This window comes from Mastacembelus armatus, chromosome 8 (assembly GCF_900324485.2).
Source record: "Mastacembelus armatus chromosome 8, fMasArm1.2, whole genome shotgun sequence".
Classification (NCBI taxonomy): Eukaryota; Metazoa; Chordata; class Actinopteri; order Synbranchiformes; family Mastacembelidae; genus Mastacembelus; species Mastacembelus armatus.
Window position 1 is genome coordinate 8,061,827 of NC_046640.1, and position 144,179 is coordinate 8,206,005.

Consider the following 144,179-nt stretch of genomic DNA (forward strand, 5'->3'; position numbering starts at 1 on the left):
TGTGTTTCAGAAAGTAGTCAGAGCCCTTTGTACTTCGGCACACTTAATCCTGGATGTATTGGGTGTGAAGCTGAAAACACTGCTGCTGAGTTCCGTTACTCTGCAGACTTGTTGCTGTGCTCATGCTTTGGCACATCAGCTCACAGCTGTGTTAACTGCTTCTTCAACTAGCGCCTGTATCAGCTGAAGTGAGGAAACGCCTTCGACACAGCAGCTTTATTTAGCTCTTCTGACACAAAGAAGGAATGTGGGAACTCTGCAGGGTGCAAACTTGGTAATTGTTTCACTGTCGCTGGGTATCTGTTTGTACAGAAAAAAACACAAGTGCTGAGAGATGCTCTAACCAGCAGAGCTTTTGCATGCCTCTACTGCCTGTCTATGAACAGAGAATGAGTGCAGTCTCAAAGCAGCTGGCTAATTGCCGGGGAAAGAAGAAGACACAGCAAATTTGTGTCACTTTTAATTCCATCACCACTTCGTCTTTTCATAAACAGGGAAAGGTCCTGCAGTGCTGTGTGCTCAGGAGGCAAGGAGCCTCTTGTTTATGTGATTCGTTTGCCGTTGGTCACATTCTGTCTCCAAAATGTCTGAGATGGATCACTGTTGAGCTCCTTGACATTGGAAACTACATTTACTGTGTTTTACTTGTTTTTTTTTTTAGGAGTGATAATGCTCCTCTCTTTTAAATAACGTTTGAAATTGAGAAAGACAATCTGACAAGATCCGCATTCCCCTTTCAACTGTGTCATGTGATCTTCCTCAGCAGAGTTGATCCACATATCCAGACTGAAAAGTGATTCACAAAACACCGTGATATGAATTGATGATGAAAACAAATGCTGGCACTCAATTGGTAGAATATTTTTGCTGTGGTTTTATGTGCTTTCCTTTCTGAATAACAGGATTCAGCCATCTTGTGTTAATCTATTGCTTTTCTGACAGCTTAAACTTTACTGCCCCTTTGTGGAGAAAAGTGGAACTATTAGCTCTGACTTATTCAGTATCAAGTTCCCACTATAAATATCAAAACAAAAGATACAGATACAGAAAAGGGCTTTAAATTAATTTATTAAAAAAAGCATTTCTCCACTGAAGCAGAACAAACATCTTTTTTTTTTTTTTACTACTGTTTGGAACGTGTACAATCAGAAAACGGACTCGCCAGGTCGCAAATCAAGCAAGGGGAGAGGGGTCTGCCAACACCACAATGTCAACACAGCCGGGACAAGGAGCAGGAGTGTGGGAGGAAAACAAAACAAAAACGAACAGAGAAAAAAAAAAAAAAAAAAGAAAAAAAAAAAAAAAAGGAGGGTAATGAAAACACAAACATTTAATCAAGTGCAGGTCATGTTTGGACAAAGCAGGTCTTTTTTTTTTTTTTCTTCTGTTCAATTTACAGTTCACAACTCCTGTTGTCAGATACATGCAAGGTCAACATCTGGAACTACACATGGAGATTTTATATGCTTATATCGGTTATCTGTGCAAGTATTAAAATATGTAGGTATAACGAAGCGGTTTCATATGGATATGTCAGAACAAGGGGAAAAGAAACAAATATTACAAAAACTATTACACTGCTTCACCGAACAGAAAAGCTCCACATGAAAAAAAAAAAAACAAAACAAAACAAAAAAAAGGTGATATTTCTAACTTAAGTTATCGAAATGTCACTGACCTCGACATTTTGTACGTTTCCTTTAATTAAATTATTATTCTTCTAGATAAGTGAAAATACATAAAAAAATCCTATGCTCCACATTTTGAAAAACAAAATACTGCATATCTACGTACAGCTGCGATAAAGGAAGGTCAGTATTGTAAGAGGCTAGCTGCCAGAGTTTCAGGAAAATTGGCTCCAAGTTGATCCCTTTCTGCATGTGTTGACCGTTACTTTTGTTTTCAACCATTAAATGCTCAATATGCTCTGCGCTCGGTTGGTCACTTCTCCAGAGCTGTCTCCACAGGACTGGGGAATGTGTCTGCCGGAGTCTCCTATCTGCTCTGAGGTAGATGTGACAGAAAGGTGGCGTCCAGCCCGAGCTGAGTCAGGGCCTCTCCCCGCTGGACCGTGTGAGGTCAAAGGTCAGCTCTTAAGGGTTAATTGTTGTTAAGGCTTCCTGTGGTCTTGGTTTAGTCACTCTCCTGTTTCAGTGGCTCACAGGGGACACCTTTGAGTTCATCTTTGTCCCATTTATTTATTTTGTTCTCAACCCACCGTTCCTGTCTTTAAAGGGGTGGACTATTTTTTTCTTTTTTCTTGATGCTCTAGAACAGATAACCCAAACTAAAAATGGAAAGAATCTTCTCTGTTTGGCACCTCGGGAGTCAGTGGTAGGAGGAGGAGAAACAAAACAATGATGGGGATGAGAGACAGAGAGAGAAACCGTGGGGGGGAGGAGAAGGTGGTGGTGGTGGTGAGGGGGAGGGGGGGTTGTGTGGTGTGTGGTTGTACAGACTAGTTGGCGTGGCTGCCCTGGTCGTTAGCTGCCGAGGAGTCTGAGTCGCCCGCAGCGGCTGGGCTCGAGGAGGCCGGGGCCGCTTCGTCCTCTGCTTTGATGCGCTTGGCGTCCGGCTGTTCACTGGCCAGCTGGTCCCCATTCTGCCGTTTGGTGGGGAGGGAGGCAGAGACTGAGGCGTGGGCCGCCAGCAGGTGGAGAGGGCTCGCCACAGCTGGACGTGAGCAGGAGGAAAGAGAAAGAAAAAGGAAGTAATTTAACCGTCAGAGCTGCTCAAACTGCGGTTAACCAACATGTGTAAGCAGCTTTGGGATGTGTGGTTTGGCTCAGACTTCTTTTCAGATCCCAGGGAGGAAATGTGTTGTTGAACATAGACTGTCAGATCACTTGAAGTAGTGCAGTTAGTTAGGATCCATAATCATATGATTTATTAGCGACCATTTGGAATTACAATTAGTTGATTAGCAGAATCATTATTAGTTATTTGACTAAAATTATTATTTCATAGTATAAAATTCCTCAACAAAAATGCAAAAACGGTTGTCTGTAAAGATTTGCTGCCTTTCTTCATTGTCAGCTGAATCTGCATTACAGATTGCTGGTCAAGAAAATAATGAGATACATCCATAACAATAACTTCCAAGCTTAAAGCCTTAATGATTTTATTCACCTCTGTGGAATCGCACAGTGGCTCAAAGTTGTTAAAATAGAGATGTATTTATTTGCAAACATGAGAAGTGTTCCTCATGAAATACATAAAATGTTGATGACTGTGGCACTGTTGCTGGTTCACTGTGATTTTGATCCAATTAATGTACAATGGCAGATCTTCACTGTAGGGAGGCTGGAGGCTCCGGAGAGCAGATCACACCCAGACTAAGCTTTGATTGCTTCCTCTGACAGTATTACTGACATCCAAAGTGTTGTGAGGAACAAACTTAATATGGTTTCTCTACTAACTTCTCTATGAAGCCAATCAGGGTTAATTTAGTAAATATTGTCCTAAATCGTTTTAGAGACATAAAGAAATGTTATAAGTCACAGCATTACAATAAATCACAAGAGCTTCTTGTCAAAAGAAATAGTCCCTGTTTCTCTTAGGGGGCATTTTCATAAAGCATCCCACAACTTCTCCTGTGTGTCTCACCTGAGCTGGCAGGTCCCTGGATGGCAGTGGTGATGCTGTGGGTGCCGTTCTGTGTGATGGCCTTAATGGGCAGCTGGTGCTGACCCACGGGGGCCTGCTGCACTATGGTAACAGTCTGCAGAGGGCTGGCTGACTGGGAGCTCTGGATGATGCGACCTGAGCCGCCTATAGAGGTGATGGTGGGAACTGTCTCCACTTTCACTGATGGAAGAAAAATATTTCAGCAACTCAGTGACTGTCATGGATTAGACTTAACGCACATTTACAATTAACTCTGGCACAATTGGAGAAATACTGCCTGTTTAAAAGATAGAAATGATCACACAGAAAAAGGTCAATATTATATTTTGTAACTGCAGTTGTCTACATTTTTGAAAGGCCGACATATGTTCTGCGTGCTAAAAATTAAAGCTTTCCAAAAAATGACTAGTATTTCTCAAATTGCGTCAGAGGTATGTAAATTTCTGATCACAACTGTACATCATATTTTTCAACTTTGTCACAGGAAGGGCTGTGATTCCCATCTGATACAAGAACCATTTACAAATGAACTTTTGCTATCGGCTGCATCATTAAGCATTCTTTTTTGATAAACATAATATTTATATATATCCGTAGCTAATCTCAGTTCATTAGCTGTCTTTACTAACCTGTCAACTCAGAAAGAAGCTTAGACATACATCATATCAGCACCATGACTTCCTACTATTAAGCGCATACAGGTTTCCCACCTTTGACCTCTGTGTGCTCTCCATTCTCCTGCGGCTCACTCTTGATGATGGTAGCAGGCTGGGCGATGACGGTGCTGAGGGACCCTGCCGGGATTGGCTGCAGAACGTGGACAGTCTGAACGGCAGGCTGGGAGGTGCTGGTGCTCACTGGGGAGGCCATGGTGTAGGTCACTGGCTTAATGGTTTGAGGTAAAGGACGCTGGACTGCTATGAGTACCGGCTGGTTGTTAACAGGCGAGCCTGAAACAAGGCACAAGATATTTACACAATGACAGAGGATACTTTTCAACACAGTTTTGAAAAGATGATGGCAAAAAATAAAAGCAGAAAAAACAGATCAGAAAGGTTTCCATATTTAGATTCATGCGAGGTATTGCCAAGTGGTTGTTTGAAGTCGATATTCTTTAGCTGTTAAATAAACTGGCCCTGTGCAATACTGCTTGTAACTACGGCCAAAACCAGACAGATTTTCTACCACCTGCAATTGTTTTATCAAGAGACAATAAAACAGGAATGCTAGCGTAATAAAATGTAACATTTTTCCAGTTTTAAGTTAGTTCTCTCTTTTTTTTTTTCCTCTCATGGATATTCTGTTTGTGCAGAACAGACGACTGTTTATACAGTGTAAAGTCAGTTTTTGGAAGAAACTTTGCCTACCAAAATAAAATGTATACCCTCAGGGATGACAATGCGAGTAATTATGCACCCTTTATGAAACTAACCTTAAGCCCGACTTGGCTCGACTTGATAAGAAAACAAATGAAGAATACAGTGGGGCAGAGACATGGGACCCCGGCCAGAATCAACATTCACAGAAACTAAAGCAAAACTTTAAATTGTTGAGGTGAAAGCAGAATGTCAAGATCTTGTACCTGGTGTGTTTTGTGCAAAGCGTGCTTCCTGGATGACTGCCAGTTTGGGCTGGATCGCCGGGGTGGATGCTGGGTTGCTGGCTGAAGCAGATTCCAACTCCAGTGGAACTGGGGAACCCTCTCGTGATAGGCTGTCAGGGGTCTGAACGCCACTGGAGTGAGCAGAGAGCACCCCTGAGTGATTAGGAGACGCAGGGGCACTCCTGAGGGTAAGGAAAACAAGTGAGGGTGAGAAAAATGAAAAGAATTGAAATTAAAAATGCAAATCCTCGTTAAATATATACATATATATATTTTTTTTTTTTTTTAAATAGTCTGTGGACAACAAAGTTCTGTGGAATGGAGGTGTGAACTAATTGCTGATGACCTAAAGTCTAAAAGTTCTATCAAAAATGGGATGTTGTGCTCAAGCATCTGCTTCATTCTGCATTGAAGCTTAGGAACCTACACCAAAAATATCTGTGGCTGCACTTTTCCCACATGGATCCTCTGCTGTACCACAAAAATGCCAGCAGCACAGTAAACAACAAATCCTGATGGTCTGCTTTCATAACATTTACTACAAAAACTGCATTGCAGTAAAATGAGGCAAAGTTTGTGAAAGTGGGATGAAGTCAGACCTGGAGGACAGTGGTCCGTGAGGGGTCCTGAAACAGGGAACACCCCGGGGCCTTCGTTTTCTGAAAGCCTGCTCAATGAGCTTTGCCTCTGAGGACGGGTCTATCCTCCAGAATGAACCCTTCCCGGGCTCCTCCTGCGATCGCGCCACTTTGATGAAGTAACGGTTCAATGACAAGTTGTGACGTATCGAGTTCTGCGATAGAAGAGAGGCAAGGATGGTTAGCTTTTTTTATTTATTTATTTTTATTGATGTTTTAAGGTTACGCCTGTGGTTGTTTCTAAGGAGCTCTTCACTAAGGTTTTTGTGCACAGGTTCTTCAGGAGATTTGTTACTTATTCCATCACCAGTCAGGGTGGAGCTCTGACAGACAAGAGGCCAAATTTACCTGCCAGCCCTTGTCTGCAGTCCTGTAGTAAGGGTAGTTCTTTGTGATGTGATTGTAGATTCCATTTAGTGTGAGCTGCTTGTCCGGAGCCAGTGTTATAGCCTGGACTATCAGCTGTGCATAGGAGTACGGAGGTTTGGAGTCATCCTGTGGTGCAGAGAGAATGGTGCATTTGTGAATACTTTCACTATACATAAAACAACTTGTTTTTAAAATAAACAGCCTGAGCAAAGATATTTATGGACAAATTTGACCTAAATCACTAAACTGTGGCTGCAACAGAGACTAGCACTTCCTCCTGATCAATCGTTCTTCGATATCCTTTTAATATGATACATCACAGAGAGGCTGTAGATAGCTTTTTATCCCACACGGAGTGCTTTAAGTAGGACAGCAACCAATTATTCATTCATTATCATCATCAATTATTTGTTTAGTATATGAAAGAGCAAGATATTGAAAAACTGTCCATTACAATTTCCAACAGTTCAAAGTGACTCCTTAAAATTTTGTTTAAGGTGACATTCAATTTCCAATAATACAAAGCAAAGAACAAAAAAAAAAAACCGACGTTGGAGAAGCTGGAAGCAAAATGGGTTTGATGAATTTGCTAAATAAATGATTTCAATTATGTTTCTGTCATCAATTGGACAAAAAGAAAATACACCATATGTTGAGTTTCCATTAGAAAACATTCAGGCATTTTAAGGTATTTACAGAATAAATGAAAATAATCACAAAAAAGAGGAAATTAAGCCAAGATGTGTTGATCACAAATTCCTATTACACAGTGAGGGGACTTTGCAGTCCTTCGCACCTTGGGACTGTCCCCCCCAGAGGCCTCTTTGTCGTTCTCAGGTTGGGAGTTGTCATTCATAAGCTGCAGGTCCGCAGAGCGTACCCCCAGCCTGTAGCCTGAGGAACCTGCACCCCGTGGACTGGAGGGGCACGAGTTAGCAGCACTATGGGGAAACAACAACAAAACTGTCAATTGCCATAAAGACACTGCATAAAGTAATTAGTAAAAAAAACAAAAAAAAACCAATATATATTATTAAGTATTTAAACTATAGTAAACCTGGAAGGGGCAGTTACATTCCCTGGCTTGGATCATCTGCAGTCTGTGCTGCAGTGGTACACTTCTGGCCCACATCTATACTAACTATAACTAATACTGTGTAACTATTTAGTAATTATAACTTAACAACCAAGGCTAAAGTGACAATGTAAAGCATGATTTCTGTATTTAACTCTCAGGGGACTCTCATTATATTGGCTATATGGAACAGCTCAGGTTTCCCCACATTAGCAGCACCTGCTGCTTCTTTCATTACTCTGACTGTATATCTGTCAGTAGTAAACAATTCATCACTTCAGTATCAAGTGACACTTATAAAAATAAGAAAACCCTGGTTGGTTTGTAGCCATCTGGCTGAGATCAGAGTTTTGAGAGGATCTAAAAGTCTGAGATAGAACTGCCTCCCTCTCTGAGCCAAGTCTAAGCGGATCACCATACGGTGGCCATGTGAAGGTCACCTCACACCTCAAGGTCACTGGAGGGCAGTGCAGGAGTTTCTTTTCTTGTTGCTATGCACTAGAATGTGGAAAACTGAAGGTGCATAGCAACATTAGAAAAAAGAGTGCTCAACTGAAATGTTTGAGCTTTTTATATTTATTTTGCCTGTGAAGGGTAAACTAATATTGCCCTGACTCTGGCATTTGGTTTGGTTCATTAACATATCAGCTTCTATCCTGGACTTACATTATAGTTTTCAAGCAGCATTTAACTGTTTACTGACAACTTTTCTGGGACTGACACAGCTTCACCATACTCCTTTGTTGTGTGAAATGATCAAAATGGCAGTTGAATTTTGCAACAAAAGGCACTTCCTGCTTCCTGCAGGTAGGTGAACGCATCATTTCTGATACTGAGTACCTAATGGTGCCAGTAGGCGATGGCAGAGGGCTCATTAGGTGAGCAATGTTGTCTGGAATGTTGATGGTCAGGGGGGAGATCTGGGGCTGTACTGGTTTCACTGGGGACTCTGGAGCTTCACGCTTCACTTTCTTCCCACTGGACAGGGCTGTAAATGTGATCTTGATGTTTGTGCTGGGGAACCTGAAAGTGCACCTGCGAAAGAAAACACAGAGGATTTTAAAGCTGAGCTGTAGCTCAAAGAGGTGCCCGTGAATGTAAACAAATCAATTCGTGAGTATCTGACAACGTGACGTGAAGTTCTACTGTGGTACAAGTATATGCTGATTCTCTGCCTGTTTTTAATTAGCTGAGTACGACAAAATGTAAGTTAATTCAACTGGAGTATCGAAGCAGCAGCTTGATGAGCCACAGCATCCTGAAATCTCAGCAAGCAACAAAACACAAATGCAGTCCTCTGCATTACAATACTGCAGAGGACTGAGGCAGACTGGAATTTAGCTGTCCTCGTTTTCAGAGGGAGCCATGGCCTTTAGTGGAGGACAGGCCTAAATTAGTTTGAATGGAGATGCTTAACACATTCTAACATCGGCACCATGCTAATAATTAGAAAACATGCCTGAGAGGGAGGTATGTGTTTTATTTATATCTGGTTATTGGTGGTTCATCTGTTCATAAATAGACAGAAAATGAACTCAAATATAGGGAATTATATGTTCTATAAAGAATATATTGAATATAGTGAATATTCGCTACTCATAGCTTTTCAAATCTGAATATTTGTTGTGTTTTAAGTTATTTTTATATTATTAAAATTCTTTTACTGGGATTCATGCTGATAAGGAAATCAAAAGCTCAAGGAAACAGTAACTACATTTTTTTGGGGTACCTAGACGTTTTGTGAAATAAATGACACATCACAGTTAACGACAAAAAGGACCTTTCTTACATTTTCCACAGTGACTTTCAACAACCTCCTGCACTGACTGCCATTGGTTCCTTGATGCTTTCCTCAAGAGAACCTAGTGTCGTACGCTCTACCCTGCTCTGCTGCCTACAGGAAACAAAGTTACTGTGGTTCTCTTGATACAGAAATGAGAAAACAACCACTCTGCACCAAGCAAACAAATATGCAGCATCACCACAACACCAAATCTGAAGCCTCTCAACTTGTTGCTCAGCGGCAGCATCTCCAATTAATACACTGCTCCACTGGTTCAATACAATACTTTCAGTTCACTTGTCAGGTGCTATATTCATTTTATCAACCCAAACAATTCAAGACTTACTTTTTACCCCCCCAACAAAAGTTAGACCAAGCAAATGGATAATGGAGAAGTGTCTTCATGCGAAGTCTCCATCACAAAGTGTAGCTCCTGATAAAACAGTTTCCTCTGGTCTCATTTGGGTTTGTCTGTTTCGGAAGTTAAATTCACCAGACATCCATCTAAAATCTTCCTCTGTATCCACTGTATTTTAGTCTAAATGAGAGTGAATCCAGCTTTTCCCATCACTCCCTGCTCTGCAGAGCCGCAGGGCCATGGACACAGTGTGTGTGAACAAATAAACAGCCTTTTCCACTAACTTAACTATAGCTGATAGCAACACATGTAACCATAGTAATTGTACACAACAAAGGTCAACAGCTGTACCCCCCCAAAAAAAATGCAGACGATAAAACAAATGACTAAACCATACACATTAATATCTGAGTGATGAAACAAAACGGTCAAATGAAATCTTCAACACTCACATACCAGAGAACAGAAGAAGAAACTTCTAAATCACTGTTAGGATCAGGCTGATTAACACCCCAAAGACAGTGGAGGCACACATTGGGTTTTTTTTTTAGTTAAAGAGTGCCAGGAACAGCATTTTTTTTTTTTTTGTTTTTGCCAGGCCCTTACAGAGCTGGCATCTGCTGAGAGAACTGTATCCCCAACACCTACATCTCAAATTAGCTTTGCTGCTCACAGGAGGAGACACAGAAATGTGTCCTGGAGCCAGACTGGTGACAGTAGACACTGTCATTATGCATGCGCCCTCCAAACACCCTTTTAGGAAGCACTGAGACTTCTCTGCAGCACTGATAAATAAATAACATTGGAGAGTTTTGCAATATCTAGCAGCTGGGTGTAACTAAGTGAGGACAATGAACTCTAAATATAATCAATAAATAACAAAAAATATCAAAAACAGTCCTGGTCCTTTACGTTTTGTCCTGTATTCCACTGGGTTGTCAGTGAGCACTGCTACATCTGCTAATATAAACACTGGCCCCACCACTAACAGCCTGTTACAAGGAAATTCTGATGTAGGAATATTAATCTTTGATATTTGTAGATTTTTGCTTAAAGGGCTCTGGAGGAATGATAAACCCTCAAATTTTAACCAAAAATGATTACAAACTCCTCCCCCTGGGTGTTTTTTCTCCTTGGCCTTTAACTGAAGTTGAAATATCTTCCATTTACTTGATTTTATGTCTTTGATATATTGTGTGTTTGATTTTTTTTTTAATGCTGAACAGCATTTTGGTCAACTTTAGATACTATTAATAATTAAACTCTGACATATTATACAAAGTAAATATTAATATATCAACACTGAATTATTTTGACAGCTATCATGCACGTCACGTTTTTAGCTGTGCAAATAACCATGAGCCTAAAGCACCACGAGCAGACACTCCGAGTGCAGTGAATTTAAACACGTTGCCTTGTTGACATTACAACATGACATTAATACTATTGTTACACTGCCGTAACTTAGGTAACTTATCTCAGCCTACAAGTCTCATATCTCATCAAAATAAGTAATGAGGCAATCGAGCCTGAATCTGACCATTAAATGCAAACTCATGCTACACAACTTTATAAAAACTTTTCTCTCAGTATTCAGAAAACAACTTATTTGTCAACACACATCTCTGCTTTGGGCTCTGTGCTTAAACCCTGGTTTTTATTCATAACTGGAAGACTGTCATTGTCTGAGTGAGGGTCTTTTCATAGAATGCTGTGTTTGTGTTTTTCAACACTGCCCTCCAATGCATATAGACACAGAAGCCTCTTTATCAACCGTATCTTTCTCCTCTATGAACAATGAGGCCTAAAGTCCAAAAACACAAACACACAGTTGCTACGCTGCTAAGCTTAGAGGATGGCAAACAAAGCTTGTTCAACTGAAAACTTTCACTTGGTTTTCTCCCCCACCAACACTGCAAAAAAGAATGTAAACACAAGAAGACAGCAAGAGAGGAAGAGCACCAACTTGGAGAGAATTTGTGGGTGTGGGAGAAGACAGGGAAGGGAGGGAGGAAGGGGAAGGAAGGCTGTTCTTTTCTGCTCAGCCTGTTTACATCACCAAAGAGGAATCCCTGGAATACAACTGACCTGTCCCCTGGGCCACAGCTCTGCAAGCTCTCTCATGTTGTCAATCTGCTTCTTCAGCTGCACCCATCTTAACATGGACAGTGAGGGTCATTTAAGAGTCTCCTCTAGCTTGAGGATTACAGTAAAGCATGTGAGCCTTTGCTAGGAAGTGTCTTACTCCTGGAAGTACATGCAGTAAAGACCACTGCTAATTAAAAGCTCTTTACTGGCAGTCAGCCTGATCAACCCCAGAATATGAACCACTACTGCTGCTGCTTCCTTCTTGTTCCACACAGTCTCCACATGAAATGAAATGAACTGGTGTATTACAGTATGGCTAAAGACCAGTGAGGAAATTTATTTTACTATTATCCTAAGTGACAGAAACCCGTGGAGCTGTAGAAAATACCTGTGTGCAAAAAACAAGTTAGAAATTGCTTCAAGTCAAAACAAGCTTTTTGTGCAGCACAGAAAACTGGTTTCACATTCAAGGGTTGCACAATAGTCGAGAGCAGGGTGGGAAGCCTGGCCAACGATTGGTTTGTCTACATTACAGGTCACTTTTAGTGAATACACTGAACCCCTTTGTTTTCTGCCAAACATCTCAAATACATCTGTCTGGTAAAAACTGCAAACAAGCTGGTTTGTTTGTTTTTTTTTTTGTTTGTCCAGATGATCTTCCAGTTCTATACACAGACAACATGTGGTATTTTCTCTGAAACACATGAAATTACACGTCAAATTATATTTAATTATTTTAGTAATGTAATCTTTAGCTTTATATGTGACACTACAAACTGCAGGATTTTAATTAATGAAGCACACAAAACAGGACTTAAATCACAGAACTAGAAAATGGAAACAACAAATCTTAACAATGGACTGAAATATAAAAAAAAAAACTCCAGAAAACTAGCAATTCTTTACTGTATTTTTTGTCAACAAACTGAACTGATTCAGTGAAGTTACATTCAGGTAGCGGACCGAACCCCAAAGAAAACATTTACTTTTTTGTTTAATAAATTACTTCAGCTATGAAATGATTAGCAAAACTGTTATAGATCAACTTTATATTAATCAAATAAGTGATTCAAAGAATAGCTGTTCCTGCTCCACTTACAGCCAATGTTTTTTTGTCAGACCAACAGACCAAAACCCAGTGATAACTGGGTTAACGATACAATATTTAAAAAGCTGAGAACAGAGAATGTTTGGCATTTTTGTATGACAATTGCTTAATCATTTAAACTCTTATCAAAATTGTTAACTATCTTCAGGGTAGTTAAACTATGACAACATACCTGGTAGAAGACAGCTTTGTATTACTTTATTGCTATCTGTAATTTTATCTGTATCGACTACTCAGTCATGGCCTGCATCCAAACCAAACTGCACATATTTACTGGAAAACAAAAGTTTTACAGCCCATTAGTAAAACCAAGTGCAGACGAAGGCTGTAGAGTGTTTGGTGTGACAAATGTTTGTTTAGACAGCAACACATTTCACAACAGCACATCATCAACAAGCCCTAAGAGTGCAACAATGGCACACTGCAGGCTCCAACCTGCACAACCAGGCTCAGAAACTTCCTTTTCAAGAGTAAACAAAACTCTTCGACAAATGAAGTAGCACACTGCCCTATCCAGCAGCCTAAATTCTTGTTTAATGGTCGATTGTATAAAATTTCTGGGGAAAAACAGTGAGTAGTATAACTTCAGCTGGTTGAATGGAGGCCAAAGGTCCCACAGGCTCAGTGAGCCTGCAGGGCGGGGACGGGCTGGTTTGTTTACGTTTAGGGGTCGAGAGGAGCTTCATTCAAACTGCAGCTAACATGTTTGTCTGATCACACGGGGGTTTGTTTACAGTATCACGAGCTATGCGTTTCTGACTTTAGTGCCCACGTGACTAAGAAAATAAAATAATTAAAAAAAAACAGAAGTCAATATCAACAATAGCGTCCGCATAGCTACGAGCTAACGGGGGTAGTTAGGCTAATTAGCTCCAACAGAGACACGGGGAATGTGACTAAGGCCGAGGTGACCAAAGGAGGAGACGAGGACTGACGGCAAGCGACTAATTAACGCTGCTGCTACCAGGAATGTCAACAAAGAAAATGGCTTTGGGAACAGGATGCGGACTTCTTGCTAACATGCTAAAACACGTGGTCCTCTCGAGCCTGCTAGCCGAGATTTACCCCCAGTGTTGTTGCTGTTAACTTTAGCTGCTAGCGCTGCTGTCCACATGTTCACCAGGGAGGGAAAGTTAACTTACATCCGTGGTAGCTGCAGAGGAGGGGCGCCCCGTCTGAGGAACACTCCGTCTACAAACACCCCGTTTTTACCGAGACACCTCAGGTAGAAGTCTCCGCTGCCCGTGCCGTCGTCGCTGGCGGTGAATATTTCCAGATGCCTCCTCGAGATGAAGCTGGAGTGACCCATGCTCACATCCACGGAGCCCTGAGACGAGTTCCGGCCGATGGTCACCGAGCGCTTCTTCATCATGTATTCGAATTCACGGCCCTCAAGCCGGGCAACCGGCCCAGACGATGCGCTCACCACAGCCATGTTCGGGTTAGTCTTTAAACGCCAAATGCTGGGACAAACAAAACCTTGTGTACGCTTAGACCCGACCGTGGCCCTTCAGAGGCGTGTAAATAGAGAAAATCTACAAGAGGGGCATCAATTTCCTAACAGGAATTTAGAGGGGAGCATGCGAGGCCAGGGACAGCGGCTCCGACCCACCGCCGAGAGAAAGGGTCGCTGAGAGATCCAACCAAACAGAGCAGAAGGCGGATATGGCTTGACTGACAGCGCGTTCCGCCAATGAGATTCGAGGACGACGATGCAGCGTTGTGACTGCGACCAATCACACCTGAACGTTAATCCGAGGACACATTCAAGGTCGGTTGGCATGTAGCAATACGTGCATATGCTACTTGGTGAGAGAGAAGAACCGGCCCGAGCGCTTTTTGAGCTCGCATGAAAGGAATGGATCAAGCAGTTTACACGTGCAACCAGTCACGTTAATGATTACATCGAAAGATTGTCGATAATCTCTGATCGTGCGTCGATGCCACCGACGAATCGTGTATTCAAACTAAGAATCAACCACGCGTGTTGTAGCAGCTTGCACTATTCAGCTCTCATCAATATCCACGTCGCAGCAGCGTAAACCCCACAGTGCAATAGGGTCTTCCTCCTCCACTACATAATCCATGCCGGGCTTTGCACGGTTCCCCCTTTGCAGCATCTTGTTAGTGTGTAATGGTGAGGTTAGCTGTCTTGTAGATGACCTTCTTTTGCAGTTTGTAATCAGTACAAACCAGTTTTGTTGTCTTGACAGATAGACCTGCTTTATATTAGGCTGATGGGGCTGCAGGTTTGTAGTGCTGTGCCGTTTGCAGCCCCTGTTATCATCAGGGTGAGTGACCGTGCCATCTGTAGGCCACTTGTTTGTAAACACTGAGGGACTTTTCTTTGGGGAAGTGGTGTGAGCGCGCGTGCACGTGGGTGCACACAACAAAGCAGGTCCCTATTGATAACACTTCAGTAAAGGTGTTAAGTATTAATCAGGCTTTGACAATCTGTTCCCACTGAGCCCACCACAGTTTGCAGAAGAATAATGGTCTTATATATGTTTGAGAACACACTGGAATATAAAGTATTAATGGCAGTAATGTCAAGGAAGTCACATTATTTGTTGACTTTTGTTGAATGTTGATATTGAATTTTCTGCATATTTGTTGGATCCAAATGTCTTTTAATGACATATCCCAATTAAAGATTCATATTCTGTTTTGGCACAGTGGCACAGTGTTGTTCAACATTTTTATAACTGTTCTTGCAATTTAGACATGCAGGAAACAACAGTTTTACTGGGTGTGTCTATTACTGATCCTCAATAAAGATCTTGTTTGTTTAGATAACAGTACCATTGTAAAGGTTCACCAGTGTTAGTAAAACGTAAATACTATATCAAATACTATATATATTTATAATGTATAATATATATTAATAATGACTAAATAATTTCTAAATTTAATGATTTCCTCTCAATAGTCAACAATAAAGAGCTTACAATGTGCAGGCACATGAAGTGAATATATTTAACAAAATTATATTGTAATGTAGTCCAAACTCTGTAATGTTTCATGAATAATATATTTCTTTTTGTTATAGAAGGTAAGAGGTAAAGTGCCTGTATGAACCACCTATTAGCCTCTAACAGCAGCTGGACCAACCACTGGAGGGAGACATACACCTTCACAAGCCTCCAAGGATGACATCATGAACTCACCAGCCATTTTAAGCTTTTAGGCTGATGTAGTGCTCACAAACAGAGAACAGTAATGCCACTTCATCACCTGCCAAACAGCAGATTTATCTGCTGTGAGCCAACGCAGGCCAGTATTCATCTGCGTATTAATAACAACAAGTGTAGAGTGCAGATTATAACAATATCAGATGCTCAGTGAATAGATTGCCAGATGAACGGTTTAAACTGTAAAGAATTTAATAACACTTATGATACTACAGTCCCAGGTGATAGTACATGAGATGATAATTCAACAGTGGTGTTTAGGAACCAATAACTAAACCATTAAAACATATACAGGGAAGACAATATCACCATGCTGTCTTATTTGAGGTACAGTCAACCAATAATTGTGCTCTCATTGCTCTCAAAGTAAAACCTTTCATAATTTGCATCTCTCACAGGAGATGCCATTTATACACTGATGAAAGCAGTTGTGATTAAGATTGCAAAGATGTCAAACAATCATACTGTCAACCATCAAGGCAACTCACTAGAACAGAGCAGGCGGTCTCCCATGGGGGAGACGGGGCAGAGCAGCAGGGTTTCCACCTCTCTGCAACGAGAGACAGCGAGTGAGCCCCATTATGCCTCTCCTCCATTTCCTCTCTCGGGCTGGAACCAAAATGGACACATTAATAACACTCTCCTTGTCTAGGGGAGCTAATGGTGCCTTGAGTGCTGATTAAGGCTGGGAAGAATTGGAGAAGGAGTATTATTTTCATTGTCCTCACTGACTGTGCTTTAGTTTGTGGTGAACAAACTGAACCGCAGATGCAGCGTTTGGAGTAAAAACTGCTAATTGGCAAAATCTTTCGGCACATGTAATTAGATTTTGGAGCGTCACTGCTTTTGTGAAGGAACACATCTTCTTCCTCTCAGTAGTTTGTTTGACAGAGATGTAATTGCACTGGGTGGATCTTTCTAAAATATCCCCAAGCAAAAACCCACGCTGCCCGTTTGGCTAGTTATACTGGGCTTCAGCCTGACAAAAACACAACAGCCATTTTAAAGCATGTTAGTTACTAATTTCAAAAGCTCTTCTGTCCGACAGCTCACACTACACATATACAATAATAATAACATGGTGCAGTTTTTAAAAGCTTCTCTCCCCCCCAGTGAAAGTGCTGAGAAATACATTTTTCACTCCAACCAAATCCATGAATCACTGTTGTTCATACGCAGCATGACAAGTTGTTTTTACCCTGAAGTCAAAGGGTGGAATAGTGTTTTTATCTCCGGCGAGTGAGATATGTTGCAGGTTGCGTCTGAAGTTGGATTTATCTCCTGTCCCTTTAGTGAGGCAAAAATCTCAAGTGTCTCAAAGAGTCATGACTGCGGGTGAAGCTTCTGCTTCATGCCAGTTCCCTCCTCTTCATCATGTGGCTGGTTTGAAGGAGTCCAGCGCCTTGCCCAGCTTTGACTCAGTCCTGCTTCCTTCATATGGTGCTCATAGTGTGTCTTGTTTCAGCAGGTTGAGCTCCTCATCAGACACAGTGATGCTCCCCATGTACCAGAATATCCAGAAGACTAGGCTTAAAAAGATCAGCAAAGGTCCGGAGAACACGAAAAAGTCCCAGAATCTCAAAGGAGCGAAGATCCCCAGGAAGAAGAGACTGAGGCCGGCGATGTCAAAAATAATAGCTAGCATGAGGAAAGTGATGCTGTACTTCCTGTGGTCTGCCATGGTCGTGCCAGGTGAGACGAACAGGTGAATGTAGTCTGAAGGTCTGAGAGGAATGAGAGCAAGTCCTGTCTACAAAAGACTTTCCTTCTCTTGGAACATTCATTTTACTCAAGCACACCTTACATTTTTTTCATAGCACAAGACTTAGTCGTGCGACAGGTATTCAACCACAATGGGATGTGCTGCTCATTAACAGCTGAGAAACCCCACAGTCCATCTACATTCCTTTACTGGGCTGACTTGTTTTGAATCTTGTGACATTTACTCACTGTCTGTGACCTGTGGGACAGATTTATGCGCATATATTTTGCAATCAGCATGTGTTTACACAGTGATATGCCTGCTATAATTAATTGAGACCCCCCCCCGAGCTAATGAAACCAAAGTCATTCACAGCATTGGTGTGCTGCATCTTTTATCAGATTATTCAAAGCCTTCACTTGACTTCACTCCCACTGAGTTCAGAGATTTATTCCAGGAACTATATTTACCCTTTTTATGTAGTTTGAGTTTTGCTCTGCAGGGTGTAAACTTCATTCAAGTGTTCCCTAAATATTTAATAATCCACAGTTCCTGCATCTCTATAATAAATGCCAGCTAATATGAAGTGACTGTCACAAAGAGGAAATGCACGTAATGGAAACCTTTCAGTGAGCACCTTGTTTGACCAGTCAAGCTGCCACTGTTTGTCTCTCCTGTGTGGCTTTGACATATAATGTCAACAGGTGTAGACGGCAAAGATGAATTAGCTTTCATTTACTGTAACGCTGTCATCAGTTTGATTAAAGTGACTTATGCTGTCAGTCATGCTAATTCTAACTCTGTGCATGAGAATTGGTTTCGTATTATAAATGAAACCCTGACAGAGCTGACATTTGCATAGGCTGTATTTGTAACTCAAATCTACTAGACTACAATTCCCAAAATGTGATTAGTATAGACAGAGTATATATTCTAGAAAGAGATACAGTGAGTCATACAGTACTGCAGGTCACATACGGTCCTTTGTTGAGGATTTTAGCTTGTTTAACCAACACCACGCCACTGTGAAAAACCTGTCTGACCGGTGTTAATGTTGCTTTGTCAGGAAATAAGTCAGCAAACTGTACTCTTTCAGTAGTAGCTTCAAAGTATATTGAATATAATAACTATATCTGGAAGATAAGGAAAAGACATTGAAAAAATGATAACTTTAGGGCCTTTCCTGGCAGTGTAGAGAAAGCATTGAAATAGTATTTAAACCTTCATGATGGAAAATAAAATCAATAGTAACATCAAACAATAAGATTAACAGATAAGCATTTGCTATTTTCCCATGATTTCTAAATAAGATCTTAATACATCTCCTATGTCATTTAGTAGCAATCAAATTGGGAAATGGGAGCTTTCATTGTATTTAAAATAAAGGAAGTATTAATTCATTATTCTTCTGTTTATGGAAACTGAAAACTTCATAATGTATATCATAAATTGCACTCTTCCCTATAGACTAGTTTCACATTTTTGCACGTCTAGCTGGACTATTGTGTACTTGAATTGTAACTGATTCACCACTATCCTCCATGTAACAAAATTTTTTAACAGGAAATGTCAAGGCAATTAAATGATGGACTCCTAACACAAAGTGTTATTGAAAATAAATTAGTTCCGGAAATCGTGGACCCATTAAACAAACTGTTAAAATAACATAGTTCAGGAAATCATGGACCCATTAAACAAACTGTTAAAATAACATAGTTTAGGGAATCATGGACCAGTAAAACAAAGTGTTACTGAACAATGAAAACAAAAACTTAACAGACCATCCTTTCAGAATAAAGTCCATATTTTCTGAAGGGGATGAGGGTGCAGTACTCAGTATTTTGAAGTGGCTTCCCTTCTCCCAGGACTATATAGAGAAAAAGAAACTGTTCAGTCAAAGTGCACGTTTTGGCTGCAAACACTCACTGTAGCCAACAGCGCATTTTGTTGTTTATCAAAGCAGATGTAGACCCATTTCACACATTAGGTGAATAGGGTTTTATATTCATGTCACGATGATCTCTTGGGCTTGGGCATCCTGTTCTTTCTCCACGTCCTTGTCCACGGTAGAGGAATCCAGGGAGTCATCATACCCTTCATTGTGGTAGGCTGTGGACTTGCCCCATGTCACCCTGCTGGCTTTGTGTGGAGGTGACCCCACCTGACTGCGCTCCTCATCCTCAGCGCATTTCACGCTCTCTCCCCCCTTCAGCTTCTGGCTCAGCCTCTCGGTTAATTTCCTCGCCAGTCGCACGACGATGCTGTTCCTCTTCTTCAAGCCGTCGTCATCGGATATCTGGATGTTGCCCACGTACCACATCAGCCATAAGGCCAGGCTGAAGAAAATGATCAGAGAGCCGGTGTAGATGAAGAAGTCGCCATAAAACTGACCATTGATACGCAGGTTGGCGAATATCCCGACGAAAATCAGAATCAGGCCGAAGACGTCAAAGACAATAGCGCTTAAAAACAGGGGCACGCAGCCCCCTATGCACTTTTCGAGGCCCATGGCTGAAAGATTAGAGCTGTTTGAAGCTTGTATAACGGGAGGATGATTCAGCCTTTGCACCTGAGCAGAGGCAGCGCACCTGTAGATAAACGCCCCACCTTAAAGAGACGAGTCAACAGGCTCGCTCAGCGCACACGCCACTTAAACACACAGCTCCCGTTTGTGTTGTCACTCGTCAAAATCTAACTTCAGGCTGAAGTCCACAATGATGCAAATGATGGAGGACTTTTTTTATTTGGTAGTCAAACTGATATCCACGGACACAGAGTCATGCATCACTCAGCCTTCCTCCTGTTGCGTTGTCTTTGTTTACAGACCTGCTGTAGGCTACTAAATGTCCACAGACACTACAGTGTAAAACATAAACATGATTTGAACAAGATATTGGCGCTTAACCCTTTTACTCTCCTCTCATGTAGAAATGAGGGTGTTAAACAATTCATGTCTACTATAATAAACATTTAGAATAGCAACATGTCAAATGTTCTAATATGTAATGGATTATTGGTTCATTAGCTTTTAATCATGTCTATGTTAAGTAATGTATTATTTGTATTATTATATGAGTTATGTTGAAGTAACATTAAGGAGAAATCCAAGTGGTGTCTCTATGGTGTGATTTGTTTTCTAGCTGTTATTACAATGATTTCATTTGCTGATTATCTTCTTTTTCAATCACTAAATTGTTTCTTTGAATGAAAATCCACTAATGGTTTATCCATTCTCAGTTTGATGTCTTCCTCTTATGTGCACGCATTCAGCAAACACACACAGTGCAGATCATGCTCATGTCAGATGAATGAAGAAAAATGGAAAAGTTTTGTCTGCCAGTCTGACCCTATATAAACTCTTAGGCTTAGAGGTTTAAACCTGCACTGGGAAAGGCAAAGCAAGCTGTAAGTTATTAAGCCTATAGCACACAGAGAGGAGCATTGACATTCAGCTCCACCTTCTTCCCCAGTTTGTTGCTAACTTTGTAGGTGTGTGTTATTTGGGGGGATGTTGGGCAGGTCCACTGAAGGTTTACCGCTTCCTCATTCAGAACAGGTTGCTGGTGTGGGCAGCTCTGTAAGAGCAGTGACAGTGAAGCACAACAGTGAAACTGAAGGCTGCAATAAGCAATAAGCTGCAAAATGTTATAAAGCTCTGCTGACTGCAGAGTCAGGAGACAATGCCCTGTGGAGGTTTTTACCACAAGCATTTCTTTTCTTGTAGGATTCACACAGTTCAATTCAAATATTGATTAACATTGTCTTATTAGGCCAATGTCTAATTCTAAAACAATGCATTTTCATTGGCTGAGACTAATATGCCACTTTATGCCCATTACAATGGACACTGGTTCTGAAAGAGTTACTTAAAATTTCTTGCCACATAATATTTAAATCCTATGAAAATCTACCTTCAAGACACAATAGTCAAATTCTTTCCTTTTACATATATTGGAGGGTAAATTCACTCTGATTTAATGTTAAAGTTACCTTCCCAAGGACTAGACACAGTAAACCGAGAACTGACAATTATAAGCTCTCACAACCTTTAATTATTTATGAATTGCATGTACTGTACCACACAGCATTAGGAAATCCCCGTTGTCCAGTCTTCTCTCATAAATATTCCGATCAGGACAGTTTGCTTTTCAGTGTCATTCTTACTAAAATGCATGGAAATGTGCGAATAATTGCATTTCCTGCAGTAGATTGTTGTCCTTGTGCGCTCACCTTTTTTTTTTTTTATCAGCCATGGTGATTAATGCAAATGTTGTCATGCACACACAGACAATGATTAGTTTTGTCAATCCTGGTAAATCAGTGAAATAAATCTAAATGTCATCACGCAGTCCTTTAATAATTTTTTTTTTTCCACAGAGGCGCCCATGCTGAAAAAGTACATTTCAATCCACTGCGTTCCTCATGCAAAATTACTTCCGAACATCACACATTGAAGATGGGAGGCCTGTAGTGATTGAGGGGCCTCTTCATGTTCATCTGCTTTCTGTTCTCCTTTGTGATGGGAATGAGAACCACGCCCACCACGAAAACCATTAGCCCAATGGACAGCAGGGCTGGTCCCAGGATGTTGGTGACCTTCCTGCAGTGGCCAGCGAAGTACAGACCGCTAATGATGATGCCACACGCCAGAAAGCTGCCTCCGGTGGACATGAAATGGATGGGGAACCAGAAGACTTCGCACTTGCTGCGAGAGGCCTCGGTGGTCCAGAGGGACTCGCTGCGAGAGAGGCTGAACACAGTGCTTTCTGTACGGCTTGGGGGTGTCAGCTGATCCCTGGACTGGGAGAGGGTGCACTCTCCCAGGGGGATGTTCTCTGGGCTGCCTGGCATGGCCTCCTAGATGACTCTGTGAAAGTCATGTGGGATAAGAATCAATTTATAGAGGAAGACACGTCTCTGTCATATGAGAAAGTTACCAGTGGACAATAAAAGAAAATTATAACTTTAAATAACTTAATAAATTAATTCACAAAAAATGCTGACATCTGTGATGAGGAAGCCTCTCCTGAGGCTCCTTAAATCGTTCTAGGCTTGAAAAAAATCAGCCGTTATTCATATAATGGTCATTTTTTTCACAAATTTACATTATGGAATAACACATTTTCTATCTATTAATATCAGGTTTGCATATGTTTTTACCACAGGTCCATCTAGCTGTATTATAATTATTGTTATTTTCAATTATTTGCCACTAGAACCCAATTCACACCAGGCAAACATAAGTAAACAATAAGACAAACACATACCTTTCAAATCTGGATCAAGTTCCTTCTGTATTTCTTTTGAAGAATCAATGAGTTTAAATCTGTCAACCATCAGAAAATATCCAGAAATCTGGAGGAGAAGCTGGAAAAATGTGGCCCACAGTCCGACCAGAGAAACCAGTAAACTGCAGTGCTACTGATTCCCACTGAGGAACTATCTACCCACCCTCCTGTGCTATCTCCACCTCCTCCAGTGAATCCTGTGACCACCATCCCTTTACCATCATCTACCATCGCAGGCGGTCATGTCTGATGTTGCATTCAGGGTGAGGTGCCTTCCGGTTCGGAGAAATATCCATAGACCCCAAAACTCAGGCTGAGGTCTCCATTGGGCTCTGAAATACTTTGAAGAAATGTATATAAATGCCTTTGTGTTTGACAATGTCAAAAAACTTCCCAAGTCTGGAAATGAGAGGAAAATATCTGCCTCATTTGGCTGGTGCTCTTTCCACACAAAGAGGAGCAGGGCAGGGCAGCAGCTAGGAAATGGCTCTCTGTTATGACTAGATTGATGTAACAAGCAATCATCCGCACAGAGACTTTCCAATACAGCCTAGTATGTTGGCACAGTATTGATCCCAAAGTACCCTCGAGCAATTATCTCCAAGTTGTAGTTGAACATAGATTGATAAAATCTATGTAGCATAATTAACCCTCAGAAGTTGGAGGAAATTTAATCAAGTTTAAGATTTATTGTCGTCTTATTGTTACGTTGTTCAGCTTCTAAAATTTCCTGCCTCAGATGCACAGTAGGAACACAAGATGGATGTTGCCGCAATATGACACTCCCACTTCCATTAAACAGCCCTGATATTGCATTTGTGTCTTTGTTGCTTTGTGTGTTCCTTTGCAAAGACACAAGTGTCAGTATGTGGCTATTGATCTGTACACCCCTCTTCAAACCATTTACACTCTACAGAGAGCTGCTAAGCTTTGAAAATGGCTCTCCAGCACTGCTACTTGCACTTGAGCTAAACACTGAACCACTGATGCCATTACATTACGGATGTCAGCTGTTTATGATGCAGCATTGTACCACCCTGTGGTACAACACTGATATGATGAAGCTTGTCAATACTTGCAATGAGCCCCATAATCCAACAGAGGGCAGTATTGGTATATATTAGCTTCATCATTATCATTTAGTGAATTATATCATACCAGGATTACTGAATTAATTAGTCAGTTCAGTATTTTTACAATAACCCCCAGTACCTTCCTGTTCTGTATTGATAAAAGTCTTTTATTTTACATCCACATGACTTTAAGAGATTAATTATCCATTTCATGTAATGTGCCACAGTATCTTGTGATTATAACATGGCTAATTCTCTTTAATGCTCCATTTAAGTGGGTTGTATCCCATTCACTCGATCACAGTCATCTGAGGGTATTTCTCACTGCTACCTAAACCTGCTAAAAGATAGGGTGGAGCTGCAGACCTTCATAAAAATGTTTGTTTTTGGATTGATAGAGTTGATAATTCAGATCATGTTTCAAGCACTAATGGCAAACACGTTTTAGTTACACGAATATCTAAGAGAAAGCAGTAGAATATCACAGGGGGATTATATGAGTTATTGGTGTTCAAAAGTTAAAAGTTGAGGCACTATATGGGTAAAGCAACATATAGGTATCCGCCTAATCCTATATGATAATACAAACATAGAGGGCTGCTGGGGATTAGAGCAAATAAGCCTTGTCTTGAGTCGGTACGCTGGGTTTGTTGGTTCGTCAGGGGTTTTAGGACTGAATTCAAATGAACTGTGGACTTTGAGGTGCAGCATCCGCACCCTCCTGTTAAAGCCACCAGAACTAAGATGCTCTAACAACTCCAACCCTTGTGATTTTTCAGTGCTGTGGATTAAACAGAAATATTTTTTGGCCAAATGAAGCCTCACACAGAGCCTCGTTAACTCCTTAGCAAATATCAATATAACCTGTGCAGCAGCTTGTCTGGAGATAGTCACTCGTCTGCAGATGAATACCATTTCAGGTCACCTCAGCTTTTTTTTAACACATTAACAACCTTTTCTTTTCAGGTGACCTTGGAGAACTAATTAATCTTCTTTGCATGTTTATGGTTATTTGTTAAGTAATCACATGAGGAAGGGCATGAAAACATCTGCAGCATAAATGTTCTTTCACTCAAGGAAATACAGCGATATCCTGTTGATATTCATAGTTTTCTCTTCAGCCTTTGAATTAAATTACACACACAAAAAAGACAATATGGAAGAGGGAGATTAGACAACAAAACAACAAAGGTTTGGCCTGGTTGTCTTCTCCTTCTACCAATGGATTTATTTGAACATTCTCCAACTTACATCTGACTGTATGGTCTGTGGACATTAAACACCTTTGAAATAAATACTGTTTAATGATCATGTGCCTATAATGAAGTATGACAACCCAAATTCTATGTTCCTACATAGGTCATTGATTTTCTTCCTCTAAATGAATCAAGCATGTGTTCAGGTTTTGTAGGTGCATGTCTTTCATTTATCTACTGGCTTTCAGAACAAAAGGTGAAGGTGAGCTCTCACACCATGCATTTCCTTGCTTTGGTGATCACAGCATCACATGTATCAATATAAATGGCCGTATTGTTTGTTCAGTGCACTGGAATAAAAATAGAGCACAGTGAAGAGGTATGCATGGTCTGCTAATGATGGTGGCCCCTGATGGTTTTTGGCCCTTCATGACGTCAATGACACTGTTCCTCCCCTGCTGTGGTATGTCAAAGAAGGAGAAAGAGAGGGAGTGCGAAAAGATGCTGTGAGAAAGGAAAAGATGTGGACTCTATAAACAAATCAATAGCTTAGCCACATCTCATTTCTGATGGATTTGTTTTCCCAGTCTTATAATTGGGCAAAGAACAAAGTGAGCCATGTTCCTGTTGATCAGCTGGGTCGTGCTTCTGGGCTCAGTGCTGTTGGGAATGTGGGAGGGTGCTGGTAAACTGAGATAAAATGTTTGCTACATGTTGCCCTGTTACCGCATATATGGAAAACATTTGCCGATTTTCCACACAATTCTTAATTGTTCATTAAGAAAATCTCATGTACAGTGAACCAGATAAATACACTCATTTATCATCCTAATAGAAGGAACAGAGCGGCACTGTTTTCCCAAATTGAAGAAAAATGGAGGCATTTTTCAACCTTAAATGGCCATTTTCACTCTAGGCTGTGTAGTTGTGTAGGGTGGGAAACATGGACTCTGGCAAAACAACTTACTGGATATGGGGAGACTCCGCCTCTGTTGTTCCTGTCCTCCTCTGCTGTGGCTCTTCTTTGTGTGCTGTGATAGGAATAAACATGGTAGGCCATCAAGCAACTCATAATCATCATCATAAAATTCCACTGGATAACCAGCCACTGCACCCAGCTTTCTTAAATAATTACTTAGTCATCTGAGTGAAATGTATTGTCTTTGTCACAACTTACCTTGCACATGAATATGTTGAAGAGACAGTGATCCATAGCCTCATGCATGGAAACAACATGAAAACTGTTGTGCACAAATGATAAGGTAGCTGAAAGTTACCCCTGAATAATCATACTCCAAATCAGTGAGTTACAACAGCTGATCTAAATTTTGTTTGCTTCCAGTTGGACTCAGAGACAAGTGTTTGAAATGACTTATGTAAGATTTATTTCCAGGAGCCTAGTGCTGCTGATATAGTCTATTTGCTTTGAGTTGTGTTTCCCATATTTAACAAAGAAGATAGTGAATAAAATGTTAGCATGCATATAAAATGCATGATTATGAGAATAACATTTCTCCTTTAAATTTTGGTGCTCATCACTTTATGGTGATATGCTGTTTCTTTGCATTTAAGAATTGCCCCTTGAAAATCTTATCGAAAGTTCCTGACTACTGCTTCTTACCTTTACATCCACTTGCTACCAAGAAGTGTAAAGTAAAGCCTGGTGAGCACCCATTTCTCTCTGAAATCTCTCTATTACCTGTGATCTAATGCAACAATACCTAGTATCACTTTAGTATGAATCTACATAAACATTTTCTTCCATAACTGGATGGTGTGATTTCTGTAAAATCCTTAATGCATGCAATGAGACATGAAATTTAATGCAAAACATAAGTAGAAAGCTCCAAAGAATATGTTCAAATTCAGCCAAAAGAACAGGTTTCAGGAATAACAAGCATTTCAAATTACCTCTTTTAAGGTAAATGTGGGGTACGTGACCCAGACGTGTCGGCTCACTTCCAGGACTGTCACTGCCAGTCTGCACGAACACGGTGCTCTAGGTGAGAAATCAGCCAGAATTAACAGGACACTGCCTTTGATGACAGAGCCTGTCACTGCATATTACTGCAAGTCTCAGCGGGTGAACCACACTGGTCGGAAGAATACACACAAAGGCCAATTTTCACACTTGAAATGAATAATTTGATGATTTTTCTAAAATGTTATCTAATAATGAGTCTGTGATGAGTCATGTATTTGTCCCATTTCGAATTAGAAAATGCCTCAGAGGAGAGGGCCAGCAGCCATTTGACAAAGCAGAGAAAAACTTTTAGTCCAGACACATTATGATGCTAAATGGGAACTAAGCAAATTATTGTTATTTTTGTGTTTGATGTCCATTAGATGGATTTTTACATATTTGGGTATCTGTATCCAACACAGCATTAGATGATAAAACTATTTCTAACACTAACAGCCTCTGCATTTCATTTTCAAGCTTCCATACTGAACTCTGTACAACTTCCATCAAAGAGCATTAGAAGTATTTCATGCATGGAAGATGAGCACTTACAGTAGACCTACATATTTGTACTAAGTGATAAAGTCTTGTACACACTTCTATATAAAAACGCTGCTGCTCTGTCATCAACTGATGGGGGGTGACATAACAGCGATCCAAAGTGAGTATATCATCACTGTAACAGCAAATGTTCACAGTAGGTCTTTCCTTGGTAAAATGCTGTATATTTCACACAGCCAGAAAACATCTGGATCTTTTGGAGCACCACAGCTTGTGGTAAGTACAAATGCATTATGATGTCATTTCTTCAAGTCTGTTTATGACTCTGAAAAGTGTGATCATGTACAACAAGTTACCGTAATGTAGCTGTGAATAGTTATAGTGTATATGAATCTCACTGGGACAGACCAGCTTGTAGGAATCAGTATGTTGCTCTGAAAAGGAGATGATCCCTCACTGGTTTCCCACCACACTCACTGCAACTTGTGTTCAAGATGCCACAGTGGAAATACCAGTTCCTCTATCATGCATTAGTGCTTTACTTCCCCCTGACCCTGAGCCTCCAATCAATGAAGTTCCTCAATCGACTTTATCACAGAACATTGTGTCTGCACTAGGTGAAACTACTTTGTTCCTTTATGGTTGATAATAATAATTACGGTAATAGCTTTATTTACACAGAACCTTTCTAAAGATGTTTTACTGGGAATAATTAAAAACAAGATGCAGCATTAAATCAAAATAAAACACACTTAAACTTAAATGTGTGTCACATTTGTAACACTATTTCCTCAGTAGCCATCCTGTTCAGCGGCCAACAGAAAAAATTAGCGACCAGTTGGCTGAAAAACATCAGCTTGAAAACAATCAAGGACAATGGTATCACAGGTCAGAACACTCATTGATTAAGAGCTGACTTCTCTGAATTGAAGCAAAAACATACCACAGCAGCACAGCTATGAAAAGCAATTCATGCATTACCACTTAATGTGTGAGTGAATATTTTCCAGCAGGTAAAGAGAACCAGGGATGCTACATGGCTGTTGTGTGTCAGATATTAATAGGGACGCCAGGAGACAGGTGAATCTGTGCTGCGAATATCAAATTTTCAAGATGTCATCTAAGATCACATCAGACTTTTAGCGTGTGAAAGCCTTTTTTCGGTACACAAGCCCTGCACTTAAAAATAAATGTGACTTGAAAAGAAATGTAGCAAGGATGAATGATATTGTGTAGAGGTTTTTTGGCAGGTGATGTTCGTCACAGAAATTCAGGTGTTTTACAAAAACACAAAGAAAGTGAAAGAAAAAAAAGAAAAAAAAAACTTGGGATAATTGGCCACCATTCAAAACATTTCCAGTAGGCCTGTCTTCAGTTCTCTATGATCCTCTTAGAAGCAATAAAACAAGTTATGACTTCTGCTTCATGGGAGAGACTCTGACATCTAATTTCAGATATCAAGAGGGCATGGCTTTCTGAACCATGGAAAATAAGAGCAATCTAGCTGGGGTCAAAGCGATACAGACGGTGCAGCTGGATCGCAATCCCAGAACGGAGATATAACTGAGATTTTACAATCAGTACTCCATAATGCTGAGGTTTCCATGGCGACCGGGCTGTAAAGCTGCATGGCCTTTGGTACGGTCTGTCTTTGCTGAAGCACAGAGATCACAGGTCAAGGCTTAGACATGTCTAACCTTTGATGGAGAAATGGTAGATGTAATATCACAGTTGTATCTGGAGTTCCTTTTGAAATTCTACTTCCTCTCAGAGCGGGATGGGTGATATGGCGGGGGGTGAATAATATTGATCCACAGCATTTTACATCCACTTTTACCCTCGCAGACCTCTATATTTTGTGTGTGTTTGCTGAGCAGACTCACCACGCCTAACATTCAATGACACTTTGATAGCCAAGGCTGAACAGATGTTCCAACCTAATCAAGATAAATGGGAGCCTTTTGTTTCATGCTGAAAAGTCAATACGGTGGACCTACTGAGTTAGCTGGAGAAACTCCCAGAGGACCTCTGAGGCCTCACAGACCTTAGATCCTCAGAGGAATCAGTCCAAGACTCTCAAAACAAGCATCAATTAGCAAGTTTCCTTCCACTTACTCTGATTCTGCTACTTCAGCTTGAAGCGCCACATCTCTTAAGATTTAACACTATAACAATTGAGACGAAGAGAACTAGAAGATGTTGAAAAAACCGTCATTATAGAAAAAAGCACCAAAAACACAATACAATATTAATTTTTCAGTAAATATTGCCACCGATGCTTATATCATGTGTCAGGGATCACGTTATCCTTAATTTTCAAGCCATGACGTAAAAATCGCCACAAACAGTGACCTCAGGGACCAGCCCTCACAAACAATCAGCATTAATGGACTGCTCTGGCCTCTTGTGTCTGTACATGGTGATTTGATTCATTTCCCCTTCAATGTGGAGATGGCACAGTGTTAGATGAAGTTAGACCACCTGTTCAACCTGGTCCATTTCTGTGTCAGTCTGAGGAAAGAATGCATTGCTTTTATGCGGTCCTGTTGATTTGGTTGTTATTTTTTCCTGTGCTTGTTATTCAGGGTAACATTTGGATAAAGCAAAGGGAAAATCGTGGTGCAGATGAGTCACTTTGGGTCTTGCGTGGCATAATCACAAGGACCGCTATCTCTAAATTTATGTAACCTTTTCTTTCAGGCGGGGTTCTTCCTTTCTCCCAAAATGTCTTGTGTGGGTTTATTTTATCAATTAGCTCCTCTTTCACTCAGATTTTTGGATTAAATAATGTATTGATAAAATTCATCTCTAATAGCAGAAGCCGTACTTCCTCTCTACTAAAGATTTCATTCAGCACTTCCCTGACAAACAAGCAGCAGAGCACTTACTGCCACAGATTATGTCGATACAATTGATTTTTTTTTTCTCCCTTCATTTCATCTCTCTATCAAGACAGCCATTGATTTTTTTTTATTTGTGCCATTTTAAAAGAGGAACAGGAATATAATTACAGCAGCTCCTCGGTGTCTGAAGATTCAAACAAGCCATATTTTCTCAGAAATGCTTGTCTGAACATGTTTGTTATGCAAAAGTTACCATCTCAACCAGTAGATCTGATTGCATTTGTTAACCTCTATTCTTCTCATTTATGAGCGTGTTTTGTAACTGACTCAAACATTGTCAGTATCAACACGTTCTTGGCAGCTATACTTTCTTACACTCATAGTTTTCTGAATGCCTAACATAATGCATTATTCATCAGTGTACTTAGATTTCTACCAATTCTATTTTTGTCTTCTCTAAACTGTCATGCTGCACTTTAATTATTCCACAGCCTTTCCAGACCTAAAGGAGAAACACAAAGAAGTTTGACCTTAGCAGGACATTCCTTTTTACCATAGAAAATCAAAACATTTCTGTGTTTCTTTATTTTTTTCCTTTAACAGCTGAAAGACCAAAAAATGTGAAGTCACAGAAAGACACTTCTAATTTGCACACCGTTTTCTCTGAAAAGCACATCGATTAAGGTCACCATTCTCTTTGTCACACAGAAATCCAATAAGGTGCATGACTTCATTGCTGCGCTCTCGTACACGCATTTGTGACTGTGAATGATCTTCCAAAAGTTAGAAACCAGAGAGTGAATCCTCAAACTTGTGTGATATGATCAGGTGTACAGCCTGCAGCAGGCCCATGGACATCGAATTAGAAAAGATTGTGAGCTGAGCGGTGAAGCTTCCAGGATAATTTTCTTTTGACATGAGAGTACATGTGACATGTCTTTCATTCATTTTCCATATGCTAGCTTGAGCTTGTGTTATATCACGAGTTGAACAATGCTAATAACACAAGAAAGATCACACAATTACCACTTAGCTGCAGTCTGAAATAATCATTTTAGGGCTGAATAATTAGATATGTCCATATATGTTTGGACACATAGTATCAATGGTTCATTTGTCACATACATAACTTAAGTGTTGAAAGTTTTACAGTGTCAGATGAGCGAATAGAAAAATTAAAATGATCTATTCAATTATTTCTTCCATTAGTAACTACTGCAATGAACCCTATAATAAATAAATGTGAACCATTTTTAAGCCTCATGTGCCCAAGTGATTGTCCCTGAATTAAAAAATGGAAATGTAATGCCCCTGAAATGGATGCTATCTCATCTTACTCCTTTTTTTTTTTTTTTTGCCTAAAAGCACTGAACATCACTGGAGCATGTACATAAAGACACAGCAGTTTCTTGATAACAAACGAAAACTCTTTCCCTGGGTCTTAGGTACGTAGCTTGTGCAGTGCTGGGTGAAATTAGCACTCTCTGATTTGGCAAATCACAGGAGGGAAGCCACATTAATTAGGTTAGCAGTTAGCCTGGTTCCACGTCCCAGCAACTGAATGCAGCAAATTTCATTTAGAAATTCATGAAGTCCGGTTGTGCCTTCACTCTGTGAAATGATCTTACACATAGTCATTATTTATAGCATGTGACTCCCAAAAAAAAATCAGATAACACCAGGAGAGTTCTTAGGTTGTTGTGTGCATTTTCCATATTTGATTTTCAAGAACAAATCTCCACCAGCATGGCATATTAAACCAACCAGGAAACTTGGATTTTTGCAGTCTTAGTGGATATTCTGATGGGAATTAGTGCTGCTTTAAAAATGCAAAAGACTAAACGGAGAGTGGGTGTGTTGTTACAGGTTGAATTAAAATGATCAAAAACATTGCAGGAAGGCTTGGTTGAGCAACTGATCTGAGGTTTTAAAGCCTCTTAAATAATAAAAAAGGGAAGACAGAATAACACATTTCTGTAAAATGGAACTGTAAAATGATGGCAGTCCTGTAATATACACTTGCATGTGCTTGGTTGAGAATTGCACTAATTTGCTAGATGACTATGGAGCAAACGTTAAGTCCGATTTACCTTGTGCCAGGTTTTATCTTCTAGTGCTACATCAAGACACTTGTTCTCATTAGATCTTACACATCCAAATACAATGGTGTTATTCCGGTTTCCAGCGTATGTGTTGTCAGTAAAAATAATTATGAGGTGTTCTCTTCCCTCACGAGCACCCATGCTAAAGTAAGCTGTACCAGATCACACTGCTCAAACACAAGGTGCAGCTTTTCCTTTATGCTTAAGGAAATGAATCAGAGCTCTGTAGGTTTCAAGGTCACACCATATCTTTTAAATCTAGGACAGCTCGCCTCATGAGACAAGCTGTTCATCTACCTGATATTACAACTGACTCTTTGGAAGTTTACACAACCTCAAGTTGGTTTTTATGATGTATTCATGTGAATCCAGATGTGTGTGCATTAACAGGACCTATTCACGGGAAGTTTTCTGTCGCGCCCCCTGAAGCGTCGCTGTTGCTGATGGATGAGTTAAGTGATGTGAACTCTTGCACAGCCAGTCTGGTAGAGGCCTCTCACAGCTGTTTACTGCAGAGAAATGTAAGGCCCTGGGTGAGCACTTTTCCTTCTTTGGTGTGCATCTTATTTCGTGCACCTCCAGTAAATTCCTTTGAGAGACTTCAGCCTAGTTCCCTAGATTTTATTATATCTGCCTGTAAGTTGCTGGTTTTAGTTGGAATGCAACTTTTAGTGACACACAGTGAAAAAGTAAGCTTCCCTTGCTGCTGATGAATACAAAAAATATGAAGCTGTCAGGCAGCTTTAGTGTTTTAAACTTCTCACGTATACTGTTTCATATCCAAGACTTTAAAATAAGGAAATATCTCATAAAAAAAAAAAATCACTGACACACTTGTAAAGACAAACAGGTGAACACATGTAAGCAAACGCAAACGTTTCTGTAAACAAGCGCCTGTCTCTGTTGGTGGCTCCCTCTGTCAGATAGTTCCCAGCAGGGTACAGTCAGATCAGCAGCTTCTTGTTGATAAGTTGTGAACATCCTCATTTCTTAATGTTCAAACAGTAGGAAGCCTCACACCTCACCACAGCCGTCATACTGAGAAAACAGGTAGTCCCACATTACGGTCCTGTGCTGGCACCAGTTAAACCAACATATGTTTAAATAACATTCAATACATATATGTATCACAAAGTTGAGTCTGCTCTAGAACACCTGGACTGTGTTTAATGGTGCAGTTTGAAAAGAGTCCATCAATCTCCTGTCATTCTGGTCACAAATGGCCATGTTTAACTTCATGAATTAATTTATTAGCCCCAAACAGTCTATTGTTATATTATCTATGACTCTGGATTGACACAGCCATTGCATATTATACAGCTGTCATATTAGGAATGCATATTTCCTCTTTTAGCACACAAAAAGCATCGAAAGTCATGTTTGTGTCTACCTGATGGATGTGAGTCTAATATTTATTCTCTTTAATGTCAGATATTGGGTTATATTACTGAAATAAATGTTTCACTCTCTCTTTACCAGCTAATTTATAGCTTTCCCCATTGTTGGAGCTGGGTAGGTACAGTGGATTTATCAGAGGGAGCTGAATCAAAGCAATGCGCAGTAAATGAGCCACAAATCTAAAATGATCAGCTGAAAGTGGCTAAAATAGTGAAGTGCAGATCTGGTTGATCTGTCACAATGTTAGGTCTTTTTTCATTTTACAAGGAAAACATTTTTAAAGAAAATGTATTTTTATTTTCTTATAGTTGTAACCACTTTTAGGTCAGTCCTCTGTTCAGCTTTGTTGAAGTTGTTTAAGTAACATTTGAATCATTCAACAAGTTGACACAAACCCTGTGCGAATGTGATTTCGGTCATTTTAGATATTATCATGCTCGTCTGTGTACAAGTGATTTTTCTCACATTTGTTTTTAGTGAGATATACAAACGGGTGCATTTCAGGTGATTGTGGGTTTTGATTGGAAACTCAGGTTCAACCTTTAACCAACAGGTTTGTTCAACATAGAACACATTTTGACAGCAAATGAGCAATTTGATGAACCTCCTTCATTAAGGTGAAAAAGGTGTTCTTCAAGATTATATGTTATTCTGTATTTTCTGCTGGTGTTTTATCACATGGATACACAAGTCAGTCTCAGACACTGCAGAGAGCCTAATCTTTGGTGTGCTGCACACTGATCCTTTCTGTGACCTGATCCATCTGAAGTCTGGAGTCTCTGCACAGCTTTATAACTTCAAGTCCAGACTGGGTGAGGAAGAAAAAAAAAAAAAAAAACTAAACCTCAAAGTGACTGCAGCCACAAGATGGAAAAAACTTAAGGTGACAAGAGAAAGGAACGAGGCAGATACTGACAGAGAAACATAAGAAACCAGTGTGTGTGGAGAATTTATCCAACTGTTGTTATCTTAGTAGCAGATGGAGACTGAGTTGTGTGTATGTTTCGTGATTAATGAAGGTGCTCGTCAATAAGACAATGCAGGTGGGATATTAATTCATCAGTCTGGCAGGAGTCTGACTATAATTGAAGAATGTTCTCTCTGAATGTGGAGCACATGGAAATGGGATGTTTTTTATAGCGTGGAATATAGCTGCAAGTTATGTTCAATGTCACGATGTAACTTAGGACATGTAAGGTCCAGAATTCTGGATCCAAACTCTAACTCAACAACAGGAAGAGGTGGAGAGAATGAACGGTCTTTAATGAGACAACAGAGTGGATTTATATGGGAGTCTGGTGGTGAGAGAGATGCACACAGAATAGTAACATCCAAATGAAGTCTTTCCGAAGAATTTCCTGACATTTGTCTTCTTCTAGGTAATTTTAACCTAAGCAATAAACAACGCAGAAAACAAGTCGAAAACAAAGCAAAGTGTTTGATGAAGGTAATGTTGAGGGAGCAATAGGTGTGCAGGGGAGTGACAGGCAGCAATAGTAACAAAACAGGCAGTACAAGATGTAAAGTAATGTGTGGACACACATAAAGTGAAAATGCATCAATGAAACAAAACCATGATGCAGGAAATATGTGAGAAGTAGCAGTATCTGAGTGAAGACTTAGATATGACATGATCTTCGTTAGTTGGGGGCTGGTTTTCAAAATGTTTGATTCACTGACCATTGGATCAAACACCTAAACTTCATTCTTCTTCTTCAATCTGCAAGTCACAAAAGGTAAGCCTTAGATTATTTAACCAATAACGTAAACATATTAAATTCATTAGAGGACAACTTAGTTTTAAGTAACTTTATTAAAATAACATCATTATCTATAAACATTTGGAGTCTTGGGGATTCATAATCGTCATGAAAGACACTTTAAAATGTGGATGGAGCCACACTGATTGAACCAAAACCCTAAGATTAATGTCCAGCCTGCTCACCTACCTGAGCTACTGTTGCCTTTTAGTATTAGCCCTGTTAGTGGTTTGAGAGATGGAAATGTCAGGCAATCCACTACTTTGGCCTGGAGTGAAATATCCTAATGAATTTTTGATGGCTGTCCATACAATTTGGTACATACATTAATGGGTCACAGACAATGCATTCAGTGAACTTTGATGGTCCCCTGACCTCTCATTTAGCACCACCACAAGGTTGATTTATACCTTTAAGTGAAAGATTTCAACAGCTATTGGCTGGCCTCTCATAAAAGTTGACACAGACATTTATGTTCCCCACAGGATGTTTTTTACTTCTTTATACCCTATCTTCATCTTGCACTATCATAAGGTCACAATTTCAGTTTATCCAATATTAATATCTGCGAATCCTTTTCCTTCCATAGTTATGACTCTCAGGATAAGCACACATTCGTTTGCCATTCAGTGAAAAATCTTTGTAAAACTGAAAACTGTCGTCATCGACAGTTAGACTCAATATTATTTTCTGCACTCATCTCAAAAACATAACCTCTTCTTGTTTTACTAGGAGATTTTAATACTTGATATAGGACATGTAGATGCATAAACATAACATAGAGCTTATTATAACATCATCTGTGATTTGCTATAAAACTTTGTTTTAATGTTGTTCACAAATGAGGGCATTTCCACAATAGTTGAAGATGGATTTAATAATAATCCCATAATTGTTGTAATTACAGTTATGATAGTAATTATCATCATCATTTCTAGGACAGATTCCTCATCCCTTTCTTTGCATGGCTCAGTGGGCTTGAGACTTCACTGTGTGGAGAGAACTGATTGAGGTGATGAGGCCTGAGTGCATTCAGTTTACATTCATAAAGTCAATCATCTGTGGTCTGGTGGTGCTTTGTTAAGCCTCATTAAGAAATTTGTCTAATCATAGCCAAGTTATGGATTATTAGCTACAGGTAGCCACTTCATTATCATTTAGTTCTTAATTTGGCGTATAAAACAGCTTTATGCTTGCTGCTAAATATGAGTACTCTGCTCTAATAATAAAACTTTATATACAGAGCACCTTTCCAAAAAAAAAAAAAACAGGGTTTACAAAGTGCTTTACGAAGTAAGAATATAAAACATAAGAACAAAACAAAAAAGACAGGTCAAGCATAAAAAAAGAAAAAAAAGAAAAACTAAAAATGAAAACACAATTCCCAAGGCAAAAACACCAATTTTAAAAGGACATAGTAATATACAAAGATGCATTTTTAAAATATAAAGCTTTTTAAAACATAAAATATACTCAGCCAACTTGATTTCTTCATGGTGGTTGTTCCACAGTTCAGGAGCTCTGACTGCAAAGGCTCTGTCACCTTTGTTTTTCAATCTGGAAAGAGCTGCATTTGTGGACCTCAGGGGGCAGGCTGGCACATAAGGAGTTAAAATATATGTGATCATAGCTACAATTAAACCTGTGTATTATCAGCATAAAAGTGGAAAGTGTTATGGACTCTCACAAGATATCCAAGAAGTAGCATATAAAAGAATAAAACAGGGCCGAGCACCAAGCCCTGAGGATCCCCACAAAGCACCTTTGAAATTAGTTATTCTTCACAACCAACATAAAACATTCTATTACTAAGGTACGAGTTAAACCAATTTAGAGCTGTGCCACTGATCCAAACCCACAATTTAATTTAGGTTAGCAAAATGACATAGCCAACTGTGTCAATTGCTGTGCTAAGATATAAAAGGATCAAAATAGAAGGGCTTCCAGCATTATTAGATAAACGGCCTGTTTCTGAAATCAACAGTGCGAGTTTATAAAGTGCTACCTTGAAAAGAGCTTATAAAGCCCAAAGGAAAAAAAAACACATACCCTGAGATTGTCTGCATTTTGTAGAATAACCACCGAAATTGATTTTTTGTGGATTTTCTTCTTTAACCTCTAGTTACACAATTTCACTCAAAATCTTTCCCTCCTTCTTCATTCAGCAACCATCCATTTCACTGCAGAAACATTCAGGGCCATCTCATAGACAGTTGTGGTATTGACTGCTCTCAGTGGTGAGGCAGTATGTCAGAGAGATCAATACCAGCCACCTATGAGACCTGCGTATGTGTGTGTGTGTGTGTGTGTGAGCAAGTCTGTGTGGTGCAATAAGAACTGGTTCAGCCTATTAGCTGTATTCATCATCAGACTCCTATGATGGTATGGCCACTAGTGAATACCATCGTGTTTGCACACTCAGGCTCCTTAAGCACCCTGCTTTATTAACTCCCTGCATTTACATGATGCCTGCATCCATTTGTTTCTCCCCTGAGGTAAGGAGCTGTAGCTGTTAACCATAAATTACATGAACTGTCCAATTTCTGCTTGTGTTAGATGCTGTGTGTATAATTGAAGCTCAAATAATGGGTCTTACTTCTGTCCAGGTGGTTGGTCAGCAACAATGAGTAACTAAGTACATGTATTAGCCATGTATTTCCTCATATTACCTCATTTCAGAGCTACAATGAAATTATAATTTCTAATGAAATGAAATAAATAAATTACACAAATAACAATAATAAATCTATCAATATTGTTTATTCTTGGGGTCATTTTGATCCCAGTGATTCAAAACACCAGAAAAGTATTAAAGTTAAAATTGTCTTTTTTGTGTTTGGAAAGAATAACAAATTTCTATTATCCAGGAATTAACATGCAGACTTGTTATGTTGGGGATATGTTTGACCCCAGGAAAAACAATTGCTCTCCACTTGAACAGCAGGGTAGACTCAGTACTGTTAATGTCATCCAAAGCAGAAAGTCACTGAAGTCCAACTAAATGACATCACAAGGTAACATGTCTGCTGAGTGACAACAGAAGGATTGCAACTAAGGGTCTCATTCTTGTCGGCAAAGGGCGTCTCATAATCAGAGTACTCCTTAACATCATCCTCTGTCCAAGACACATTCTCCTCTATGTCACTTTTACTGTCAAAATAGCTGTGGCAAAACCTCAGTGGCGGAAAATCTTTTCTTAGAGGTCATTTCCAATTGAGAGCGAGAGCATGAAGCGAAAACACACAGAGCATATAAAATGGTTTAGAAACCTGCTGTGCAAGCTTTTGTACCAGGGGTAGGCAATGTACTGTATGTTCCCTTCTTCATTAGGTAGATCAGGGCCTTAAAGCAGAATATTATAAATTTACATGTTATAGTGACTTCAATATCATCCTAAACAAACAAAACCAATGTGTGTATCATTTTAATATTTCTAATCATTTCCAATTCACTTTGTCTTCCCCCATTCTACCTTACTCTGAGCTGAAACAGACGGGAGTCAAAATGAATGCAAAGAATACTGATGTTTACAAAATGTATACAGGACATTTGGGAGACTGTGGATGGTTTCAGTTTTTCTTCTGAAAGGGAAGACCCAAGGATGAAGTGATCAATTTCATATATGACTAACTTGACAACCTGATCTTCCATGTGGAACATCAGGGCTGTGTGAATAAGTAGAGAATTTAACACCAAAAGCAGATTTTACAGGTAAAAAGGAAAATTTTTTCTTTTTTTTTTGATCAAGACTAGAACTTGTTTAGTGGCAATACTGTTAAACAAAATTATGTTGCTTGTATTATAGTGGTTTCTAAAGGTGAGAAATTTCATTTCTGCTCATTTCAAACTATCGTGGAGCTACTGCTGGCTAAACAATGGCTGCCAAGGGTGGGACTGATTGTAAGAGTATTTGACTATGACTTTTTTCAGCATGTCAAAATGGTGTGCGAGGAAAACTGACAGGGGTGTGCCCATACACATACTTAAATCTGCATCAGATTTGCCATGTGACACTGGGCAGATTTTACAAGAAATCACAAAACCTTAGAAAACAAGCAACACGACAGCTGCTAAAGTGTGTAAACTCATTTAAGCCTAATTTCTGGTGTAGTCTCAATTTTGAATTCTTCACTCTTATTGTTACAGCTTACCCTGGTAATTTTAATTCTCCTTCAATTTGACATTTGTTAATAAATTATGTGATATAGTTGGGAAGGGTAGAAAAAATGCTATTTGCGCTCTTCATGTCAGTCTACTTTGAATGATAATTCTCTGTGGGTTCATCACCACAAGCTACTCCTTTGACATTACACACAAACATTTGATCAACTGTTGACATAAAAATATTGATTCTTGCAGCTTTAAACACTCCCAGTCCTTTTGCCACCTCTGTTGGACAGACTGTGTTTGTGATGCATGGTATACAGCTCCTTTCTGCCTGGCTTCCTTCTGTCCTCCTGGTCTTTGTTTGGCACATCAATCAGTCAGAACAAAACTTGACCCTCACGGTGCTGTGGCTTCAGATTGGATCAGGTTGGTGGTGATACGTAAGGTCAGCTGCAGCGTTTTGAAATCCTCTGCTCTGCCAGTCAACTTGTTTTACAAAATTCAAAAATAATACACTAAAGTAAAATAAAAGCTGAAAGTCCAGGCTTCTTCCAAGAGGTGTGCATGTGTTTTTACACAAAATGGAAAGGTCATCCTATCAAAAATAGGCCTCAGAGGTAGGAAACAGTTCATGTAACAATACACACAACATCACCTTCTTGGACTGTAAATTCATTCCTATTTCTTATGGTCACCTTATCGAGTGGATTAAGGACAGAATTCAATTGCTTAATGGCCAGACATCTGACCATTGCTCCTCCATTTGGACCACAGTTGTCCAAATAACCCTGTTCCTTTTTCAATCTAAATGCAAATGGACGCATGTTGAAGGAAGTGGAAACCACTGGCTTTTGCTATCTGCCCATTTGTATTTGCACTGTTATGGCCATAACATTTTGTTCTGGTATTGTAGGAAATGCATTACCTGCTCACTTCTCTATGAATTTCAAGAAGGTTTCAGATGCCCTAGGATGTGATAGGTACAGTAGATATTAATGGGTGTGTCATAAAAAGTCGTCATATTTTCTGTTGATGGTGTCTGTGACCAGATGCACAATGACTTACCAGAGTTTAAGATTGTCAGACAGTTTAGTGTTTGGTGATTTGTATTTCTCGAAAAAAATGCATGTGGTGGTAGGAAAAGCTAGGGGTTTTTCTAGCTGTAACATCACCAAAGAGCCTCACATGTCAAAATGTTTTACACATCCACACAATTTCATAACAAGAATGCAACGACCAACAGATGACAGACTGATCCAGTAAATTAAAAGGTAAAGTTTGGGCTTCTCCAAAAATTCACTACATGAATTACACATCCTTTTGGAAAAGTGCCCTAGTAGACTCACCACCCCAAGAAACCGAATTTATGGCGTTCCATCAATGTCAAAACTCGAGGGCACAAAAACACAGGGTGAAAATTATAGGCCTGTACATTTTAACACTTCGCGAGTGCAAATATCCCACTTGCAAGCATAAATGTGAAGCTTGCAAGCTCAGAAAGAAGAACTGCATGTATGTTTATCGTAATATCATACAGTTTTTTTCCTCCACAAATGTTTTTTTTCCTTCTCCATTTTGTAGTGAATATAAACATATACATGTATTGAACATGAATGTTTATTATGTCTGGTTTATGAATTTTGTATGAATTATGAATATCATAAACCAACCCCATAATTTTGGGGCAACAGATCCTTTGATGGCGGATCAACCAGTCAATCAATTAACAATGCAGGATATCAGTCCACAATCTGAATGAGAGTTCCCCCATTCAGATGGTATTTTAAGATTTATTCAACTATCCACACGGTAGATACATGCTATTTACACATGGGAGAACAAAGGGAGAAGTGATCAGAGAAACTAGATGAATTAACAAATAAAACATTATAATAGTCTAACATTGGTGGAAAAGAAATCTTGAAATTAATTTATGTTCTGAGTCTGAGTCTGAGGTCTGAACACAGTTTTGGAGGAAGCTCTAACTAACTATGGAGACCAACTGATATTAGTGCGAGACCGTCTGGCCACTGCAGGATTGTCCCGTGGAGTTTGGTTAATGTGAGCTGATCAGCTGGAGGTGAGCTGTTTGCTGCAGGACAGCCACATGCAGGGAGGATGTCTTTGGGTCTCTCCTCCGCATGGGCAGTAAAAGCAGTCTCTACCTCGTTGCTCTTCTGCCAGTGCTCTCTTTCTGAGGGTGTTTCTCCACAGAGAAGGTCTCAAGGAGTCTGCAAATCTCTGGAAATCTGTAAAACTCCAAATCTAAAAATCTGAATCCTCTCTAAAACTCTGTCTGTGTACTGTCTTGTGTGTCTTGCCGCGCTGGGCGGGAAATCCATCTGATTAGTCCGTCATCGTGTTGGACACAATGTGATTGGTTAACAGCCTCACTGGTTTCTGTGAATCAACAAATTAATTTATTTTTTAAGTGTTGTGGGTTTTAAGAATGTTTTTCTATCAATCATTTCTTTTTTCACCCATCAAAGTTAAAACACATGACAAACTTAGTAACTAATCAGAGTCAATAATTCAGCAACCACATAAATGAGAGTCAATAAAACTTCATAGTTATGTGGATTAACCACAAGCATGAGTGGCAGATAAACAATAGTACGGCTTCTATAATCACACCGTGGTGGTCTGCTTTTTGTCAAATGGAGTCTTGACAGTGCAGTATTTGCTGGGGAGGGCAGTGCCACTTCCTGTTGTTTACTTTAGTAGGTCAGTAAGAGTTTTAGAGCCATAAATTCCCAAAGGGTACAAGACTTAGAATATGAACATAATTCTCCTGCCTTAAGTCCGCTACAATTTGATAGTTGATTTCTCTTGACTGCTGTCTGTGCTAGATTAACATTTTTGTGCACATCATAACATGAGGGGTGGTTTTGACAATTTACGGGTGGGCTCATGGCTGTTTTTTCAGTAAATGCTATTGGTTGCTTTTGTGATTGGCTATACATTGAATGATTGACTGTGATTGATAGACAACTCCAGAAGTCTAAGATGGAAGACAAGGAGGAACGTCGGAAAAACATTAATTATATCACATCTCATTATATGACTGAGTAGAAGAAAGGTGGTATCATATTCAAACATTACTGTTAATTAAGTAACAGTAACAACTTAAGGATGAAATTTGCTGTTAAACGCCAAAGAAGAAGAAGAAGCAGAGGGCCATCTGAATGTATGAACACAGTACTTTGTGTTTTGTAATTTAATAGGCAGTGTGTGATATCATGATTCTATAAGCTTATGATAGTGTTATCACTACCTCAGATGGAGACGTACGGTGTGCTTGATTTGCTATAGCGCAACAGTGCTAGCTAACATTAGTTCAATCTTATTTAATTGGAGGAGGTGGAGCACATTCACATGAGGCTGTAATGGTTAACGTGATAATGATTTCACTGAAATCATGTTTATTCAGAGCAGTCAAAGGCGTGCCCCAGTGCTGTCTAGCTCGACTACTGCCACACGGTACAGCTGCAGGATTATTTGTGCTTGTAAACTGCCAAAACGTGCAGACCTCACCTTGCGTTTTTTGCGCCCTCTAGTTTTGACATTGATGTAACGCCATACAAAGAGTTGTGTCGTTATTAATTCTGCACAATGTCAAGCACACAATGTCTCTCTCAGGCAAACAAATAAAACATGGGGAACTAACAACACAAGTAGCAATTTAATCATATCTTTTAAGAATACGAGAAGATAACTGGATTAAATGTTAAATCTAACTTCATATAAGTGGTGAGAACTGAGATGCACCACCTCAACAAGAAGAACATTGGATTGCTTTAATAACTGGTTGCATGAACCTGAGACTAGTGCTAAATAATATGGCTGATCCATCTGTTGTTTTCTATGTGTTCTGTGATTCTTGGCATCATTTCTGCAAATTTTACAGAATTGAGTTATGGCACATAATTAAGTGTTCACTTTAAATAAAGAGTAAAAAGCTACTTTAAAAAGCAGATGGGTAGAACCACAAAAAAGTAAAGCAGTCTCTTCAATAAAATGCAAAAAAAAAAAAAGAACCACCTTTTTAAGATATGAAGGTTTCATTCCCCCCAGTTCACTCTGCAGCTATTTGAGCAGTCCATACTAATGTTTTATCAGGTTAAAGCTTACTGATAAATGTCAGATGTTTGCAACGGATCTGACTAATCTTTCAATTAAACTCCCATTTAACAAGTAATCAGTTCAGCCAAAGGAGCCCACAGTGTAACCTTATAAACGTTCGCTCACATCCAGCATTCTGTACATTTTTTTTTTTTGGCACATTGCACTGGAAGGTCACAGAGCAATGTGTTTTTCAGTCTGAGATGAAGATGAATGTTTATACAAATAGTAAACAAATCATAATGCTAATTAGCTCTAACATTGCAAAGTCAGGTAGATATTTTGGAATTAAATGCCAAAATATATTTTCTATATTTTCCAACAATATAACAGCTTGTAATTTTAACACATTATAATTGAATGGTAATGGAAAATACAATCAGACAACCAAAAAATTACTTTGCTAGTCTTCTTATTTAATGTTGTGAAAAGGTGTATTAGCTCTTAGCTTTAACTTTTCCAAGGAAAAATGAACGTTACGAAATAAAAATATGATCTCAAATGAAAAAAAAATCCCCTGCCTTCCTTAGCTTAGGTATCACACCATTAGCTGAACACATCTTGTTTCACACTATCACTAAGTAATTGAACCACTTTTTTTGTTTAATAAAGCTGTAGTCTCTCACACTTATTTAATACTGTATATATGAAAGGGCATGGTGATGGAATGGATGTATACAACACACACAAGGTGCTTTAATAGTTTGTAAACAAAGAAAATTGCACAAGAACAGTCATTTTTTCTTGCTTTGAAGCCTTTAAATTAGTCTCCAGTGATTTGTGCAATTATACAGACACCTTTCCATTCATACCACATTTAGCTGTATTATAAAGAACACCTCTTTGACTAAGAAAGACAACCATCCTAAACCAAATACAGCAAAGCCTTTATGGTAGCAAATAAACCCCACAACATTTAAAAAAGAGTAAGTAGCTATAGAATTATACTGCATGAATAGGAAATATTGCACACAGAGGAAAAAAAGGCTCTTGGGGTGACATCATTATTAATTAAGTGAAAAGAATAAGTTTGTCTAAAGCAGTCTACCATACAATTAAACCCCTCCATTAACCAGAGCTATCAAATGTACTTCATTAAGTGCAAGCACTCTCCAAAAACCAAACAAACATAAGTACAATGACAGAAATTCTGGGCAAAAAGACAATCTCTAATTGACATCATTTAATGCAGACCTGGCATAAAAAAGTGAAGTAGCACATCAAGGTAAAGAAATACATTTGTTCAACTCAAGATAAATTGGGCCAACTTTCCAAGCTGTTCTTGGAATTGGAATTATTTTTTATAGAAAAGTAAGACATGATGCGTAATAACACATTATTTTCCTTCCAATGAAATTAGATAGTTCAATCACACATGAAATTGTGTTCAGGTCTGTATATACAGTAGCCAACAACTCTGGTAATAAAAAAAGATAATGTTTATGATGTTTTACTAGTAAGTTGTAATGTGACACACAAGAGATATTGATTTTTGGAATTGGATAATACAAAACTGAATAATCAAGCCTGTTGTTTTAGTCCCTCAAACAGTTTGATAATAAATTAATATTGTCAAAACCTTTGGACTCTTCACTAGAGGTCTTCATGGCTCCAACATTTTGGACATGATTGCATGGACTAATCACTTTTAAAAAACATCTTATTGTCTATTTGGCACTTCATTTTCATAATGTGGGACTCCATCTTCATCTTGACTTGGCACTTAACTGATTTGAGACTTGTGACTCTCAAAAGAGTGCTGCAATTTTCAGCTGGGTTGTCTTTTTTTTTTTTCCTGCATGTTGCAGTTCCTACTATGAATTTGACATACTGACACAAACTGGAGCTCTGCATCAGTACAAGAAACTATCCATCCTCATTCTGAATAGGATTTGAACATTACCTTACTCTATTGCTGAACTGAGACTTCGTAACTAAGAACCAGACACGTTCATCAATCGCAATCAAGTCTCAAATCTCAGATATTTCCAAATTAATGTACAGTATATACCAAGAGCATTTTGTATTAAATAATAAAGGAGTGTTAAAATCTGTGAACCTGCAAATAAATATTGAAACTTTCCAGTAATCAAAATAAAAATATTATGTACTTTCACAGAAAACTGGAGGCAAAGACAGCAAAATATTAAGATACAGCTTTTCGCTTTCTGCAACCCCGATATATGACACAATATATTTGGTAATGTTAATAACACAGCTACAGTATCATGCATGTTTACAGGTTTTCAGTTTAGCAAATAACCATGAGCCAGAAGCAAAAAAAAGTCTGCAGTGGCAATAAAGAAACATGTTGCCCTCTACAGCTGTTCTGTAAGATAAAGAGCCTAACACTAGCCAACACACCTGACATTACAACAACAGCAATGACGTTAATCCTAATGTTACACTAAATCCAAGTTAACTTAGCTAAAGTACAGGCTATGTGACCTACCTGACTTAGATTCCAAGTGCCTTGTGAAGTTGGACATGGTCAAATCAGTGTATTTTATAATTTTTCCTACATTAACAGCAGGCAATTTTTCTGATAAGCCCAAGGGTTTTGAAATGTCTGTATATAAAGACTACAGGGTCAGGTACCGATCCCAGTGCATACACTGATCACCAACACACCTTATTGTGTGTATTTTGTTAGGACATTACACACCATAGAAACCAAAACTTTCCCTGTTTTACAGAAAGAGAGTTGAAGCACTCTTCATGAGCCTGAGTCAAGTCTAGAATGAATTAGGGGCATGTTATGTTAAATTTGGCACTCAAGTTGCATTTGAGTACTAGCTGTCAACCCGGGTGCCCATCTTTGCTAGAAACCAAGTGAACCCATGAAGACTTCTATGTTCCAGTTCATCTGACTGAACAAAAACACTGAATACTTACAGGCCCATCAACCTTAGGCCATGCCAATTTAGGTTAACAAGTTTCCAATTAGAATGTGATGTATCTAGAGACATTTGAAGACGTCTTTAACTGAATTTAGTCTTTTTAAGGTATCATCTATCAATGTACTGGTTTTTACTGCTGGTTGTGCTGGAAAAGTATAATCAATAATATTGCACACAAACCTAAGTCACATAACTAAAGCATGATTGATCAATTAAGAGCATATGGAATTCCACACAATAAGGCATTGCTTTAATGAAAACATCTGCACAAACAGTTCACAGTTTTAATTAATGCTCGATTGACTAGTGATTATGACGTCCTCTTTAGTACTGAATGTTTCAGTCATTACATCGACGCAAAACTACAACCGAACCCATATGCTCCTCAGTTCTGACACAGAGTACCTGATGTGTAGAGACGGAAGCAGCTGGCCAATCACAAACCAGGCAGAGTGGGCAGGTGATGGACATCCTCGCAATGTGTGACCAGAAATGTGTGAACCATCAGGCTCCATTTTCACCTGTGGATTTAAGTCTGCAGAAAAAAGCTGCCTGTCGACAGTGGTAAAAGGTTTTTTAATACACAATCATACTATGCTACAAGCACAGTTAAAAAAAATAAAAAATAAAAATACTCCCCTTACACATATTAGATCCACACATTTGTCAGACACCTGTGGGGAAAAAAAATAATTTGGGATCTTTGCCTTATCTAAAATTAAAATTATTAATAATGAATCTATGACAGATTTCAGATGGGAGAAGAAAAACAAAACAACAATGCCAAAGGACCAGCTTTTCTTGTTTTAATGCTGCTAATATAGCTTATTTACACTCATCTAATATATGCAACAGAAATAGCCTTCATTTTCACTAATAAGCTGATATGTTCTGGCCATTTACTGAAGAAGAAGAGTAAAATTAACCAAAAAGAAAAGGAATTCATTAATTGTGCTTTTTAACCCACAAATCCACTTCATCTTTGAAATGGTACAATTTTAAGAGGCACCACTTGAAGTGCTTACATCAGTCAATGAAAATCTCTAAAGCTATAACAAGGACTGAAAATACAAATAGTAAATATAGTATATTTATATATTTATAAAGTTGATACAATTCCCTTCTACTCCCATGTCCAGTTTAAAAAATATTTTCTTCACGCTGTTAAACGTATGACATGAAGAATCCCTCTTTGAGTCAACGCGCAAAGCCCTTATGAGTGCTCTAAGAGAGAAATGTCTTTGCCAGGATTTATTCTAATTACCCAAAATCTGGATGACACAGGAAGCTTGTGCTAAAAAGCAGGAAGAGTTTTTAATGTAGGAGGAGAAGAAGACTGAACACCTCTGCTGAGGAGATTTGCTGATTTTGAAGATTTTTTGTTGACGTCCGTGATGTGTCTCAGGAATCCTTCCACTCTGCGACTAAACAGTTACCTCGTTCTTACTGGCAGTGCGGTACGTGTGATGGTGGCCAGGAATGTACTGTAGGTGGTCCACCGTGTGTGTTCGTCGGGAGGCAAATGCCTGCCTCTTAGATGTGGTTGCTTGGTTGTTGACCATCAGAGTGTTGTAGGAGTCATTAGAGGCACTGGGTTGAGAGTGCATCTTTGTCATCTTGTGTCGGTCCATAACAGGTGTGGTGGGTAGCAGCATGTCAGCGTGAGACATCGCCCTTGCCATGGCCTTCTCCCGGAACTTGTCGCGCCTCATCGCCGGGGACAGTAAAGGATCCTGGGAGTGGAGGCGGTCTGCTGAGAGTAGCTGCTCCTCTGAGAGGTGGCGGCTGCTTCCATATGCAGCAGACGCCATGGCGCCATATGACGATAAGCCATAGTCTCCACGACGTGGCGTCCTGGGAGGAGACAAGACATGATCCTGGGACATGGCTCTCTGGACTCGGTGCCGCTGCCGTTGCTGCTGGGGATCTGGGTTCAGCTTCACCATGTGGGTTGGTCCCCGACCACCAAAGTCAGAATGTTGGTGTTTCCTTGTGTAATACTCATCTACCTCTTTATCACCTGGTGAATAAGAAGACAAATGTAATGAGGGAGTGATGATATCAAGACTGCTGGCTTTGTTTTGAATAAACACACCCTTAGATGCTTGTAAAATATTAAATACAGTTTTATTAAAAATTTGCTTATCTTGTAAATGAGCACTGTACTTATTCTTGTATGGTGCATTCTACTGTATATAGACTCACATCTCCTAGCAGGAGATTTAATGTCACTCCATAACAATCCTCAATCCATCGTTTTTTTAAATTTCTTTTCCCTTCTTTTTCAACCTGCTATCTTCCTTTTGTAAAAAAGTTTAAATTTTAATTCTTGTATATAGAAAGAAAGCGCTTAGTGAACCAGAGTCAAATTCCTTCGTGTGCAAAAACTTGGCCAATAAAGCTAATTCCGATTCTGGTCAATGGACGTGTCATAGGACAGCGTCAGGGCCCCCTTTTCCTAAATTTGTAAGTTGAAATTTGCAATTGTGACACTTTTCTTGAATGAAAACAATTGAATGCTTGCAAGAAAGAAAAGCAGAAGATACTCATTAGACTCCATTAAATATGTCCTACACCTTCTGGCTGCGTTAAATGAAAGACAGTGACTCACAACACAACAGTTCAGAGTCCTTTTTACAGACTCTCAAGTGGTTTTATTCTTTTTCCTCATGAAAATCTTAGAGGACGTCAGATACTGAGGATAGTTGACCTTCAGCGAGGACAGGATTCATCTGAATTCTGCAGTCCTCAAGTTCATGCACTGGTGGAGTTTGTGCCAGCAACTAGTCACTTAAGTCCTCTGCCAGGAAGCAGGTCGGTCTCTATGCTGTGTGATCACACTCCTAATGCTAAAGTCATTGCAGCCATATTAACCACTGGCAGGAAACAGCTCTCTGTAGACTTTCATCTACCCGTTTTTTGGCAGCTCTGGTACACAAGGGGACACTACTATGGAAGCTCTGTCACAGTGTCTGTGATCTACTGTTGCGACTGAGGGGCTGTTACATCTACAGAAGGTGATTATTGCAGAACGCAGAGCTCAAAAAGCCATTTTAGCACCATACCGTGCTTCACTGAGTTGTGAAGAAAAGGGACAAAGGGATTTGTTTGTATGGATTCTTGTCTCTCAGGGACAAATGTCATGCCTGGATACAGAAGGTCACTTTATTGTTCCTCCATGAGGGTTTCATGTCCACTGCTCTCTGCATTCCTAATGAAGGAGGCCCAACACTGGCCTGTGGCTATGTGCTCCAGCATTTTCCCTGAAGGGTTGGTTTAGATGTGACATTATGGAAGAAAATGTCAACTGAAGTCTACCAGAGGCTGAAGTGTATAGACAATCTTCAAACCGTGGACAGCAGCTCCATTAATAGGTCAAACACAAGCATCCAGTCACTGTGAGAGATATACAGTGATTACATATTCATGTTAAGGTCAAGGCAGGATTGCACTGTGTCCTATTGTGATAAGAATGTGCAACATATTCTCAAAAAAGGCCTGAGATAAGAGCTATGGGTGTAGCTGAGACATGTAAAAACCAATTAAAACAATACAAGGATGTATCCTGTCAAACTTCACAATTATGTTTTTTATTCACTTTTGCCAGATTTTTTTCCAACTGTGTAACTTCCCATCAATGAAAGTTAAACCTCATTTAAAAGGTCTCACCTTTTCCTTCAAAATGACAGCTTTCCAGGAATGAGAGGGATTAGGTTTTTTAAACTGTTGGAAGGCTTTTAATGTAAAAACACACACAGAAAGTGTGGATATCCACTGATGGCAACTTTAGACAACTGGAAAGAATTATAGAATGAAACTAATACAGAAAAAGACAAACTATGGGACATAGTATGGTAAATATAGCAGGACTACTCTACTGAAAATTAATGATGTGGAAATACAAAAAGTTCTGAATTTATCATTTATCATGAGGACCTGTAAACAAGTTATCATGAGTAGTTATTAGCAGGAAAAGCAAATGAAAACAGGAGCATGTTATAAAATGTCAGACTTGTTATTAAAATATAATAAAAGAGTTTCATATAATCAGGGGAATTTGTCCGGTTCTCTCTATTACTGAGGGTAAATAAAAACACTCTTTCAGCTTTCACTGCAATTTTAATTTCAATAAAGGATTTTTCAATTACCTCCAACTTCAACAGCTGCTTTTTCTGAATGTACACATGTTACATCTTAGGTGACTGAAATGGTTTGAAAGAGGCAGTGCATATTGCTTGCTCTCATCTCTGCAGCGCTGATAAAATGCAGCACTTTAAAATTAGCATGATTGCGAGAGGCTAAAGAGTCCCACACGTGGAGCCGAGTTACAAAAGCAGCAAATTGCTAACAACGGCTAATTAAACCCTAGCTCCCACTTGGTAGATTAGATTCAATGTAGTCACTATACTTATGTGTAAGCTATCTATCACAGAAGACTGTAATCATATAATGCACTAATTTGTGAAAATGGTGGACCATCATTGTAAGGTGATTTTCAGAGATGATCTAAGTAGGAGATATGAAATTTAAAAGTGCTTTTTTACTTGCTATGTGGATTTAAGTTGGTTTGTGTGTCCTAAATGGTGCTTAATTTCCTTTTACGGTGATTACGGTGAAGGACAACAGACTCAAATAAGTTTCTGGGAGGGTTATTTTAGAGCAACGTTCTCAGTCTCTGCCTCATTGACATGACTGATGGATGGGCGAGATGGAACAGTATCCATATACTGGGCGCACACATGATTTAAAACTGCAAATAAACCATAGCAATTTAATTTAGTCATCATCATCTTTCCAGATGGTTTAATTTAAATAGGAAGTAATTATATTACTGTTAGGCCTGTTTCCAAGGACCTCAGTCATGCTTGAACCTACCATTTATTTATTTATTTTTTCTTCAAGGAATGACTTTGGTTGCTCATTTGACAAATTCTTCAGGGCTTCTGTCTCAAATTTGAAAAGTCTCTTTGTAGTGCAGCGTTATTCATCTCTGTGATTTTCTGTGTCTGTACAAGGCTCTAGCGAGATAAGAGAAAAGCCTCAAGGGAGGCTAAGGGAGAGGAAAGGCAAATGTATAAAAGAAGAATGTTGAACGCACTGGAAGCAGATTGTATCAATGCATGTTTTTCTATCACACAACCATCTCATGAACAAGGGGCCAAGCTACATTTAAATGGCTTTTTCTTAGTATGTAACATCTTTAAGGATTCAAGGACAATGAAAGTTACATGTGTTCAGTGCAACCACATAAGTGGATTTGAAAATCTGCTGTTCATTGAATTAATTCTTATACATAATGTTTTAAAGGAAAAGTACAGTAAATGTACTCTGGATATGGTTAAAGTGCTATAATTTAAAAGGCAGAAAAGCTTCTATTGGGTAAAGGGAATGTCCTTAGAAAATATTTACTGTTAAATGTGATAAGTCACAATCCAATGCACTGGAGTGCTTAAATCACACAACTGACAAACTTGATGGCGCACTTAGCAGCATGTCACTGTCCGTACTTGAGTATATGTGAAGAAATCTGAAAGCAAAGATTGAAAGTAGAACCTTTGGGAGGAGATTGTGCTATTTGATTAGTTCACTGATTTAAACAAATCTGAATGCTCAGGTGAGAGCAGTCCAGCAGCAAAGAAAACATCACTCACTCTCTGGTGATCTCTCATCACTAAGTGACTCAAAATCTTTAACTCATCTAAAACTAGTTTCATGATGCATGCAAAATAAAAGCTCGCAAGTGGCGGATCTGAAGTGTTTAACTGTAGTCAAATAAAAATTTCTTTCCTGGCACCTTAAAGATAGAGTTTGAGCCTTGATTGCAAAAATCCTCTACTTTGAAACAGAGGTACCCTGAATTCTGCAATTTACACGTTTTTTATCTAAAGACAAACTGTAGTGTATTCACCTGTGCATTAGTTATAAACTCTTATCTTTTATTTATCCATTAATCCAGCTGACCTTGAAATATTTCACATCCTATCTTACAGTGTTGTATGTCAGTATTTAAATGATTTGTACTCTGCACCTTCTTCAGGACTTTCTGGTTTAATAAATTAATAATATTATGGATAAATATACAAAACATGTAGTAATCTCAATAACACTAAGCAGGCACTGGTCATAAAGTTGAAACAGCAGCAATCACGTCATTATCAAGTTGAAAATGTCACCGCGAAGATAATGAAGTGTAGCATTGCTGAGACATTAAGCGTCATCCTGTTAGCATATAGAGGCCATTCAGCTGAAAAAAAAAACTCTCTTAATATGTCATTAAGAGACATTAGCAACATGACATGGGCCGCAGATGGAGCCAAGCTGCACGCCGATTAGATGTCAGTCGATGGGCTGAGAGATGAGTTGGCAGGAATAAGTATGGAGGCTTTAGTGTGTCACCATGCATCTTAAGAAGCTGATTTCCCTAAAAAGTGGAATAAAATTAAAGAGGGCTATCTGCATGATGAGCCACCAAACATCTGGAGATACCTATCATGATGCATGTCTGTGTAATGGACATACATATGTTTCATTCACGCAGTGAATGTGGCAACCCTTTAATGCACAGGGCATGAGGGTGATGTCATTCCCTGTTTTTTTTAGTACATCAGGCAAAACACGGCGATGGAGGACGAATTAAGGACCACCTACTTAATCTGTGCAGAGAGGAGGAGTATTTACTTAATTCAGACTTGAGGGGCAACTCGTAGGAGGGTGGCAGATGGCTGAGGTTCTGGAAGGATCTGGAAAGTGACAGGTCGTACGGCTCCGTGGCTGAGGTCAGGATGTTGTTCATCCGATGGGGTCTCTCTACAGGGGACAGGGGAGGAATTGGTGCAGTGCAGTCAGTAGACAGTCAGTCAAAACATAGGATTAATACACTGGGAGTCTCTACTGACGACAGAAAGGGAGGCAGATAGGGAGAGCGAGGGGTGACGGAATGGTAAAGTGGGGTGAGAGAGGCTTCTTGAGGGCAGTACTGGAGGTCAGCTGGAGGAAACAGCAGCTCTGAGGGCCTGGCTTCTCTCCTAAATGTAAGACACTTGCTTGGTCACTTGCAGTGGTAACTTGCTTTCTTTGCCTCATTTCCTCCAAATCTCATTTCTTGTTTTGGGGTAATGAACTGCAGTTGCAGACCTGAAGACAGGTAATTTGCATTTTATGTCTAAATATGCATTCAGACTTCATGTGAGGCTAATTTTCAGCACACTTTACGTGACCATAAAAGTGTAGCCCGTGTCTGTAATGCACAGCCATTATAGCCATAAGCTGTAGCTCTAACAACAACCTCTTTGTCGGGAGAGACTATATACACCTGTGCTTGATTCAGCCTATGAGCTTGTTTGCACAAGGAGGTATAGCACCCACTGCCAGGTATAGACCTCGGTTCCTCTGAAGACGTGAAACAATAAGTTATAGAAAGCAGTTTAGAAACTTTACAGTGTTTCCTCTATGAAGGCAAACTAAACTATCTGATTTTTGAAGAGAGTCTGGTGACTTTATCCCAGAGGTTATTTGTTAATGAATGCTGACAATTTGTAGCATCAATGCAATTTACTAATCTGGTTGTTTTCTTTTACACATTCACGGCCAGCTGGAAACTGCATCTGTTCACTGCATCTAGATAAAGTGATTTTTTTTAATAACGTGGTTTTTCACTTTATCAGAGTGGCACCATTAAGGCCCCCTGCACTGTGTGGAGCTCCTGTGGCTTCAGTACTGTATGTGGGACACCCAGTCATGGGTCAGGAGGCAGAGCGGGTGGGTAGGACTGCGACAAAGGTGGGGACTCTGGTGTTGGATTTAAAAATAGGACTGGGCGACCACTGCAGTAAAGAGGGCAGGGACATACAACACTGAGGAACATATGGTGTAGAGTGAGATTCACTGACGTGGAAAAAGTGTGTGTAGGTTTGTAGGTAAGATAGAACTGGTTAGGTGAGGTAAAGGAGGAAAAAATAATGTGCGAAGAAAAGATTTTGAGATTGATCTGAAGGTCATGAATTATAATACGGCGACGTGAAATTTTGTGACTGCCAAAAATAAACAAGTGCTTACAAAAGAAAAGGAGAATAAAAAATGACCCCCAGTGTGCAGGTAAAGAATTTTTTTTAATCTCTGCGTGATGTATGTAGAGGAAAAGGTGAAGAAAATACACATAAACAGAATGTGTATGTGTATTACTTACCATATCTCATTTGTCTGTGGGCTAACAAATCCAAGTGAGAAAGAAAGGATCAATGAAAATCAATGTGCACAGTATGTTTCAACCAAACCTTCCACATTAAAAGCTGCCCTCCTTCAATGCCAATATTACAAGAATGTCGCCAAGGGTTAACCCAAAGTCCAAACCACCAACTGTTGAATTATGCATTGCAGCTACAATCCTTGTCAGAAGATAAACAGACTTCAAAAGCTCTGTTTGAAGAGTTTGATTTGACGCTGAAAGTACTTTTGAAACCCATTTTCCCAGCGAAAAGGTCGTCCCTGTTTAAGAGGCAGGCTCTCACAGGCAGGATGTGGAGCGTTGCACTCCATTAATGGTGAAAAGTTTTATAATGGCTCAGTGACGATCCCTTATCATTCACCTGAAAACACTGACACACAACAACAGCCTCTGCAGTATTTAGAATATCACAGAGGGGAGTTTTGTAAGAAATAAGACCAGATTCCCACTTTAATTACACGCCGTTTCATTTCATTGCCATTTAGAGGCAGGACCATTCAATAATTCCATACTGAAAGCTGCTCTCCTTTCACAGAAAATCACATTTAGAGAAATAGATGGGATGCAATAAAAATAATTGAGTTTTCAATAACTTCTGCAAACTGCACAGACGATTCTTTGATTATTATACACTTTCTGCTTTTCATTTTCACAGAGGACTTTTTTTATCAGTGTCTCAGATTTTAATTTCCCTGTATAAGATATACTTTTGCCCTTGGAATTGAAAATGGTCTAGCACAAGAATTGTTTATTTAGAGACAATAAATAAAGCATATCGATTCGGAAAGTCAAGGCAGGTCAGTCGCCACCATCAAATATTGCTAAAACTCTGTATAAAACTTCATCTTAACATGCAGCATACCACGTAGTGAAGTGCTTTTCTAGCATGCAGTCCAAACTTACGATTTCATTATGGGATTATAAATTGAATTTTTGCACCAAATCTAATGTGCAGTAAAGGACTACATTATTGTCTTTTCTTACCCAGTTTAGGTGTTAGTGCAGTCAGATCCAAGTGGCTGTGTTGGTAGTCATGGTGGTGGTTTCCTGTTGTAAGAGAAACAAAAAGAGTTCACACTGAATTTCAACATGGTAGGTTCAGCCGGCAGCGAGACAGTTGGTGCTTTCACATTCTCTATGCTCTTCACGACGTGGAGGTGAAAAGGTCGGTTCACTGAAATCATAGAAAAATAGACTTTTCGCCTTGACCTTTGCGGTTGGTTTTAGTGGTATTTGTTCAGGCCTTGAGATTGCTTCTGAACACCCAATACAATAGAGTAAAAGCTTGTCATTTTAATTAGTAAATTTTAGCAGATCTCTATGCAGCACAGTTGTGTATATGCTTCTGTCAGGTTGGATATTATAACTGTATCTGCTGTTGGTCTATTAAGGTTTACATTGGTTTGGATCAAAAACTAGACTACTAGAGATTTCTGTCTGATGATATGTGAATCTCCTTGGTGTCTAAGATCATCTGATAGTGTTCTGCTATTGTTTCCAAACTATACACAGAGAAGTAGCTTAATGAACTGAAGATCCGGACTCTCCCTGACTTTGACTGCACCTTTGTCCATAAGGTCAACATTTATAGCAGAGGTGGACAGTTCAAAGGTCACTGCCCTGGCTTGTTTTCCAACTATCCCTGCTCTACCCACAGTTGATTACCTGGACTAGGTGTGTTCAGTCAGTCAGAAGTTGGTACATACCAACTGACTTTGTTCTTCCCCAACTCCACCCTCATCTGTGATGGTATATTCCAGCTTTTGAGTGATTGAACACAACCAATCCAGTTGGAAGAAAACTAATGGATGTATTCCATGAAACTTAATGTTCATCTTTCCATGATAATTAATTCTAATGTCCTGCACTGGCTTTTCAACTAGAGCCTTAATCAAGTCAAATTTTTAATTTATGACCAAATTCATGCAAGTCTAGTGCCAATTAGCAAATGCTACCATGCTACATTAACATACTTAATGTTATGCCTACTACCATCAGCATGTTAACAATATATATGTGGACATTTTACCATACTGATATTAGCATTTCGCTCAAATCATCACTGTGCCTAAGTATAGCCTCTCAAAGCTGCTATAACCTTGTCTTGCCTTAATAGTATTCACACCTTGCAGATTATCTTCATAGCCTACTGTGTCGCCACAGACTTCCTTTTTCAAGAAAGGTGATTTCAGCGCGACCGTCTCCGCTGTAATACTGTCACAGCTGATATCCTTGTGTTCAACAGTGTCGCATCTCCATCCACTGTAGTCATTGTTTTCTGTTTTCCCCAGATATGAGAGCTTTGATTTGCTCACTGTCTCAAGTGAGCAGTAAAGTGTCACTGCTCACTTTTGAGACCGTCTCTTCCATTTGACAAAATCCGAGCGTATAGCACTGCTTTACCAAAATCATTTATTACAGGTTCTTTGCACAAAAACACAGTAACAGAGACAGTTACACCTCATGGTGATCCATCTTCACTGTAAGCGATGTTGTACTAATATTATCTGCTGTTTGAGTGCTTAAAGAACAAGGCAAAAATCATCTGAGAACTCCATAAATGAGCAGCTATGGGAGTTCAAATAATTTCAGTGTGTGAAAATATTGCCTTTATTGAATTACGCCTGGTGTTTCTGAACAGCAGAGCATACAAAGCATGGATATGTGATAGTTATACCTTATTTGCATTTAAATATGTTCATCTATCATCCTATGAGAGTGCTACAGACAAGAGAACCAGAGCTCCGATAGCTAAAAATGACATATACACTGTGAGCTACTTAAAAGGCTTTGAACTGATATCTGGAGGCTTGTGTTGTGCTTTTGTTAAAGATCAGTACCAGAATCACAACGATGTTGCTTTCCCAGTGGGTGGTTGTGACATTTCGATCACGTTATTTGACTTTAAATTACGCACCAAGCTAGTATGAAGATTAACAGACTTAAACGTGTTGTTGCTGGGAATTGCTTCTATACTTGAATATGATCTTAAATTGATACTCAGGTAAAAAAAAAGGAGTATAAAGGCTTCTTCGAGTAAAATGGTTTTAACCACCTCTGTGCCATAATTATAAAACAAGTCTCCCTACAGCTGTGCTCTGCTTTCCAATCACACAGGTTTGATCAAGGGACCAATTACAGAGGCTACAGCAAGCTCAGCTAAATTACCCAACTATGAACTTAAAATCAAAGCAGTTTTTGCACTAAATACACATTACAATGTTTTCTGTGTAATTGCAGCTGAGAAACCAACTCCCATGTAAATTTCATACATTAAAATGTGCTATGAGTCTTTAACTAAGGTTCAGAAGTTTATCACCTTGTGAGGAGGGATTTTGTGTGAGGTAATCTCCAGTTCAGGGCTTACATGCATGTGTGGTCCAATTATCCTTTCTATGGAAGATATCAGGAGGTTATTGCTCGCATTGTGCACCAAACCCAGCATTAAACTGAGCACACGTAGTTTAAAAAATATCTGTTTGTATGGATTTCAAAGAAATGCACATTTCCAGCCGTCAGTGATGTAAGCCAAGCATGATTCGGCCCCCGGACAGTGAGCTACTACACAAAACAATGCAGTCAAAGGGCAGACATTCAAACCAAATACACTTATTTCTGAGGTTGAAGTGTTTAGTGCTTCAGTTGTGTTTGGTCAGTGGATAACTATGTCATCTCAGCTCAAGTGGAACCAAAAAGCTATAGCAAGATGTCTGTAAATGTGTGTCTCTGTCCTCAGGTAAACTGCAGCAAACTGAACACATAAAAGGAGCCCACAGGGTGGTCACATGGGTGATGAAACATGAATTGAAGGCATTTTAGCTTTTTCTTCATTTTTGTTGGTTTCAAGTCAATACAATAGGTCTGCAGGGAAGAGATGGAGGGCTTGAGTCAATCCCAGCTGACAGTGGGTGAGAGGAAGGTTACACTCTGGACAGATCACCATAGAGACAGACACTCACACTCACATTCACACATAGGGGCAATTTAGCGTCACCAGGTACCTGTTTAATAAAGGATTAAATCATACATATATATATACAATTATCTTCAATATTCAGTACACCATTGCTGAAATACTACAGTCTAGTGCAATAGGCACAGATGAATGAATCTGTTGTCACACTACATTTTCACTACATAATGCCAAGAAAATGTGAAATATCATCATTTGATTGTAAACCATGACCATTAATTTACTGTTACAACAACCTCCGCTCCTCTGATTTCAGACTTTCCACCAGATTTTGGAGCCTAAGTGCATGAATTCACTTCCATTTGGTCACAAGCGTATTAGTGAAGTCCAACAATGATGTTGGGAGACACGGTCTGGATCACAGTCAGTGTTCCAGTTCATCCCAAAGGTGCTGGATGATGGAAAGGGAAGGATGAGGTCAGGGCACTTTTCCCACAATGGGACTTGCTAAAAACATTTTTATGTGCCTGGTTTTATGCCACTGTGCCACTGTCATGTTGAAACATTAAACTGTCTCCCAAACTGCTGCCACAAATATGGGAGCATGCTATTATTGTCTAAAGTACTAACTAATTTAAAAAGTATTAAAAAAAATGATTATAGATTTATTAGACATATTTAAATAAAATAAAAAGAAAATCTTGCCAACAATGAATAATCTCAATAGATACCTGTGATTGTAATGCGGAACAAAATAGCCATATGGTTGTGCAGTCCTATATTGAATGTGCAAAGGACACATGCTTTACAGCAACTGATGGTAAAAGGTTTAAACTGTTATAACTGCAGTTTTACCAGTAAAGGCCGAGAAAGTGGAGCAAATGTCAGGGGATTTGTCCCTGTTCTTCAAGATATCAGTTTTCTCGGTGACACTGAGGCATCCTGAATCCATCTGACACAGACCTCAGCACTATGTGAAGTATATGGAAGAGAACATACCTGCTAGGTGTTAATACATAATGCAACAGCTCTCACTGCCAGTAAAGTGTGTGACATGGATTGGCTGGAGTAATGCAGGCGGCTCTGTCACAAATGAATCGAAGGCTGCCAGGTTCCAACGGGTGGACAGAGGGGATCCCACTGTGACCCAGATCCATTTTAAACGCCTCGCTCTGGGGAAGCTGATGGACAGACGCTGGCTTTGGAGAGAGCTCATGCTATGTCATTATGTTGGCAGAGTGTGAAGTACCATGTGGACCTGGTGGGACAGATCACCTCATTTTGCCCTTGTGGTACAGGGTACGTGTATGATAGCGAGGCACAGTGACATGGAGGAAGAGCAGGAGAGAGAATGATGTGAGGAAGCTGTCATTCAAGTTTAAGTCCTGTATCTGTGAAGGGCTGCAACCCTACATTAAGAACTTTAAAACTGAATTACTAAATTCTGTAAAAGTTATGGCTGAACCTGAAAATGTTTTAATCCAAAGAGTTACGAAATCACAAACAAGCAGTTTAATTCAGTGCAGCTGGCAAACACTTCTCATTATTTTGCAGCAATACTTCACCCCAAATCTTTTTCTCAGAATCAAACAGTCCCTGATAGAGTAGGAACAAATCAGGAATTAAAGTCAGGAATTAGTCTGGAAATTAAGGTTCCTTTGCGAACAAGGAGCAAATTAGAGTGATCTGAACAGAATAAAATGCATAGTTTTGCTTGACACCTAATTATTGCTCACAATCTCACAGCATTGTTAAGGTCGTAAGGATGTTTCCTGTTTTCTCTTTTCTGGCTACTCAATCCAGGCATATTGTGATCTTTTGTTTTAGCGTTTCATATCCTTTTCAAATTACCCATCCCTCATAATCCTCTTGTTGCAGAGTCCAAAATAAATAAATAAATTATTGGTGTCTTGTTGACAGTATAATATAATGTATTTGAGTGGTTAAGGCAACATCATTGGAGACCTCCATCGCTGAGCAGCATTGGAAATTCAAATCATATATGGTTATTGCCTTTATTCAGTTATGTCTTGTTTCTGAACAGCAGAGCATACAATGCATGGATATGCAATAGTTGTATCTTATTTGCATTTAAATGTGTTCATTTATCATCCTTTAAGAGTGCTGCAGACAAGAGAACCAGAGCTCCCATAGCTAAACTGACACACTATATATGAGTCTTTGAACTGACAATGGGGGAATGGGGGTTCATATTCTTTAGTTCAATGAAACACCCCAAGAGACCCTCAATGGCACTTCTCAGAAAACTGGGTATTTTAACAGTCTACACTCTCCCATTTCACAAGCTACAGCTGCAAAACAGACAGCCACTCTACTCTGCTTATTTTAATCCAGGAGGAGCATTTTCATAAATTAGCACATGTATATGACAGAAATCGCTGTTCCACACAGTCTCCCAGCCTTACCCGTGCAGCATCATAAGCTTCACCAACGGCATCATTGGGACGCAACTTCTTGGAGTCTGTGAATTACTAACAAGGATAAGCACAGATTTATCTGATGTCTTCTTCGATACGTCAGAAGTAACATCACACAAAGCTGCCGTTATCCTTGCCGTGGAATACTGGACTCCGAGTCCGAGGCTGGAATGAGTCTTCAAAGAAAAACCTCCACTGTGACAAGAATCTGCTAAAACCAAACTAGACACAAACTGAGATACAGCTTGGCTCATTCAGTGTATTGATCAGTACGGAGAAATGAAATCTTTATGCTAGAACATGCAATATTAGTAGTGCGCTTTGTGTCTGCAATTAGTGTTTGTTCTTTTGATTTATACATGACAAAAAGCCAGGTCAATGAAGAAATGGTTTTCCTAATATGAACTTAACTGGTCTGTACAGAGAACAGGTACGTAAAAAATAATTGTGGCCTGAGTTCAATTCAAACACCTCTGAAATGAACACTTGTTGAATTAAAGAAAACTTTTGGATCATTTTCCTACTGCCAAACCTATATAGAATATTTTGTAGTTTAGAGAACATAGTTGAATCAAATCAAAGCAAAAAAGTTGAATTTAATAAGGCTAATGGCACAAACAGAAGGTAATATGTGGCAGAAGTAATTACGTCAAGATACATCAAGCATTTCAAGACTTTCTTATCATGTTTGGTGTAAGGGAAAGGCAGTGGAGTATTCCAAAAATGAATTATCCAGTAAGTTATTTTCCATAATTATGCTCCATGTTTTCCTGTAATTACGTTTGTAGCTTGGCACAAAGCAACTGTTGATAAGCAAGCTGATGAAACGATTAAATGAAGGAGAAAAGGCAGGCTTTGTGAAGACACCACAAACTGGAAAATTACAACGGAGATCTTTTAATGACTTTGCAATTATGGACCGAGCTTGGCTGCTTGTTGGTATTTAACTGAGAGCATACAGAATGCTTAATCTAAATGTTTACATCTTTCACTTCAATTTGGGCACAGCATTTCACTGGAGGCGCGGCTAATTTGAGTTCATACAAGTTCTCACTTCGATCAGAGACAATGGTGCAGTCATGCTTCATTTAAAATTCATAGTGAGGTAGAAATTCACCCGGAAGAAACAAGTAACGATTACTCTTGTTTAGCGTCTGGTGTGCATTTCAACATGTTGCGAATTGAGTGGACAAAAGGCTGTTTCCTGCCCGGGTGATCCTTTGTCTTCCTATGTGTGTGTTGTGTTTACCAATAGTTCTGTGACATTCGTTAGGTCCCATACACATGACGACTTCCCACCAGGAGCCCCGAAGCCAAATGTTTGTTTCTCTTTTATTGATTTGGGATTGTGTGTCTCAGCTTTCAGCTCCCGGGTGCGTCACTGCTCCCACAATGCCTTTTCCAGTCAAGAGCAGACAAGGCTTATTGCCCACCCCCCCTCCCCGTCCCACTCCCATCAGCCCACCCAAGGTTGACCTCCAAGACTTAACAGAAGTAAGAAATACTTGCAGACAAACTGTTGGGCTCTTCAGAGCCTGTAGACCAAAACAGTAGTGTTAAAGCATCATGAAGGGACAAGGAAAAAAACCAAAGATACAACTGTAAAATCTTCCTTTTACCCAGAGCTGTAGTCACTACTGTAGACAAATAAGTTTATGTCCTCTGTGTATTGTAATACTGGGTTATAGTAACATGGGCGAGCTCTCTAAGTGTTGCATATTTGGGTATTTTAGAAACTGAATCCTGTGATTTCAGAACAACATTATCATTAGTGTGGGATCATGTGTCTGTGCACCCAGTAAATATAAGAGTCACACTCTACGTTTACAGGGAAATATCTGCCTCTTTAGCTAAAAAATCTGCCACTATGTTCTCTAACTATTCTCTGCAGGCAGAATCATTAGAGCAGCAATACAAAACCAAAATTAAAGCAGGAGACTTTTTTTTTTTTTCCTGTCAGTTGTCTTTTCCTTCAATAGCAGGCTAACCCAACCTTGGTGTTCCTGGAGGAAAATGAAAAGAAATAGGTAAAGGTTTCTTGCTGTGTAGTAAGAGAGTCTTCATCTGGATTCCTTTGAGTAAGTGGGTGTTATTTTACATCAGCGGAGCATTTCTTGGCTCAGTGCTGCGTGTCTTTGAGTGGCTTTGTCTCCTTCACACTTCCGTCACTTTCACAGAATTAAAGCAACAAGCGCTCTTTTCTTCGCTGCCTCATGAGTAATGTGTGATGATTAGAACAGATAATTACATCTATTTACATATAAATGTGATTGATACTTGTCCTACAGAGTTAAGCTTCCTTAAGCCGCTGCAGGAGCCATTTGCCAGTGATCTTGTTATAATCTATCCATAATATTTGGATCCTCCATCTGAAGTTACCTAATTAAATGATCATTCGCAACAAGTAAACAATTGGGGATGATGATGCTAATTAACGATGGCTGAACACTGTGAGGCAGTACATGTTGAGAGACGCTACTGCTCCATTCCTCTAATGGTGTGTATTAGGAGTCTTGTGATTAATGCAACTTCATAAAGAGCTGGAATAGGATTTCTTTTTCCCAGGAGCAGAAACATAGTGACGGCAGCCCCGCACACAGTCTGAGAGGCCATGGGCCTAATTGATTAGGTGCTGTCATCCACAATATCAACCGCCCTCATAAGAATCTCAAATGAACACTCGAGTGATAATGCCAGCGCTCGTTAAAATCTGAGCACAGTGGGACTTTTCGAAATGTCAAGATGAACCCAAATGGTTTTTAAACAGGAGGACCTTTATAAATGCATGCCACAATTCCCATTTTCATAACAACTTGCAACAATATCTTGATTGTGCAATCATAAATGTATGACATAATCAAGTTTGTGTTCCTTCTCCCTGCTGTGCTTTAACTTTTATTGGCCCTGCCTAAAACCCGTGGGTGAAGGTGTAAAGAACATTTGCTCACCCTGTGTAGCCTTGTGTCAAACATACCCTCTGGTCAGGTTGCGCCTCAACAGGTACACAGTCAGCCTGCTTATTAAAACTTTGGCTTCAAGCCCAAAGAGCCTCTGGGTTCTTTTGAACTGATAACTTGCCTGCAGCTTGCCAGTGGGCTGCAGGTGCAAAATGTTTGCCGAAAAGTGGAGGTCTGAGGTTTGACCCATGGTCAGAGCTTTCATTTCCTTTGGCATAAGGTAATAACCCAGTCCCATTTGGAAAGTTCACATACTACATGTCACAGTGCAATGATGTCTCCTAGAAATTCTGTTTGTATATTAATTGTTTTCTTAATTATGTTGTTATGGCCTGTCTGGAGTAAAATGAAAAGAAATGGGTATAGATTTCTTGCTGTGTAGTCAGAGATTCTTCATCTGGAATCCTTTGAGTAAGTGGGTGTTATGTTTGAGTGAATGAAGAGCTGTGTTTATGTACAGCATAGAGTCACAGAGCAGCGTTCGAGGTGGATATGACACCGGAATTTAGGGTCTGCATTGGGACTCCTGTCTGTAGTTTGGCAGCAAAAGCAATTTGGTTTAGGTTAGTAAAAGAATCTGGTTTAAGTTAAATATCAATACCTAGTGTCTAGGTATTGCCAGGGTTTAAACGTGACCATAACTGTAATCAATTCTAGTAGATATTGTTCTGTAACACCAGATATCTTTACTGAAAACAAACCCAAGGGAGGAAGCCAGAGTACTGGAGAGAATCCATGCAGACATGGGGAGAACATGCAGACTCCACGCACAAAGACGGGATTCACACCTGGAAAGGGCTGTGAGCTGACAGTGCTAACCACTGCCCCACTGTTCCACCCAGAGTTGACACTGGTTTGTGATATACTTCATTTCCACTGTGCACTAAGGTTTTACTACACTACACTGTGCACTAATGTTTTAAATTGGCTTATATCTCATGAAGCTCAGTTTTAGTACAACTGCAGTCTATAATTTTCCAGTTACTAAAGGTAAACAGTTGTATAAAAGTAACAACAACTGTATAAACACAGTGAGAAGAAACTGCACTGCAGGTCTTTTTGGAAGCAAGTTTAATTGACTTGTTTCTCAGGGAGATCTTTTTGAAGTCGCTGTGTCCACAGTTGTTGGTTGTCTACCCAGCGCTCAAAGCACCCCCCACAGTCCTGACTGCAGGAATGACTACTAATTATACAACAGCAGGGAAGCATGCTGTGAAAAGGTAACCTACTTGCTGTGACTAGGAAGTTTTACTTTGTAAAAAATGTTTCTTTTCTGTTGCTTTTCTCGCACATCATGTTCTGGTGCTGACTAAATGCAGGCAGGTGTTGGGGATACAGGAGAAATAAAGGCTGATCTGATGCAGTGTGGCTTCACGATGCCTACCTGTAAAGATGCGAGTTGAAACCACTTCATCACAACTGGAGACCAGATGTATTTCAATGAAGTGAGAAAATGTTTGTTTTTTTTTCTTTTGGACTTCCACGACTACTTGGGGAATCAAGACAATGCTTTCCTTCCGAAATCTGAAAGGCTAATCAGAACGGCTGAGATCAGATAGGAAGCAAAGGAAACAAGGCGCGATAAGGAACAGTTGAGATGAAAGAGGACTGAAAGAAAATGACTGTGTATGAAACAGTGAAGTGATTGTTGGGCTTTGTATCTGCGCTTTTGAAGAGCTGTCTGGTTTGTACAAAAGGAGAGGTCAGTGAACAGATAAGGCTAGAATAGGTGGTATGTTGTACGCACAGGTGAAAAAATCCCACACTGCCAAACAAAAGGAATGAGAAATACAGACGAGAGCAGAAGATGGATGCAACCCTCTAAGGGATATGAGACATTTCATGACATAGGTAACATCAAAGAATTGATGGCGAACAGCAAAAAAAGGTGAAGCCGTGAAGCAGTAACAAGATTAGGTCTTGGTTTATACATTGCAACGACTAGAGCAAATTCTGTCTAAAGTCATGCTTTATTCCCTGCCGAAGTCACACGTTGACACTGAAACAGTAGAATTTATAGCGTCAAAAGTTTGGGATCACTTCAGATTTCTAGTTTTTCAAAAGCCCACTTGTGGCATTCTTTCTACAGCTGAAATCCGATATTGTTGGGATAGATAGCACTGTTCCCACAGATGTGCTGCACCTGCAGGTTTCTTTGTTTTTACTTTTCACCTGGAGAGCCTGAAGACAGTGCTGCCGTTCCATCACTCGTTTCTAACACAGCCTGGAAGGCTCATTATCCTGACGTCCTTTAATTGCCTTTTCCTCACCATTTTAATAACAATAGGCTGTCCTACTTCCTGCTGTACTGCATTGTCCAGATAATGTTGTGCCATTATACACACACAGTTTGTTTTCAATACCCAAATTCCACTATAGGAATTGTTTTTTTTTTTTTCCTTTTTTGTGTATTCAGATTTATAATATCATTATTAAGTCCTGCTACTGTACATTTACTCATCTCCCCTTTTTTTCTGTTATTTAAAAATTAATGAATGATTTAAAAATCTTAAAAGCAAAATCTGACATAAATGTATATATGATGCTTTGGACCAGGCACCTTACAAATATCATACATAAATAAATAAATAAACTTAAAGAAATAAATAGCTTGAATTCCTGGGTACACTGTATAAGGGATGTACTGTAAGTACACCAGGATACCTTCGGGCATTCATTTACAGTTAGAGAAAGGGGAGAAATCAAACAGTGCTTTGTGAGATTGATTTGTTTGGCACCTTGTTGTGCCTGCAAGTGTTTCATATGGTGGAGTAAATGAAGTTCTTGCAAGCTCTTGTCTTCTATCTGAAAACTCCTGCTGTCAGTGAGACTCCACCAGTCACGTTTTGATGTTTGCTTTCATGTCTCTCACTCCTTTCTTCTCCTCTCATCAAACATATCTCGCTATTTAATTAGACCATGGAAGAATTTCTTCACTGTACATGTGTGTATGTGTTTTTTTTTTTTTTACTTTAACCTAAAATACATTATTCAGTCTGAAAGGAGACCACATTAAATGAGTCAAGAATTCTGAGTTTATTGCAAATATGGGCCTGTAGCTAATACATTGTGATGATCACACAGACAGCATTTTATATTAAAAGAAAAAAACAAACAAAAAAATAAATAAATAAAAAGGAAATTGCACTTTGAGGACCTGATAGATAAAAACTAAATAAAAGCTGAACCCAGCCAAAAGACAGAAATGAAAATGTTAAAGGAATAGGTTGCAAGGGAGTTAAAAAAACAAATGTCTGAAACTACAGGAACAAACAACACCCAGACACTTCTCAGACAGAGCGATGCACTAATAAGCCCTCAGAGTTGCTCGTTTTTCCACCTCTTGCTGTTTCTGTTCATTTTGGGTGCCAGACACATCTGTCTGTGAGTTCACAGGTTATGACTGCTTGGAGATGAAATCTTAGTGGGCAGTGCATGACTGGAGTCTATGTGGTGGTTTCAGCTGTTGCACCTGACTGGAAAACATAATGTCAAAACATGAGCTTTCGAGGATTTCAGAGTATAGCTGAAGAAAAGCAGCTAGTGTTCATGAGATGGGGAAGGTGCAGATGTGCTGTGCCAGAGAATAATAATATACTGTGTATATACACCATAGATCTCACTCATGTTAGTATGACGAAATGTTTGATAATAATAAACCCCTGCATTGTTATCTGGTCATTGATGAATGCCAGTGTTATGACGATATGATGATGAGGGATGCTGATGCATTAGCCATCAAGCTAAAATTTCACCCACATAACAAAAATTATGTAAACAGACATAAAACATAGAAACTTAAAAAAATCTTTATTTTTGCAGCATACAATCACAGTTAGAGATATGTTTCATCAGAAAATGTTTTAATCCCAAGTGACAAAGGTCATAGATTAACTTTAAAATGATATGGATGACAAATCATCAAGCTTGAAGCTCTTCAAACATTGAAGAAGGTGCAGATTTAAGTCTAATTACAAAAGGTCTTTACCAACTTCTCAGGAATGCTGATCAGGAGCCTCCATTACACGCTGGCAGACACCTCCTTTACTGCTGACACAGTTAGAAACCCACTGTCTTATCACTTTGGCTGATTCAAAGAATTGAACACAAGCTTTTCATAATTCATTTCCAGTGTGCAGTGGTTGATGAAAGAACCTAGACTGGAGATCATCGTTTGACAGAAGCCAGTCGGCGGAGGAAGCAAAATTCGTAATGTCAGGTCACAGAGAGACGCCTGAATGAGATGGCTCAGTGGGAACGACAATTTCAAATAATGTGGTGCTAATTAAATTTCTCCAAAAGACAAGCAAAAGCTATTAAAATGGTTTGAATGCTGTTTGAGTGGAAATGCAAATCATATGAGGCACATCAAAAGATAAAAAATGTGATAAGAGAAAAAAAATGAACAGTGAGCCACTGCTGGGTCACATTCATAAAACCAAATGTATCACAGCCCATGGACTAAAAGCTATTGTGTCATGGCACCTTCAGGTATAACTTTAATCATACAGGGTGCATGAAAAGAAACCAGCTATAATTGATTTTTAACTTCCAGTGCTCACCAGGGGTCAGATGTACAATTCATTAAGCTGTGCATTCTCTTACAAGATTTCCCTACACATAAACTTGTTTTTATTAAACAAGAATGTGAAGCATCCTGGTCTCTTAGTGCTCTTCTTGGCATTAAAATAAAACCCGACTGAACCTAGAATATCATCACGCTCATGCTGATTGACAGATTTTCAAAATAGGTCAGACTGGCTACGGTCGAACCAGAGATACAGTGTTTTTATTTCATGGATTTTTCTTTCATCATTATCCAACTTGACTGACAACAGTCTGGTCAGAGAGTCAAAAGCGATATGCTAGCAGTGGCAAATGTAGCCATTTGCTTCAAGCAGAACATTTTGAAACTTTTGAAACAACTGATGCACTTGAGTCAATTTATCAGACTTCATACAGTTCCCCCTGGAGCAACAGTAAGCTTTATAGTCTGCAGTTGTAGCCCACACCTGTTGTAATAGTTAAGCTATGATTAGGAACAAATATTTCTTATCTCTGGCCGAATGTCTTGGTGGAAATTAATTTTGTCCACATGTACACAATTTCACAGTGACTGAGATGAATAAAACTGAGCTACTGCATAAGTTCACTCCAGCCTCCTAAGTATTAAACAAGTATTCTCTGATCTCTGTCTTAAAAATGTATGATCAGCAGAGAAGCAGGAGTATTTATTTCTAGATCAGTGTACCTCATTAAGGCACTGCTTCCATCTCATCTTCTAGTGATTTCTGTTAACCATGACCTCATCCCAACCTTAACATTAGAAGATTGTCTTTTCCACCAATAACCACAACATTTACCAAATTGAAATAATGCAGTTTTATTTTCCTAAACTACACTGGTGATCTGTCAGCTGGGATTGGCTCCTGCCTCCATATAACTTGTCCTGCTGATTGTGGAGACAGATCACAAATACTTGGCTCATATTACAATTTGAGCCATGTATACACCTATGAGTGTCTGTCACTTGTTGAGAGAGAACACAGTACACCAGCAAACTCACGCCATTTTTCATCGTAACAAGGCGGGGGCTGTAACACTTATCTCAAGCTCCTTCCTCTGGTGTGGCACTAAAGGATTCTTCAGAAGGAAAACGGCTGAACTTGAGAAGGAGAAGAGGGCAAATGAACCCGTGTGGGAAGTCTTAAAATACCCCTTTAACTAGGGCAGCACATAAGGCCTGGGGTGTAGCATGCTGCATGGTGAACCTGTCCACAAAGGCAGGACATGAGTTATATAAACCAAAACGAGATACCACAGGAAGTGTAGGTTCTGATGATGAAAAGGTGTTGTGAGAGCAACTTGGTACACCAACCCTAATGACGGAGCAGGTACAGAACAGAGCCAGGGATTAACGCCAGAATCTTGAGTTTCAGTAGTGCCAGTGAAGCAACGGCTACTGGTAAAATTATTTAAAAAGAAGCAAATGGTGCTGCAGAGTTAAAGATTCATAGTCTCTATATTCACAGCCATCCGTTTCACTGATGAGGTCTGTAGCGAGGGATTAGGGGAGCCTTGCATGTTGTTAAAGGTAAATTGGTGTCTTTCAATTCTCGCAGCATTACGCAGTCTGTCCTACACATACAGCATAATGAATTCCAGTAATGAACTGGCCCTAATACAGGAGAGCACAATATAACCTGTAAAGTGTTGTACTATGCAGACCACATTTGTCACCATTACAGTCAATATTTTGTGACTGCCACAAGATGAATGTGACCCTGGGGAACAATGAAAGAAGCCTGGTCTAATCTAATGTGAGTCATGATAGTCTCTGTGGCTCCTGTAGGCACAGGTAATAGTCTACATTAAAAAATGCAGCACTAGCCATTCTCTATCATGTCACCTTGATGCTCCGCTGTATGCATCACACTGTAAAAGCATTAATGCTAGTTTGAGAAGAAGTACAAGGATTAAGGCAATAATACCCCAAATTTATGCTTTTATATTGAAATTGAGTTCAAACCAATGCTGAAATGGAACAGATAAGTTGTATTTCTGAATCGAGGCAGGACTGACCCAAATATTATAGACAAAACCACCTCCTGTTCTATTTGTGCTGGTTGTCTCTGGTGGCTGAGCTTAACATGGAATCAATTCAACTAATTGGAGACTTTAAATGAAATTGTTCTTGCCAAGTAACTCAATCATTGCCAAAACTGCAGCCTTGTTCAGCCAATGGAAAACAAAGGATAATGTTATGTCTTTTAGTTCCATCTTCAATTAACTTCTTAAAGCCCTGATTTTCTTTTTCAATTTCCCTGCTGATTTCTTTTAAATTTGGTGTGGGGTGAGGGTGGTGGGGTGGACATTTGGTTATATTGTAACCAGTTCAACCAATTGTAGCCAATTGTAACCAATCCTCCAGCTTTTGAATCACTCTGAGACATGCTCCAGTAAAACCAAACAGCGCTACACCAGCACAGGTGTTTAAGCGATCAAAGCAAATTAATAGTACCGGTAATTCAGGCAAACTGATATATTTAGAAGCAGTCTAACCCTAGAGATACGATCCCATTACACATCCATCCCACTTCCCTGCTTCCTGTTTTGTTGTGGCTTTGTGGATATGCTTGGTCAGCCAATAAGATGCACCAAAAAGTAATAGCTATTATTCTAGCAGGTTTCATCATCCGCCCTCTGATCAATATTTATTCATCACTTCAAATAAGATTGATTGACAGCTTTCACACCATTGAAACTAACAGAACCAAACAAGATACGGTAGGTGTGACCTCATTGTCTTGATATCATAGAATAATATGATAGATCCACTTTCAGCATGGCTGCAGGAGCAGCTGGTGTGATGTGATTAAGGTACTTTAAAGCCTTAAGCACCCAGTTGTTACATTGCAGTTGTTACTCTAATCTCTAGTCATAACTCAAATTTAAGCACACAGGCATGACACACATTTTTATTTTACATTCATTGTGTCTTACACCTTCTGAGGATATCATCGTTCCTGATTGCTATCCTAAATATATGCACAGAAATTGATTTTGACTGCAGAGAGATACCTTATACTGTAGCTCCAGAGTATTAGGTTTTCTTTAATATTAAAATAATCCAGTGATAGTTGTCTGTAAGTCCATAAACACACTGCAAACACAAACTGCTAATAGCTAATTTGGCATATTTTAAACAGTGCTAATTTGCCAAAATGCAGGCTCCAGTCCGAGCCCTCATTTTAACTTACTGAATTCACTTCTCACTGGCAATACAGGTGTCCTGATTTAGTCTCAGAGAAGATGCACAGTTATAGAAAACCCCTGTAATAGAGAACATATCGCTACATATCATGCATTATCTGCATACTGGAGCAGCATGACAATTTACCTCAACACTCCATGACCTTTAGGGCTGCAGCATTTCATCAAGAGGAACTATTCTAGATGTCTGTTGCATCACTTTTACAACCATTTCCCCAATTTTCAGCCTGATATATTTCAGTACCATTAAAAACACTGGGGTCTCCAACAGAGTCTGTTATACAATAGAAAGTAAAATCTGTCAGTCTGAATATTATTGGGCAGATGTCTCCAGAGGGTCCAGCAGAGTTTTAAAAGTTAAGTCTATAACTCTCTAGGGGTGATTTATGTCTTCTGAAATAGACTGTAATTTGTTTTGGTGACAATGCTCCACTCCCAGATAATGGACATGTCAAATGAGGTGGGTCAGAACCTTCCAGGTAATCAGTGAAGCTGGCTCCATTATGGCTGATTGTCAGCACACTCGACATTTAGTTATGTCGTTTGAGGTTATATATACTTATGCCAATTTCAGCTAGAAATCAACTCCAATTATCAGCACTCAGGCCAGGGTTAGGCCATGTTTGGGCCAGGTTGGGCATCCAGTGCACTCAAGGGAACGTTTGGTCATTCATCATGAACCTGGACAGAAACATTTAGGACTAGACTGGACCAAATCAATTCGCTCTTACAGTTCAAGATTATCTAATGCCCCTTAAACCAAGAGGTAATGTGAATGTCCTTCACAACCTCACCCATTTTAGCCTATCAAACGCTCCCCAAAGGACAACAGCTTGCTCAGCAATTCACAGTGTATGCTTCGATCTCTTTAACCTGACCAGTCACAGTAAATCCAGCCAAAAACAACTTAAAACTGCAAAGCACTGATCTTGTCCTTTTTGGAGCTGTGGCCAGACATTAGCATGCACACAGAGTACAAGGCCTATGTCAACATCACATCATATGGGTGCGTCATTGCTAACCTTCCTCCAACCCTACACGCTGCAGACAACTCCATTTACAAAAAGTTGTGTTGCCATGGTTACCTCCCACAGTACAGCATGCATATAACGAAGAGTTTGAGTTTTTAACAGTATTTCTTTTAGAATCATTATATTGCACATATTCTTGCACAGGCATATCGGTGCACATATACATGCAGTTTTCATGTTTTAAACCTGCATCAATATTTTCATATCAATAGATATAGATAGATTTACAGCATATATCAATATCAATAGATATTTTCATATCAATAGATTACTGGGTAACAGCTCGTGGTGACAAAGCCACAGAGAATTACCCTGCAGGCTCCTAAAACTCTACTGAGCATTTTAGTTTATTTGAGCTCATTGTCATTGGCTCATTGGCTTTTCGTCCTCCATTTTTTTATGTTTTGTTTCAGTCTCACAGAACGTCATGTCATCAGAAGGCAGGTTCTTGTTGTAAAAGCTACCATTACAGTGAAACGGGAGCAAACTGGTAAACATAATGGTGCCAGATAATTACCACAGAAGTTGGTAAAAATCAATCAGAGCTAAAAAGAGAGTGAATACTGCAAGCAATTAATATAACTTCAAATAAATGTTATGTGTCTGCTGGATGTGTGCAGCTGAAAAGACATTTTCTATTAAAACTTTAAGTATTGGGTGTGTGTTTACAACTTGTTCTGCTCCTGGGATGCCAAAATGCATCAATTAATGCTGTTTTAAAAAGCTCAGATTCAAGTTAATTTACTGACTTACATTTACTGAGAGAAGGGATATTGCCATATCAAAAGTACACAAACATATACACAGGACACATAGCTAGAATATAATTATCCCCTTCCAGCATATAAAGCTGCAAAAGCAGATCTAAATCGCTGAAGTGTGCTAAATCTTGACAAGGCCAAGACTAGATTACAAAAAAATGAGCAATAGCCCCCAAGGCCCAATTTATCAAAAGCCACAAAATCTCCAGGTCCACTGTGTGTCAGTGGCTTTTATTACCTGCAAATTTGTTTCACCAATTATGTTCAACAACAAATGCAGGTCCTGCATTATTAGCTCACGCTGTAGCTACATTTTAGATGTTTATAAGTGTTGTGTAACTTGGGACCAGTTAGTCTTACTCCAGGAATACTGGTTGGTACATAACACAATGCATAGATGATGGTGGTAGGAGATCAATAGGGGCATTAACACCATATAGTTTTTTTTTCTCAGATGACCAATGGGAAGGGTTAATATTTTGGAGAATGAATTAATGTGACCTTGGAGTTGTGGCTACAATTAGAAATAGTCTTAGAAAAATAATATAATACCAGGACAAACAGATTTAAAGTGGAGAGTCTGAGAGCTGCATTTTAATAACTATTCAAGTTGTTAATACAGTGCCTGATCTTGACAGTGTGGATATCACAGCAGAAAGTAAGCCATGAATCCCAACCAGAGATCATGTAATTTTCTGAAATGAACACTGTCAGTTCAAAGGCCAATAAAGCAGACACACCTCCCTTCTCTCTCTCTTCATAATGGGGTCAAGTGTTAAATATGCTGCCTCTCAGAGTGAATTTCATCTCCTCGTACAGCTTGTCTGTGTTCATAAGCCTTTTTTCTCTCCTTGTGACATTTTAATTGCCACAGTAGCTGCTGAGTAGAAACATCGCTAGTGCAACATAAACTAATAGATCATCACAATTCATTTTAATCATCACACTGGAACATCAAAGTCATCTGTAAACAATTTACAACTGAACAGAGACATTATTAAAGCAGCTAGGTTGGATGTTCAAATAGTAAAGCAGTGAAATAAAGCCAATTAAAAGCGACATGTACAGTAGGTGACATTTTTTTTTTCTGCCATCTGCACACATGTGACTATTGAAGTAGTGCCTGAGCGATCCTGCAAAGCTCAGCGGATTAGCTATTAACTGTCCGATCCCTCTCCAAATGTACTCTAATCACACTGTGCCAGTTTGTTTTGTTAAGATGCATGTACACTAGTTGTTTGCAGAAGAGTTCCTTCCACCATAGTCCCCTGAAATCTAACGAACTCGTCAGTGTCTTTTCATGTGAGATCCCTGCAGACTCCCCCAGCTAATTGCATTTCTCCCCATGAAGAATCACACCTCGTTTAAAGGGTAAACAAGTCCGTTCTTTTATGGGTGACACCAGATCAGTCAATGAAAGTGTCTATAACCCCTTTACATTTCATTCAGATTTGGTGAGATGGATTTCAAACGCACGTCAAGCAGCAGAGAGGAGATACTGTGAACAGATTTACTGCTGTAAAGTAGAGAGAATGACAGAAAGAGACAGATTCATCAAACCAGATTGGTTGATTTCTTTGACTTGTTTTAAGATTCAGGTTTTTGCTGTATAAAAATGACATCTTCATCTTTCATTGTTTAATAGTGGTGAATTTTGTGTTACAAGCGAGTGTAGCAAAGTAGAAATACAAATGATTTGAACTTTACCTCCCCACCATAGTTTCTTACTTAGACACCAGCAGACCTTGGTATAAGTCATATGTGACAAAAAGCTTCTTTAGTAAAATAATCATTAACTACTGTGCTGCCCCCTACCAGTCCAGTGTTCTCCCCATCATTACTGAAGATAATCCAAGTTAATAAGGAGCCACAGTGTTGATCTGCATTCACGCCCATCAGCCTGCAGCAGAAATACCAGGTGGAACTTATACTTCCTAAACTCACAAAAACAAACTTGTGCTTCAAGCCAACAAGAATCCCTGATGGTGTCATAGAGAGGAAACACCATCTGTCCACAGCAGTGCTGCCTGTGAGCACTGCTGCAACATTCAGAAAGATCAGGATCATGGTCAAATTCTTTACCAGCACACAACAACTTTAAATACTGGAATGACTTTGAAACCTTAGTCTGAATATTTGAAAGTTGTACTTTTACCACTTTTCATGCAATTTTACTTAAAGAAGTAAATCTCTGATGCTCTGTAGAGTACTCAGCTGTTTATGGTTGTTCGTGTAGCAGATTTCTACATTTTTATTAATTTTTTCTAACTTAAGCACTGCAGGAACAAAACAATCACAGATTCTCTTCAACTGAAGCCTACAAGTAAAACAAAGCATTGAAATTCAACCAGTTGTAATGGTAACATTGTTCTTCTAATCCTTTTTTTTTTTGCATTAAGTTATGTGGACAAAAGGCAAATACGAAGCTTAAGTTCTAGTGTGAGCATATACAGTAATAGATAGGCTTTCTGTCCGATTTCAGGCCAGATTCCTCTTAGCTCTTGTTGATTAAAGTTCAGTGTGAAGGTGAAGAACCTCTGAGGAAAGAGTTATCGCTGCTGTGAGCAATAGCAGCTTGCTAATGATAGCAGCGGGAAAACTTCATGGGCTTTATTGGCGGCTGTTAATGTGTCAGCGTTGTGCTGCTGCCCCTGTGTGAAACAGGGGGCACTGAAGTTATATTACAGCTTCTACCTGTATCCCAAATGAATAAACAGTCCACAGGGATGTGCTAGAAACCTGCCACTGACGTCCTCACTGAAGACAGTAATTCATTTTTTAAAACTCATTGTGTTATCCTCAGTTTGAAACACATTAGTCATCGTTATAAACTAACCTCGACAAGAATAATCTTAAACACCTTTGTTGGTCCTCATTAGTGAGAGTGTCTGCCTATAATGTGTGTTACCTAATCTCTATTAAACTTTTCAAATAGTCCGTCTATTTTAGCAGCTTTCACCTGAATTCAAATTCCTGCTTTAACGCTATACAAAATGTAAGGGCATTTTAGTCGAGAACTTACAATTCAGTGAATTAGTGTTTTGTCTGTTTTCACACCCTTGTTTGACATTCAAAGAGCGTGCTGGCAAAAGAAAAAAAAAAAAAAAAAAAAACTACAAAAAGCCTGAATTAGTTATCTGGGAAATTTCTACAAATGTAATAAAGTTTATTACCAGTAGTTATTTTATGAATCCTGGATTGTCTGGGAGGAAAAACACACAAACCAAACGCTCTAAGCAGTATTGTGTTCAAGGCCCTGGTTGGCCTAGAAAGCACAAAGATTCAGATACTACAGGAAGTTTGTCCTTTAAAAGATGAACCTCAGACTGAAACCCTGACAGCACAGAAAAACCTTGAGAGGAAAACGGTTTGAAAATGAACATGTCCAAGGACTGTTTTCTATTGAAAAAAAGTCACATTTTTCTTTTTCCCTTTGGCAGCTGGCTGTGTCAAAACATAGTAACCTGTATATTTTGTGTGTAGAGGAAGGATGTGGCTTTGAAAAGCGACTGTTTGTACACCTTGGAGTCAACCATGGGCTGATAGTACAGATGCCACATATGACTGGTTGTGTCTTCAGGCCTGGAATGACTCAGACGGGTTTCAGTTTCATGCAGTGTCTGGTTTCTCTGTCGCAGCCTCCCAATGTCCTCTTACCGTTTGTTTCTTTTTCTCCTTAGTCCTACTGAAGGATACATTACAAATGATAAAAGTCTGTTTTGTATCCAATCTCCCTAACACAATGCCACAAATCCAGTAATGGAGCTATTAGTATGCATATCAGAGATATCTAGAGGAATGAGCTTAAAAGCTTACAAGTTTAATTGATTAAGTCAAGCAGGCAGTCATGCTGCTTTGTAACAAAGACGGTTGTGTTCTTGAAGGTCATGATATTCGAACGACATATACAAAGACTTTTAATTAAATACCACTACTTTGATTCCTATAAATAAATGAATGTCAGGCTGAGGTTCTTTTTTGAAAAGAAAGGGCAGCATCAATTAAGAACAGACATTAATTTATACGAAATAGTCACAGTGTCTTCTGGACAGTCTGTTTTATCAATGCAGCAGCAGCTCTATTTGGATTTCCAATCAGCTTTTCATAAAGGCTTATAGCTTTTAACTTATATCCACAAATCTTTCTGGAGCTTTAAGAGTTTATAATCTAAGACTATTAACTCGGTGGGTTTTTTTCTTATATTAATTGTGATTGACAGTGTGGTTTTGTAACATCTTTGTTATGTTTAGACACAAACTTATGTCTTTCATAGTTTTGTATGATCACTAATCTGTATAATTTGCCTTTTTTTTTTGGTCTTCCTCTAGGCCTCCTTCCTAGCAGCTCTAACCTCAGCATCCTTTTACCAATGTATTCACTGTTCAAGAACATGTAGACATAGTTGATTTACAATAAGATTAGTATATCAATTCTGCAAATATGGGATATTCATCAACTTTAAAAATAATTAATTTCATTGACAGGACATAGATGTTGGAAAATTACAAAGCCTCTGTGTTTCCTTAATTCTTATGATTGTGGGATGAAAAAAGATGCAGATAATATTGACGTTATCAGGAGGGAACCTACACAACCTTCAAGTCAGAAATAAACATCAGACCAATTAGTAATAAAAGATACATTTTTGCAAATCTATTTTGGGCCGTCTTCAAGTTGACCTCTTGAAACCAGTGGATTCAGATCTATTCAGAGCTGTGGTCCAATTTAACTGACCTGAAACACTTAGACCAAAAGGCTCTTTGTCACGTACACAGTTTCCTCCACCTGAGCAGCAGCAGCAGAGTCTTGAAAGCCCTGCTGCACTCTGCAGTGCAATGTGACCTGGATGAGAGCTGGAGGATACTTATCTAATGTGGGGCGACGCAGATTGCATTGTATCCATGGTGCCAGAGACCGCAGAGCTGGGAAACTTCAGGGACACAAACTGCTTAAAGCAGAACGCTGATAGAAGTGGCCTACTCTCTTCACTCTGGGAGCCTCCAAGTCTGTTCAGCTCTGTCTCTGGTTGGAGGCCAAGGGAAAATTAGAGTCCTGTAATTGATTAATTTACTCCCTACTGATTAAATTTCATCAGACTCATAGATCACAACAGTTTGAAACACGAGAGCAGATGTTATTCTTAATCTGGATGTCTTTCATGTTTTATTGATTTATTTTACCTTTTTGGCACTATGGGAAGCATATCAAATCAAATCAAACTTTAATCATTAATTCTGACTTAAAAGTGTCCGTAACTGTTACTCTAAGTAAAAAAAGATTGTCTTTCATAAAAAAGTAATTTATATTTGTTGTTTAACCTTAATTCCCTCCACCTGTGTTAGTGAGAATACTTGCACATAGCATTGGCCTCAGGCCTCTCATAAGAAATGAAACATTAGAAACATTAGTGGATGAAATTTAGAGGAATAGATGAAAAAAAGGCTAAAAACATTCACATTAATAAATACAAAAACTAGCCCAAACAATCCATGAGGATCCACTGACAGACAGCATTAATCTGAAATAAAACCTGCCTCCTGGGTGGAATTAATTAAAGCCTTGGTTTAGATCCAGAGTAACTGTGATGTTCATTAAGAAAAACAAATCACATAAATTAAGATGAGGATAAATATAATAGCTTTAGTATGTTTCAGACCAGTGTACTGTACGTTTATCGAACTTAAAAAACAATCACACCCATTTATTCTAGGTGAAATCTTACAAGAGCACACCTGAACTGTTGAGATAAAATGTCTTTGGAGGGAAAAAGCCTATAAACTGTGGATGTTTATTATGGATAGTTTGGGCCATAATTAGTGTCCTAATTTTCTTACAGTCAAATATGTTTGACTGAAGGTTTGTTTGAAATCCATTTCCATTTCATTTTATGAATGTCACTGCATTCCCAGATCCCAGTTATGATCATTGCAAAGTTTGATCATTACAGATAAGTCCAAAACCACAAAGTAAGGATCAAATTGTAGCAAACTGGATAATACTTTAAAATCCACTCAATTAAATCCATTCTTGATGTCTTGCCAGGAAACATGGTCTGAACAGAGAATCATGATCTATAGGCTCATAATCAGGCTCATAATCATATGATGGATCTATGAGCAGATGCGACTCCTCTCAAAACTCTTGCCTCTAACAAGAGCCAATAGCATGACAGCACATCTCACAATCTCTGCTGCAATGTCACACAAGTCAAGTGAAGCTCTGCTGTGTCCGGAGAAATCTTGTCGAGGAAACTGACCACGGATCCAGTCAGTGCCTCCGGGCCTGGCTGTTCCTTTGTCATGCCCTAATGTAAGTGCAGATGCACACTTGCCTCCTCAGGCCGGATGCTGGTCTCTACCCCTCGGATCACAAGTTCAATTAATTTCACAGTTGGCGGCACCCACAGTCATTTCACCGGGGCCTGTTGTCTGGAACTGGAGAGAAATAGGAAGAATATGATGCACCCTGAGCTGCAGCCGCTCAACCCCTCCTCTGCTTCCCTCTCGCCTCCATCCCCTCCACCCATGCAGGCTCCACTCACCCAGAACCACATCTGATCTGATAGGGCCACGGCTCTACAGCATATTAAAGCTCACATCACAACGCCAAGGGAAGATGAGACAGCCACATGCATCATTACTGCTCCATGAAGACGTCGCTTTTCCATATCATTCAAAAAGATTTTAGAATTTATCAGGAATATCAGCTGGTTGAAGAAAGTGAAGCTAAGTGATAGTGTCTAGATCTAGTTACAGCAGCTAGACCTTACCTCCAGTACAAATAAATAAAAATGGGAGCTTTACAAAAATGACCCTTAAGTCAAATTCAGCTCCACATTGAGCAAAATTTATAAAATGGACATTGGCTCACCTCCTCACTGCCAGAGTGTAATACTGACTTGTGATTAGGCCATTATCCTGTGTGTAGGGGAAGGTACTGACTTGCAGTGAAGAATTATATACAATATAGAAGCACATGAAATACACACAATATAACTCTCACTGATAGAATTTTCTGACAGGTACTGTAGTTATATGGCTACTCAGAAATACTGCAATTTGGAATATCGGGGGTGCACATATATTCTGAGACACATCCATCTGCCCACTCTCTTTACCTGCTGATCATTTCCTTAATTTAAACACTGGTCAATAAAAATACAGACGTGTGCTGTGTCTTTTAGAATCTTGTACTGAAAGACTGTGTAGTGCACAATGTGTGACTAATGTTTAACATTGAATATCAATACAAGAAGTAATAAAGTAGAGAGCTATAACATCAGGTGTTGGGTGGGCGAGTAGCATGTCCACCTTAATGCCAGAAAGTGGAGACAGCATCTTGACTAAGACTCATAATCTGCTCTCTGTATTAACCACAGCAATGACCTTCCATAAACCTTAGTTTTTGTGTTTTATAGACCAAAACTTAATTAATGACAAAGCAGATTATAAAAGTTCCGTCTTGTGACCTTTTTTACCGCAGCCCTTCAACTTGAGACTCACTTTTTTAAGGGTGACCTGGTTCGACTCCTGCTTTGCATACCCTTACTGCTGCTCCAATGCCAGTGAAGTGAGTCTATATCCTATCTTAGCATTTATAGACTCAAATTCATCCAACGTGCATATGTTTGGACTATCAGGGTGGAAATGGATCATCCAGAGTAAAGCTCGATGGAACGCAGCTGGCTCAGTCCTTTATTTATTTATTTATTTCACTGTGAGGCAACAGAGCTAGGGCAATGTGTAAATATTATAATGAACCATCATGCATTCATGCAGGTACCCAGCTGGGGTCAACTCTTAATGAGCATCAAAGTAAAATGGCCACACAGCTTGTTGAAACATTTCTGATGGATGTTTCACTTTACGGGCAAAAAGGCTGCCGTTAGAATAGCCAAACCACACAATTTACTCTGCTTTTTTTTTTTTTTCTCTCCATTTTTTCCCATATCCTCTCTTTACTACTCTATCATGGAGAGCAGTGCATGCTGGTTGCTTCTCCAGGTCAGCACACAAGGAGTCTTGCTAATTACGAGCCTATCAGTGCTACCACCTCTCAGCTCTTACATCTCTTCTTACTCCACAGATTTGCTCAGTAGTGAACCCGCAATCTCTGATCTTACCATCACAGCATGGTGCTGTACGGATACTGAATTTTTCATATTCAAGCTCCCTCACATCTGTGCTTTTTAAAGAGCTTGATTTATGAATGAAACCTAGTGTGTGTATGTGTGTAGGACGCATCACTTGAGCAATTGCAGGTCTGCCCTAAAGGGTCACAGGAAACTCGTGGGCGGCTCGGCTTCTCACATTCACGGAAAACATTCAGAGGCACTGACTAATGAAGCATTTAGAGGAGAGGACTCCGGCGGTGTTGTCAACCTGCAGATGAGTTGCAGTTGTAATTTTTGATGCCATTTTGCATACAATTACCAGTCATTTGTGCCTGGAGTGACAGCCCGCTGCCGCTCGCAATTTGACGCTCAAGTAGAAACAGCAGCGCTGTGTGGAGAGGAGTGGGAGAGAGTGGGAGGTTTGATGTAGAACAAAAATCACTTCTCTTCCCAACTGGGTGCTGATTTGTTTGTACGGCAGTTTTCTGTCTCTCTGATGAGCTCATTGTGCATTCACCAGGTCCTTTGTGCGATGTGTTTTCGGATTGTACGTGTGGGAACTCCAGATTAGCTCATTGTCCTTTTGTGTATATACACACGGCAGTCAACAAAAGTTACAATTGGTCAATGTCCTGAGAAAACATGGGATCACCAAAATGTTAACAAAAGAAAAACTGCACCACAATAAACTGTCTATTGCTCCTGATCCTATTTTACACTGATTAACAGAAATAATTTTCATTTCATTTCATTTTTTTTCCTGAGACATCCAGTAGTTCTATCCTGTAGACCCCTCAAAAAATATGACATACCTTCAGACACTTCACCCCAAGTCAACACAGCAACCCCAGGTTTAATAAAAATACAGGGGACAGCTGTCATTACTGTATGGAATATGAAAGTGCTAGCATGCAAATGAGAGTAGCAGTAATAAAAATACTTCTTCTAATTGTATCCTTGTCATTTACACGGCTGATCAAAGATAAAGAACATATAGTGTCGGTAGCAATATCCTGTTCTGTCACACTCCACTCCCTCTGTTTTCTCTGCTGAAGCCTTGCTAAGCAAACATTAGCAGTTCAAACTGCTCTGAACCACAGGCTTGGCTGTCAGTGAAGGTGTAGACTCTGAGGGATTGAAGTTACTGTTACTGCTTTAACCTCTGGAAATGCACCAGTGAAATGTGAGCTCTTACCAGCTGGTATGCAGGTATGTATATGGTTCTATGAATTTTAGATGGCTGTCAATGTTATAACTTAAAATGTCAAAAAAGCATTTGAAATGTGTTGAATTACACAGGATGAGGAATAGAGGAACAATGGACAAAAGCTCTGACAGATCAAGGGTGGGTGGTAGTGTCAGCGATGGTGGTGGTGGGGTGCCAGGGTTTGATTTTTAAATTAAAAATCAGTAAAAGTACAGGGTTTATCTGTGAGTCTCCTGGATGTGCATCTAAGCAAGTTGCAAGTGTTCAGAAATTGAACCTTATTTGTTTTCCAAATGAGGACACTGTCCTTCACAGCACGGCCATTAACACTCCGCCACTATTCACCACACAGGACCTTTGATTCGTCCTTGGTTGTCAGCTTTTTTTCCCTCTAATTATTCCATCATTCTAGCAGCTTACTGGTGTGAATGCAATCCTCCCTCATAAAGTGAGAAGACTTCCTGCATGATAAAAACAATGGTGTCTCAGGCTCGTCTGCCTGCTGTATCACAGCTAATTCTTTGCAACACAAATACAAGTTGTCCTCCTTAAAGTATTTGGTATGTGGCTGTGGGCACAGTGCTGACAAAAGCATTTCCATGTCCAGCTCTGTGCTGTCCTCGCCCTCCACTCATAATAGATATTGACAGGTGCATTGCAGATAACACTAATCTGCATCCTAACAGGATTTCACATGTCATAGTGCTTTCTCATTTCTGTTGCATTCAATTCACAACCTTGTTAGGCTGTTAATAGCACTTCATGGTGTATAGTCTCTGGCCTTCAGAGAGATGGATGTCAAAGTGGAGCCTGAGTCATTCATAGGTTTGATGTCTGAGCTGTGAGCAGGTGAACTAATGTTTATTGGACTCAACATATGGTCAACTGTCCCATTAAAATACATAAAAGAAATTCACATATTGCACCAGAAATAGATTTATTCATTGAACGTGGGTGTTGAAGACGCTACTTCAGCTTAAATGGGCTATTCCGAGATTTTAAACATAAAGTTCAATTTACTAGTCACAAGGGAAACAACCCAGCTTGTGAAAAAAAGTTGTATAATTTGTTATGTGGCTCTGGAGGAGCTTTAAAGGTCTAAAATAATCAGTTATTTCAGCTTTGGCTTAGAGACAGCATTTACTATCTGAAAGTGTCTGATACAAACTGGGGATGTGGGGCTCAAAATACATTTTGTAGGCACTAAGGCTCAAAAAAAAAAAAAAAAAAGACTGTTGGGTTGGATTACAGAAATTGCAGGATCCAGTGATTTTGTAGTTTGGCCCTTACAAGGGACTTAAAGCCAATAATAAAAAGGACTTTTGTGACTTTTGTGTGACTTTTCTGATTTATAGATTTCACAGCGACCGACAATTAATTCATAAAGTTTTACACACCTGCCAGTTCCTAACATCACCCGTCTTTTCATAACCATCCCAGTCCAGGTGGCCACTAGTGTGTTCCCATGTTTCCATATCACTTAACCTCCACTTCCATCTATAGCCCTGTATCCAGCTTGTTCATCATATCCTGTATCTATGTATCTGCCCTTTCACAAATCTTCTATGTGGCATCCCAGCTGCATTCCTGCAGGTCTCTACTCTTTATCCTGCCAGACCTTTTATGACCTTTTTCCTTTCTTTTCCTTTCTTCTTTACTTTTGGGACATTTGACCTCCTAGTTAGCAGCCTTTGGACTTTCCTCACTGTTATCAAACTCTGCTTTGAAAAATGAAACAGTAAAGTTTTCCATTTCTTTGTTCTCAGTTATACCTGAGGCAATATCTGGTCCTTTAGAGTCATTTCATACAATGAAATTGCAATTCAAAAGTGATACTCTAAATCAAGTATAATGTATTAAAGTTGATTGTTGGTAATAACTTGTTGTTACAGCTACAATTCTGTTTGCAGGCAATTCAAAACAACCACAGGGGTTTGACATGATTAAAATATAGGTTATGAAATTCAATACAAATGCACTGCAATGCAAAAAATATAAAGTAAATATGATATTTAACTTGATTTTTTTATTGCTTACTTTTGTTCATTTGATTTCTCTCATTTCTATTTTTTTCTGCAAGTACTTCAAACTGACGTTACTAAATTTGCCTTGCTTTGCCTATTTATATGCTTTGTCAGAGATTTTTATTCAACTACATTATTGTTTTTTAAGGTTTTATTGCAGTCTAATGCAACATCAACACAGTTATGCCATCAGAAATCTCAAGATGAAAATGTTCTCTATGTTCTCTATATAATATCTATTTTCCATCCATTATCTATAGCCACTTATTCCTATTTTGGGTCACAGGGATCTGTTGGATCCCAGCTTTCTTTGGGTGAAAGGCAGAGGGGAACCCTGGACAGATTGCCAGCAAGCAAAGTCCACAGAGAAGGGCCCCAGCTGGGTTTCAAACCAGGAACCTTCTTGCTGTGGGGCAACAGTGCTAACCACCACCAACCATGCTGCCTACTACCTATATTGAACAAAAAAAAAAAAATCTACATTACACGCTAGTGGGGGTTGCAGCTGACAGATTTTAAACAGAAATTGCAAATGTTCAGTCGTATACATTCTCCTAAAAAAAATGGTGATGCATCGCATTTGACAATTAGAACAATTACATTCACATAAATATTTAAGGATATTCTGAGAAACTGACCCAAATATCTAGAGGCAGATATGCTGCTTGATCTGAAAATGAAAGAAATTCCAGATATATTTTCAGTTTTTGGATAAAGAAAACTTGGAGAAGGTAAGTAGTGCTTTGAGGTGAGATAGTGCAGGTTGATGTTCGATGCGGTCAGCCCTTCAGATGTGATTTCAATGTATAAACATGTACTACATAATGCATGAGAAGACGCTGGATCAGAAGAGGTGTTAAGAGGCTATCTCTGTGTGTGCCAGGGCAGGATGTATGAATCTCAGTATTCACTCTTGGCCATGTGCTAGGAAGGCTTGTGAGCTTCTCAGAGTGTGCGTTTTATTCAACCAACCTAATCAGGTTCATTAGCCTCCTATTTAATGGACAGGCAAGATAAGGAGAGGAATCAATTCATATTGTGCATTTGGCAGCCGCAGAGCTCTACTGTGTGAGAGGACTGTCTCCCTGCTGTTCCGAATCACGCTTATTGAGAAAGAAGCGGAAATTACCACTTCAACGAACGCTGCACTGACTTAAAATGACCGGATAAGGACCAATGACAGGCTTGATGCTGCCTGAAAACTGCCCAGTGACAGAATGAAGGTTGTGACTTTACATGGAGTTTTACAGATCAAAAAGGAACTATGAAACCTATGGCTTACATGAACCCTGAGCTGTATTGAAAGTCAACCGCAAACAGGAGTAGATATGCTTGAGGCATTATGATACCAATGTGATTCTGCACAGGAATGGGAACAAACATTTCAAATTATTATACTGAGGACGAAAGACCTTGTCCATATCTATTTCATTTCCTGTTCTGAGCTTTTTTATGTATGTTCAGTGCACTTCAGTAAACTGTTTCTGTCCTGGTTGTAGATCTCATATGCCTCTTTTCTCTCCCACCACAATGAAAGAGATGGAGACACAGGATAATATAATAAAATATCAAAGTCTTTGATGACCTCCAGCCCAGCACAAGTCAGCCTCAGCACCCAAAATAACTGTAAATGTGTATATGGCCTATAAAAATTGATATACTGTGATATCTACATTAGAAAAATGTTTTTAAAATTATTGTGAATGTGTTTCCAGTGAAAGTTTTCAGCCTGATATAAACACGAGCTTCTGGATTTTTATTACTCTTAATCCAAACTCAACCCCTGCTTCCTTGTGATTTACTGTGTCCCTTATTTTGTTCCTTTATTAATGCAGCAAGCAAACACATTTGTTCATTAAGTGTGGTGTTGTGGTTTGTTCTGCCAACTTTTTTGACAGGGTGGAGGTAATTCTGCTAAATTAATAGGTTCTTTTAAAACTATATTTTCTATGTGATCCAGTAAAGTTTGTGCAAATTCACCAATTACTGCTTGGAGTTAAGATATGGTAACTTTAGTATTTTTGCAGTAAAACAAAATGCAATATGTTGCTGCCACCAATACCAATTTCATCAATCAAAATTTCAGAAAATATTTGAAAAGGAAGTATGACCAAACGTGATTTATCAAATAATGTCAAGTAAAAACTAGGTAGCAATATGAAAGACAACAGGACATGAAGTAAGTATTGTCTATGTGCAGAGTCCTATGTGGAATCTGTAGCTTTGATGATTTAGTTTCTCAAATTAAACTCAGTCACAGCCCTTTAGGAAAAATGTGAGTGAATCCTCTGATTCACTGGCAGAAGGACATGGAAACTGCATCTTTGAACAAATAAACAGCCTTTTGCATTGAAGTCACCACGGACGAGGACAACACCTGTAACCATGGTAACTGTACACAAGAAAAATGGTGACAGCTCCTTAGAAGATGTACTGTAAATATGAAAAACAGAGAAAAATATGAAAGCTAAGGATTATAGTTTGAATAACACTAATGCACACTTTCCTCAGAGGACTAAGACTAAAAGTAAATCCGGGCAAAATTGTCACCTGCTGCTCTAATCTCAGTAAACAACTGAACGCCTCTGCTCCAGTATAACCCTAGCAACTTGACAAATATTTCAGTCTCTCCTCTTTGTTTCTGCTCATTTTTGCAGAAAGAAGAAAACTCCTGGATACATCTGAGAGTTGTGTCTTTTGACCAAAATTTCCAGTTTTACAAGTGTGCATCTGGGTTCATGTCTAACCCAGCGTGGGCCGTGATGAGTTTCCACTGTCATACAAATCACCAGAATGAAAAGTTCACAGCTTGGTGACAGGAGGCTGCAGGGGTAAACCTCTCAGTGCTATTTCACTCTGTCTAAGGCCTTGTCTTGGGTCTGAAGCCTGTGAATACTTTGATCATCACAAGACAGAAAGCTGCAGTTCTGACAATGTGTCCGTGTCTCAGTCCCATCCCATGTCTGACATTTTCTTTGGTATTTTGTGTTGTGCCATAAACAGGTGATGTGGCCCGTTGGGAGATGAGCTAGATGCGTCTCGTAAATAGTAACATACAGCACAACTGCATGAATAGAAAGAATGAGATAAAAATAAATAAATAAATAAATAAATATCATTAGTGTCATTCTGCTGTACAGCAGGTTGCTGGCCTCTGTTTTTCACTACCTGTGGAGACTTTACTACAGATACTGTTTTCACTGCTGCTCATTTATGTGGGAACTGGTCCAAGTAAGCAAAAAACAGCAAGACTAGCAAAGACTTCCCTGCCTTACTAATAGAATCCTGTGGTTCAGTAATTTTGATTTAAACATATTATGGAGACTATTACCGGCTGCGTATGTTGACTTTAAACTACATCCTAACAGGCTGAAAGAAATGTCCAAATGCTCCCCCAATTACAGGCAATGGATATGCCCTAAATAGGGTTTTCCTACAACCTTGAAAGTCAGTGCACACAAGTCATGGCAAGCTGGGAGTAGGAACCAGAATTCTGCGGTAAATGCATGCTGAATGATTTGAAGTAAAATCACAGACACAGGGTAAGAGACTAGATCGTGAGAAGGAGGTGGCCACCAATAAGAGCAGCCATAACACCAGACCCTGGAGGCAGAGGAGTTAATGTCCCCAGTTCATGCCTATATACACGCACGTATGATTAGACAAACATGCAAACATCACTTTCATCCATCGTCTCAATGATTTCAATTTATGTAGAACAGCCAGTGAGTCCATTTAGTTTAAAAACAGACAATATTCCCCCAGACTTTAGACCTTAGACCTTTTTTTTTTCATGTTTAATTATCTCCACTTATCTACAAATATTATATTTTATGAATTCTTTCAAGAGCCATTATACCTAGTAACAGAAGGAGTATAATACCAACCCATTTATATTTTAACTAGGAAATCAAAGTGGCACAAAACTGTATAAAATTACATATTAAAAATAATTATATTTTATCAGCTTAAATCCCAAACTGGGGCTGAAAAAGAGCAGAGCATCCAATCCACCCAGAACTAATCCTCTGTTTGTAACCGAGTTAATCTTGGAAGCAGATAGAAATCCTTTTCTTTCAACACCAAGTGGCACAATGAAACTTTAAAGTGGATTTCAAGCAGCAGCAGCCGCAAGCAAGCACTTGATCCAGATACAGTACAGCTTCACTCCCCACTATTTGATCTGTTTGAATCAATATAAAGCACAATGGTAAGGCTGGCAAACACGCGTGTGCTGGTGATGTCAGATTACATGATTTATTGATCAATGATTCTCATGTTCACAGTTTTTAGTTACTGCTTAAGTTCACAGCCACCAGTTTTAAAGACTGAGCCATATGCAGACTCTGTACTGGAGGCAAACTGAGCAACTGATACCTACTAGGTGCACTTTTACTCCACTCTGTTTGCACTCACACTCAGCTACATAGTCGTACACATGCCCGAGCACAGACGAACTGTAGGCCTGCAGGGATTACAGCTCAGGGAGGTGGGAGTACTGCAGCACTGTGTCCCAATAACACAAGGTCACCTTAAGTGGATTGGGATGAGAGGGTAAACCAATTCCCCCAGGACAAAAACAGGGAGCAACTCATGAAAAAGTAATTAAGCAGGATGCACATCAGTGGATGCCACAGGCGGAGAAGGCAAGGAGAGAAACGAATAAGCCCCGGATGATGGCAATGTTTGTACACAAAATATCTGGTAGATGTTCGCTAAAGGCACACAGTGGGATTGTTTAACCTCAGATGTTCTGGGAGGATTTTATGGCTTTGTTGTTAGAAATGTGAAATTCTGCAGAAACAATTAGTAATCTGTTGGCTATAATGAATCAACTGTTTAGATAATTTATTTATCTCATCAGTTATTTTTCAAGCAAAAATGTGGAATATTCTCTGGTTCCAACTTCTTAAAAATCATTATAATAAAATCAATTATATCATTGTAACATACTGAACACCTGTGGGTTTTAGCTAATGGTTTGACAATTTCTTTTTTTTTGTTGTTTCTTATTTTTCTGTTTAAAATAAACACCATCTGAGACCCAAATGGGTTGTTAGTATATAACTGACTTGTAACAATCACTATTTGCCACAGTTTCAGAAACTAAAACTGCATGGACAAGCTTCAACAAAGCAAATTATGTTATATGCATAATATATATATATCTATATATATATATATATATATATATATATATTATATGCATATTAGATGCAATTTGTACATATATATGGTCTGCCTTTGTAAGATATTTTGTGGTGCAGTTACTGTGTTATTCTTGCTTTGCTGCTGATAGACACATCCTATAAAAGTTTCAGCACAAGATCTTCTTAGTGGAAAAATTTTCAGAATTTTTCATAGCTTTTAGCTACTTAACGTTAAAAGCCCAGGGGAGAAGCTGAAAGCTCAGGAAAGTAAGTGGATAAACATGTTTTTTTTTTTGTCACCATATTACTAATGCTGTTTTTTACCTAAAAAATGCATTTCTTGCTATGTAGATCATTTTCAAGAAAATAAAACTGATAATTGATAGATTCTACAACAAAAATGACTAGGAGTGCAGCCCTTATGGAGATTAACAGCAACAGACAGTCTGGGTGTAGATTCAGAAATCAAAGCTAGTTAGTCTAAGGACTGAATATTTCCAATAATATTTGACCACGAAAAATAACGAATAAGCATGGACACTTTGATTTTGGGTGAATCCCCCATATGTGATTTTGGAGTCATATGACATAGGTAACTGGTGACCTGTCCAGGGTGTACCCCTGCCTTTCACCCTAAGAGAGCTGGGATAGGCTCCAGCAGCCTATGTGACCGTAAAGAGGAATAAGCGAGTATAGATGATGGATGAACTAGGTACAGCACCAGTTGTGACAACTTATTAAAACTTAAATACTGAGCTTTTTTTAAAGCAGTGACCTGTGTTTAATAATAACCAATGATTCTTCAATGCGGAACAAATGGGTATAAAGAGGAGAAGAGATGCACCACACATTGTTGGGTTTGGTCTTACGATACGATTTGTTGGCAAAAAGAAAAACATACAATGACATCAGCCCTATACCTTCAGAAGAGAAAACTGTCAAATATACAGGAGTGTAAGATAAAAAAAAAAAAACCCTTGCCAATTCAGAAGGCAGATATGACCCTCGCAGCAACACGAACCTTCTCAAACACTACAGATCAATGCAGGGTTTCTCATTCAGGCTGAGGATTCTCATTCTGCCTGAACATCGCTGTATGGCAGCTGTTTGCCTTCCATCAAATAAACCTGCTGTGGTCCAGAGCTGTTAAAAGACCATGTTTCATACAGACAATCCATCTCAGGGAATAGAGAGGGACAGACAGGGCCAATTGAGCACACCAATCTCCTCCAGCACTCGCTGAAATCAGACATAAATCCTTCTCTCATGGCTTCCGCAGCAGCTTCACGCAGTCACTCATGTAATAAACATGAGACAAACACTTCAAACACTTGAGCAGGTAGACCAGCAGTGCTGTGTATCCAACTAAAACTTGGACTGTCACAGATGCACTGATATTAATGACAACGTTATACGAAGCCTTGTATAGCAGCTTGTTAGCCTTTACATACACTCAAACTTGTTCTGTTTGCACTGTCCCTGCTCCCACGCAACAACAACGATACACACAAACGCACAGTTCGGTGTGAGGCCTTAGCATTCATACTCAGACATGGTTTGTCTAAGAAAACAGCAGGTTTTAAAAGAAGGCTGTACCTATCTAAGGCACTGGATTTGAGAGCATTTACTCATTATTTTATAACTGTTCAAATAAAACCAGAATAATGAACCCACTGTGCAGGTGAATCAGATGACCCGAGTAGATATATGTTAGTTGTAGATATCATCTACTGCAGAAAATTAGATAGGAGTTGACTTTACAACAGTTCAGGAGCGAGGACAGGATGCAGTCGGCAGTGGCACGATGCACATCTGTCAGTCTGCTGAGTGGGGGTGGTGGGGTAGAGAGCCTGCCACAGCCAGCTGTTAGACTAAGACATGAACGACGGAGGCTGACAGGGCCTCCACTTTGAAGTGACAGCTACCGCCATCAGGCTGCTAAAGCGTGTCATCTAATAGGTGCAGTGTGAGGGTGACAGGTACAGTCAGAAGGGGGTCGCTGCCTCAGTCAGCGTTTAAAATATTAGTCTTTGTTTACCCAGTTCATGAAAGCAGACACCGGCATTTTTTTAGACCCGATGCTGTGTTTGCTTCCAGGTGTTGTGCCAAAGGGTCTGAACTGTTTGTGTGCAGTAACATAAACTTCGCAATAAGGCACAAAATATGCAATAAGAAATCTACATTTTTTTTTGTTAGCTGGTGTTTTTGCTGGTTATGATAATTAGTTTGTTTTTAATTTAGTGCAATAGTTGTTTGGCCTCAGGGTTGAGACATTTTAATCTGTCAGCAATAGTGAGTGTCATTCAGTTTATTACCAGCAGCTCTCTGGAAGGTACATGGTGTCCTTAGAGGTGCCTAATGAAAGTCTAATAAGACGACTTGCCAGCTTTAATTCATGGGATAATAAATATGAAATATACAAAGTTATTTTGTACCTTTTTTTTTTTCGTGACAAGTGATCTAGAACTCTTTTTTTCACCTTCAAATAAGAAACAGAGGATGGATTTATTTGCAGTACTGGCAGGGATGTATACAGTATTAGTGTGTTAGTAGGATACTCTGTAATAAACATAACCTCTATAGCTACAGTACACCACAGGCTATGCAGGAGTTGACAGTCACTGCCTCAAAACAAAGTAAAGTTATGCCAGGGCTGTGATGGATGCTGAGATGTAGAGCTAGCTGATATGTGCACAGGACAAAACATGAAGCAAGTTGATGAAAACCTAATAAATCTTTTCCTTTTTCAGCAGTAGGAGAGAGGGATGTCCAGTCATCTTTTGTGATCCAGTGAAGCTATTTCCACTGCAAAACCATTGCGTCACTCTATATCAGAAAGGCTCTAAAATAAAGCTGTCAGGATACAATCCATTGGTTCAATAAAAGAAACTTCGCTCCACAGCAATCTGCTAGAAAGAATCAACTCTGGCACACTTTGGTCCCTTAAAACAGCAAAACTAGCTCATGTGCAACAAAGTATAGATCTTCACAAGGCCCAAATTTTAGTCCCTCAATCACAGTCAGAACTGATCAACTGAAGTTTGATCCATACCTACAGAGTAATCAATAATCTCTAGAGAAATAATCTGATTGTTGCATTGCATCAGTTTCAGTTTTTTTAATGTCCCAGTGGTTTCAATTCATTCATATCATGTCAACAATTTAAGCTGATCAAGATCCAGTATTTGGATATTAGCTTGTGAAGTGTATGTTATTCTCATATATCAGACACATATTCAATCAACATTTCATATCTCCTACTGCTCATTTCATTATCTGGTTGTATCAGTCGGTATAAAAGGAACACTGAAAGGCTTTGAATTCAGTAAGTGGATTTAAAACTGGATTCAGAGGCACACTGCAGACCTCCACAACAAACAGAAGAACTTAGAGGTATGCATGAGCAGTGCTGTCACCACGGCTGAACAGAAAATCAAACATAATCAAGGAAAAGTCGTCACCATTAAACTCACACTGTGACTGATGATATCGGCAAACTGCAGGGCAAAGCCACTATAAATGAATGAATAAATAAGATTCAATCTGACTCTCTCCCTCTCTCAGAGCTCAAATGCTTCAAGTTAAGTGGATCAAACCTACACTTATGATGCACAAACTTAAGAAATATTTACCAGCTGGCCAAAGTCACACTCTTTATCATGACAGCAGTGCTGTTAATAGGTGACACCCTGATCTGTCCACAAAAGTTATGTAAATAAAAACTGACTGCAGACCCTCACGTCCTTTCAAACCTGCTGTCAAACAACCACCACTGGAAATACTGTGACTCACAAAACCCCCTACTCTTAGAAATAAATAAAATATTACAATGCTGACACTCAGCCCCCAATGACTGCACTGTGATTACCGGCCAAGGGCGCACTGAAGTTGTGCGCATGTGAATTGTGAGTGACTTGTCTTATCAGGTGCAAACAGAAAGCAAGTTGTGTGGCTTTTTCTCCGAAAGCAAAGTGGAACATTGGGTGAACGTACCGTAGGAGAGAGGGATGTCCAGATCGCCCTGCCAGGACATCTGCCCTGATTCGTCTATGGAGTGCTGCGCTGTAAAAACATAACAACAGGCCTCTTGTTTACAGCTCATTCTCACTCCAGCAATGCCTCTGATTTATTAGGACTCCAAAGGAAGACAATAGCAAAAAAAAAAACTACTACTGTGCCAAGATGCATTCACACAGGCTGCCTACTAAGTGCGGAATTGTTACTTTGTCATTGGAAGTGTGGATTTAATCATAGATAATAAGTGTGCTTCTCCATTTCAAAAGTGTGTGTGGTCCTTGCAAGATGTCACTTGAAGCCACTGTGTACTGTAATGTCCAAACTTCTGCTGAGCTGAAACAAAAGTCACAGTTACATTATTTGATTTTTGTATTTGATTTTTTTTGCTGCCCAGTCTTGTGCACACTCATTTAGAGGAGAAAGAATGAAACATGACACAGTAGCTTTGCGAGTGAAATTATTATTAACTATTATGATTTTCTTTTTCTTGGATAGATAATGAGAATGGACTTTACCTTTCAAGTGGCCACGACCAAGTGTCACAAACCCCGAGGAGATGAAGTTGTGCATGTCTTGGCCTCCACTTCGCAGGTTTTCTTTCCCATAGTGTCCTAGGGAGACAAAAAAAAGGGTGGAGGATGAGTATTGATGGCTACAATACAAGGGGCATTATCTGGGAGACAGTAGTTTAAGCTTTGAAAGCTTCTGCTGCTTTTGAGTGTCCAGCTCCAAACTCCTACAAAGGTCAGTGCTGTCAAGATAGTTTGTTACTGGTCAGCAGCAGAAATATGCGTACCAGAGAATAATTTACTTTTACCTTTTAGTTTTACCAGTGAGTGAATCCACCAGTGGTGTCAATTACATTAAAATGTATTTATTTCATAGCAAAACCATTTTAATTGCTGGTGTTTTTACTGCTGCATGGTATCTGCACTCAATTCCCCTGACATATCTGCCATTTTATAAAAGAGCAGCTCCAGATGACAAGAATACTAAACAGGGCTAAAATAGCATAACTGACAAAACTGACTCTCAGGTGGGATCATCGGCTCGTCAATATGTATCGCCAGAGATGCAATCTGCAAGTTTCAGTAGCTTCATAGCACCCATTTATCAAACACTCTTTCACATTTTATTCAGTTTAATTGGACAATGAAATCGGGGTGCTTCTGGCTCCTCGCAGGGAAGGTGACAGTTTTTAAAGACCACTATGTGATGCAATTTGTACCACATCACTGTTAACTCTGCTCTGATCCGCTACTGTAATTGAAAGTGCAGCAGGAACGCAAAGGAACAAGACAAGTTCCCTGCAAGGACCCTGAAAATGCTCAATTGTCCTGTCATTCAAAGGAAATAAAGGAATGTAGTGTTAACGAAGTTAGAAAAAAAAAATCTAAATCTGGAGAGTTAATTTATAAAATCACCTCTTCTCTTTCCCTTCTTTGTAGCAGCCCAGCTCCACCCTAACCAGCTAACAGTTAAATGACTTTTTCTCCAAGGAACTATTTCAAAGTCAGTAACATCACTCAGACCTTTGGGCCTCAGGAAGCTGAGATCGAACAGCATTTCAAATTATCATAATGAGAAAAAACACCTGGGAGTATTAGGCCTGGTCTTCATCATACCCAAGTTTGGCACTCAGTCATCAGCTGCACAGATTGTTTGTGTATCAAACCCAGAGCATGACTATAAATGAACTGCAAAGAAGAAATCAGTAAATATCTAAAAAAAAAAAAAAAGGATTGAGCATTTAATTTGCAAAATAGGTTTGCCTTAAGGAAAAAGTAAACATCATTAACTTAGTGAGTCAAGTCTGCACATTTCTGCCCTCCAATCCTGTAAGGTAGGAAACACTGTTAAAGAACATCATGTATTAAACACTAATCGTTTATCTTAAATGATCGTTCCTGTTAACATGATTGTCATTCTTAAGGAAATTGGTAACTAATGTTAGGAAGTAGTTGTTTTACAAGCCAATCTTAACTTAATGTCTATGAACTGTCCTTTACCCAGAGCTTTCAACCACAGTATGCTCTTCGTATGCAAATGAAATGGCTGTATAACACTATGAAACACAGCTGTCCACATATTCAACTTGTCTTCCTGTGGTCTGGAGCTGTTTCTTGTGAACTCCTAAAGGTACAGGCTACTTATACTTTGAGAAACTTGCTTATTTAATTTTCTTGATGACAGTTTGATGATATGATAGATACCACAGCCACCAAATGGTTATTTTAGCTTAGCATTCATCCAACTAAAATTTTATATTAGCTGTAAACTAGCATCCAACAGATACACCATCTGTGTTTCTGAGAGTGTATCTGGTGTTTGTGATCAGTTCAGCCACTGACTGAACTCAGAATTCCAGGTCTTTCTGTTCTTTCACTTATTTTTTCTCTCATCTTTGTGCATTATTAAGCAGATTCTTAAAGCCCTGATATTTGCAGTACTTTTTTTTATGAAACTTGAAATGTGAATCTATGTCTATGTATTGTACTGTATATGTTGCTTTAAAGGGGTTGTCTGGGGCTGTTTTTGGATAGAAGCAGACTAGAACTAAAGTAAATGTCTCCTCTGGTTTTATATTAGAATCAGAGTCAGAAGCAGCTCTATTGGACAAGGATGTTGGAGAGACAAAGACATGGACTCTGGTATATTCATCATTTAAACAAGAAAACACGTCCCAGCCAAAACTGCACGGCCTGCACAGAGCTCTGATCTCAACCCCATTCAATGTTTTTAGGATGAACTAGAACAGGATTTATCACCGAACATCAGTGCTGGACGTCATTAATGTCCTTGTGATTGAAAGGCAACAAACATCTGCAGATAGGTTCCAAAATCTGGTGAAAAGCCTGAAACCAGAAGAATAGAGGCCCTTACAGAGCAGATGTGGGCATAATGTTGAATTGTCCCCATACCTTTGACCACATAGTGTCAATGTTAAGTAAAATAATGAAAGCAATCTCCAGAGTAAAAACACTGATAACATCTTTCACCTGACACACACAGTCTGTAACTGATACTCTACAGGCAGACTGGTACATTCAGACACATTATAAACTTCAGCCTAATGTCATCTTTTGAAATCTTCATCCCAAAGTTGGTCTCTTGCCATTTTGGATTAAACTTTTGAAAGGTTTTGAAACTCAAAATGAACCCACTTGCTGGGAGTGTCCTACAGAGATGATTCCATTCTCTGTCTGTAAAGTGTGGAAGAAATTTGTTGCCTATTTTCATTATAGAAACTTGAGAGCACAAAATGAAAGAACAGAAGAGAACTCTGGGAAATTGAAATGATATTGCCTGCTCAGTAACAAATTCTGTGGCAGTTCTATCCACATTGTAAGACACACTCCATCAGCATCACATCTGGGTATAATACAGGCAGGAACCAACCACTGCTGAACATCACAGGTCTCCTTTTCCACCTGTGCTATTATTTGACCTGTCTTTATGAAATGCCATTAAATTGCTCCCCTTGTCTTAATTGTAATTATGATTTGAAGGGCAGTTTTTAACACTTATAGTGGATATAAAGATGAGTGATTGAAAAGAGAAAATGAACTACATATAGGAGTGCAGCTTCTGACAGCACCAGTGTATATTATGTTCTTTTACGATCAGTGTCTCGCAGAAATCTATTCAAATCCATCTTTATTTTCTCCACCCATTAATTCTGATATGTTGCTCTGACCCAGGAGATAGTTTCATACCAAATTACAGCAGTCCTGTAACCATTGGCTGTTCCCACAAAGGCCATCTTATAAATCTGAAGTGGATCTGGATAGTGAAAGAGTTTTCAACATCCATTTTCTTTTCAACCACTTATCCTTGACCTCAATGGGAAACATTATTAGGTCAAAGAAAGGTGGAAAGCAGAGCTTGTAAAGAGAGAGACAACCACTGCTGCCACATAGGAACGTTTCACAATATGGATTTACCTGTATTGCACTTCTTTTTTATAAACCCCTTTTCCTATTCTAAATATAATCATACAATCATAACACTATAAAGTTAGTTTCAACTCTTACATACAAATCTCTTGTTAAGATCTAAGACTCATATTTACCTTCCATCCATCCATCCATTATCTCTACCCACTTATAACTTAACCAGGGTCACAGGAATCTGCTGGAGCCTATCCCAGCTCTCTTTGGGTGAAAGGCAGGGGTCCACCCTGGACAGGTCACCAGTCCATCACAGGGCCACATAGAGACAAACAACCTCACACACTCACACTCACTCCTATGGGAAATTTAGAGTCACCAATCAACCTGACATACATGTTTTTGGACTGTGGGAGGAAACCAGAGTACGTGGAGAAAACCCACACAAGCACAGGGAGAACATGTAAACTCCACACAGAAAGGCTGGGTTGCGCACCCAGGACCTTCTTGCTGTGAGGCAACAGCGCTAACCACTCATCCACCGTGCTGCCCATATTTAACTTCATAAAAGCAAATAAAGCCTAGTAAGCCAAAAAGCCCAACAACAGTTAAAGGTATATAATATTATGAATTTACACTATAAATACTAGAAGCTTTGGTTATTTGATTGAAAAAAAAAATTTTTTTTTGAAGTTCACATCAATATTGTCATATATTTGTCATAAAATTTGAGCTATGTCTTCCCTGGAGTGCCTCCATCCCTGCTTGAACACCCTCCATCATCATCCTCATTTAAAAGCATTCACCCATGAAATGTGACCTCCTGCTACAGTTCACTGAGAAAATAATATTAGGCTGATAAGACACAGGCTGGAAAGACATATTTTCTGTGGACATTTCATTTTATGGAGAACTGCAGCACTGTGTGGCTCTGTGAATCACACAGAGGTCTAATCCTTGCTCCATGTTTGCACATTAAAACAGGAGCTCTGTAGTCTACAATGTCCAGTGTATCTATTTTAAAATACTATGAATGCACACCAATTTACACCAGGCAAAACTTTAATACACTTAGTTGCATTTGACACGTTACCATCTTTTCTTTCAGAAGTACTGTTTGAAAATAAGATCATATAATAAGTTCGAAGAAACAACCTCATTCGTTGTTTTTATAATAGACATTTGTTCAAAGTTCATGCCCTTTGTTGTTGCTGATGGAAATCCTGCAGCAGATCTACAGAAATATGAACAAGTAAAACAAACAAGCAAAGAAAGTCATGCAGACACAATCCAGATAGGATGCTGGTCAAAAACAATGATAGACAAGGAATTAAGATAACATTCCCTTTTGTTATGAAGGCCATCTTTTTGAACTTCACATCATGGTCAGGATTATCTGGACTCAATGAGGATTTCATGTGAATTCTTCAGAAGGGTGGAATTTAAAACCTGATACTTTTATTTAGAATTGGTTTGTTAGATTTCTGATGCTTTTTTTGTTGCTTTTGGTGTTTCTGTACGTTTCTATAGATCAGTGTTTTCTGCAGGAGGGATCAGGATCAGGACAGGGACACATTTGTGAACCTTTAGGCAAAAATGAGCTGTCCACCAAGCACCCCATTTCTCTCCCTAAAATGACTTTTATTTTAGTATTATATTTAATAGTATTTAATAGTATTACTAAAATGTAGTCGTAAAATGTTGTACCTCCTGACCTAAGGATAGGTGGTACTTGTAATAGATGGATGGATGAACAAACAAAATACCAGAGATCTTTTGCATTTAAAGATTCACCAACATAATTGCCTTAGGACTAAGCAAAGACAACATACAAAATGAAACCCCAGAGTTCAGGGACACCACGGACATGCATGAAATCTGAAAGGTTTTGAAATGAACAGCTGAGAATAAAAATTAAAGGTGTAAATGCAGTGAACTCCAATGCAAAAGATATACTGGCTAAAAAAAATAATAATAATGAAATATAACTGAATACACATCTCAACAATAAGAGTCCTAAACACCAGGTCAAAATGCAAGTGTTGACTGTTATAATGTTTCTACTCAGTTCATAATACGCTTTAGTGGTGCATGCAGGATTAGCAAACAAATTTTCAATTAATTAAATTACTACCCACTTATCGCCTTAGTGCTTTGGTCTCATGAGGGTTTTGGGCCATAGTGCAGCTGCCCATTTTTGCACTGTTGTTAATTTAGTCTTGAGTAGTGCTATTGTGCTTCCTTTATTATAAACAAACTTTTGTTTTTAATAAACCTCCGAGATTCCTGACATATTTTGTCTTGTGTTCAAAAATATTAGGGTACTAAAGGCTGATAGATACTGGCAAAACTGACCTTAACCTTGAAAAATATATTGTGGTTCATTACTTTAAAGATCCATCCACCCATTTTCTATACCTGCTTATTCCTAATTAGGGTCATAGGGATATGCCTATCCCAGCTCTCTTTGGGTGAGAACATCAAAACATCTGCAATAAAGAATAGAGTGAAAAAGAGTTGGATTTTAATCTTTATTACTACTAAAACAGTCACTCTGCTGCAGAAAAGTGAGCTCCCACAATGTTGTTCAACCCAGTCTTTATCTGCTCTGCGCTGACACATTTCCTCCATGTTGGGTGGTGGTGCTGGTGGAGGCAGGGTGCTATGAGAGTGAAACCTAACACTGTTGAATCTGGGACACCATACTAGGGCACTTAGCAAACGAGCTGATCCCTGGAGCAGGCATCTGGAGACCGACCGGATAAAAGTAGGAGGAACAGCGTTGTATGACAGAATTATCTCTGGACAAAAAGCATGCGTCTCCTGCAGAAGATGATAATTTGCAGCTCAATTTTGAGTCAGTGCTGAGTAGGCTTATGGGGCCGCAGAGCAGGGAGAGAACTCAGTCAGAGCATTTCATTTAATTCAGTATATATTTTCTTATATGTTTGCTTTTAAGAAAGACTGAGAGGAACGCTTAATATTCTCAGCATGTCCATCTATTTCAGTGGATGTCAATCAGAGGCTCTTATGGCAGATTAGAAAAAAGCCATGGAATCTATCTTTACAACACTCAAGCTTTACGTCATTATATTTTTTAAAATGGGCATTCTATGAAAACCACATATAAAACAAGTTATCTGACCTTCCAACCTGCTCTGTTTCACAGTCTGAGCTATTGATCTGTATAAAAGCGGAACATTGTCACCTACCATGGTTTGAAGCTTTGGTGTGAACAGGTGTGTAATGATTCTTCGAGGTTCTGACTGGCGTCTCATCTTTGGGTGACCCATCAAGCGCTGCAATGTTTTCATGTTCATACTGAGATATTGGAACTGGTCCCTGTTGCCTCAGAATATCTGCCAGGGCTCTGAAAGGAAATCACACAAATGAAAAAAAGAAGTTTAAACTGAAATGCTTTCCTTTTCCAATTACCACATTCTCCTCACCATTCCCCTAAAGGTCTTCCTAATTTATTTAGCTACAGCTCCAATTTGAATCATAGAGGTTTGGAGCAAGGCCTGGAGGAAATCCTAATTACACCCACAGTCACAAGAGAGTTACATTTTCAATAGCATAGTACACAAGGCACAGACATGCCCAATTATTTTTGCTGGATTTCAGCTCAAGGTCCATTTATTAAGAGTTAACCTAGTGTCTCTTCTTTGAAGCCACTAAATACGAGTGATATTTCACCAACACCATTTCCAACTTCTGGAGGCACAGTGTCAGTCTGTGAGATGAAGTACTGGTGCTGCGTTTTCTTAAAGGAAATGAAAGGGCAATTTAACTGTGTCAATGTCAACCTAAAGCAACCACACAGTCCACTTTTCCATAACTCTGTGACTTTGGGAGATATACAGTATATTAATAGCATTTCCCTTCCAGGATGAGTACACTTTAGCCATTTCTTCTTCACAGACATAGGCGACCTGATTTTGCATTGTCCTAGTTGGCTTCTATGCCGTGTGCAGTAGGAGCTATAGTTTTCCAGAACAGACAGGACTTTTAACAAGCGCCTTATTAAGAAAGAGTAACAAATCATCAAGAAGAAACGACAAAAAAACCCTTGATTGTGAAAAATGTAGAAGCATTTGTCATAAATACTGTGACTGATTATAATCTTAAGAGAGGACAGTTGATCTGTGTAATATATATAAAAAAACTCTTTTAATATATGTCATTCATGTCGGTACTCATTTTTTAAAATCACCACATATCCTTACTGATTGCTTAAATTTGGCTATTAAAGAAAAATAAGTATACGGTGTAATGATACAATATGATTAGTTCATATAAAATGTAAAATAGATCATTTAGACCATTAAAACCAGATGAATTGAAATAAACAGTGGATCCCAATCTCCCGGTGTAAAAGAATACTCAGGGTCATAGTAATTTCATGATGTATTTGGAGCAAGGCCATCTAATGCATTGAGACTCAGCAACATTTTAAAAAGCAATGCGGAACCATATAGTGTTGGGTATTACCTCACTGAGGGAAAGCATTTAAAACAACAGTGGGCCAAAAATCGACCCCTGGGGAAACGCCACTATTAAACTGACTTATAGAGTAACACAAGCTTGCTATCACAACAGTGGTTGTTCTGTAGGAGATTAAAATCTCATCAATGAGCCACACTGCTACACTGAATGATATATTCTTTCATTATCATGAATGCACACTGTAGTTTACTTTGACTCAATTCCACAACACACTCCTGCAGGGAACACTCATTACAGCACCAAATGTGCATTAATCTGCCACAGAAAATAGCCCCCAACAAATGCAGTATTTAAAAATGTATGTCTTCAGTACAAACCAATAATCTCAGGCCTGAGGGACACAAGAAAAGGTACAAAAATTAGAAAGTAGTGAGAGACACACTAATACACTGTTGATTTTATTTATTTTTTGTGTAGATTATGTGGGAGAACAGCGTGATCAGTTCGATCAAAAGCATAACTTTTAGTTGAGATTTGCCATCACCTGTCATTGTTCTCTAGTCGACTCTGTAATGACAATGATGCCTTTCAACTCAGTTTCTCAGTCTTGCAATTAGAGAACAAAGCATTAATTTCTCCACCCAGCCAGCATAAATTTCATCTCGGTTTGCCCTGCAGAAGGTGATCAATACAGCCTGTTCAAATCAGTGACTTTAGCTCTCACTTGACATTTCTTGTGCTTCGGTGAAGGTCACAGACCAAACAGCAAAGGTCTGCCAACAGCTAAGTATTCTGCTCACAGTCTTTCCTCGGTTGCAGAGGTAGGCGTCTAAATCACTTTAGAGAAGCACTGAAAATTAACAGAGAAGCCCCGACTTTTAAGGAGCAGACCCTTGCCAAATATAAAGCTAATCCCATGTTCCACTAGTTCTTTTTGGACACGGCTGTCAGCATGAATGTCTGCTGCTTGCCTCTGAGGTCTATTCCAGCAGACAACATTATGACAGCTCTATGTGCCAAATGGTCGGCGAAAATAAACAAATCATAAAAAGAAGGAAAAAAACACTATTGAGCATCCAGCAAGCCAATGCCTCCACATTTAATTGCCCTCTCTCTAAACTCTCATGGCCACTGCTCATATAGAAGTGGTGGCATTAAACAGATCTACTTGAAAGCACACCCCATGGCTAGGATAGAAGCATGGTAAGAAGACATAAATTTCACCACCTTTTTTTTTTTCAGTTCTCAGAGCAGAGATCTTGAAAAAATGCATCATCATGAGATTTGCTATTCTGTTTTGTGTCTGTTGTTTTGTATAAAATTCTGTATTATAAGGTCTCATGAGTCCATATGGATATTAAATGCTGACTGTGCCAACTTCTGAAAAGACACAGTGATTACTGGAGCTTATATTTAATCTATAACTGATGTACTAAAAGAGCTCTTTTGTTTTGTTGTCAGTGGTAGAATTTGGACATTTTTTATCAAGAACCTGTCACTGTGTTTCACTGAGGAAGAAAGCTTAGTAATCTCCCTTGACATTTTCAAAACAGCAGGGACCAAAGTTTCATAAAAGAGGCATAACAATGCTCAATTATCTGCATATCATAAAATCAACGTCTGGGCTCTGGCTGAGAAGCAAGAAGTCCTCTGCTCGGTCCAAATGGATTCTAGATAATAGCAGGTGACGCAAGTAACTCTTGGATAAGAGCAATGACTAAGCGACTATGATCTTTTTCTTTACCAGTGGGTGGAAAAGGTGCAATTTTAGTCAGACCTTACCCCAGTTAAACATCTATTTCTCCGTTTTTTACATTTTCAATACCTGCTTTAATCAGGAAGGAGAATATCTCTGCATGCACCACAGCAAAGATGAGTGCATTTAAACTGTTCCTCACAGATTATAAACAAAAGCCTTAATCATAATGTTAAATACAAACAGAAGTTTCCATGCTGTAGTCTGACCTTCAACCTGTAATATCTCATTTTTGGACACTTGGAGGCAGTGCCAACAAACTGTGACCAAAACAATGACAAGGTGATGTGGCAAACAGCTGCTTTTTTACACATCCAACAGTTATCAAGCAGCATTAGCATATATTTATAAGCACTCTCTTTTAGCTCTGATTTTGATCTTTACATACCGCTGAAGGAGATATCTCACTGCCAAATTCTCCCCTATGTGCTCACCAGCTAATGTCCGACTGTGTCTACCTGCTTGGTGCTAAGCAAGAAGTGTACAGTGGGTCTTTAGAGCTGTTTTCCAAAAACAGCTTCCAGGTGTGGTGGAAAATGACACAGAGAGAGCAATTAGACTGAGCCATGACAGTTAATGTTTTAACGTGAAGTGTTTTAGGTGTGTCATTTCCATTGCTGATTAATCTGTCATATGTCATTCATCGAGCTTTTTAGCACTTTTCAGCTCATTGTTTTGTTTTTTTTCCCCCCTGCTCTCCACTACATAAAACCATGTTAAATATCTAAACATGTCAGCACTGTTTACAGGATTTATACCTTTTAAAGGCGTTATTAACACTTTTTTTTTCTAATAGCCTCTTCACGTGCTTAAAACCACTTGGCTCATTTCTCCCCTGCACCATTTGTACGATATAACAGATTCATGTATCGTCTCAAGATAGCAGCTGTTCAAATACAAAATTATGTCCATTATTTGGGCATCTGAGGTGTTTTTTTAAGGAATAAAGGAGATGTGTAAATCTATCAAGACAGACTCAGAATTCAAAAAGCTCTCAGAGAGGTTTGCTTCAGAAAACACAACAGAAAACAGTAGTTTAAAAAAAAAATACATCAGAAAGATAATTGGCAGCAGTAAAGAGATCATTTGGTGCTCTGATGATGCTTGGAAAATTTATTGCCTTAGGTGTGTTTGTGACATCAGCATACAGAAATATGTTCAGCTGGAGAGTGAAATGGCCACAGATTGTGTTTTTATGTTGCTTTAACGCTCATTGAGCAATTCAGTGTCCACTGCTGGTGCCTTGAGGATTTAAAAATACTGCCATTGCAGAGGAGACCACTCCCATCATGATGAATGTGTTCACTTATGTTCACTTTCCATGGCATTTACTTTATCCCCCTAGGGTCGAACAGACATAAAATACCAACCGCTCACTCTCCGAGGATTGACACATAATGGGATGTGTACCATGGAAAATTATACAGTCTTTACATTTTTGGACAGGGAAGCTCTGGGGATGAGAGTGATTGCATGTGTTAAAGGTCATCAGCTGGACTAAACCCATGATATTAAGGCTTTATGTTATGTAGGCTGCCGTGAATTAGATAAATCACCAGAGCAACAAATAAAGGTATCAATTTTCACCTCAAAGCTATTGAAGAGAAGTGACAGCCAAACAAAGAACATGGTAAGTTAAAAATTGTAACAGATTCATCTGCATGTTGATTACAGACTGAATGTAAGAAAATTATTAATGACTTCAGCACTTTTCCTTTATTGAAATCATAAGCCAGTATAGCAGTGGAGAATCTCAAAGCACTGCTTCAGGGACATTGGGTGGATGTATCCACCAAAAAACCCTTAAGTCTGACATAAAGACCTTTTGAGTGCACTATGTAAAAATAATAGCTTGTTTTTTCATCATGACCAAAAAATAACTGTGCTATAATGTAAAATCTTACCTGTGAACATTCATTTCCTGTGGGGGCTTGGTTGCTTTATCATAGGCAACTTTAGCACAAATCCCAATGGCAATGATGAGCGCGATGACCCCGCAGGTGATGTAGACCGTGGTGTTGGTCTGGTCCAGCTCTGGGTCGTAAGTATCACCTGTTGGCGCCGGTGAAGGGGGCTGGGTTTTGATCCAGCCCGGTGTGTTGTAGTTGGTGCAGCTCTTCTGTTCCAGTCGCTTCCCCCGGTCCGCGCAGCAGAAGCGCAGGAAGCAGCTGCCACAGCAGAAACGGTGATCGGTGTTGTTGCAGGAGAACTCTTTGTCGTACTGCCCGCTCACGTCGTAGTAGCCCAGGCAGGTGTCGTGCTGGACCGCGCCGACCGAGGGAGCCTGGACCTGGGTGATCTTCCCCGGTACGGCCGCGGTCACCGGGACCGCAGTGGTGGTGCCGTTGACCTCCTTCACCTTTGGGATCCTCCTCGGCGGGGTTTTGCTCTTTTTGTTGGTGGTGGCGGCGCACAGGACATTCAGCGGGTCTAAGTAAATCAAAAGAAGCAGAAGGTGCTTTATCCCCATCATTTGAGGACGCGCTGTTGTTTGCTCTTTGGCCTCCACTCTCTTCTTTCTGATATGTCTCTCTGAATATCACTCTTGCGCTTCTTCCCGAGTGGAGCTTCTTGCGCGTTTCTTCATCGCCGGTACTCCTTTACTTGCCAAGCGTTCACTGACGGACTTTGACTGGCAGCTTTTGGCATGTTCGGACTATGTTGCCACTTACTCTGAAGCCTGTTTTCATGCAGGAATTAGTTTTGGCTAAACGTCTTCTTTGATTTTGGCTGCAGAGGCGCGATAAAGACCCGGTGTCCTTCAGGGAAATCTTTCTTTTCTTTTCCAGTAGCTGTTGAGTTGACTCTTAGTCGCACTGTGAGAAAACAGGCACGCACAGAGAGAGACATGGTGGGTAAAATGTGCCTTAACATTAGTTCAAGTATGCATGAAAAACTTTATCGCTAAACAGGCATTACAGAAAGAAGACAGCTGGCAAATAACGGGAGCAGAGAACACTTTCAGCACCTCGGACAGCACCCAAGTTTCCATTTGGCAGTCTGGGGCGCCTGCGTATCAGAAAAGTAAATAAGTCCGACCTTTTGTCTAATGTAACTTCATTCAAACCACAATCTGCTTATTAAACGAGAAAATCGACACGAGCCGTTTTCCGGACTTGGACAAGTATCAAAATATACCCTGTGGAGCTTTTTACCTGCGCGCTCGCCTTCAATTTACGCATAAACTTTCGGGGAAGCGTTAACTTCTTTTGTCTAATGAGGGATAGAAAAGAAGACCTGTGTGAAAGAAAGAAGAAGGGAAGGAGGACTTACCGGGTTAACGGTGGCCGGTTGTGGGTTGTCTCAGCCACTGCCACTGAATCAAGAGCCTCAGCAAGACAAGAGGCAAGACCTCTCTCTCTCTCTCTCCTCTGGCCCGCCTCCCTCCAGCTCTCTCTACCATTCGTCGCCCCCACCCCCCGCACACGTCACCAATTCAGGTACCTAATTATCAATCGGCTTCTCGCCCCCTCTTCTTCTTTGTCCATATGCCTCCCGGCTTCACGCGATAACTAGCGGAGGTGGAAAATACAGAAAGATAACAGTGTATTAGAAGTTGTGTGTTAAAGAGGCGAGGCACTGCTGTGGGTCTACATTCACGCACCAGTGCGCACACAAGCTGCATTCACTCAAAAGTCACCAATCACGTCCTGTGCTGCTGTGTGCATGGTGCCCTGTGTGTTTGTGTGTGTGTGTGTGTGTGAAAACATGCTTGTGCTGGTTCACTTCAGACTTAGAAGTGAAACAGCATGGAAGTACGGGTAGGGAAGCAGGAAACTGTCAAGGTAAACCCCCCCACTGTCAGATAAATGGAAAGGACCATAAGTAAAAGTTCTGACAAAAAGACAAAACTGTTTAAACTGAGAGAACTTCTTTAATGTTAAATTCTGACTGGATTTTCTGAAATTGTATTATGGGTTTAATCTTTGATTTTCTACTATCAAAAACCTTTTTCTAAATATCCTCAATATCCTTTTTTTAAACGAAAACATAACCTAGTATCTCAAATTTATTGTTAGATTGTCTCATTTTAGAAATTTGGGAATTATTGCTTCTCAGAATTTCTAGACTTTGCATTCAGATGTTTTGTGGTTTCACATGCATTTAAATCACCTCTGCATGTGAGGTTCCTATTAGAGCGACATTAAATATATCTTCTTACCTCAACATAGAAACTGCATGATTATCCTTCACTGAAATTACCGAAACATTAACCATCTCCACCGGGGATGGAGTGGGACACAGTTGAGATTAATAAAGAAACACTTTTTTTTTCTATTGAGGTGTGATGATATTTCTAAATGTGTTTTAATCAGGTAAAATCTGGTCGTACCAGATGGTGAAAATGACCACATTAAAACATCCAGACAGGTAATTTGACAGCAAAATGAAGCAATATCAAACTGGCTTTCAAATACTTTGCTGTCATTGCCCGAACTCCAACATACTCATCAACTCATTTATGATCTAGCGTGTCAAAGCTCATCTGGTGTGCAGACTAAAATCAGTGTTGTGATTTATTTTCTTTAGTCAGCTTGGGTGCTATTTCATCAAGGTGAATGGTGTTTGACCAAGGTCTGTTTTTATTACATTTACAAGAGTTAACACTCACTGGCCAAGGTCAATATTATTACACTGATGCTAATTAGTCACAAACTATGCATCTTTAACAAAGGATCCTTCATTACTAAGCTAACTAATACCACTACTACTATTACTGTTTACCTGTGTCTATTAGTACAAAGAAAAAAATGCCTGTCACCTTTAAAACACAACATAATTCCCTGTTCAGAACCCATGTTTGTTTTGTCCATTATGGGCTACTGTAGAAACATGGTGGTGCAACATGGCTGCCTCTGTGAAAGGAGACCCGCTCCCTACGTAGATTTAAAAGGAAAATACTAAGATTAAGAAAATGCACTGGTTGGTATTTCCTAGTGATTACACACTAATGACAACATGTTTATGAATAGTATATTATAGTACATTATATCTAACAATAGAACCCTCTAAATATTAGACATTGAACATTAAAATGTATTTTCTGTTTTTGTTTTATTAAATGAAAGCTATTCTGTTCTGTGCCATATTCAAGGCAAGGCAAGGCAAGTTTATTTATATAGCACAATTCATACACAGAGTAATTCAAAGTGCTTTACAGAAATAAAAGACAGGTTAAAAATACATAAGCAAGAATAAAAATGAAAGGCATGCCACCGCTTGTCACCATATTTACCCCTTATGATATCGACTATCGGACCACGCTGACCTATATTTGTGGGTCCCCTACTTTCAGTAGTAATATCAAAGTATTTGAAAGCCAGTTTTGATATATTACTTTTCAAGAAAATTATTACAAGTTGGGACAGCACAGTGGATGAGTGGTTAGCACTGTTGCCTCACAGCAAGAAGGTTCCTGGTTTGAAACCCATCAGGGGCCTTTCTGTGTGGAGTTTGCATGTTCTCCCTGTGCTTGTGTGGGTTTTCTCCAGGTACTCTGGTTTCCTCCCACAGTCCAAAAACATGTATGTCAGGTTGATTGGTGACTCTAAATTGCCCATAGGAGTGAGTGTGAGTGTGTGAGGTTGTTTGTCTCTATGTGGCCCTGTGATGGACTGGGGACCTGTCCAGGGTGTACCCCTGCCTTTCACCCAAAAGAGAGCTGGGATAGGCTCCAGCAGATCCATGTGACCCTGGTTAGGAATAAGCGGGTATAGATGATGGATGGATGATTACAAGTGTCATTAGTACTTAACACCTTAACATACTGTGTATTGCTTACAGTGTACTCTTCAATAGCTCCACACCATCTGTTTGTTTCAAAACTTTACTGAGCTACATATTTTTTAAACCTCAGAGTTATCAATTCAAAGCACTTTATTTCACAATACTAACTTCACTTTCTGGACAGAAGAAAAAGTAGAAATTAATTGTGATCTTTCTTTAATTAATGATCTAGTCATCCAGGCCTCTGCAACAAAGTATGATCAACTCCACAGCGCCCCTGACAGAGCATTACAGATAATATGACAAGGAGACAAAAAAAAGGGCACAGATGAATGTCTTTCCACAGTGGATGCTCTGGAAGACAGCATTTGCAAATTAGCCCTATAGTCCTCTGTCAGTCAGCATGGCACATCAGATGGCATGTTGAGCACAAAGGGAAGAGGGATTGTCCATTACTGTTAAACAGCTCCAAGTGAGCAAAGCTGGTCTCAGCAAAAAGCACTGACAGGTAACGATGGGGTCGACATTGGCTGAAGAATAATGAGACCATATTTCCACAGACGAATGAAATAATGAACAACACCAAAGACATCTCCAGCTTGGAGTTAAGCTTTTCACACCAAGCGCACAAAACAATCACACCAGGAAAGTAATGCAGCTTTTTCCAGCACAGGAGCATTACTATCACTGATATTTGCCCCACATTCTCTTTCTAGTATCTAGTTGGTCTATATTTTGTATTTCAATCAGGGATTTCATGTTGATCTTGATTTGGCTTAACTCAGAGCACCAACCAAAATGTCTGCCCCACTTCTGGTGCAGAGGGGAATTGCTGACCTGTTCAAGGGTCTGTTCCATCGCCTTTGTTAATGAGCCAGGCAGCCTCAACATGCTTCAAAAGCTCAATACTTGAAGCAAAGTGGATCTTAACACCATTTTAGTGTGACTGTGTAACACTAAAGAGGATGTGTAGCTCCAATCCTGTCGACCTTGTACTGTGAGGTTCCATACTGTGCCTCTTGACCTAAAGTGTTACCATAACAATCTTTACTTTATATCAAGCACAGAGATGTGCAGAGAGATCCACCATTTTAGAGTTTTTAGCATACAAAGCACACCTCACTGCCACCAAATGAAAGGTAAGAGCAACGAACAAAAAGCATGATGAATTCCTTTTTATCCTGTCAGATAAATTTGAGAATAAAACTGTATTGTACAAAATCTGAATACTAAATGGGTCACAACAGCAGGATGGCAGATATTCGCAATATTTTGGCTTCAATTTTGTATAAAGTGGTAGGATGTGGTGATGAGTCATCCATCCATCCATTATCTATACCTGCTTATTAACCAGGGTCTCAGGGATCTGCTGGAGTCTTTCCCAGCTCTCTTTGGGTGAAAGGCAGGGGTCCACCCTGGACAGGTCACCAGTCCATCACAGGGCCACATAGAGACAAACAACCTCACACACTCACACTCACTCCTATGGGCAATTTACGGTCGCCAGTCAACTTGACATACATGTTTTTGGACTGTGCGACAAAAAGTCTATGGTGACCAGCAAAAGAGATAAAGCCTCTTTCTGCAGTTGATTTATCCAACCAGCACTTACTAAGATTACTAAAGCTATGACTTCCTTTTGACGCAAAGTAACACTCCATTCAGGATGCGAAGACCAGGAAAAACATCCCTTGTTAGGACTTGGGAGCATTTATGCTTTAATCCAATGCAGTTAATCCTATTACAAAATCACACAGGTTACATATTGTATTTGTAGCAGTTTATTACCAAGTGAAAGGTAAATTAATTAATAGCATTCTCTATCAATTTAATTGGTGTTAAGTATTTTTTATATGTCAGTAAAATCCATTGTTATGATTCCTACAAATATTTATTCCCTACTTCATTTTTTATTTAAATTATTTAAATGTATTTAATGTCAAAATATATGCACATAAAATATATACCAGAGTTGGAACTTTTTTTAAGTGGAATAAGAAATCAAGGCCTTTAATCAACATTTTACTTGCAAAATGGTATTTATTAATTGCAAGTCTCTTGTGAAGCAAAACAAAACAATGCAGTTCACAGATAATGTTTGAAGTATTGACAGGGTGCCGTTGCACTCTGACTGAGCTTGTTCTACTCTACCAACCCACCTGTCACCAAGAGTTAAACTCCCATGTGGAAGAGATCCTAATGATCTGATGAATTATTTACCAAATATTATGTAAATGAGGAAAATCTCAGATTTGTTGCCTTTTTTTTTCACAGAGAGTGCTCCTCATGCCCTGTAGGGAATATGTCAGTTTGAGAAAAGTGAAGTTTTCTTTGTGTACTTAATGCTATAAATGCATACATATCATGTATAAATACAATTAGCCAAAATTAATCTTTTGATTGTTTGTTTGTTTGTTTCCAAGGAGTGTTTAGTAGATTTAGTAACTGACATAGTATGTAATGTAAAGTAATAAAAAAAATAAATACATATCCCAATTGTCCTGTCCCTAAGGGTGAGCACACACATCCTGCCAAGGAAATTTATTTTTGGACAACACCCAAACTGCATGACCACAGGGGATGGGTGGAACATAAATTTAGAGATTTGACCCTTCTTCTCCCACAGCATAATGTCAGTATTTCTGATACTCACTGACACAGCTTGTTCCCAAAACAAATAGGTCAATCCACCATCGTCCAACAGAGCACCAGGCCCTTAGACTTGGAGTTAGGCTCATAGGCAAATCATATTCTGTGTCATCAGTACTGCAGTGTGATTACAGCCGACCAAACACACTATACGAGAAGCAGAAGTAAAGGGGATTAAGGTTTGATGGAACAAGTATTCTTTTTGGCGCTGGATTAACAGGGACTGTATCTCACCATTTCTGTAACTTTCCTAAACCAATAATGTGACAATGACACCTGCTTCAGGCTGTGATTGCCCAGCTGTGTGGAGGTGAGTGTGGAGCCAAGGTTTGAACTTCTCACACTTTGAACGCCTTCCAGAAGAGACTGTCATACCAGTTTTGTTCAAGGATAATTGGCTCTTAAGGTGTTAAGATGTTCTAGTAATTAGATGGTTACACAAACCATTGGGCAAAGACAGCCTCTCAAGGAATGATCCAAGCTTAAGTTAGGGTTCATGTAGAAATGGGCAGAAATGACCCATCAGATTTGGTATAGTTGGATAAGAGACTCATGAAAGAGGAAAGCAATCATGTGGTGTTTTACCAAAATGAAAATGGTAAAGGTTAGGGTTCATAAAGCGGCCATACCATCCTGCAAGTACCTCATCCTGTTAGATCTTGGAAGCTAATCAGGGCCTGGTTAGTACTTGGATCAGAGATTGTCTTGGAAGACCAGGGGCCGTTAGATTCAGTTTGCACAAGCCAATGTGGTGTTAGTGTCGGTCCAAAGTCTGAGTAAATGAGAGAGTTGCGTCAGGAAGGGCATCCAGTGTCAAACTTGTGCACTAAATAAATTGTGCGGATCTCTTGATCTGCTGAGGAGACCACTAACAAAGCAGCCGACAGAAAAAAAAGAGGTCACATTTGCCTGAATCCAACCCAACATGCACACTGTAGGTCACAGCCATACTCAGTCAATACTCTACATGCTCCCAATAGAAGAGATCATATGCAAATATAATATTATCTTCCAACTTTATGCTGATGACACCCAAAATTTATGTACCACTTAAAAATGATGGCACCTCAGATGTCATAGCTTGTTTATTGGTTGTTCAGTGTTGGCATCTCAAACTTCAAAAGATTAAACTACACCAAATGAAAGGTGATTTCATTCAGTCAGTCCATCATGACCGTGCAATTTCATAGGATCCTTGGGAGCCTGTCTAATAATCTGCAACTCTGCATCTTTGACTCTAAGCTTTGCTTCTAACAGATAACTGAAACAGTTCAAACCCCTTTTCCATCTGAGGAATATTATGCAGGTTAAAACTCTTCTCTCATCCGCTGACCTTTAAAGAGCCGCCCCCTTGCTTATTTCTTCCAGTTTAGATTATTGCAACTTTCTTTAAGGACAGGGACATAAATCTATCGCTTGTCTTTGGCATGTTCAGTATGCAGCTGCTAGACTGCCGACAAACTCCACTAAAACAGATAATATTACTCCTGTTCTTGCTTCACTACACTGGCTTTCCAGTTAGGTTCAGAAGAATTTATTGATCATTTTTAAAGCCCTACATGGTCTCGCTCCACATTACATTAGAGAACTACTGGTGCCATAAGAACCAAAGCACCTTTTACGCTCCTCTGAGTTGAGCTTATTATTAACTATCCTTAGGCCCCACTGTGTTACTAAAGGCAAATATACTTTTTCTATTGAAGCTCCACAGCTATGGCACTTTCTCCCAGAGACTCTCAGGGCAGTAAATTCTGTCTATTCTTTTAAAACTAACTATACAGTAAAACTTCTTTTTTGTGATCTCTATTGCTTTTCTGCTAATCTTTTTAACTCTGTATGGTCACTGTGAAATGTATTACTTGCATTGGTAAATGGCAATAGAGCAAATGGTTTTGTTATGATGTGGTGAAACTGAATTTAAGAGAAAAAAAGCTTGATATTTAAATTCATATCTTGAATGTGAGAATGACAGGGGACCAGGATCAGTCTTGGAATAAATAAAACCTTTCTAGAAGTCCATTTCTATCTTTTCATCAAATTTCATGAAGCTATGCAACCACAGAGACCTGTTGGTGTGTTGATTCCACTAATTTGTTTTTGATTTGACACACCTCACTGCTCTGTGATGCATATAAGGGGATTATAAGATACACTAAAACTTCTAATTTGGACCTCGGTGACTGACGAGTCGTAGCTTAAAGAATGCAAAGTCGGGTCGAGGGAAATTAAAACTTTTAACACCTTTGGTTGTTTAAATTTGTGTTTCTGAGATGCCGCCTAAAAGCATGGTATGAACTTAAGGTACAGATCCACACTACGTGAGGGAAGGAGAGAAAACTGCTGAGATGTTCTCAGAGAAAATCAGTGATTGCAAAGTAAATATCAAAACAGAAAGTCAGGGAGCAGACTATGTGTATATGTCTGAGTCTGTGTGATTCAGTGCATCACACCATCACAGGTGTTCAGTGACAAACAAACGCACATTTATGGGAAGACATCTGGCCATCAGAGTTGGCGGGCAAATAAAGTGCAGTTTTAAGACTGAACACTCCAGTCTTAAGAGGGGCACCGTCACGAGCTGATATATTTCTGCTTTACTCATAAAATCAAATAAAAATCAAATTTATTACTGTAGTGAGGGAGAAACTTCTTGGTAAGACCTGTCACGGCTGAGCATCTTTATCATGCCAATTCGAGTGATTCTAAGAGAAAATGTGATTTTGTAACTGAAACTGAGGTCTATAAACTGACAGAACTTGTTATTTCCTTCTTTTCATTATTTATGGGACACTGGGAAGTCTTGATTACAGGGTATAAACTGTAGAACATGATGAATTTATCTTGTTTAGCTGAGACTGTGGTGCTAAACACATTTCACCTCTGCTCCAGCCTAATTTTAAATTGTATATCAGGGATATGAATGGAATAATCTTTGGGCGCAGTAATCGACCTTTCTATATGCTAAGTTTTTGTAATGTTTTGCTAATAGCACCTTTCAATAATATGTGATTGCCTTAATCCATGTTAGCAGATATTAAAAATAATGCACAGTGATGAGACACAATGAAGTTGCCAGAGGTCACATTATATGGCCAATCATTGCTTCATTTGTTCTCATTGAGCGTGTCATAATTGTAACCGTCATTGGTGCTTGCAAGTGGTAATCATGAGTGACAACAATTTTGCAGAGCTTGTATGCACTCAGCTTGTTGAATGTGATGCCATTATTTCTGTTCAGCAGGGCTGACAGTGTCTGGTGAGGATTACTGTTGCTTCTCAGTCCCTTGTGTTGTTGTTGTTGTCCGCGGTGGTCTTGATGCCATGACTTCGCAAGTAAGACGCACCAGTAAACAGAGCCTGCAGCCTAAACGGAGAGTACTGCCTGTGACAAAGTCCATTCTGTCAGTGGCATCCAATCAATAACAGCATCAGCAGCATCCCACTGCACGAGCTGTATGTGCTAGGAAGCAAAATGTGGAAAACAAGCCGCCTTCGTTTTTTTTTTCCAATCTTAGATTCCGTCTCATGTGGGGGCAACCTGAAACACCAAAAACAAGAGCTGCAAAAAAGAAAAAAGCTGTCTTTCCCCTTTTAGGATGTTGAGGCCTCCTCCTATCCCAAGAGGAACGTTGTTAAATTGTAGCTGCATACTAACAGCTTGCTCTGAATCAATTACCATTTGGACATAAATGTCACAGCTTTGGAAACTATCACTGGGCAAAGCCTGAGAGGAACTGTGGGTTTATTAAGGATTACATAGAAATGGAGGGTTTTATAAACACACACATTCTCAATAGTAAAAAGTTATAAAATAACATATTTCCAATTAAACTATCATCTAACACTTAGATATGTAGTGCTGAGGCAGAAATAAATTAAAAACCCACTGCCCACATTGTTTGGTTAAACTTTTCGAACTGCATGTGTGCGGTAAACCTCCAGCTGAAATTGTCACCGGAATGAACTTCTTTAAGTTATCATAAATACCTAATTACACAGGCTACAAAAACATTCACACACTCTATAGATGACCTTTGCTCTGAAAAGCAAAAACTTTGCGTGTAACTGAAACAGAAGCCGAAGAAAAATTCCTCAGATATAAGGATGCACTGTCAGTGTCTTGAAGAAAGCAATAAGGGTGAGTAATTGTAATGTCAATATACTATTTACTTTTAATAACATAGAGACAATAAGGACACAGATGTGTATTATGAGAAAAGAAATCCCTTCATTCTCCTCACACTGATAGTGGACAGTACGAGGACTGATGCTTAGGCTAAAAAAGATGGGAGTCATTGCTGTGACATCATTCAGAGATATTGTATCCAGGCTTGGGTTGCAAAACATTGGAGCTGTGTGACTTGGGTTATGTGATATTGTCTCGCTATAACCTGAATTTAGATATACAGGCATGTATAGACATTCAATTTTGAAGATGTTGTGAGCTTACATGTTCTCATATTGAGTACATGTGCTTGATTAGCTGATGTGGCAAATGTTTTATTTCAATGTATCACATGAAAAAAGACAGTTCTAGTGTTGTTTCAATGAACCTTTGATGGAGATTACGGCTGAGAAACAAAAATGAAGTAACAAGTAATGAAACACATTATTTTTTCTGTTTAGTAATTAGTACATATATTGTAATTTCATTCATTCATTCATTATCTATACCCGCTTACTTCTATATTGTAATTTGCTCATGTCAATTCAGCACAAATTTCTAAATGGATATTTGAAGGTACAGGCATCTCATGACTAAGGAAACTCATCTGAGAGATTTTACCCTACACTGAGATGCTAAAGATTACTGCTTGTCTTTAGCAAGCACCGTGAAATAATACTGCATGTGTTAACATACATTTAGTGAGAAGATTCATCACTGTCGCTCCCTAAACACAGCTGCTTCCACTCTTGCTGTTCATGCTGAATTTTATAAGCCCTGCCTCCAACCCGGAGCTATGGGCTCAGTCAGTTTGTTATTGTCTGCTGCATGGAGCTTGGTGTCTTCTGGCAGGGTTTTCAATGACGGGATCAGAGCTTGGACCACAAAACTCACATTATTTTGAAATGTTTTAGATTTGTTGCCCGAGTCTGTTCAGCAGTGTGTGGTTCTGTGGGACGGTAAGTGCTCTGCTCAATATTTACCCTCTGCTGTTTCTCCACTTCTTATTTGCAAACTTTGGCATACTACTGCAAACAGTGCTTCTGCTAATATAGCATTTTCTTTTTAAGGCCCCCCTCCACATCTGCCTGTTTCTACGTATTGTCACCCTCCAACCTCTGCTATGCTGAGCTTGATGTATGCTCTATCACAGTGACAACAGCAGAGCCAAGACAGCTAATATAAAACCTACATGTCACATAACAAAAAAATCTCGCAATTTTGCTGACATCCATATGTGACTTGACTGGTGAATCACACCACTTTCTCTATTAATTGATCCAGTTTCATGCAGTCGATTTTTCTCTGCAGTTATAATGTTGCAGTGTCGCCCCCACACCAGTTCAGACACCTGATTCCTTATCAAGACATGTGTCCCAAAATTACACTGTAGGGCTGACAATGCCTGGTTCTGAGCAGTTAACGGAAATATGTTTGGGTTTGACGAAGTGCGTAACTACTTTTTTATCTTGTTTTTTTTTTTTTTTTTTTTTGTCGCTCATACAGATTGTTGACACAGCTAAACCATGCTTTTTCAACATGCCAAAGTGAACTCTGATCGGGCTGGGGCACATCTGTCAAAGCTGCAGAGTGAAAACAACCATACATCACCACAATTGGAAGATAAGAGCTACTTTTTCTGTGTTTTGTAAAACTCAGTTACAGCTCACACCCTGCAGAGCTACAAGGGGGTCTTTGCTTTCTCCTTTCCCCAGTTATTGTTTTTAAACTGAATTTTAACTTGTTGGTGTGTCTCCAAGGGAAAATGAAATCTAATCTTGTTATTACATCTATACAGTAAGTACAAATATTGCATTGTGCGTATAATTGTGCAGGGAAAATGGCTGGGTCCAGCAGCATAAACACAAAAAAAATGAAAAAGAATGAGACTATTAAATGTCAGGTGAGGAGGGAAATGGGAGACTCTTGAAGCAAAAATGTTCCTGCCTCTGCCCTCGCTTTTGTTCCCACATTGAGCATGTGTCAGTCTATGAATGGCTGCAACAGGAAAATGCATGCAACCAGCACTGGCACAAGATGATGACTGATACGGTCACATCTCACTGCTCACAGAGGATAAAACAAGAGACCCATTGAGCCACAAGTGAACTTTGCTTCATTTTGCCCACTTAATGGTCCAATGCCATGCACCAGTCTGACTTTATCACCTCCATCACTCTACTTAATCAGAACTGCTGGCTTAGGACTCCCTCTAATCAGACCAATTAGACTTCAAGGCCTTGTCTTTCTGGCGGGTGTCCTCTTAGTCCAGGATACTCTTTGGCTTCCTCCTGTCTTGCTGGCAGAGGTCCAGCCAAGCTTTCAGAAAACAACCTTGAGCATTTTTCAATTTTTATATTCAACATAACCTTAATTTAGCAAGGGAGGTCAATTAAGAACAAATTAATATATGCAATGGCAGATTAAATAAATGTCTCTCGGTGGTCCAACTGAGACCTGGGGTAAAACAAAAGAATATAAAACACCAAGACAATTAAATTCATAACTGACAAGGGCATTTGATTACCGTATACTTTTACATTTTCTGCATTTTGATTGTTTCACAAACACTCAAGAGGACTCCACATCACAGGCATTGCCATCATATCTATAAAACATCTATCACCGTTCTGGTAAGCTTCGGTCAGTTAGGCAGGCCTGTGAAACCTGACTGACTAAATATCAAATGAGTGTATTTTCACACTCCGCAGCGTGACAACCATGCTAAGAGATTTTAATCATCATAAACGAGGCAGACATGGTTTATAAGGTTGCCTACATACCATCAGATTTCATGGCATGTGGGGACATTGCTTTTCACAACATCACATGCTGTAGATTGTTCTAGACATTCATTGACTCAGAGTGAGCGTAAGTGCAAGTTATTCAGCACTGCAGTTTTATCATTTCCAATAAATTATAATCTGAAGAACTGCAGAAGCAACTCATCCTGTGACCTTATAATAGTTTTTGACATTTGGGATTTCTGAAACATGTTTAATCTCAGGATAATCATGGTAAAACTGACAGGACTATCCATCATAGCCAATTGTAATTACCTGCATATAGATCACTGTCACATGAAAAGGACCATTAAGAGGAGCTTTGTGAGTGAATAGAAAGCATTCAATCAAAATGCCACAGGCAACACAGAGCAGTGATTGAACAACAATCCTAACCAGGACATCCTGTGCTAATGCAGCTATTCCCAGGTGGGCTGGCTCCATGTGACACATCAACAGGTAAATCATCACAGGGAGGCATTTTTTTTCTGTGTTTGACCAACTTGGTTCAGCTGAGCCCTTATGGGGATTCGCCTGAATATATAAAAAAAAAATCTTCAGACAGACAGAGGTCAAAGTACAGTAGCACTGGAAAGGATGTGAGGAAACTAATCAACAGGTTTTGACATTTGCCTTAGAAAAAAAACAAGGTTGATGAGTGGTGGTTCCCAACCACAGGATCATATGGCTCAAGCAAATTCCAGTGTAGTGTCCTGTTTTGTAGTGTTTGTTTAGTCTGGTATGAAAGACTTCAATCACATTCTGGTGTGAATGAAGCAAATATACGGATACTCGTCTTAGACAAACCACAATATTGTATGATAGTACATATGTGATTTTTGTAAACTGCTATTAAATTAAGGTAGAGCTCATAGAATAAATCCATAAAAATCATATGGTTACCATGGCAACATATGCACATCAGTGCCTTGTCCTGATTTATCAGAAAGTGGAAGGAATTAAAGCTGATCCTGTGTATTATTACTCTCTACTGACTATGGTCCAGGAAAACACCAGCAATTATCCAGTGAATCAGTGACCCTGAGGCTTCATACTAACAGCTCTTGGTTCATTTGTAAAAAGCCAGTATGTCCTTGAACTGGACCATATGAACCAAACTATTCTGTAGGTGTCAAAACAACTTGAGAGGCTGCGAGATGGTTAATGGGATTGAAGAGAGGAAAAACATTTGGACTTTTCTCTATTTGTATATTTGTTTTTATCATATAAAATGAAAGTCTGGGTTATATATGCCTCTAACAAATGAAAGAATATAAAAACACTAAACTGTTCACAACTCACAACCAGAAAAGGTTGCAAACTTACTCTAATGAACTCAAAAGTCTTTTCCAAATAGTGAGAATGCATTACAGAATATCTTCCATTAACCTGGCATTTTGCCATAACTGATGCATTTATGAGAAAATCTACCAAATACAAAGAAATTGGATTAGTATGCCACTCAGTAAAGACTGAAGGTTTTTAGATAGGTTGATTAGATAAGTCTGTGAATAAAACAACTTAATGAAAAGTCATTTCACAACCATTTCAGATACTCTTATACTGCATTACTGTATGAAAAGAGAACAGTGGCTGGTTCATTCAGAGTTAATTGTTTTACATCTTATGATACTCAAAGATTAAAATGGCTAACAAATGCTGCAAAAAATATCAGCTTTCAGGATTGTAAAACATTCATCAGTTATTTCTGGTAAAGTTAAAATGAGGCCTAGCATAGCAGATTTTTATGCATGTTTTTTTTTTTGTTTGTTTGAGGTTTTTTTTTTCCTTTTTTCAAAATTCTGTAAATGTCTTGTTTATTCCTAAAACATTATTTCTTTTTTTCTCTTTAATGAGACAGTCTGCCACCGTGCAAAACATTGCAGCCTCTCTAATAAAATTACACCTCATTCCAGTTTCCTTTCATGTGATGTGATGGGAAAAATAAACAGCATGCATATGTGGAAGCCTTGTACGAAGATTAAATCAAACATAAGTATGGCACATTTGGCAGTAGAGCCCAAATAGAGAGATGTTCACTATATCTGAAAGCAAACGTATTGACTTTTTTCTTCTATTAGCACCTGACAGGCAAATATGTGGTGTAAACTCAAACTGTATTGATTATGAGTTTGTTATTGCCATGAGGAAAAAATACCCAGGAGGGTGTTCTTTCCTGGGATTATGGCTATGATGTTGGTGCAGCACCAAAGCACCCATAATCACTGAGAACATCCTGAAGGTTATTGCGGCTTTAATACAATGGCTGGAAAAGTCTATGTGCACTCTGAAAAGTTTGCTCCCAAGTAGTAAAAATATAAAATAAAGTTAAATGTCATAAAATATTGGTAGGCTAAATAGCAAGGCATGCCAAAGCACATCCCAAACATGAAATTTTAGGACTTTAACCATATTGTTTACTAAGCTAAATATTTAGCATAATATCCTGTAAGTACGTAGTGTAGTATAAGGATGAATTTCAATGAGGCTTTGGTACATATGGACAGATGCAAACTTGACTGAGAAATACGTTTTGCCTGTGTGTCTCACAGTATTTCACAAAAACACAACTCATCTCTTGTTTCACTTAGAGGTAAAGACAATAGTCACATCTTGTGGAACATCAATAACCATAAATTCAGTAATTCAGTTTTAAAATTGGAAATGAGCGACTCAGTCTGAGCCAAAGTTGAACCTAAAGTTCAGTTAGGTCGAGAAATGTCCAACACCTCAATCGTCTTTCCATCTTCATTAGTAAGTTTGGGCACAGTCCATGTCTGTGGAAATAAACATAGGTTTGTCTCTGAGAAAACACTTTTAACATTCCAGACAGACAAGCATTGGTGGGATCTCAAAAGTACCTTTGAAGCTGCAACTGGTTGCTGGACAGCTGGTGAAAAAAAAAATTTATTGATTTTGTCTCTTAAGTTATGCTGTGGGGGTGCTATTGTATGTGTCTGCTGCAGGGAGTAATGCATCATCTCTGATCAGACTAATTGCTATGAGGCCTAAAATGAACCAACTCCGTCATCACTGCGGTGCTTGTTTCAATGCCCTTTTCTTGGAGTACTTACACTATTTTGTATAGTCAGTGTTTCAGTATGCTATACTGTGGTGAACATGGCAGACCACCATGGATAGCAGGACTGAGGTTTTGAAGGTGCGTGCTGTGTAAGCTGTGCCCATCAGGTTTGGTTTTCTTGCTGGATTTCTCAGTTCCCCACTGAGGCTGTTCTGGTGAAAAAAGTCTCTGAACTGGGTCACAGCTGTGCAGCACACAGTGGCACCATGGCACATTTCTCTGTAAGTGAGAAGTATCGGAAGGCTGGGAAAGAAACTGAGCGTGCTTGTTAAAAACCCCCACCCCAGCCCCCCACCCCAGCCCCCAACAGAAAGTAAGATGAGAAGCGAGAAGCCAGAGCAATAAATCATTAATCCACCATAAAGGGGCAGGGGGAGGAAAGGCTGTGTCTTTTAATGTGAGGCAAATGTATAGCACTGCAGCTTGTACCTCTGCCACCTCAGTATGACCCTCAGGAGATAGAGAAACGAGAAAACAGAATATACATACATACATATATACATATATATATATATATATATATAGAGAGAGAGAGAGAGAGAGAGAGAGAGAGAGAGAGAGAGAGAGAGAGATAGATAGATAGATAAATAAATAGATACACCAAACTCAACTTGGTCCTATCCCTTGTCTGTCTCTATTTTCATGACAGGAAGCAGCAATCAAAAACCATATCTGTAATTTTTAGCTGTATCATTTGAAAAAAAAAAAAGAAAATATAGATTATGTATACTAAAATACTTAAAAAATGAACTTAATCATTTAATAATTAATTTATGCTAAGTTAATTGATTTAATTTCCTTCCAGCCTTGACTCTAGTGAGTTAGAGGTCTGCCATTAAATGACTTTGTCTTGCCCTCAATTACTACAGGGAATAAAGATCACCGAATCAGAGCTGAAGTGATGCAGATCCCAAGTAATAAATTTGTAGAATCTATAATTTAGTTGGCTCACGTTGTCATTAAGACACACTCTTATGCACTCATTGTATTAATGGCTAAATCTAAAGCATGACCGCATACCTGAGAAGGGTTTTAAGCAGTCTTCATGATCAGCATTAATGTGGGGGTCTAAGGTCAGGTCTGAAAGGTCTTTAACGCCAAGTTGAAGATTTGAGAAGAACCAGTTTCCCTCCCCTGCTGACAAGAGGTAGCTGCCTACTGAGATGCCCCTTTGTTCTCCTGCTTTGATTCACAAAAAGGAAAGCTCTACCAAACCAGAAGCATGATTATTTCTTTTCCCTGTTCTCTTATTTTACCAGGTCTTTCTTTCTCCCTCTGTTGCGTTTTCTCACACAACTGCAGGCCTCGATTTGATTCATATTCTGTTTTTTTATATGTAGCGGGTGTAGGTATTACTTGGAAAGTGGCCACTGGGGTTCTTAATAAACAAATATTCACAAAGTTCACATAAGCCCAGGGACTTGGAGGTGGAAATCACACAAGTTCCATAAGGCATCCATTAACACGCAGGGATGTTGGTGGTGAGAAGTAGAAATGTGTTGAATGAAGCAGAACTACCAAATGTACATTCACAGCCAGTTCTTAGTAAGAGCTAGAGAGAAAGTATTTATTGCTGTGAAACGTGACACTCACTTCATGAAAACAACCATCTCTCCACACATTAGTGCACAACCACCTCAGCCGCCCTGTGAGGCCGAGTGATGCTGATATAACTGCTGGCAGTGGTGTATTTTCATGCATTGTACAAACAATGGCAGTCTTTGGTTTTGCACTGGTATGTAAACATGAAGTTTGCCTATTATACTGTAATTGTCACTTGAGCATTAACATTTAATGCTTGTACTGCAGTATACTCGAAAGGCACATGCTGCATTCTTTTTGCTCCATTACAATTTTTAGTTGTGGTCAACGTTTTAATCCTTTTCCCCCATTAGAAACAACTATAATTTGTAATTGCAGAAATGTAAGAGACCTGCAGCGCTGTGGGATGAATTAGGATGGCTCCAAAAAGAGTCCTAAACCAGGAGGCTGCTATTTTTACCCACTGCTCTATTGCAAGGGCTCACATTATATCGCTTTGAATAGAGGTCAGGTCCTCTGCTCACAGTCGGGTTCTTTGTTTAATCGCTGTATAAAAATGGCTGCATGGGCTAGAACTATGTGACAGGTCTGGAAATGAACAGAGTTGACTTTATTGCTAAATATACAAAACAAAGTTGAGATCACAGGAATTATATACAGTCTTTGGTCGGTTTGTGAGTCACTGTAGGAAGGATTCTTGGATATCTTATTTCTCCCTTAGTTTTTTTTTTTTTAGTTTGAGAAGTACAGATGTCATTGATCAGAGCCCTACTTTGTGCAGAATCTATCTTGTCCTGCTGTTTGCTTATAAAGTAGGGAAAGCTTTAATTTTAACAAAAGAATCCTTAAAAATGCTTTCTCATTAAGCAAAGTCTCAATGCTCCTCTGAAGAAACCAAATATCTCAGCTGTTGCCTGCAATCACCAACTAATTGTAGCACATCCTCGGTGCTATTAGCCCTCCGTGGCCAGGCTTGCCATTAGCTGATTACTGCACACCCACTATCTTATTAATGTAAATCCCTGAAAGAAAATATGGCTGAGGCGCAATATTTATTTTGCAGGCTATTCACACGGTACACAGCCTCAGTTGACTCCTGTGCTTTATAGAGATTTTTAATGAGTCTTAACCAACTACCAAAGAGAACAATTTAGTATTCCATCCTGCTGCCTGCTAAAATAAATAAATATATAAATACATACATAAATAAATAAATAAGCAAATAAATTAAAAGAAAAAAAGTTTTTGCAGCAGGAGGAGGCAACTGCTGAGGTGAATATTCTGCATTTTAATTTACGTGTACCATTTGGGGAGAAAGATAATCCATCTATGTTTGGAACTCAACAAATATAATTTAGACCCCATACTTATCTTGTCTACACCATGATATACAGTTCTCTTTCCTTTGTTGACTCTTTTGTTATAAATTAATCAGTTAGCTCGTACAATCTCTCATTATCTGGCCTTGGAGGTTGAGGTTTGACTGCAGCTTTACTGCACACTTTGCAAAAAGAATTATAATTGATACCAGGCTGACTATATTGATTTATACTGAAAAACTGGGTTGTTATCATATTTGAACAGACACTGCAGGAATATTTATATGACAGTTCTTCTTTATCATCTGTATTTGTGCCACATTTGTTTTCAAGCTCTCATTTCACAAAGTTACAATGCACTCAGCGTGCAGTATTTCAAACTGTACATTTCTTCTCCCAACCTCATGCTGAAGCTGTTCTCCCTCTTAAGACTGGAGAAGATGTCCGCTCTCACCTCAGCGCTCTTGGCTGCAGCCAACATGAAGCCCTCATGCTGCTTGGGCACCTGCCAATATGTCCTCATTTAAGAAGTCGCTTGGGCTAATAAATGACTCCGCTCTGCCATCATAACTAACGGCGTGCTGGCTGTCCATAGGGTCAACAGAGAGGTGCTCAATCTGGTGTGACAAAATTACATCTCATATCAGCCAGTGGGGTGAGAGCAGGGGGCTGCGATGAGACCCAAATCACAGCATCACCAGTGCAAAAATCCCTCCCTACTGCACCCTAACTGGGTTATCTTCCCATGCCACTCTCTAACAATGTTATCTGATTTGCTGCAATGCTTCCAGAAAAAGTATGCAGCTAAGGGCGGAGATCTTTCTATGTCTTGAACCATGAATCGATACCAAATCAATGCACGGAGCTCCATTGTCTCCTATTGTGAAAAGAGTCTGTTTTCAGTAGTTGTGTCTTATCTGCCTGCAGCAATCAGCCCGTCAAACTAGGAGCCAGAGTAGATTGATGTCTGTTTAATTAGCTTTTTATAATAAATGAATTTGACCTTCCTAAAATAGTACATGATCAGCAATAATATTTTATGTTTAGTCTTCCCCAAACAATTTTGGTGCCAAAGTCTCTTGTGGCGAAATTAGTTTTATATTACCTTGACCTTTAACACTAAATGAAGGACTTCTTCACAGAGACAGAGAGGGATATTTGTACCCCTCCTGTGGAGGGGGCTGGTACCCTCTCTGTCGTCAGAAAGTGCTAAATTTGGTGACGGGTTAATTTTGGACTCTCCCCTTGTCAACTGGATGGGGATAATTAAGGTGGCTCCTTGTCACAATGAGCTGGCAGAACCAGGATGGTTCCGCCCTGTTTTTCCCTTTTCCAGTGACTGTAGGGTTTTGGTTTTTCAGTCATCATAACACCAGACACGCAAAGACATGAATGACAACATCTAACACTAAACACTAAAAGATGGATCAGTAATAAAGCTGTGGTAGAGAGTTTAATTAACACCAATGGGTTTTTTTTTCAAATTACGTAGAAAATCATAAAAATCATATAGGCTAATTATTTTCTGTGTGAGAGCTCATCAAATGTAGGATCTTCTTCATAGCTCGCTTGGGGCATTTCCAACATTTAATTCTGAGGTACCACAATGACTAAACAACTGACTGAATGAGGCTCTTGATCAAATCTTTGATTATGACACTGGTGAGGAAAAGTGAGGTCAGGTTGAAATAGACAGTGAAGATATAGGAAGTGCTCAAACAACACAGAATATGATCCAGACCACAAGGCAATGAATAAGGACCAATCAAGTCATGAAGAGGGCCCTGCTCAGCCTGTAAAGGAATTTGTCCTGGTTTTCATCTGAGAGCAGAGAGTGTCAGTCGAGAACACTATCATGGATGGATGACCCAAGGGCTGACAAGGTATGTCATATCCCAGACTGATGAAATAAATCCTGCTTTAAACTCTTCCTGACAAAGCCAGTGAAGACCACACAAACTTGGAGGAGAGATGAGGGAGAACTGGAAGGAGGTGGCCTGGATAGACATCCAAGGTCTGTCGATTCTGTCTGGTGTGTATCCTGAAATGAATCCACCTCTAGTTTGTGGCATTCAGGGACAAGTCAGGCATTGCAGTCACTGCAGATATTTCATATGTTGTCATAAATGATTGTTACCTGACTTGGTTGCTGTCAGCACAAGTTTGGTGCATTAGGAAAAACTTTGTGGAGGAAACAAGTCCAGAATTCTTCCTGCACCAGTGACCACAAAGGACAGGGCTAGATTTTCATCTAAATTTGCCTTCACGGAGATACACACAGACACACACTTGTGTCATGCTGATATGACGCTGTGAGCACCAGAGAAGACAAGAAGCCCAGTGTTGTCCTAGAGTACAGCAGAAATAAAATGTGGTCTTGACAAGCTTGAGAAATTTTGCTACTTAAACGTAAAGATAAAATGCTTCTTTATATTGCATTGAAAACAAAGTCCGCTATAATTTTTAATATAAAAAAAAATCTAACACAACTTCAAGTAGTAATTATGTACTATGTAAATATGTACTGCATAATCAGTATAATGGGGCAGGATATATGCTTTGCGTTACGCATTTAAATTTCGAATTGTATTTTTGAAAATTCAAAAAGATATTAAGGTTGCCTTAAACCAATGAGAATATACAGCGTATGTTTTCAATTTAACTCCCTTTGTCTTTCTTAACTGCTTATACATCTGATAATCAGAAGTGGAGCAGTTTGATTAATTGTAATCTGATTGAATCGTCTCGGTGGGAACTTATGTGGCTCAGAAAAGTAAATAACAGTTTAGTTAAAGTTTATATTTCTTATGATATATAAGCATATATATGAATGTTTATTGCCATTTGCATCCTTTAAAAGTGACACATTTTTATGGTACTGAAACAGTAAATCAAACCAAAAATGTCTCTTTATGATGTGGTTGTGCAGTGATCCAATTCCCTAGGCAGACTAAACTCAGCATTTCACTAATTTCACTAAACTGGACAAAAATACAGCTAATGTGCAGCTGTGGCATGCAGTGGAAAAAGCAAACGCAGGCAATCAGCACGGTGTTGCAATATGCTCAGTTCTCTCACAATCAACTCAAAATAGATCTTTTAAATTCTGAACTACTTTAAACAGTACTTAAATATTATTGCACATGTACTGCTGTTTGCATGGCTGCACAGGATACAAAAAGCAGCAATATCTCACTGTTACCTTTCCTTATCTGTTTCAAGAATTGGTCTATAATTCTGCTTGCTCTAAAGTGCCGCAGCAGAGCTTACACAGTGTATTATGTGAGGAGAATAAACAATGCCGCCCCAAGACAGCAGTTAGATCACTAGCATAATGCTAACAAACCGAAGGTAAACACAGGCCTGTCTGTGTGAACACCTGCTCATAGAGATTAATGTGGGCGCTGGGGCCAGTAAAAACATCATTATCATTCAGTCCGATTTAGTTGGCTCTGCAATACAAGGTCAGGCCAGATGTTCTGTGGACAAAAAGCAGCTTATCAGTAGTGTTGCATTCTCATTATTAGGCAGGAATGGGTTGTATACACACAGAGACACACATTTACAAGGCCAATTCTCATCCAGTCAACTCAATATCAAACTATTGTTGTTCATTTTGTATTTTCTAGAAAACATTTAATTTATCTCTAGCAATAGTGCATATTTACAACAACATGTTTGATAAATCATCTAAATCCAATTAGCGAGGGTCATTTTATTCCTTCCTCGTTTTTGGGCGAGCAGCTGCTCAGGTCAAAGTGGATTATTTTTTGTGGAAGAATTATTAGAGTCATTTGTTAAGAAAAGCCTACAGTCAAAAGGGGACAGTTTGAGGAACACATGCTGGTGCAAGACTCACACCCTGAAACTGTGACATCTGGTTTGAGTCCAGCTATGAGTTGGAAATTTGACTTGTTCAGTCCTCACATCAGCAGAAAAAAATGACATGGACACTAAACATTTATTTAAGATTGTGGATACAAAACACAATGTTTCAAACACGATTCAAACATCAGCCTCTTGTAGGAAAAAACCAGTGTAGACTCTGTGGCTCTATATACGTTGTCACCTCACTGCTTCCATTGGTAATGTCATAATTACTGTGGTCGCTAGAGGTCACTTAACTATAACACGTTACTGTTGGTCATAATGACCTGCTGGCACAAATGACATATGGACTTGTTTTTGTCACTGGATGACAGTTTCCAATTTTATCATAACCACTGCAGAGATGCCCTTTAGTGAGCCACTTACTGTCCAGCAGATTAGACTGAAATACGCAGGTGTATGTCTGTTCCTTTGGAAAAGTAGCTTAATGCATAAAATAGCTGGATACATTATAAAATCAGTTTACAATCGTTCACACTTGAGTTTTAAGACTTGTTTCATGTAAATCACAAGAAATTATTATTGAAAACACAAGTTCAAAAGTCATTCAGACTGATGAAGCTACATGGATGAGTAGTAGTTTTAACCTAAGAACTAGAAGTCTAGTTGCCACGACTCAGGCTCTAAATAACTTCACCTGGACGACTGAGAATCTTCACAGTGAACTTCAAATATTTCCAACCTAAAATTATGTGCATGGTTTTATTCCACTAGGGATAAATTGGAACGCATTTTATTCCTATATTCTTTTCTCTGTCTCAAAGTTAAGACATCAGTGCCTGGTAGTCTAGCTGTAACTTCAGATCTGCACATCATTACCACATTAAAAATAACAGTGCCATTTATTCATTCGATCTTAGCTGAGCTTCTTGCCTGCAACTTGACTTTCAGATTGCAAAAAGGATGTTGCAGGACATTTATGTGAGATTGCACCTCAAATTGGAGGTGCAGCAAACAGGTACTTCTAAAAGAAGAAATGAGATTGTGTAGATTTGTGTATTTTGCACAGATGAGTCTTTGGTGGCTAGAAGTCTTCAAAAAGTGAAACCTTTAAATTACATTGATATACTGGTACACTACAGTAATGCTAACATATATGCCTTCTGCATTATAGGACACTTGCAGACTGAGTACTGATGTCAGTCTGGTAAAGGATCCATATGGAGAACAGGGGGAATAAACACACCTGTATAAGGCAGACAGGACTCCTATCTCCTTCAGAAAGCTCTCCATCAGCATCACTCACACGTGGGATCTTGCGTGGCAACCTCATCCATCTTTATCGCTGCTTCAAGAAGCACACAGTGATGGGCATCAGATGACAGGCGCAATAGAGCTGCCGGCTTTATCTATCGGCATGTCTTCTCAGCTTCTCCCTCTGAGAGCTTTGAAGGGCAACTTCCCCAGACTGATACCAGAGAGATGGATGCAAGGATGAGGGCCCAGAGGCTGTTTCCCTCCTCCTACATGATTATTCCATTCCCAACTTCATTCATAGTATTCATGTATAGGGAGTCTGTGCTTTGGTGAATACAGAGCTGCCAGGCTGAGGAAGAGCCTCTCGAGTGTGACTTTGCAGGTAGAAGAACAAACAAGGATGGATAAATTTTTAACAAGAGTAAAATAAAGGAGGAGATCTCCAACATCTTTTGTTTACGATGGAGGATTTTTTTTTTTTTTTAGTCTGCTGCACAGGACAGGAAAACACCTTGTTTTATTTAAGAGCAGATTTAACAGACAGATGAGAAATTTTGTTTGAAGTCATGTTCTGAATAACATTAACAATTTTGTTGTCAAACTCTGATGTGAATTTTCATTTATTTTCATAAATGCATCAGCCTTTGTCTTTAATTTCCGAACGCTTTGTTAAGACCTGAGTTCTTTACCCGTGTTCGAACAACTAGAAGTGATAAAACACACTTATACTGATGAAACATAGGAAGGAAGACCCACTAAAACTCCACCCACCCCCTCCACATCAGATCTGCATGGTAAAGCGAGACACTTTGAGTGGTTCTATTAAAACATGCAGTTTAATTATGAATGAGCTCTGTCGATGAGTGTAATAAGCATGGCTAATACAGTGACTCTTTCCACAATGTGCCTAACTATATAAATTAGTGCCAGTTTAAAAAAAGAAAAGTGAAACACAGCACATTAATTATGAAGTAATAATTACATTATACTGCTGCAGGTCACAGGCTGGTCTTTCATTGGTTTTAGCAATAAAAACAGCGCAAGCAAATGCAGACAGTATGGTCCTGAGGTTTAATAACTTAAGAACTCAGCATCATTCCACATTCATTGTACTGTACCAACTCTACGTAGGTTTAAACATTTAACAACTTTAATGAAAAACGTGTAAATAATAAAAACTACATTAAAAAACAACAAATATGAAAAAGAAAAATTGGATCTTAAATAATGTTTCCATTTTGGAACTGAATCCACATCCACAAAAGCCCATCTCTGAAGAGAGTCCGAACACAGAGCAACTGAAAAATGTATAATATTTATGCATAAGTATAAATAGGTGTTCCTTTTAATAAAGACTGAAAAATATTGTATCCATGGCTAAACTAAATAAATGAAGCATGTCAAAGAGCAAATAACCATCTGTCTAGGCTTCCTCCTCAAGATTTGGTTCATGCTACAAAAAATGACTCTGCACCTCCACTGCACAAAGTGGAGCAGCTATTATCTACATGACCACAAAAGTTAATGTGTCAAAAAATGTCAACATATTTTAATATAATACACCTGTTTTGACATTTACCAACATAATGAACTGATAAAATCCAGCACACGGGCTGTAACCTAGCACAGTATTTGCTTTACAGTGTTTGGGATGTCTGAAAGGGATGAATGCTCAGTACTGATGTTCCATTAACCTGTAATATTTTTACATGCTAGTGGCCTATTAGGAAAATCACTAGGTTAATTTTCTGAGCCATTTCTTGCTGGCTATCTGTACGCTTGTCAGCAAGAATTAATGTGCAAATTAAGGTTTGAGAAGTAGCTGCAGGCTGCATTCACAAATCTGTGCATAATGTTTTTTACAACAGAGGCTGTCTGTCGTTTGCAAACAGTGGTCGCACAGTTTTTGGCACCTGGTGTGCATTACTGACCAAGTGAAGTTAGAGTAACTGACTGAAACGAGTTAAAATGACTGGTTGAAAACATAAACTGTTATTACCTCTTCTGCTTCATTTGCATGATGAGAGGGAAATGGTTTTTATAGACAGATCTGAATCTTCTCAGTGATTTAAAATCGACATTTTCACAGTCACTGGTTTATTAAACTGATTTTACGCACAAGGGATGATGACTGAGATAATATTTTTCTAACAGTGATCTTAGAAGGCAAGACACGCGTGTTTCTCCCAGTGTCTGAATGTTTTATTTTGTGCTGCTACTGCCTTTACATTAATCTGACAGCACGTAATTCAAACTCATTCCTTTTTGAAAGCGCTGCAGTAAGATTGCTGTGGTGCTTTACATAAACATGACCAGGATCCTTATTCACACCACATAAAGGGGTACATATCTGAAAGGGACTATAATATTGTATTAAGTCTTTTTGAAATTACAATTTTATGTAAAAAAAAAAACAAAAAAAAAAACTGTGATAATCTTGCTACAAATTAAAACAGCAATTCTTAATATTTTTGGCTCGTGACCTGTCAAAACTGTCTAGCTGGGCTCCTTGTCACATTTCAGCCAATCTACCAAAATGATTGCATTTGTACGTGGTTTTTTTCAATGTCATTTTAATGTGTTTGAAGCAAAAATAGGTAGAAGTATCCAGTATTTCACATGAACAGCAAAACTTCATATAAATTTCAGTGGCTGGAAATAGTTTTTCCAGCCACATTAATCATCTGATAACACATTCAGTTTGTCTTGCCTTTCTGACAGGTCCTAGGATGGGAATCACTGGCCTAAAGTCCATCATAAATACATGACTTCAACTTCAAATGGAGTGTTTTTAAATTTTTGTATTGTTCATTTTATCTGTGTTGTTACTTTTTTTTGCATGCAAAAGGTACAAATAGTAGAACTGCAAAGAGGCAGCTTTATGTGTGAGAATCTCCAGAATGTTACAAACAAGCTCCTGCATGAACACATGAAGCTCAAACCCAGGTTCCTTCACTGGTGGCACTGCTAAAAACATGACATTGTGAGTGGTGACCTCCGAGTGTCTGTGAACCCTTCAAGAAAGAACAACTTGCCCTGCAAAGTTTTGTAATCTCTAAAACATCTGGGTTTCGCCGAGAAGACAGTTGCCACTTAACTGCTTTCTTTGCCATTTATGATACTAAAGGCGAGGGGGGCGGGCGATTCCATCAGTAATTCCATTTTCCTCTTCACAAACTGCATATTGCTCATTAAATATTAACTGACAGGCCTGAGCTTCCTTGAATTTTGAGTGATTGTTTTTTTGTTATATAATTATTTATAGCTGACAGATTAAGCCTGCAGAATGTCAATAAGACAGTTTGAATAGGTGCAAATGGAAAAGTGGAGAAACAACCAATTGGATGTTTTCTGAAGTATAACTGGTGTATACTTCACCTTTTCTCACTCTGAGTGATATCTGAACACTAGGCCTAAAGAAGTGAGAATAACAGACAGTCTGATTTTAAAAATGGTATAACTGAAGGTAGCAATAAGAAACAGAGTGAATTCAATCATTTAAATGGACTATAAGAAGAGAAAAGTTATAACTTTTCTTTTTTAAACTTCTATTTTCCAACATGGAAATAGTATTATAGCAAACTACAGTATATTAGAATAAAAAATGTGATGGCGGAGCTTGACGAAACAGTCAGGTTTCATTAAAGTCAGAAGGATTAGTCATCTGAGAGTCATGAATGTCTGTACCAAATTTTGTGCCAATCCATATAGCAGATATGTAGTTTAATGCATAAGTGATAAACCTTTGCTGCTCCTCCCCATACATTAATTTTATATGCGTAAAGTATCCACTTCATTTATCTTTCCAACCCACACAACTACAGTATGCACCACTTCATATTTCATATAATACAACTGAAAAGCATATTCCTTTCAAAAATAAGTTCTGGTGAAGCCCAGGAATTTGAGTACACACAAACACACACACAAACACACGCACACACACAAACACACACACACACATACATACATACAGGAAGAAACTGTGATTAATCACATTTTTTGGAAAGCTGAGTTAAATTCCACTTGCCACACCCAGGCTTGATTACTGCCAGACCTGCTGAATCAAGGACTCACTTAGATACAACATGTCTGACAAAGTGAAGCATCCTAAAATATCTCCTAAAGCAGCACATTATCCTGCGATCTAAAGAAATTCATGTTGGGTCTGCTATCAGGTTATTGCCTTGCCAGTGAGAGTACACTTTGGATGGCTCAGCGAAGAACATCCAGTATTTTCCTTGCTTCCATCCCTATAGTGTATCTCCCATGTTCGGAGGTTGTGAGTCTTTGCTTGGCAGTTTCCAAGGCCTCAGGTAAGTCCAACTTGTTGTACTTTCTGCAGTTCTGATAGCTGGAAAATTTCTCTTTGTGTTGTCTTGATCTTGTTTTCCAATCTCCATGAATGTAACGGCTTTTTAGGGCAGTTCATCTTGCTCATATCCTAGCCAAGGATCACTGTTGCAGTGTATATCAGCATGTTGGTCTCAGTTATAGTAGCTGTTTGGGATTGTTTGTAGTGCTGCATTCACGTCTTCAGAGTAGACTTTTGAAAGATACTTCACTTGGTCTTGGTTCACTTGGCCCATTCTCACCATGATCTTCACTCTCAGGTCAGCTGCTCTTGTGTTCAGTTTGCAGATTATTATTGGGGCTTGATACCCAATCTCACAGTGTGGGGCTGATGATGATATGACCTGTCATAACATTTGTATTGTACCACCTCAGTCTCTAGTGATAGCAGGTGCTTTTTGTTTCCGGTTACTAATTGTTTTAACCTCTCTCACTGGGGTTTCTTGTGTAGTAGTAATGCAACATTTCCCTATTCTCAGCTCTTCTTCAGGAAAATCTTGTTCTTGTACCAGAAGCCCACTTGTTGTGAGATTGTCCTGACCCTCTTGGTTTGTATCGCCTATATTTAGGAAGGCAGGGTCAAGCATGAGGAGGTTTTGCCTAAGGACCAGCAGGATTCGAACCCTGGTCAAGGGTGATGTTACCACTACACTCTCCGGTAGCTGACCTGAGATTGAAGATCAGGGCTCTGAGCTTGGATGATATGGCAATTTAATTTTGTCTAGGTTTACCAGTTGTGGATTATTAGTATTTAGGCAGACACAACACAAAATTAAAATATTCTTTTCCAACAAAGTTAGTAATTAGTTTTCTACAGTATTCAAAAAAACCTCCCAAAAAAACCAGTCCATTTTTTCACCAATTTGAGGGGTCCAAATGGTCCATACTATACTTTGCATGTAACTCAAAATCAAAAGTGCGGTCTGTCAGATGTTTGCTGATGCATTCAGCAGGTCCTTGTCAATAAGTGCCCTGCACTTTCATTGGAGATGTAACCAGTGGTAAATATTTAACTTGAACCTGCTGAAAACAAAATGGAACTAGAGGATGAGTAATGGAAGCAAGCCATAAAAAGATGATGCATGGATCTTGACGGTCTGTCACAGGCCCAAATGGTGACTCCTTTGAAGATTCCAGGCCATAAATTTAATAGTAGATATTCAGAAACTCCATAGGACCTTTGGGCATATATCTCTTAGGCAAAATGGCAAGTACTGAGAGAAAACTGGAAACAATCTGAATCATTTAAATGACCATGTTATCTATTTACTTATTCAATTGTGCATTTGACTGACTATCAGTGACATTTGTTGCCTGTAGAGTCAGACAAGACAATATGGTGTTGAATGCTCAGGCTTTGTTACTATAATAGTGTCTGCCTTTTCCCCTCAGCTGTCACTGAACACCAAGGTTTGCTCTGATCACAATGTACCACAAGACATGCTTACTGGCAAAATTTGATTATCAATAAGGCAGTCAAATTGAAAATGTACTTGCCATAGCTTGCCTGACAAGCTCTGACTAGCACTCGTCCAGCAGGCGAGTGAATTATGAAAACTATTGATGGATGAAATATGAACATCAATCTTTCTCAGCTCCTGTCTGCTGAATAAATTACTTTAAAAGTTCACTGCCATGTTTGCAGACATGTGCTTCAGAGAATGCTCATTGCTCTCTGCTTTTCCTGCCGCACAACTTATCTTCTGAGAGGAGGGAAATGATGTTCGCGAAAAGCAAAGTGAGATACAACGAGAACATGAGCAATCTGTCCTATTGTGTACAGGAGGCATAAAGGCAGCAGAAAGTCAGGTTTGATTGGTTAATGATTTGTCTTATTGCAAATCAATGAAATAAGACAGTGCTTTGAAAATGTTCCCTGTGAAGAACAGATTGCTGTTCATTACAAAACTGTTCATGGTTTTTGTTTTTTTTATGTCTTGACATTTCTCAAGTTGTTACAGGCAATGAATGAGGTTGTACTCTTTTGTCCCTTTTCTTAGCAAGGTGGTGATTTTCTGGATCAGTTGTAAATATATTTATTAATATTTTTATTCATAATAATATGAATATGAATATTGTTTTCTAACATTAAATCCACTGTTTCCACTTTCGGGTCTCATCCCTTATTAAAAGGTGTAATATTATTATATGGACACAATATCTGGGACTACATTGTCCTGAAATCTGTGTAAATATTCAAGCTGAACTCATGAATTTATGGAGTATACACATCTTAAAATGCAAATAAATGTTCTGTCCAGAGAAAGTGAGAGAAAGCACAGCTAGAGACAGACAGTGGTTTGGCATTGAAACAGATTGCACTGCAGACCTTGGGGTAGAGGAATATATGGCATATATGCCATATCACATATGTCATATATGCAGTCAAATTGTGTCAGTAAGAGGAAAATCACTAATAAAGAATCACTTGTAGAAATATAGTGCATTATATACTTAATTCTAATTTCCACCATTCAGTCTAAAGCTGTTAAAACCACATAGATTTTAAAGCTACTGTAAAACCTAGACTTGTGTTTTTTTGGAAGCATTATGATGAAATCAACAGGACTGTATACATGGACAAATGTGGATCAGTGCGTTTGCTGCTGTAGTGCAGCCCTTTAATACAACCTCATTATGATCCAAAGGCCATTATAATGCCATGTCAGCCAGCAGTATGGCTAATTATCTGCAGATTTACATTTTCATTATGCTGTAAGATGTCGAGGTCCTCTCCTGCCTATCCCCACTTCTAAACAAATGACACTGGGCTGTAAATCCAGCACACACGGAGCCATCACTCAGCCTCATTATAAATATACTGGTGAACCAGAGCATATGGACAGACTGCTGACCTGTGTGTCGATGCTGTTTGACATGCTGAAGTGAGAAGAATACCACCCAGTCAAACATTAGCCAAATAATGATTGTTTCTGTTTTGAGCTCAGCTCCTGAAAGGTGTTATCAAGGTTTCTTCCTCAGTTACTTAAAACTACAATAAAAGAATGTTCTCTTTCCACAGTTCATCTACTAATTGAATTTCCCATATATGCATTCTCCAAATTAAGTCCAGAGTTATCCCAAGAGTTTTCCTGCTATTGAATAGGTGGGAGGTCACCTTGCTTTAAAGAGCTTTTTATGCAGAAAGTGATTCTTTAGTCTGGGTTACAGTGGAGGTGGAGAAGAGGGAAACACCTTCACGGAGAAGTACCGTATTATCCAGACTATAAATCACACTGTTTTTAGTACTTTGCATCGTCGTGCGACTTAAACAGCAAAGAGGCTTATGTGTGTTAATTTTCAGTCATTTCGTCAAGTAGTCACTCTGGGCACTCAGTTGTGACATGAAGTGACTTGTGTACACACACAGCAGTGAACACACACCTGGAGCAGTACTGCTGAAAAAGAAAAAAACATTTCTGTTCATGCTAAATTATAACTCCTAGTGTAGCATAATGTTAAGTTAAAATTCTGCTCAAAAGAAAGCAATAAACTGCAGATTTCAAGCTGCAGGTAGTAACAAAGTTTGGAGTGAGTGTTGGCATTCAGGCATCCAGAGAGAGGAGGGGACACGCCGCTTCACCTTCTCCCTGATGTTGGCACAGTTGTTTAATGTTACTTGGCACAGAAAAATGAATTTCATAATGCACTTCTGCTTGTTAGTATGCCTAACCTATGTTTATAGGCTAATTTATACTGTAATTAGTATAAATAAAAATGCGACTTACACATTGAAGCAACTTATATGTTTTTTGGGGGTTTTTTTGGACTTTTAGTCCAAATAATATGGTATTTGACCTCTGAGAGCACAAGTGGTTAAGAACGGGCCTATTTCATTAATGATATTTCTGCTGTACAAGTAGAAATTTGCCATAGAGTAAAGTCAGCAGGTCAGTAAAAACACAATGAATCATCCTCTGGGCATCATCAATATTCACTGCATACTTTATAGAAAGCTCTCGATTTTCTTCCAAGCTACAAAGTGTTTGCGGAGAGGAACTTTTACCTTTAACTAACTACAGTCTAGTCCAGTGTGACTTGGGAAAGCCATACAACCATACTGCAACAAGACAAGCTATAAATGGCCTTCTAGTTTGCACAAATCACATTAAGAGCCTGTTGTCTGCAGTTCTTCTTCAACACGTCCCTGAAGCAGCTTCTTATTGTACTATTTGCCACTGCAAGAATTAATTCTGACCACACTGAAAAATAGTTCTAACAAAGTGATTTTGTGACAAAAATGCACTTTTTTTTTTTTTTTTTTTTGCTATAGTTGTATTATAACAAAATCCTCAAACTTGGTTGCCTGTGGAAGGATTTTGATATGAATGAGCAGTAGTTGAAAGGTTTTGGTATTTGGCACCTTAACAGTAAATTAAAAGCTTTGATAGATCTGTAGGAAACTGATCAATGAACAGTAAAATAAAAAAGGCAACAAAGGATGACACTGAACTCTAAATCCCAGAGACTCAGTTGGAAGCCACAAAAGTACTGATAGATGAGCTCAATAAGACCTTTAAGAAGTCTGCCAATAAATCCTACAAGGTAAAGGACAAAATACAATGTTTGCTTTCTACAAATTGTGTAGAAAACACACGAAACTGGTTGAATGACGTCCTGCTTAAAAAGAAATTATATTGACTGTAAGTTGGAAGTGAGAAATGAACAAGTTGACGGTTTTCAGTACAAAAATACCCTGGTTAGGGTTTAGGAAAAGGTTGTGGTTTGAGTTAAGATAAGTATTTCCTTCAGGTCTAAGGGCCTTTATCATCGTGATTACAGTAATAAACATGCAATTAAGGTTGTGAAACATGTTTTGGACTGGAATCGATGAGTAATGTCTTGTGAGAAAGTCTTATGTTATGCAGAACCATATTTTAGCACACTATAAGACGTTAATGTTGATTTAAATAAGTTGCTGGCATGCTGACCTATGGACTCAGCACGGTTACATATGTTGAGCCAATTAGATGTTGTGAGGCTGCAGAGAAAATGCATGGGTTCTGGACTTGAAAGCAGAATAGTGCAATTAAAGTGGGTTTTCCTCAACTTGTGAAAAAATGATCCATAAATCATCCTCTCAGGACCAGAAGCACCAGTAGTTATTTTCTTCGCTTAGCTAAATTCTTCTCTGAATAAACTGACTTAGCAATAGGACCTTCTTGAGTCTTGCTGGATTACTGGTACTTTGGAGACCACATAAGAAAAATCCACTTAGCAATTAGAGCAAAGACACATGTCACTGTGTACATCTGAAAGGCATATTTGACAGCACTTTTATGTCACTCACAGGCTACACTGTGGAATAAATTCCTAAATAAATTCGGGCTGTTTTAGAGCCAAATAAGCAAACATATTTATAAACAACCGCATCATATTCCATTACTGCTCAAAGGTTTTGGATTACTTTTGGAGTCCCTTTCATGCATCCTGATGTTTAGAATCATCTAAAATAACAACAACAACAAAAAAACATATAGTGTATGACTATTGTGTCCTGACTCTGAAAGCATGGCTTTTGGCTCCATAATACCATCCCTCCCCGGGTGCAGAAACAGTAAATATGGAGGTCTGGCCTCTCACTGTGATCAATAATTCCTTCAGCCCCAGATTCCACACTGATAAAGCACTTTGATGTGAACCGAAGTGCAGGAGAGAGAAGCCATCCTGAGGGAGAAAATGTGAGAAAAAGAGGCTTTATTATTTCAGACAGCTGTCAGCGGGTCATATTCAATTAGCTCTAATATGTTTGTCAGTTTGGGAAACAAGCAGCAGTATGGAAGAAGGGGATAGATAGGTGGATAAATAAATAAATAAAACATCTCGGTAATTTTGGAATCCTCTTTCAGTGACAGCAAATCAGAGCAGGATGCACAGTGGGTGGCCTGAGAAACTTCAGCGCTGGTGGCAAAAAACAGACAATCCACCACAGAAAGGCCCTGACACCCCTGACACCAACAGAACATTTTGGCTGAAACTGAAACATGTACACGTCCACAAAAAGTCTCAATACATTAAAATAAAGTTTAAAGAACCTTTTTTTTCTGAATTGTTTTATGCATATTTATCTCCGATTTCAATGGAAAAAGTAAGAGCCCCGTTTTCAGTCTCTAGATTTAATTTCACTTGATTGAATCACTTAATAATAAATATTTAACCAACCAATCTGCACAAAGTGAAAGTGCATATAACGTTTCCTAATTTACCCTGATGAACAGTTAGTCCAAAATATTAATTTAGTTTGATTATTAGAATTTTTTTTTTTAAATGGAGTTCATGTTCTTTCAACAGGGCTGAGCCATTTATCCTATATCCACTAAACCTGAAGCTGTTCAGCTATTGAAATTGCATTAGTTTAATTTGCCTCATCTTTATTTGCACTGCATCGTCTGACACTGTGATTTTCTTGACAAACAGCTCTTTTACTCACAGCATGTGTAAACAAACACCTTCTTCTTCTTCTTCTTCTTTTTTTAACGGCTCCTTAGGGGCTTCTGCTCCATTTAATATATGGCTCTTGTCACTGAGAACTTACAGGCTTCAAGAGAATGATGTCATGAGGGTGAAATTTACAATGGATAAATCAGAGAAAATAATCAGGCAGGTTGTTAAATAAAAACATACACATTCATCACTGCCTAAATATGTAACAGCTGTACTCTGCGTAATTATGTTTTTTTTTTTCTAATGCGTGTCAAAAGTGTCCATTAGAACTGGTGAGGCGGTCTCCGTTGGAGCACTCATTATTTCTTAGACCTGGTGGAGCAATTATCAGATTTTAGTTACTTACTCTTCAGTGTACTTGTGCAGTATAAAAACAGCCTCAGTGCACTTCATCTTCTCTGCTTCTGTGGAAGTCAGTGATGTAAGATAAAAACTGTCTGAGAAGGGCTCTCCACAAACTTTATGGATACAAGAATAGCATTTTTTGTTTGAAAATGTAGCAAGTGAAACCACATTTAAACTTTAAGTGTCTGCCCTCCAGCAGTTCAGCTATAAAACATCTACTTATATAAAATATTCATATACAGTGAAAAGTCAGTTTATATATTATGCAAAATTGTAACATTTGTGAAACATATTGTATAATTAGTATATGTTTTAATTTCCAATATTTTACATGTAAAATGTGAGACATCACACATAGACAGGATTTAGTTATGAGAGGGATCCTAATAAAATCTGTGAAATTTGATTGGATTGTGAATATGATCTGTAATATAGGAGCTCTGGATCATTGACAATCACGCACAATTTCTATATCATCAACCTAAATATATTACATTTTATATATTACAATATAGTACATTTTTTGCTTGCAGCCTTCATCAAGGTCATCAAACAAAACAAGGTGAGCACTAAAGAAGAAAACATACAACATACAGTAAATGCCAACCACTGGAACAGTCACTCACGGATGGTGATGGTTTTAGGCCAAGGTGGCTGTTGATGCACATGGGTGTCACCATATTTCTTCTGTCTACTGGAAATTAACTCAACCTGAATAGAGGATGCCCTTTTCCAACATGCTCTTTTTAGTGTGGCATGCTGTGAAGAAACACTTTCCAAAGTGCTATATACACTAAACTGAATTTGTCTAAAAGCATAAAAGAAAAGAACAAGAGATGACCTGTAGAGATACATCATTAAAGCTCATATCAAGCACAAAAATATTAAAGAACTGGAGGAGGATGCCCCCTAAATTTTAGATCTGTTGAACTTTTTTTTTTTAATCCTGGAGAAGTTGCCTCACGTCCTCCCATCTCTTTTAACCAATTGCTATGACAGCCTTCTCTGGCTGATTGGTATTCACCGGCAGTGCAGTCGGCAGCTTTCATTTCATGTAAGTTCTGCTCTACACCCCTGATTCAAATGACTTTCAATCTCTTTGTTCTGGGCAGCGGTCCAGGCCAGAGGGCCAGAGAATGATGCATTGAGGTGGTTTATTAATGTGATATGCTGCACAACCACCACCACCATGACATTCATATTTCTGTTCTCCTGCTGCTGAGCTGATCTGCCAGAAGTACAAGATCACCCCAAGGTAGAGCTTCTGTCAAGCCATGCTGGTTCCTTCATAAAGGCTCTGTTCACTGCCACCAAATCACCTACTGAATATATTACAGCGAGGCCTGGGACCTTGCCATATTTCTTGTTTTTCAACTGTAACCCATTGTCACTAATCAAGTGGTAGCACTTTTGATGCTAAAAATAGGAACGTAAGAGGAACCTAATGTTCACAGGTTCAAATGTCAAGAGATGTTTGAAACATGCCGATTTTTTTAATGAGGCAAAGTTTGGTAGTGCTGCTGAAAATGAATGAAACAATCCAGATAATCACCCAGTGAACTGAGGAAATGTATAATAAATCCATAAAATCTGCACAATGTATATATAATATTATCTTTAAAAAGTAGCTTTTAAAGTGGCGATAGGAGTTGATGGGAGCATAGAAACAGGTACCATAATGTATATGTTACCATCACCAGAACAAACTGAAGAAAAACAGTGCTGTGGAAAAGAAAAAGTATGTCTACTTACTTATATTTATTTAATTTATTAATTAATTATTTTTTGCATATTTGTGACAGGGCTAGCACAGTGGCCTCACAGCAAGAAGGTTCCTGGTTTGAAACCCATCAGAGGCCTTTCTGTGTGGAGTTTGCATGTTCTCCCTGTGCCTGTGTGGGTTTTCTCCAGGTACTCTGGTTTCCTCCCACAGTCCAAAAACATGTATGTCAGGTTGATTGGTGACTCTAAATTGCCCATAGGAGTGAGTGTGAGTGTGTGAGGTTGTTTGACTCTATGTGGCCCTGTGATGGACTGGTGACCTGTCCAGGGTGGACCCCTGCCTTTCACCCAAAGAGAGCTGGGATAGGCTCCAGCAGGTCCCTGTGACCCTGGTTAGGAATAAGCAGGTAAAGATAAAGCATGGATGAATATTTGTCAGATCATCAAACAAATTTGAATATTTCACAA

The 144,179-nt window shown here is 39.1% G+C and overlaps 3 protein-coding genes across 7 annotated transcripts; all 3 read right to left on the reverse strand.

Annotated features, from left to right (window-relative positions):
• Positions 1-1,051: 1,051 nt before the first annotated feature.
• foxk2b (forkhead box K2b) lies at positions 1,052-14,286 on the reverse strand. 2 transcript variants are annotated; one of them, XM_026325025.2, is made up of 9 exons: positions 13,792-14,286; positions 8,153-8,347; positions 7,034-7,178; positions 6,217-6,363; positions 5,830-6,023; positions 5,210-5,412; positions 4,338-4,577; positions 3,607-3,807; positions 1,052-2,673 (listed from the first exon to the last, which is right to left on the reverse strand). In XM_026325025.2, the coding sequence occupies exons 1-9, from the start codon at positions 14,082-14,084 to the stop codon at positions 2,459-2,461; spliced, it is 1,833 nt and encodes a 610-aa protein (XP_026180810.1). In that variant the 5' UTR covers positions 14,085-14,286; the 3' UTR covers positions 1,052-2,458. The 2 variants fall into 2 exon arrangements, with proteins under 2 accessions (XP_026180810.1, XP_026180811.1); XM_026325026.1 differs by lacking the exon at positions 13,792-14,286 and adding an exon at positions 9,102-9,967.
• Positions 14,287-21,985: 7,699 nt separating this feature from the next.
• pirt (phosphoinositide interacting regulator of transient receptor potential channels) lies at positions 21,986-22,883 on the reverse strand. Its single transcript, XM_026326033.1, has 2 exons — positions 22,810-22,883; positions 21,986-22,409 (listed from the first exon to the last, which is right to left on the reverse strand). The coding sequence occupies exon 2, from the start codon at positions 22,391-22,393 to the stop codon at positions 21,986-21,988; it is 408 nt and encodes a 135-aa protein (XP_026181818.1). The 5' UTR covers positions 22,394-22,409; positions 22,810-22,883.
• Positions 22,884-47,934: 25,051 nt separating this feature from the next.
• LOC113141292 (shisa family member 6) lies at positions 47,935-106,968 on the reverse strand. 4 transcript variants are annotated; one of them, XM_026325618.1, is made up of 8 exons: positions 106,400-106,968; positions 101,506-101,663; positions 94,919-95,014; positions 94,380-94,448; positions 56,004-56,066; positions 54,981-55,001; positions 53,474-53,602; positions 47,935-48,815 (listed from the first exon to the last, which is right to left on the reverse strand). In XM_026325618.1, the coding sequence occupies exons 1-8, from the start codon at positions 106,966-106,968 to the stop codon at positions 48,220-48,222; spliced, it is 1,701 nt and encodes a 566-aa protein (XP_026181403.1). In that variant the 3' UTR covers positions 47,935-48,219. The 4 variants fall into 4 exon arrangements, with proteins under 4 accessions (XP_026181403.1, XP_026181402.1, XP_026181404.1 ...); XM_026325617.1 differs by having other exon boundaries at positions 53,444-53,602; positions 106,400-106,965; XM_026325619.1 differs by lacking the exons at positions 54,981-55,001; positions 56,004-56,066; positions 94,380-94,448 and having other exon boundaries at positions 53,444-53,602; positions 106,400-106,965.
• Between the last annotated feature and the right edge of the window lie 37,211 nt (positions 106,969-144,179).

Bases quoted from the DNA above. Each gene is read 5' to 3' on its own strand.
- foxk2b (XM_026325025.2), bottom strand. From the start codon at position 14,084: ATGGCTGTGGTGAGCGCATCGTCTGGGCCGGTTGCCCGGCTTGAGGGC. The intron at 8,348-13,791 runs GTAAGTTAACTT...TTTCTTTCGCAG, and splicing joins CCTCTGCAGCTACCACGGAT to GTGCACTTTCAGGTTCCCCA. The intron at 4,578-5,209 runs GTACAAGATCTT...GCCTTGTTTCAG, and splicing joins CTTTGCACAAAACACACCAG to GCTCGCCTGTTAACAACCAG.
- pirt (XM_026326033.1), bottom strand. From the start codon at position 22,393: ATGCCAGGCAGCCCAGAGAACATCCCCCTGGGAGAGTGCACCCTCTCC.
- LOC113141292 (XM_026325617.1), bottom strand. From the start codon at position 106,965: ATGGGGATAAAGCACCTTCTGCTTCTTTTGATTTACTTAGACCCGCTG. The intron at 95,015-101,505 runs GTAGGTGACAAT...TTGTCTCCCTAG, and splicing joins CACCAAAGCTTCAAACCATG to GACACTATGGGAAAGAAAAC. The intron at 53,603-54,980 runs GTAAGTAATACA...TGTCCCCTGTAG, and splicing joins CCACAGACAAATGAGATATG to AGAGACCCCATCGGATGAAC.